Source organism: Vigna unguiculata, chromosome 1, assembly GCF_037176805.1.
Source record: "Vigna unguiculata cultivar grain cowpea cultivar isolate G323 ecotype 2 chromosome 1, ASM3717680v1, whole genome shotgun sequence".
Classification (NCBI taxonomy): Eukaryota; Viridiplantae; Streptophyta; class Magnoliopsida; order Fabales; family Fabaceae; genus Vigna; species Vigna unguiculata.
Genome location: NC_140792.1, coordinates 5850511 through 5994689, shown reverse-complemented (window position 1 = coordinate 5994689; position 144179 = coordinate 5850511). Strand labels below are relative to the sequence as shown.

The window sequence follows — 144179 nt, the reverse complement described above, 5'->3', positions numbered from 1 at the left end:
TGCTGCAGTGTTGATTTGGAATGTGTATTTATGATCTACAAGGCGTCTTTTGGTGCTTTAAAGGTGGGGTTGCTGGTGTTCCTTGAGTTGTGGCTCGGAACGTATCCTTTGAGTTGTGGCTCGGGATAGGGGTTAAGCACGTGATATTCCTTGAGTTGTGGCTCGGAATAGCATCTCTTGAGTTGTGGCTCGGGTTGGCGAGTGTTACCGGTGTGAGTGTGCTGGTTGTGGCCAGTACGGATGGGTCCAGATAGATTGCCCTCCTCAGTTGTTGGCTGACGAGTTTGGTAGTCTTGGGACGATACAAACTATGTTCGTATATGAGAACTCTACCTGGCGTTGTGGTGTATGATCTGTAGCATGTTTTCCCGCACGTGCTCTATCGGTTGTGGCCGATAAGTATGGCAACAGGTCACCTTGAGGTAATCATTAGACGATGTAGAACACGAATAATCTGATTGGGGGTCGGATTGCAGGAATAAAAGTATAGGGCAATGTGGGAAGTTAAGTTAAGTGTTGTGATATGTATGCATATTGATATATATATATATATATATATATATATATATATATATGTTTGTAGCATTGTATATATATGATTTATCTGCTAAGCTCACCCTATCTGCGTGTGTGTGGCGATGATCGTGTACGCGGTACACGGGAGCAGATGTTGATGATGCATGTGGCTCTGGTGCAGCTTAGTCGCGGAGAGGGGTTTGACTTGGGGAACTCTTATGTTTATCTATTGTTTTTGAAAACAATTGTAAACCCTGATGGGTGACTTGATAATATTGTGACTTTGGTTTTGTAATAAACGTTATAAACTTTATCTGATCGTTTAATAAAGTTTTAAATTTTCCCGCGTTTTGGGAAAATGAGGTATTATGAAATGCGCTGTTTTTATTTATTTCTTTTATTTATTTATAAATCCGTAATATCCTGACAGGATGTTACACAGTGACTCTCTTCTAAACCCTAATTCCTTCATTTCCTCTTTCCTAAAGCCACTGCTCCAGGATCTTTCACTTTTTCATGTTTCATTTTGTATCTTTCCTAGGGCTGCTTTCGAGTCATATTGTTCGAGGTCATTGTTGGTATCGATAGATTCAGAGCGAAAGAGGATCGGATAGAGAGTTGGGGTCGGAGAGAACACAGAAGAAGTGGTAGGTATGGTCAAGGGTGTCGTCGTCATCCCTTTGAGGCTCATTGACGCGGAACTGTAAGAGCTTCGGTGGAATGGAGAAAGATTGTTTGAAAAGCCTAGATTTCTCGATTGCTTGTATTTTCTTCTTGACCTTCTCATTCTCTTTCCTCCTATTTCTCATTACCGCTAAAAAAAACAAGGGTTTTAAAGTTGCTTCCAGATTTTCACCTTTACTATTTATTATTTTCCATGCTTCTAATAAAATAGTTCTGCCAAACAATTTTAGATTATTTTTCTTTTTCTCATTTTTTTGTGAAATTTAACTACAGTTTTTGTTTAAAAAATATTCTTATTCATTTGGTCTCTATGCTTTTTGCACACTTGGTTATTGAGGGGTATCTTGAGTTAGACATGAAGATAGAAAAATCCTCCCAAAACTTGTAGCGCATTGAACTTGAGTGAATAATTGATGATTTCATCTTCATGTGCTTTTTTGCTGGAAATTAATATCTGAAATAGAAGAGCCTAAATCGAAAGGGCTTATTTGAGATAATGAGGATGCTGTAAGTTGAAATGTATTTGGAAAATATACACATCCATTCATATTTTACTATTAATTTGGGCTCATGTGTTTCCCTCATTTCCCATGCAGAGGTGGGAAGAAAAGAATGATTTCTTTCTTCATCTTGACTATGAAGATACTTTTGACGATACTCTTCTAATTAAGGTAACAGATTCAAAGAAGTTGTCTGTTTTGGTATGCTTCTGTTAGACATGATGAAGGAAGTTGTTGTATTGTTGACACCTTCATTTATACAGTTTTGTTGACACCTTTCAAGATAATTACCTACGGATTTATCCGTAGATAATTTAGCTACGACCATTTTATCTATGGATTTTTGTCTGTAAGTAATCCGTAGGTAAATCTATTTTATCTACGGATTTTGTGCATTATCTACGGATTTTTGTGGTAGATAATATCACTTTTTCTTGTAGTGTTAGTGTGACCACCATCGAAACTTCTTATTGAGGCATGTGTTATCAAAGCAAAGGAAAAAATTGTTTTGAAACTACTATCCACAAATTTTAAATAAAATGTCTTATTATAATAAAATATTAATGTTGAAAAGAGATGGAGTGTCAAGATAACACTCCACAAAGAGATTGCAAAATTTTAACCATAAATTTTCATGGTAGCACGAGTGAGACGATATGGACTATCTTTGCACAAGGTAATGATAGTATAAAATGTGGAGGCAGGATACAATTTTACCTGGACTGATGAAGCCGGATGAGCCTTGTTGGGATCACATCATGGATCCTACGGTTGGCATCAAATGTTCTTACTGAAAATTTACCTAGTTGATTCAAGATAATTAGTCTGATCTTTAGAGTGGGTGTAAGCTCTAATCTACCACAAGAGAGGAAGTCCACATATAAAGACTCTGACATTCAAGTTAATAAGGAGTATTTTGTGAGTATAAGAGTAAAGAATGAGTATTTAGTTAAGTTACTCATTGTGATGAGGGGTATTCACAGGTTGTTAGTATGACAACAAATAAGATAAGATCAAAATATACTAAATATCATCTTTCCGTATTTATGTTATCATAAATATCATCTTTCCTTGATTTTAGGGGTGTTAATATATCATATAGATCTTACACTTAGATTCCATACTTATTTAACCATTTTGCACCTTGCAATAATAATATATTTTGGATTAGTAGTTAAGACAAAGTCCTATTCATTGATTTTTTTTTTTTGTTTGAGAATCAGTTTAGGGATGACAACTGATAAAAAATAAAATTAGTTTCATGTTTTCCCATGAGGTATTCCCCCAAGTGATTTAAAAGTTTCGAATCTCTATGGAAAAACAATGCTTTTAGGAAGTTTTCATAGACCTTGGATTGTGCTAATCCACATTTGATCATATAATTGTTCATCTTTCATACCCTTTCTAACTCAAAGCTTTTTGTTGGTGATGAATCGAACACTATATAATCAAAGTACCCCTATATAGTTTATGTTGGAGAACAATCATCTGTTATTTCTTGTGTTTATCTTCACCAATTTTTAGATTACTTTTTCTAATAAAGCATATTCTTCCCCACTCGTTTGATAATGATCTTACACTGGACAACGCAACACTTCGTTATATTCGTCTCTCATCAAGTTTCTCATTTTCTTCAAAAGTATCCTTTAAATTGTTTCACATATCATAACATTTACTTGGAGAGGATAGTATAAGCACTATGTAAAGAGAAATAAAAAATTGTTTTTCTTTTCAATTCAGACATTGATTAACAATGACGTATACTTAACCTAATTAGGAGTATACTTTTTGACATTAAAAATAGTGCAATGGATCATGACATGTATATAAATTGTTCTCCTTATTTGCTTCCAATGATAAAATAGCAGATTTTATGTACACAATAAATATGCATTAAAACACTCCAAAAGATGATTCCTTATCCTTTCCAAATTCTTGTGTCACAAATGGTTGAGGAAAAAAGAGAGAAACTGGAAGTGAATTATTTTAAAGAGTAAAAGACAAGGACATGATTTGTATGATTAAGGTAGCACCAATAACATGAAAGATGATAACTCATGCAAGGGATGTGTTGGCTCTCAAATATTAATGCTCATAGTTGAGGTTTGCAGGTGGACACATAAATGAAGAGACAAAGCACAACTCATGCAAAAGCAAAGCTTATGATTAAAATATGCAACCGACCATGGACCCATTTGTTTCATATCTCCATTGGAAACTCAAAGAAGGGAAATGAAAAAAAATAAATAAATAAAATTAAAGACATGACCTAATCACCTTAGTAGAATGTTCAACTGCCATTATTATATATCATCCAATCATTTGTGTTCTGCTTTTCTGTCATATTTCACAAACCTTTTTTTCTTTAATAAACAAAGAATAATTAACGGTCATAAATTTATTTATTTTCCTTGTTTTGTTTTAATTTTTTTTAAGAAACAAATACTTATATAGTGTTTCGTATATTTAAACATGTATACGGTGGAAAAGTTGTAGATTGAGATAGTTATGATTAGCTTGCAGTGAAAAATGTGTAGTAAAAATTTAAAAAGTGGGAAAGATTGAAAAGGGAATGAATGGTGTTGCAGGCTTAGTTTGACCTAATTAAGATTAGGAGTATGGATGTAATTTATACTAAAGTAAAAGTAATATATTTTAGGTTTCATGGAGTCTAAAGGACGTGATGGGTGGGTAAATGTTGGATATGATTTGTGAAGAATAAGGTAGTATGTTGAAAAGTTCAATCCAAGTTTTTCACTCTAAAATTGTTGGAAGACCAGAAGACCCCACTTGCACTCAAAGTAGGGAAGCAACTTTCAGAGGGATTTGATTTATATTTTTGTTTTTTATTTGGTGAATATGGATTTGGTAGACTAATATTCAAAATATTCTACAATTTATTAAATAATATATCTATTATCTCAAATTTTTATATTTAAAAAAATAATTGACTTTTAAGTTTTTTATAAATTTGGCTTTCTAAAAAAATTGTTATATCGGGTATTTAAAGATTTTCTATTTTTCAATTCAATCTCATGTTATTTTTTAACTAGTTTTTAACTAGATCTCATGATTGTTATAATGTTTTGTTAATGTGATTTCTTATCTCTACATGATAAGAAATATGATGTTTTTTTAATAATAAACCAAAATTGAAGTTAATATAAAATAATAAGTGGTTTTTACTGTTCTAATATTATTTTATATTAAGTACAAAATCTAACTTTTCTTAATACGTGAAAACAATAAAATAAGATGACAGGACAAAATAACGATTTTATAATTTAATTAACAAAAATTAAATTATAAAATTACTCAAATATAAAAATTTTGAGTACTCTATAAATATAAAAAGATCCAATAAATTTAATATAAACCCAAACTTATAAAAGATTTAAAACTTAATCAAAACTTTTTTAAAAAAAATGACATAATAGCAAGTAGTAGCATTTATTTTTGGTTGTGATCTTGCTAAAGTTTAGTTAATGGGCAGCATTGACATAAGTGGGATATCTAACTTAAATTCTAAGCCAATCCTCGTATTGTAGATATCCGTGTGAAAGTGCTTCCTACGTAGTGCACCATTATCAAACAAAATTAAGCTATATTTTGGTGGCCATTTCAATTAGTCAAACCACGAGTGCCAACTTTTTCATTTAATCCAAACCTTCTTAAGGAAGAAACTTATAAACCAATACCTATATATTCCCGGTAAAATAAGTGTTGACCTATTGTTTATGTAGACCTACTCAAAATATTCAAAAACATCAAAATGTAAATGATTAAGTATTAGTTTAGGGAATATATTTTTTCTCCTTCTCAAAATTTAAATATATATATATATATATATATATATATATATATATATATATAATTGTTAGGATCAAGCGTTTATCATGAGGCCAAAAGCTATAGCTATTATTTAAGACGTAACTTTTTCTACTTAAGAGTGTAACATTGTCCAAACGTCACGATTTGATTATCACTCAGTCCACTTGGCCTTTGCCACGGAACAATTGATGTCACATACAACAATTATATATATAATATTTATGATATTTTATTGCCTTTAATTATATCTTAAAATCAATTTTTATATGAGGTTTTAATTTTTGTATGTTATATCACTTTTAGGAGTCTATTTATTCCTTTTATTGTCGTGTTACAAATTGTATAAAATCTCATTTTAATAATATTAAATTTTTATTTTATTCTTCTAAATATATGGTCTTATTTAAAATTCTGATTCTTAAATTTTATGGCTTATCAACATGTTTTGAGGATTTATAAATTTTAGATATTAAACCTCTTTTTCTCTCTATATATATAAGTATAAACATTGCCCTAAAGATGTTAAAAATTTGTGAAATATAATGTTACTGACAAATTAAATAGCAGTGATGACTATGAGTAAATGAGTGATTGAAGATGATAACATACACTCATCAACTTATAATTAGCACTCTTTAATTTTGTCAAAAATGGCTTTGCTTTTCCATTTTTAGTTTTCTTCCACCTTTTGAAATTTCCTACGAAAAGCAAAAAGCTAAAGAGATTCATTTGTAATGGTTGTTGATCTTGGATAAGCATTAAGGTTCCATGAAATGTTAAATCATAAGAGGTGCCAAACCCAGTTCTGTGTGGAATATTTCACACATTATAAACAACAGTGCAAAACCACTAAGCAAAATTGCAATAATTCAAAAGCTATCTTTCAGTAATCTATTAGTGGGAAATAAAAAACATAAGGTCAAGTTTTGGAAAAGTTTATGAAACACACCTTTTACTATATCTGGTCAATAACTACACACAACAAAGCACTTCCCGGGATAGATTAATGATTAGTTAAATTTTGGTTTTTTATTTATTTCATAATTATATTTAAATTTCAAATCATTTTCAATATATAAATTTTTTAAAAGAATATGTTGACCAATTTACTTTTGATTTGTGCATCTGTTAAGTTGGCACTTGCTAGGGATTAAAATAGTAGTGTTTACTATTTATTTAAAGAAAATGTTAAACGTGTTTGAACATTATTTTTTGTTAATAACTAGTACGAGATTATATATATATATATATATATATATATATATATATATATATATATATATTGTGAAAATATATTTCAAAGTTAAAATTATATACAATCTTGAGGTATATTCTTTAAATAGAATTTTAATAATGTTATTTAAAAAAGTTAAATAAAAAATTAAATTTAATGTATTATATATTAAAATACTGAATTAGTAATAGGCTTGTGGAGAGTAATGTTTGTAATAATAAGTAAAGGATTAATAGTATTTTTGATTAGTAATGATTCTTCTAGTCCTCAACGTCTGTATATTTAAGAAATAAAAAACTTAATGTTTTACTTTTTACTAGATTAGCATTAACGTCATTTTTTTCATGAGTAATAAACATGTAAATAGAGTGAGTGATTATATTAGCATATATCACTCATTCATTCTGAAATATTAATGTTGATTTAACATAAAATATTACATTGAGTTTTTTTAAATGAAAAATATATATAGACCGATTGAGTAAAAAAATAAATAAATAAAATATTGAATCATTGTAATAAATATAGAAACAAAAAATAGTATTAAACTATGATTAAATTGTTCAATACGTACACCATTATTTTCAGGAATATATATATATATATATATATATATATATATATATATATATATATATATATATCGAATAAAACATGTTATTGTTGTAATTAAAATTATATACTTGAATTGAATAGTTGAAAGCATTTTTTTTAACAGAATGAATTAAAATTAAAGAGAGCACTTGAGGGGTGCTCTAACCCATATACAAAAACAATGTTATATACATTGATGCTCTAACTTACCATCATAATTTCATTATAACAAAAAATCAACTAAATCAAACCCTCGTGATCCAACATTATAATGCACCAATGAAGTGTGATAGATGTATGTGTGCCTCCCTTAGGTATACATCTGACATATATGAGACTCCAATACAATCATTTTGCCATCTCTGTCGTGATAAAGCTTCATGGTGCGAGTGTTTTAAGGCTCCAATACAATCAATTTTCCATCTCTATCGTGATAAAGCTTTGTGGTGCAGAGTATGCATGATATTTGCTGCCTCTTCAAGTTCCCCTTTTGCATTTATAGTTTCCTTTGAGCCCTCTTCTTCGAAATCAGTGTTTGCTTTCCTATCACACTTGAACACACAAATTACTATATCACAGAAATTTTAAACATGTATATGGGAAGAGGTACCAATCACTATATGAGAACTTCACAGTTGGGATCTTATGTTTCGTCCATACCCAAGCTGTCACTTGTGCTTGATCAAAAATTTCTATTGGATTAATTTTCTTATGATTAAAAATTACGTCATTCCTATGTTTCCAAATTTCCCCTATAATAGCTAGCCACATTCCTTTCCACACTAAGTTTTGCCTACTATTCAAGTCAAAGAGATGAAAGTGTTGAAAATTGGCCCTAGCTTTGACGTGGTGCACTATGCTCACCCCCATCCACCTATCGCACATGTTCCACACCTTTTGGGACACCGAACATGAGAAGAACAAATGTTCTTCATTCTCTTCGTATGCATAACACAGTTCGCAAAGGCTTTATTTTGGATGGACCCCATTGCTTGTAGATTGGCCTTGGTTGGTAATCTGTCTAAGAATACCGTCCAGCCTAGCATTTGAGCCTTTGGAATTACTTTTGTGTTTCATAGCAGTTTAAAGTCTTTATTGCCTTCTATTTCAACGATTCCTTGCAGCGTATTATAAGATGCCTTTACCGAAAATATCCCATCTACTTCTCCTTTCCATTTCCAAGTATCAGGGTTGCCCTTACATAACTGTTGGCCATTTATAACACAAAGTAATGTTCTTCTATTGTAGTCTCCCAAACAAATCTAGATCTTCTCTAAGTGAGGTCCCAGGTCCAAACATTTTCTTCCCAATGTTCGACCTCCCCAATAACTCTATCTTTACACTCTGATATCAAGTACAACCTAGGAAACCTATACGCGAGTGTTTCTTCCCCTACCCATTTGTCTTCCCAGAACTTAACTCTTTCCCTTTCTCCTACCACCCACTCAAAGCATTTATCAAACCAAAGTCCTTGCATCGTGTTACCGCATACCTTGTGAATGTTGATCCACCACCTTGAGGAAGATCTTAACATGATGGGATCATCGAGGTTCCTCCATGATCCATATTTAGACTCCAGGACCTGTTTCCAAAGACAGTTATCCTCCATTCCTAACCTTCATTTCCATTTTGCTAAGAGTGCACCATTAATTTTTTGAATGTCTCTTAAGCCCAAGCCCTCTTCCTCCTTTGATTTGCAGATATTTTCCCATTTAACCCACATTATTTTACTATCATCTGAACCCCATCCCCAGAGAAAGTTCCTTTGAATTTTTAAGAGTTTATTGCTCACACATCTTGGCAATTTATAGAAAGATAGGTAGTATAATGGAAATGCAGATAAAACTGATTTGATTAAGCATACCCTACCAGTGATACCAATAAGTTTGCCCTTCCAATTAGATAATCGGGTTTTGACCTTCTCGGTCATAGGTTGCCAAAATTGTTTGAGCCTTGGATTCCCCTCGATTAACATTCCAAGGTACACAAACGGGATTTTCATATGTTTGCAATTTAGTGTTTTCGAGAAGATTTTTAACATAGATGTGTCCATGCCCATTCCTCCTACTTTAGTTTTGGAAAAATTAACCCTTAGCCTAGACGCCAACTCGAAGCACTTTAATACAACTTTTAATGTCCTTGCATTTTGAGCTTTTGTTTCACACAAGAACAATGTATCATCTGCAAACTGTAATAGCCCCACATTAGTTCCATTAGAACCCACTTTTATCCCGTGTATAATTCTTTCTTAACAACTTGTCTTACTAGCCCTACTAAACCCTCTGCTACAATAAGGAATAAGAATGGAGCCATAGGGTCTCCTTGCCTAAGACTTCTCTTAGGAACAAACTCCTTAGTAGGGCTCCAATTTACCAAAACTAATGTAGTCTGAGCGGACCATTCAATCTTTAGAAGACTTATTGAGGTCTTGTGTGTTAGATCACATGGGAAACTGGAATGATGTCCTACCTTTGGTGGAGTTCACATACAATAATAGTTACCACTCTAGTATTGGCATGGCGCCTTATGAAGTATTGTATGGAAGAATGTGTAGAACTCCATTGTGTTGGTATCAGGATGGTGAAGCATTTATGCTGGGTCCTGAGTTTCTGCAACAAACGACTAGTAAAGTCAAGCTAATCCAAGATCGGATGCGTGCAACTTAGAGTAGGCAAAAGTCTTATGTTGATAAGAGGAGACGACCACTTGAATTTGATGAAGGAGACCAGGTGTTTCTCCGGGTTACTCCAACAACAGGTATCGGAAGGGTTCTTAAATCAAGGAACTTGACTCCGAGATTTATAGGACCTTATTAGATTACACGTAGGGTAGGAACGACGACGTATGGGATTGCTCTACCACCTCACTTAGCCAAAATGTGTTCCACGTCTTACAGTTGAGGAAATAAATTGCAAGTCCAAATCATGTGTTGGAGTCATATGAGGTGCAAGTGATTGATAATATACTTGTGAATAGTGATTGATATCATGATTATAAGATTATAATAGTTATCACGAAATGTGAATTGGAATAGTGGTTGTGCTTTGGTCTTATGAGTGGAAGGTCACGGGTTCAAACCTTGATAGACAAGAATTAACCTTTATTTTTGCCAAGTTTAGCTTAGAGTGAATGTGAACAATTAGAGAGAACCCTAGCAGAAGGGGTAGCCAAAATGGGGCTGAAAAACCACCAACTAATGGTCTTGAATAGCAATTAAGCCTACAATAAATCCAATTTCGTTTTTTTTCATTAACCCACCTTAAGCACATCTAAAAGGCAACTTGGGAGAGAGAAAAGAGGTTTTGGAAGGTTAGTTTTCTAGGGGTTTGCAAGGGCACGAAATTGGAGTGAAAGGGTGGGCATTTGAGGCTGTTGAAAGGAGGAGCTAGGTTGTCTATTGATCAAGGAGGGATTCTAAAAATCTGCATCTTTTGAGCGAAGGCGTCCAGGTTAGGGGTGCTGAATTATGTGCATTTTATCTGAGTTGTAGTCCTGCGTTTTACTCTCAATTGGGATTTTATGTGTTGTGGTTTTTTGGTATAAAGTATACTGCAAATGATAATTTGGAAGAGAATGTGGGTGTCAAGTCTTTTGGGTATGAAATAAGCAATGTGATGAGGGTTTCGAGTACTGTTATTGAATCATGGTTATGCTTATGCATTTTGGGGATTTAAACTTGTGTAAAATGTGTTTTAAAGTTTGATTGATGGTACATAATGAATGAAATCTGAAGGTATTGTAAATTGGTATTGGTGTTGTGTTTCTGGTGCGTTAGCAGTGGCGAAATTCTGCAAGTTTCGCCCAAGCGACCCCTTCTCGCCTAGGCGAGAGTTGCAAGGTCTTGTGTTGGGTGCAGGTTCGCCTATCTCGCCTAGGCGACCCAGTATTAGAGTTGAGCGACCTGTTTCTCACTCAGGCGAGAGACGCTCGCCTAAGCGAGGTTGTGATGAAGTTGCGCGTGTTGAGCGCGACTTCTCGTCCAGGCGAGGAGTTTTTAGATTTTGAGCGAATCAGGGTCTCGCCCAGGCGAGATGACCTCACCTAAGCGAGATGTCGTGGTCATGTGTGGTGTTTTGCTTGTATTTTAGCCCAGGCGAGATGGAAATGGGTGTTTGGGCGAGAGGATCTCGCCTAAGCGAGGTAACGTGCTGTTGTTGCTATTTTAAACTCGCTTGGGCGAGGTGGATTAGCCTGAGCGAGGCTGAGGGTCTAGCTTGGGTGAGAGGTCCCTAGCTTAAGCGAGTTTATGCGAGTTTCTATGTTTCTATGTGCTTGTGAGTGTGTTTTGGTTGTTTATACCAAGTTTAGGTTGTATATGCATGTGGTGTGATGCTTGGGCTTGAAGGACTAAGTCCAATAGGGGTCTGGGATGTGCTTGGTGGTTGGACACATGATAGGCACGAAACTGGTTGAGTTCCCGTCGGCTACTAATGGGCGAGGAGTCCTTAGTATGGTGATTGCATGTGTCGGGCGCACGATGGGCAAGGAACTGTTATGTTCCCGTCGACTACTATTGGACGAGGAGTCCATAGTATGGTGATTGCATGCGTGCCAGGGTCTAAGTGTGAGACTTGGATGTTTTACTACAGACGAGGAGTCTGTAGGGCAAGACTATAAGCGGGATAGGCTCATAGGGTTGGACCACGAATGAGTTAGTTTCGTGGGAGCACAAAGAAGTCCCAAGACCTAGTTCATGCATATGACTCATGAAGGACTATGAGGTCATGGTTGGGTTTTGAAAAGCATGAAATATTATTTATGTTGTTTTAGGGATGGGTGGCATCTTTATTTCATGTATTGGTTTATATATTGTGCATAGCTCACCTTTTCTGTGTGTGTGTGGCAATGAACGAATAACTTGTTATTCGGGAGCAGATGATTTGACAAGTGGGCCAGGAGATGCTTAGATTCAGAGCGAGGGATAGCATGGGATTTTTGTATATATGTTTACTATTTTAGTTTTTAGATAATTATGTAACCTTCGGGAGCCATTTTAATTTTATATCGGTTTTATAATTATGGACTCCGGTATTTATTGCATTGTATAAAAGATTTGAATTTCTCGCATTTTTGGGAAATGGTTTATTTATAAAATGTGGGATTTATTTCATTTTAGAATTTATTTATTATATATTAGTAATATTCCTTAAGGATGTTACAAAAGACGCATTGCAACCTTTTGGAATTTTCCTTTCTCTCAAGAACCATCTAACCGCTTGATTGAAATCATCCTTCAATGTATCCCAGTTGTACTTTAGAAACATAAAGTTAAAACCATCTAGACCAGGACTTTTAGTCTCTCCACATTGATTTATCGTCTCCTCTATTTCCTTATCCCCTATCTCCTTCGTTAGTTCCATGTTATCTTCTTCGGATATGGTTTGAAACTAAATGTTTTGGAGATTAATGCAAAACAATTTAGGTGTTGAAAATCTTTCCTCAAAGACTTGCCTTACCTCCTCTCTTACCTTCGTTGGGTCCTCACACCATGTCCCATTCAGTTCTACCCCTTTTAGTTTGTTTGATACCCTTTTCCATCTTATTCTAGATTGAAAGTACTTTGAGTTAGTGTCCCCTTGTTCTAACCATTTCATCCTTGCTTTTTCATTTAGTATTGCACTTTCGTTGTGTAAAAGTAGCTTCAACTCGCTTAGAAGTTCCAAGCGTCTCACCTTATCATTTTCTTCTAAATTGCTTTCATCATCCATGATATCTAGAGCACCAAGTTCTAGGAGGAGGTTCTGTTTTTTTTTTTTTTTTTGCCGATGAATCCAAAGACCTCTTTGTTCCATGATTTGAGGTCAAATTTTAACTTCTTTAGTTTCTCCTTTAGGGCTATCATTGGGTTATCGTTGCCTACATAAGAGTCCTAGGATTGTTTGACCACCTTCTTAAATGTTGGGTCAGATTTCCAAATGTCCATGGTTCTAAAAGGTTTGGGTCCCCAATCTATCATAATCGGTTTAAGCAATAGGGCACAGTGGTTCGATACTAGTCTTCCCTTAATATATTGTTTACTGTTAGGCCAATAGTCCAACCATTCAAGTGAAACCAAAACCCTATCTATTCTGTTCTTGGCCTTTCCATTTTCCTTGTACCAAGTATATTTCCCTCCTATCAATGGTACATCTACCAACTCCATAAATTCTATGAACTTATTAAAACCTTGCACTTCTCTTAGTTCAGTGTTTCTAGTCGGATTTAGACCCCTTCTTTCATTAATTTTTCTTACTACATTAAAATCTCCCAACACACACCATTGCCTACATGCTTCTCCCAATTTTACATTAATTAATTCCTCCCACATTCCCACTTTTTCATCAAAATCACATAAGGAATATACATTAAATATGGCCACTAGATGTAAAGCTTAGATTTAAAATGTAAATTTATCGGTACAACGTGATGGTTATAATTTGATATTATGGTTTTGAAAGGGTTTTACAAATATCTATATCCGATTTAGACTTATGCCATATAATTGTAGTTTGATGAATATAGATTTGTGTTCAGTGTGGTGGAACAAAAAGCATTTCAAACATAAATTGATCTTAGAAGGTGTGCAAAGAGAAATTAGTGAGGTGTGATCATGAAAGTTCGAACTTATGTTTATTGTTTAGATCTGTGTTGTTGTGCACATTAATAAATGAATTTACATGCTTGATGGTTAGTTACAGGGTAAAGGTTGTGCTTTGTGTTGGAAAAATTGTGCATTAAATGATAGACAAAATTTTTCCATACAATATTATGACAAGTTCTTGCTCCAAGGTAAGTTCATCATTTAGTGCAATAAGTGGAAGGTTTAATTTTTAGTTATAGCTTCCACACCTTTTTTGTTGGATTGAATGATAAATGGGTCTTGTTAGTAGAGTTACTGTGTTAAAAGTATGTCGAAGATTTGTATTATAGTAAATTAAGAAAAATTTTTCCAAACAACAATAGTGATATTTAGAATTGTATTTTTTGATGTTGTAATTTTTAGCCATTGATAAAGATATTATTAATATGGAATATAATTGGTGGCTTATGCCATGCAAATATTTAGATATTGTTATTTATACTACAAGAAAATTGCATAATATTGATGTGCACATTCTCTCGATAGTAGTACAAATTTATCAATAAATTGTGTTTGTCAACAGAATACCGACATAAATCTATCAATAAAGTAGTTGTTGGTAAACTTTATGGACAAATGCAGAAATTCATCAGTAAGTACCAACGACCACAAATTCATCAAAAAATGTCCATCAGTAGATATTTATCAGTAACATTCGTCGGTAAAATGTGTGATTGAGTCTTTTTTCTTCCTCATCCTCTTCACTTTAATTTTCCTTCATTTCTTCATCTTTTTCGCCCTCATCGTCGTCGGGCCGCGACGCAACCACCATCACCTCCAAGTCACTTTCATCCTTTGGGATCTCATCCTCTTCCTATATTTGTCTTCCTTTTTCCTCTTCCTCTTCCTCCACCTCATTTTATAACTCTATTAATAATCATCACTTTTGTCGACGTCCTTCACCTATGTGTCATTGGCGATCATCAACGTCACCAACCGCTAGAATGAGATTGTCAGTAATTATAATTTACTAATTTTCGATGGATTTTACTAACACAATTTGTGCAGACAGAAGTATCCATTGGTAAATTAAAATGTGAATTTATCGTCAGATTTGTTATTATCGATAATGTTTCGTTAGTAATTAAAGAAATTCTTGTAGTGTTAGTTGTTTGTTTGTTATTTTCAATATGTAATATAAGAATACTAGTAAGTGTAAATGATAGGTAATATGTGAGATGAAAAAATTGTAAATACTATCACATGCATAAAGGCATATATTATAAGTTATATGCATATATCCATATGAAGTAATTATATAGACGCTGGTAAAATTATCTTTTGTAGCTTATGATAGCATACTTAAGAATGTAAAAATGGGTCAGTCGCCTCGTTTTTGGCCCGCCAAAATCAAACAAGGTAAGGCCAACCCCACATCTGAAAGTAGGTTGGAAACTTGAACTTGTCCCGCTAACAGGCTGGTTAGCGAGTTAGCCCGCGCTATTCTACAACGTCGCATCTCAGCATTGTTCTTGGTCATGCACCACACCTCTAAGAGACTCCCGTTGTTCACTATCGAACTGCATCAACATCACATTCAAAACAAGCCTTAAACTTTCATAACCCAAAATAGAAAAAGATGAGAAATTTTTGCAAGGGATTTGAAATTGAAGTAGTGAAGGAGAAAAATGAGAAAATGGGAGGAGGTGAGAACGTAGTATTATGCACGCTAGAAGGGTCAGAGCAAGGTCATTCTCCCTCGATCGCTCTATAGTCAGCGCCCCAGACATCGTAGGCCCACTCAACTCTAACTACAACATCGCTTCTCATGCGTTGTTCAAGGCCATGCATCATGCCTCCCGTAACAATGTGTCACCACCAACAAAGCCACACAAAAGAAGAAGAAGAAATAAATTACACAGGAAAAGGTTCTTTCTTGCGTATAACAATGGTGGGCTATCTACAATCTACAAAAATCAACACAACCGAAAATCCCCTTCACAAAATAATCACAACCACGAATCCCAAATCGTAAACCATCACAAGTTCATAACCAGAAACAAGCCACAAAAATAATGATTCAATAGAGTTGTTAGTGATGTACGTAGCCATCAATCTCGCTCGAAGTGGGTAGTTATTATGAGTCTCGCCACCGTTAGTGTGGTAACATGGGTCAGGTTGTGTCTATTTGCGTTGTTGGTGGAGGTTGAATGAAGAAAGAAAAAAGAACTAAAACATGTAAAATGGGTTGCAGGTTGTGCAGGTTGGCCCGTGTTAGGGCTTGACGGGCTAGCGAGCTAGGCAGGTTAGGCTCATGCAGGCTTACGGGTTTAAACATGTAACTTGACCCACCATTTTTGGATTGGGTTAGCGAGTTTAACCGTCCAGCGTGACCTGTTTTGAGACCCCTAGTCATAGTGCTAAATACGTTTACAAAATATAAGTAGAAAAACAACTTCATAGTTTTGGGAACATGTGATTATTCAACAAATTGTCTTGATTCCTTATGTGCAATAATTAATCTGATAAACATATCAATCTTATTTAGTGGACTGATTTTAGTTGCAGCTTTTGTGTGCCGATATAATCATAGTTAATGTTTATAACATAATCATTGAATTTAGGGATGAATATATAAACTTATGTTGAGATGTATTGAACAAATGAGTCATTTAAGGATATGTGCCATTGAAATAAAGTTAATAAAATCTAATCGTTCAATTTTACAATAACATATGAGACTTTACATGGAATTTAGGTGCTTACTCGGTATAGATTATTGAAAACATTTTTGAAAACAACATTGGTGGTAGAATTCAAAGGTTTTTTTTATTGTCATTAGTGGCGGATCTTGACCACAAGTTTTTGAAAGGGCCAAAATAGTATACTAAAAATGTATATATGTTCCAAAGATTTAATATGAAACTCCTCTCTTACACCTGTAATTCTTTGAATCTTACATAGGTTCTTTTAATTCAACAACTGAATCCTTAGTATCATGCTTCAAAATATGTGAAGAATTCAAAATATGTGAAGAAGTAGAATTTGTCTTCATTTTCATCTTCTTAGGTATCTTCCTTTTATCATTTAAAAAAATGACTTTATTCTTTTATTCTTTATCTATATTCCTATTTAAAAAAACTTAAGAATAAAAGTAATTTATCAAAATCTAATAAAAAATTGAGAGATCAAATTATTAAAAAAAACTATGATAATTGAGCCACAATTAAAAAACGATTATGAAAAAACACATAATACATAATTTTTCCTCCTATATTCATAAAATAATAAATATACAAAAAATTGTGAGATGAAAATATTATTTATTAAACTAATATTTCACTATCATGTAAGACAAAAAAGAGTTACCCATTTTAATCTTTAATAATGGAATAAAATGTATAAGAAATAAGAATAGAAAGAATAAGTGTTTCTAACTTCCTATTTTTTCTTCAGAAACAAAAGAAAAACATAATAAATATATCAATAAATTTGTTTATTTTTTATTATATTTAATTTATGTTTTATTATTTATTAACATTAAATGGTATACTTTATAAAAGAAATAAAAATCTATCTAATTTAATTTCCACTAGTACATATAATTTTAAATTTTTTAAAAATTTAAGGGGATAGGGGGTGTGGGCATGGCCCCTATTTAAACACTAAGATTCGTCCCTAGTTGTCATGAATTACTATCTTTAGTCATATTGTGCTTTCAACTCTAGATATTGCAGCATATAGTTAGCCATGGGTTAAAAATTGTTGATGGGTAAGTACAAACCAACTAATACTAGAGATTGACCTTGGTATTTGTTTATTGTCATGTCATATGATAGGGTAGTGATAAGTGCCCAATATCATATAACTTTGAGATGAATTTGGCACTTATTTTGTTTTTATTTTGTTGGATTTCTATATATATCACCCCCAATTTAACTTGTTTTGCAGTTTCCAATATCAATAGAGTCAAAGTGGAACAGTAAAGAAAATGGATGAATTTCAAGCAATCATGGAAAAAACTAGCATTGGTATAGCTGAGGGCAAAGTTAAGGCTTAAGCCATAAAAGCAAACCCATTGCAAGGAGAAACCTTAAGCATTGAACTTAAGGCTAAGTCATGAAGACTCCTTCTTTAAGAAGTTATCTCAGGAGCTACAACACCAAAGCATGAGGCCTAAGCCACAAAGGAAACCTACTTAGGAGGGAAACCTCTATAGTTGAAGCCACAAGTGCACTCATGAGCACTACCCTAGACACTTTATAAAAACATAGTTGCACTCTTGTTTAGATAGAATTTTGAGGGGGTTCTTTAGAGAGATTCTTTAAGAGCCTTTTGAAAACATTTACCTTTGTATTTTAGTGAACATTAATAGAGGGTAGAAGAAAAATGATTCTTCCATATCTTGTATTGTCTTTATCCTATATGAAGAGCTAAATCTCTCTAAGTGTTGACGCAATAATGTAACCCTTTGGAACTCTCTTGTATTTGTATTATTATATTTATCAAAGTATGCTTTCATTACATGTTTGTGAATTAGTTTATGCTTGTTGTTGGATGAACTAATCACTAATCTTATTTCACTAGCTTGGGATTGAGTGAGAATTGGTTCCAAGTTGTGGTCCAACTGATTCTCCTCCTGCTTTTAGATGCAAGAAGTTGTTATACCAGATCACCTAAGGAAGAAGTTAAGGCTCCCAATCATTAAAGCTTATATCAAGGCCAAATGAATTAATGCCTTGGATAATATGGACAAACCTACAGTAGGACCACAGACAAACAAACCTCTGGAACCCAAACAATAACACTTGAAGAAATGACCTAGCCAACATCATAGTTTGATCACTACCAAGAACAAAAGAAATCCTTTCATTCCATCATGACAATGATCTCCTATATGCAACAGTAGATGGTAGCCAGCCACAGGCACACATTGCCCTTCATCAAATTATATTTGATTTTGTCACCCAGCTTCAACAGAACAGACCAATTTTTTGCATCACCCCTCAATATTCCACGAGTTTGTGGCATGGCCTAGGGACAATCCACTTTTCCCAAGGGATATCAGTGGAGCAGCCAATCAAGGCTTTAAATACGCATGAAGATGCAGATGTTGCTCTTATCTCTGATGTAAATGTTGAAACTGAGATGCCTGCTGTTGAGCAACAAATGACCTAGTTTGAGCTCGAACTAGAACAGGAAGCAAAATAGGAGGCTAGAACTAAGGAAGAACAAGTTGAAAAGGAGGTTCATATTAAGGAAGAGACTAAAGAAGAGACAGAAGATGAAGAGGCTGATGAGGATGAGAAGTTCTTTGATGTGAACTCCCTAGATGAAGGACCCAATTGATCACCCCCATAAAAAACAAGTTCATTTTAAATTTTTACACTTTAAAACTTCTACATTTTAATTTCTACAACTTTAACCTTTCAACAATTTTTAAATTTCTACAAAAATGATTATGTATGAGCAAGCTATAGTGTCTTAGGTTGTGAATATGTTCATATGTTTTTATGCTTGCTCAATTGTGCTTTTGAAAAACTGGTTGGAAAAAGAATTGAATAAAAATTGTTTCAAGTGTGGCTGGTAATTGAAAATTTTGCAAACTTAAGGACAACATTGAATCTCATGAATTGAATTTGTGACACACATTGCTTAAACTAGTAACAGTACGAGATTTGCAAAATGAGTGAATCAACTAAGTGAGGTGAGAAACTCAAAACAATGAGAGCATGGGTGATTCAAATAGCCTACATTATACCCTACTGAAGTTTGTGCTAAGTCTCTAGTTTAAACTAAAACATGTGAGGCATGGAGAGGATCAAGGCATGTTTTAATGAAAATTCTAAACCAAGGGCTAAATAGCCAACACTACAAGAAAAACCTTAAATAATGACCAAATTTAGTGACCAAAAATAACTAGTCACTGTAGTGACCAATTTAGATACTAATTTATAAACTAAAAATTATTAGTAACTTAGTAACTGAACTAGTTTCAAAATATTAGAATTGGTCTCTAAATTGGTAAATAAAATAGTTTTTATTATGAATTGGTCTCTAAATTTATCACTAACATTAGTTACCTAGGTTTTGGTTACCAAATGAATTGGCTTCTAGATTGGTCTCTAAATAATTAATTAGAGACTAAATTAGTGATCAATTCCTTTGGTAGCCAAAACCTAGGTAGCTAATGTTAGTCACTAATTTAGATAACAATTTATAATAGAAACTATTTTAGTTAACAATTTAGCGAATTAATGATTTTTTATCAAATTGATACTATGATTATGTTAATTACAGCAATAAAGCAAATTATCCTTGTTAACAACTTCAATTTTGATGAAAAATATTTTATCTGTTGCAAGAAATTTAATGAAAATGATCAAATTGTATCAATATTTTAAAAACCGGGACCGAATTAAAACTTAAAAAAACTGAATGACCAATTTGATATTTTTGGTTAAAAACAGAAACTAAAAGAGTAATTAAACCATTAAAAATTAAAAAATATTTTAATAACATTCATAAATAAATTTACAATTTTGATAAACACTACATTTTTAAATAATAAAAAAAACATAATTTTTTCATTCCATTGTAGACATAACAGACTTTCAGTGTGTACAAGTTTAGTAGGAGATTGTTTAATCTCATAATTGGAATCCTAGCAAAGACATTTTGTGTGTTATTTCGATGCCGACAGCGGTTCATAAACTTTTTCTGCATAAAAAAAAACTGAGATGGTGTTGTTTTTAGCTCATTCGCAATAATCAATTGAGAAAAATTTCCATCTTTGCCATTTTTGACATATTTAAATTAAAAGAAAAATTATATTATCCCATTCAAAAATTCTCTAATATATATATATATATATATATATATATATATATATATATATTCTTTGTCTTTTTAATAAAATAACATTCACACCCTCTCTAATATTTAAATTCATACTACCTATTTATGTTTTCAGAAAATAATATTCACAACTTTTTATACTCAATTCATTTATTTTATTTTGAAAAACATATATCAACTAAAATTTATATAAAAATTATGAAAACTAAAATTCAAACATAAAAGCTACATAGATTTGTATAAACAAAAAATTTTAAAATGTTTATATGGATAAAATAAGAGTTAGTGTCACATTATCAAAAGGTAAATAAACAGTAAGTGAAATTTATGAAAAATATGGAAAACTAAACGTCTATTTAGAAATCATAAAAATTAAAATTTCCTTTTCAAAAATAAAAAATATATATGCTTTATATTGGGTTCCTTCTAAATTAAGATAGGAGTAGATAAGGTTATAACATTAGTCAACAATAAATGATATAATATGAGCTTATACATTACGCTATATTCATCTTTCTTAATAAGACATTCTAGACCAATGTTCTTTTCACATCATAATTCATAGTTTTTATTTATTATATAGTGTAGTACTTGAAATCAACTGTCATTTATTTCTGTCAACTTTCAATGACTACTTTAGTTTGAACGATAACATTGACAAAATCTTAAAAGATCTCATAAATCTTTTAATATCTTGCATTTATTTCAAACTACAATACCTTAAATCACTTAAATGCCTCAAAATTAATTGCACCTAATCTTTTTGGGAATAGTAACTCTTATATTGGTTATGTACTCAATAAGCATAATATTCTCAACTTCTTATGTGCGAAGTGCCTAATAATGAGTATTATAAATGCGGTTTATTTTTTTTCATTTTTTTTTTGTTTGAACTAAATAATTAAGTTCTAGTTTACCAACTACTTCATTTGTACTTATTTTGTAAAATTCAAATTAAAAATAATTATTTTTTATACGAATCAATTTATAATGTGTGAGAGTATTAATAAGAGTAAATTTTGAAAATTAATGTATAAATTTTGAGATAGATTTATTGTTGCAAAGTAAAATTAATATTTTTCTTTAATTTAATAAACAAGAAATAAATCTAATAAATGAAAATGAAAAATACATATTATGAATGTAAAATACAATATTTTTTACCTATTTCTATCCTTACATTCATCTTGTATCTCAAATGGAGACTAATGTTTAACTATTTTGCTTAAACTTAACCTAAATGTTTTCTTAAATAAGAATTTTGAAAAAATCATTCATTTAAAAATACATAGAATTTTCTTAAAAAATATGAAATAAATTACTTTTAAAATAAGCATAGTATAGACTAACACATTAAAAAAAAGTAAAAAAATTACTTATTTTATTAAAACAAGTAAGCCCATACCAACAATTTCATCACACACTCTTCACTTTCAATTAGAAATTCTTGATTTATCTCAAGGCATTAAATTCAAAGTTCTAACTTTTGGGTAGATGAACATCTACCCCATGTCCAATCACCATGCATTTATGACAAAACATACACCCAATGAAAAAAAATTTCTTTCACTAAACATTTTTGTGGAAATTTATATATACATACATATATATATATATATATATATATATATATATATATATATATATATATATATATATATATATATATATATATATATATATATATTATGAAACATGCCAACCACCATAATGGTGTCTTTAGCTTCCTACTTAAGCAATCTAGTGGAGCTCAATATATTTTTGTTTCTGTGTTAAAATCAATGAAACAGTTTCTGATATGTTCTGATAAATTGTTTGGTTTAAAAACTTATGTTTATCTAATCTGAAAAACACTGTTTTATTCAATTAAATAATCATGACTTGGTGAAACAGTGAGGCTTGGAATTGTGAATGATTTTTCTACAGTTCCAATAAAAAATAGTAATAGCATTATTAGTACACAGAACAGAAACCCTAGAAAGAACCAAAACCAGATGACGTGGCATGATGTAGCTGCCATCTTCCACACGCAATTGATATATATTTGGAGGCTATATAATGAGACAACATTGGGTACCTTAGAGTTACCATATCCTAAAAATGATGTGATGTAATAAAATATGATTGATTTCAATATAAATTGGGTATAATGTATTATTATTATTATTATAATAGTATGATTAAATTAATCAACTTGACATGGTTCAATTTTCTATCAATGAAAAGAAAAGTAACCATGTTGATATTACATTATTTGAAATATAATTTAAGAGTATTGAGATATGGAATTTTTAAATAATAAAAAAGCTTTTTGACTTTTAGACACCTTTCAAATTCAAATCTCATTCTTATCTGCTGAAATCTCAGAGTGAAACCATCCAAAAGAAAAAGACAATAATGAGAAAGTAAAATGGTTGAAGCAGACAGAATTAAAGAAGAGATAATCAAATTCAAATGGTAGTGGTTATATGGTGACGGTGTGATTGTGTACATCATTAGTATAATAATTATATCTATCATCACAAAATTTGTTAATGTTACATGAAAATGATTTTTCTGAAAAACTAAAATTTTCTTTATATTCATTTTTTCGTTCTTTTTTTTTCACTTCAAAATTGATCCATTCAAAATATGGTTTTTGAAGGGGAAATCCTGAATTCATTCATCATCACAAAGGATCATATTTTTTGTACCAACAATTTTCTTGCGTCACTTTTCAAATATGTTGTTTGAAAATTGGACCAAAATTATTAGAAGGGGACACAGAATTTTGGAGGAAAAAACGAAAGAACACACCACAAAACATGGTTGACCAAGCATGGTAAGGTGGAGAAAAAATGGTGAATCATAGTGATTGATTTGAGGTAAACACGAGGAGATTAGTGGGCTTTTATTTTTGTCCAATCCACAAGTTGACCCTTTTATGGCTGCAAAAAGGAAGCCCAATTCAGACTCCACATTCGAAACGACAACGACTTCAACATCTAAAAAGTTTGAGGTTGAGACGTGTTTGGTTTGTGTTGCTTTTTGTATTTGCAACTAGTCCACACAAACACAAAAAGTCAATTCACTTTTACGAGCATCAATGAAGAAATGATGAGTGTGTAGGAACATGCAAGTTTAAGGTCCAAGTGAAATTCCTTATTTAAAAAAAAAAAAAACTTTTAACAGCCTTATGTTTCTATTAAACTAATTATAAAAGGATTAAATATGTTTTTATTCTCTTAAGTTTAAGTGACTTTTAGAATTAGTCTCTTTTTGAAACTTTATACCAATTTAGTCTTTTATTTTTAGAAATGCGTATATTTAGTCCTTCTTATCAAATTTTATCAAGTTTATTTGACATTTTAAACGTATTTTATGATAATATTTGAGTTAATATTAAAGCGAAAATGTGTCAAACAGTGTAAAAAATTTAAATACTATCATGAAATGCGCTTGAAACGTCAGATAAACTTAACAAAATTTTGTTAAAAGGACTAAATTCACGTATTTTTAAAGATGGAGGATTAAATTGGTCGAAAGTTTTGAGGAGAGATAAAATCCAAACAAAAAACATATTTAACCCATTAAAAAATTATAATTGAAAAATAAAATTTAATTAAATTTAGAAAGCCTTGACCCCTTGAGAAGGAGGTACTAATTGGATAGAATGAAAAGGGTTTAGGATGATGAATGTGTGTGTTAAGAGCATAGTCAACGTAGGAACAAAGTTTTGGTTTCAATATTGTGGAGAAAAGAAAATGGTTTTTGTTAATGTTGCATTTACTTGAAAGAGAAGAAGTTGATTACGGTTCTACAAAAAGATGATTATTAGAAAGTTATGAATCAGATGGCAATAAGATGAGCAACTTTTCAGCTACCAACAATTTGTTTTCTTTTCCTCAAAGGAATAAAATCAGCTAATCGACACTCAGGTGATTGTGTTTGTATTAGCTGTCAAATGAAATTAGTTTTCATATTTGGTACCATCTTTGTATCAAAATACTTTTAAGTCAGAAAAATATAGTATAATAACATTAATTTGTAAATGAACTAAAAAATTATCTTAAATGATTTTTACTTTTTTTTTTATTTTATAATTTCTATTGAAATTAATTTAAATTTGTGAATAATTTTTTCTTTTTTTTTTTTGATAAGTTTTTCATCTGTTTGATTATAAGAACACTAACTTCAACTCCCACAATCCTACCAATGGAGGTCATAGATCTCTGTCACTAACCTAGTTCAGAGACATCACTCCTTCTCCTGACTAGAGATGGCAAATAAACCCGTGTCCGTGGGTATTGTCAACACCCAATTTCGTCCGGGTAACAATGATAAAATAAAATAAATAAATAAATAATTAATTAATTAAAGTTCAATTGAGAAGAATAAATAAATAAATAATTAAGAAAAGAAAAGAAAAAATATGTTTTGGTTTGAGAAAAATAATTATCTATTTATTTTATTATTATTATTATTATTATTATTTTTTATATATTTTATTTTAGTTTTGTTTTATTTATTTATTTGTTTATTTGGGCTTATTATTTTGATTATTACATTATTTTTCTTTCTATTATTACAGCTCCTTTTTTTGTTTTACGTCTCTCATTCTAGTTTAATAAAAAAAAATAAAAAGAAAAAAAAAAGAAAAAACAGAGAGAAGGGAAAGGGGAAAGAAAAAGGTAACGTAAAGCCTCTCTTGCTATCATGGTTTTGTATTGGGAAAGGTCTGTGACATGGTCATGATGGCTGAAGGAGCAGGAAACAACATCTGCTCTCAGTCTGGTCCCAAATTTCAAAATTGGAAGGTGCAGAGGGTTACATAATAAAAATGGGAAGATTCATGAGAGGAGGGGTCTTTTTTTGGGATTACTACAGAGAGGGATTGGGCACTGGAAGTCAATGAGGGAGAGAAGGAGTCAAATTGGAAAACGGAAGCAAAGCTGTTAGTGCATTAAGTTTTATTTTCACGGTAAGTGTTCTTAACTCTTCCTTAGCTTATGTTACTTATGTTACGGTAAGTTGATGTTCATGGGTGTATGAATTATGTTAACGTGATTCAATACTGATGTTCATGAATGTATGGAAGATGGTTTGAGGTGAGCATAGTTACATCTGTTGTTCATTTTGTTTATTCCCATCGCACCTGGGTATAGTAAAGAACAGAGCACAATGTTTTTTTTTGTTTTTTTTTGTTTTTTTTTTTATTTTTTATATTAGTTTTTTATCTGCCATTGTTAAGATATGTTATGGTATGAGTGTTACTGTTGTCCGAATGAGTGCTGGAAAATAACCTCACCATCATCTTTCCCTCTACCTACAAGAAATTGCCAAACCAGAATCCAAACACATTTTATGTATACTTATATTTTGCTAACTTTAACAAAAAAAAGGGACATAGACCCGAAAGCAGTACTCACACGGTCATCCACACTGCATCCCATCATCCTTCGTAGTTCACTCATCCTTTCATTTTCACTCCACCCCCATTATTTCCGGGCAGCACAAACTCTCCCATCATCACCCTCATCATAAACCCACACCAGTCCGCCATTAACGAACCTTCATCACCAAATAACAGATTCAATTTTGGACTCTTATTCTGCACTACAACCACACCCATTCTTCATCCTCAATAGAAACCACCTTGTTTCTATTACAACCTCGCCCCTGCAATTCAACATCACACAACACTAGAACCCCATTTCAGCACCAAACGTTTATTTCTATCCTTGCATTACATTCATCATCAGCCACATCCAATCGAAACAGAGAAGAGAGAAAGTGTGGTCATGACAGCGGCTCCAGTTTTGCTCACCAACATCGTTGCCGTGGGCCTCTGTTCGATCTCGCGGATTAGAGGAGAGGACGCGTGCCCTGCTCGCACCAGTGGCGCTGGCGGTTCCCTCGACGGTGGCGGCAAGGTGGTGCGACGCGAAAACAACCACGACGGGCTGGCGGCGAAACACGCGAAGCCTGGACCGAGAAGAAATCCTCGCGCAGAGAAGGAGGAGTTGGCACCATTGGCGGCACGCTTTGGTCGCGGCAGCGACAGCGTTCACGGTGGAAGTTGCAGGCGCTGCGGCGTTGGTCTCTCGGAGTTACGTTCCGGTGCGTGAGTGAGAACAAGATGGTTGTGCCACCGAGAGAGAGGTCGACGCCTCCGGCGTCGATTAGTGTCGCCGGCAAGCTGATCGTGCGGTGGCGTGGTGAAGCAGACAGAGGTGACCGATGGCGGCATCCTGGTGTCGTCGGGAGAGATAGAGAGATGGCTTGGCTTTTGATTCAGGAGCTGCTAGGGTTTAGGTTAATTCCGTCACGCAGCCCACTTCACTTCTTGCACCACCCTTTTTTACATTCCCACCTTTTTGTGTATTAAAATTGGGTCTGTATGTTTTTTTTTTCTCGCGCACCCCCAATATTAATTTTCTACACACCCACGAGTTTCCTTGGGTTGCTAACTGTTCTACTCCGTACACCTCCCACATGTGATACTCCTGCACCCCCATGCCTTTGTCTATTGTTTTTGGGCTTGTTGTATTTGCTTTGTGCACCCCACTAATTACTCGTGCACCCTTACTTTTTTTGTTTCCCACTTTTATCCTTCTTAAATAATTTCATCCTTTTATAAATTTATTTTTTTTTTAAAAAAGGAAAACAAACATATTTGAAAATCATAAAAATTAAAATATAGAAAAATAAAAAAGGTTTTCTTTCTTTTTTTGTGTCTGTCCGGCCGTTCGCGTCGTGTGACACTTTCTTCCAAATAATTTGAAAATACCGAAAAGTAGTTTTTTTTAGTGTCTGTCCGACCGCTCGCGTCGTGTGACATATATTTTCAATTAATTCAAAAATACCAAAAAATATAAAATTTCAAAAATACAAAAACATCAACGTTTTTAAACAAAATATCTTTTTAAGAACTACGTGATCCTTGATTCTCCACCGTGAGATACGTAGGAGCAGGGCCAGTCCTTGTCAGGTTCACCTCTAAAAAAATCAAATCTTTTTTTTTCTCAATTATTTTATTTTTTTTTTTTCAAATATCTTTTTAAGAACTACGTAACCCTGATTTCTCATTTTTAATGAGAATACGTAGGACCAAGGTCAATCCTTGTCGGGCCCAAAAAACAAAAAAATATTATTTTTGTTTCTTTTTAGTTTTTTTTTTTTTTGGAAAAGTTAATATTTTGAAAACCACATCAACTTTGCATTTTTTAATTAAAGGTACCGCCCTTGGGCGGGCGCGATAGGGTGCTAACACCTTCCCTACGTGTAACCGACTCCCGAATCCAAAATATGGTTTTTCGCAGACTTGTCTTATCTTTATGGTTTTCCATAGTTTTCCAGAATAATTATGGTGGCGACTCCTAAATCTTTTTTTAAACCCATTTCTTTTTTCGATTCGCCTTCCCGTCGCGATTCCGGTTGCGACAGCTGGCGACTCCATTGGGGAAGCTAGAGAGTCAAGCTATTTAATTAGATATGCGGACTGAATGTGGTTTTCCTTTTTTTTCTTTCTTTTTTATTTATTTATTTTCTTTTATTTCTTTTTTTCCCCTTTCTTTTATTTCATTATTATTATTATTATTATTATTATTATTATTATTTTGTCTCTTTTTTTATTTGTATATTCTTGTCTCTATTTTAATTTATTTATATCTATCTCTTGGAATGATTGTGTGTAAATTGTTTCGCATATTTTGTTATATATCCGCCTGGGAAGTTTTCTGGTTGTTTTGCAGGAGGGGGTTATGGTATGCATCATCCTCCCTCCACACACACTTTGTGCATATCATGAGCGGGGCCCTATACCCGGGTCTGTGTAACTTAGAGTTAGAGGGGATTGTGTAGCAGTGCCACAGTGGATGAACTTCCCAAGTGGTCATTGTGAGAACCCCAGCTAGAGTTTGTTTACTTCGTTGGTACTCCCACATCTTGTTGTCTACCAACTGTTGTGGGAAATGCCTAGAAGTACGCCATAGCTCTAGTGACCTTGATCCTTAAGTATTAGGGAACTATCCTGGTGAGCGCATATATTTTACCTTAGGACCATTAGGCATCGAACCTCTGATAAGGCACAAGGGGAGACAGGTGCATTACCTTAATTTTCATCTTATTTTTCTCGCTTTATTTGAATTAGCAATGAAGTCATGTGTCTGTACTTTCTTTCACGGCATCATCATACATGCATTGTGATTATTTGTTCATGCATAACATGTACTTTGTCATGCCATGCCATAACATTTCTTGTGATTCTAGGTCAGAAATTTTAAGGCTGTGATTGAGTTTGTGAAAAAAAAAGAAACACAAGAAATTAACATGGGATTTCAAGTCGGAGGGAATTTAGGGTCGGATGCCTTGAAGAAGAAGTTACCTATCAGGGTTATAGATAGCAATCTGAATGGTTTAAGGGAAATAGTGCAACAAATGAAGACTATACAGAAGAATGCTTTCAAGAAGCGGTATGGGAACTTATTGAGGTTATTGAATGTGGAAGTCCAAGCGTCGGCAGTCACCGCTTTGGCCCAATATTATGATCCGCCGCTCAGATGTTTCACCTTCCAGGATTTTCAGTTGGCACCCGTAGTAGAAGAGTTCGAGCAAATTTTGGGTTTGTCGGTGGAAGATAAAGTCCCTTACAGATATTCCGAGCAACGAGCATCTATCTCTACGTTGGCAGGAATCTTGAAGGTACACCCTGCTGAGCTAGAGAGTAAAATGGCCTTCAAGGGCAACTCGAAGGGGATCTCCCAAGGGTATTTAGAAGGGCACTTGCGTCGTTTGGCTGAGAAAGAGATAGGGGAGATGTTCATGGATGTGTTGGCTCTCACACTATATGGAGTCGTGCTCTTCCCTAACATGGAGAATTTTGTTGATCAAGCGACCATCGATGTGTTTGTCGCTTACAAGATTCATTCAGAAAGCCCGGTCACTGCGGTTCTAGCTGATGTGTACGGGGGTTTGGATTTGTGCTACGCACTCAAGAGGAAGAAGATGTTATGTTGTGTACCTATATTATATGTATGGTTTATATCTCGAGTCCGGTTAGGTATAGTAAATGCTGAATGTTAGATTGGGGAATTGCCACATGGCGGCGTTGAAATTCGAGGGGCGAAAGAATGGGCCCAATTCTGTGCAGGTTTGAATGGGGGAAAGATTAGATGGTGTGTCCCTGGGCTGCCAAGTCGTATGTCATTTCTTGTGGGGATTTCCCTAACGTCCCTCTGATAGGTACCAGAAGTTGTGTGAATTATAACCCTGTTCTGGCTCAACGGCAGTTTGGGTGTCCAATTAAGAGCTCTCCAACTCCAAAATCTCTGGTCGCCATATGAACTTATTATGAAGAAGGAATTTCTCAAGATCTAATTCGACGAGTTAGGAGTGCCTGGGGTGAGGTTTTGCGTGCAGAAAAAGACCCAAGGCCATGGGTAATGGACGGGAAAATATCTTACCAACGATGGATTCTGGAAAGGGTTAATATGATCAAGTTACCTTTCAAATCGGACTCCCCTGCTCCGGAGCGATTGGAACCTGCTGAGTCTGAGGAGGTGAAAGGGCTAAAAGAAGAGATCGAGAAGATGAAATTAAAAAATGCCAAATTAATTAACGAGCTTCAAAGTCTCCGACATGAGTATGTGGATCTGAGGCGTGATAATGAGGAAATGACAAAAGCGTATGAAGGGATTCTTAGGCAACAAAGAGAAGAACGAGATCATGCTTTCAGAGTGAAACAGGATTTGGCCGCAGCAAGCACCGCATTAAAATCAAAGGACCGAGAGAGAGATGCAGCAGCAGCATCTAAGCGCCAAAGGGATCAGTTGTGTGAAGAATTTAAGAGAGAGAAAATTGAAGCACTAAGACGGTTGCACAATGCTCAAATGAGAATTAGTGAGGTTGAACAACAAATGAGAGAGGTGGTGTCGACCTATGAGGTGAAGATGGACGAAGAGCGTTGGCATAGAGCTGAATTGGAAAAGGAACATCGAGAGGTGATCAGTCGGATGAATGAGTACACGGCCGAGCAGGAAACGACTATAGAATATTGGAAGAGATGTTTCTCACAGCTAGCTGCCTTGGCGAATGGAGCAATTGAAGAAATCCCACGATTATTAGCTGAAGCAGAGGCTGCACTACCGATCTTCAATCCGCCAAGGGAGATTGAAGCCTTCTTTAATCATTGCAAGAAGTTGATGAGGGAGATGAAGAGCATGATAGTCAGGGGTAGGGAATAGGTTTTATTTCTTTTCTTGTTTAATCAATGTAGAAGACTTGTTAATGGTTGGGTTGTATCAGTTTCGTGTTAATTTCTATGATATATTTACCTTAACGTTCTCACAGCTTTAAAATTTCCGACTAGAATAAATGTTTTGCATTCATTTTATTTCTTTTCATTCTTCATAATTCATTTCATTTAACGAAATAATAGAGCAAAATCAAATACGACGGCAAAATTTCCACGACACCCTTATCGCACACGAGCTAACCACAGAAGCATGAAAGATTGGGAAGAAGCCCATGAAGCTGTGAAGGCTGACATTAACGAGCTAAAGGATCAAGTGGGCCAAATCCTAGAGGTTTTGAAGTCACTGAAGGCTTCAGGGGAGGCCTCATCCGCTAGGGTCGAGGAGAATGCTCATTCTTATAGTACGCCTCTAGGCGCGTCAGTTCCGTTCCCAATGTACGGCTTGCCTCTGGGATACACTCCTCCAGTTGGAGAATATTCAGATGCAGAACAAACTTCTTTCTCTTTTCCTGCAGCTAACAACACACTATCGAACGGTACTCAAGGGCCGATGTTAGCTTCGACACCCGTGACAGGAGCGGAGATGAATGAGACAGTCACATTCACAGGACCGAGGATGACTGTGGCGCCCCAGCCTCCGAAAACATTCATCGATGCAGATGCTGCGACTAAAGCTGCACCACACGCTACAGTCCAAGCAATATCCACTGTTGTTGATGGGGCTAAGAGTAAGCTTGAAATTCTTGAGGAAAGGATTCGTGCCATTGAGGGTGGTGGAAGCTATGGGTTCGGTGATGTGGCGAGATTAAGCCTGGTTCCTGGTGTGATGATACCACACAAGTTTAAGGTCCCAGAATTTGAAAGGTATCACGGCACCACATGCCCTAAAAGCCATCTGACAATGTACGGTAGAAAGATGGCTGCTTATGCCTATGATGAAAAATTGCTAATACATTGTTTCCAAGATAGTTTGGCTGGGGTAGCATTGAATTGGTATACACACTTGGAGCCATCTCGAATTCATTCCTGGATGGATTTGGCCGACGCCTTTGTGAAACAGTATAAATACAACACAGATAGTGCGCCAGATAGATTGCAATTGCAAAACATGGCCAAGAAGGATACTGAGTCTTTCAAGGAATATGCACAACGGTGGAGAGAGTTGGCTGCTCAGGTTGAGCCACCTCTACTTGATAAGGAGATGGTGGCGACGTTAGTAAACACGCTGCAATCACCATTTTATGAGCATGTATTGGGGAATGTGTCTTCCAATTTCGCTGATATCATCATCATAGGGGAAAGAATAGAAATCGGGTTAAAAAGCGGAAAGATTGCATATGGCCCATTCGCGGCTGCAACTCCTAAGAAACCTAATTTTATTCCCGGAAAGAAGAAAGAAGCAGAAGTACAAGCGGCCTCAGTGATGCCTGTGTGGGAAAGTCGGGCTCCTACGATTAATTATCGAGCACACTTGAACCAACCTCCTTATGTGGCCAATGCAATGTCTGTTCATCAAACACGACCTCAGCAACAAGGGTTTTATCAACCGTCGAATCTTTATCAACCACAACGTGCTCCAAACAGTGCTTGGAAAACCGAACCTAACTCGAATTTCAACAGAAACGCGGGACAAAACGCTAATCTAAGGAGGAATCAAGAGAGGAACTTCGTTCATTTCACTCCTATTCCTATGTCATATACGGAATTGTTGCCTCATCTCCTCCAAAAGCGTTTGGTGGCCATTTGTCCGATGAAGCCTGTGCAACCTCCGTTCCCCAAGAATTATGATCCAAATGCCAAATGTGATTATCACGGAGGGGGAGTTGGTCACTCTATTGAGAATTGTGTGTCCCTTAAACACAAGGTGGAAGCTTTAATCAACTCAGGATGGATAAAGTTCCATGAAGACAAACCTAGTGTTGAGGCTAATCCCCTTTCTGGTCTTGGGAACCCTTCGACAAATGCCATTGAGGTTAAGAAACACCGACTGGTGAGGGATGTGAATGAAATTCGAAGCTCCAAGCGGTTTGTTTTTGAGACACTATTAAAATTGGGTTTGTTAAAAGGAGAATATAACCTGAGTAAAAAGTGTGGATTCCATCCGAGTGCTAAACATTCTATCGATGAATGCACAGAGTTCAAGGATGTTCTACAAAATCTTATAGACAGAAACTTTGTGCAAGTATGTCACGGACACATGGAGGATGAAGTATTTGCACAAGATGGTGCGGAACCCGGTGTGACTTTGCCAGAGCCATTGGTGATTCATTTCACTAGATCCACCTCTACCCCGACAATTCAAGAAAGACAATCTGTTATTATCCAAACACCCTCCCCATTTCCCTACAAAAGTGAGAAAGCTGTCCCATGGAAATATGGTGCATACGTGTTAGGTGAGGAACAACGGGTAGGTGGTCAACCTAGCAGTGGTGAGTCAGTGGTGAAAAATATATCAGGCGTCGGTGGAATTACGAGAAGTGGTCGAATCTTTACGCCTCCAAACTTGATGAAAGATGGAGTTGGCAATAATGAATCGGCGAATACTAAAAAGGCTAAAGAACTCTTGAAAGGGAAAACCATCCAAACCGACGAGGGTCTAAGAAAAGATGATGGGAAAGCAGTATCTGATGAGGAGGCTTGCGAGTTCTTGAAGTTCATACAACAAAGCGAGTATAAAGTGGTCGAACAGTTGAATCGCCTGCCTGCTCGAATCTCACTTTTAGAACTACTCATGCATTCAACCTCTCATAGAAAGTTGTTAATGAAGATACTCAATGGAGCGCATGTGGAGCAAAATATTTCTTTGGACAGTTTTAAGGGAATTGTTAACAATATCACTGCTAACAACTACCTCACGTTTACCGATGAAGAGATACCTACTGAAGGGAGGGGACACAACAAGGCCCTCCATGTCTCTGTAAAATGCTTGGATCATGTCATAGCACGTGTATTGATCGACAATGGATCTTCCCTGAATGTGATGCCAAAAACAACATTGGGAAAGCTACCGTGTGAAGGTATTCACATGAAACCAAGTGCAATGATAGTGAGAGCTTTCGATGGGAGTAAAAGAGAAGTAATGGGAGAGGTAGAATTGCCGATCCAAATAGGGCCATGTGTCTTTCAAATAACTTTCCAAGTGATGGACATCCTTCCAGCATACAGTTGCTTGTTGGGTCGTCCTTGGATTCACTCAGCGGGCGTAGTACCTTCAACCTTGCACCAAAAGTTAAAATATGTCATGGGTGACAAATTAGTGATTGTTTCAGGGGAGGAAGATATTTTAGTAAGTGGGCCTTCATCTTCTCGCTATATTGAAGCAGCAGAGGAAGCCCTCGAGACAGCCTTCCAATCTTTGGAAAATTGTGGGAAATGCCTATGTGGAGCCCTTTCCAATGAACCCACACTTGTCGCGTACTTCCCTTATGACGGCCAAGGTCATGTTGAAAGAGGGATATGAGTACGGAAAGGGGCTAGGCAAGTACGAGCAAGGATTGATGTATCCTTTAGAAGTCACCGAGAAAAAGAATAAATACGGCCTTGGATACAAGCCTACTAGAGAGGATAAGAGGAGGCTGGCGGAAGAAAGGAGAGAGCGCGGTGTGGCTCGAATCCAAGGAAAAGGACTGGGGTTAGGAAAGATTCGCATCTGTGACATCAGAGATAGCTTCCGCAGCGCGGGATGGATCAACACTAGTCAGATAGCAGCTGTTAGAGATGAAGATGAACCTGAAAGCTTGGTTTTTGTGCAGCCTTGTGCTCCAAATGCGCTACTCAACAATTGGGAGACTTTGGATCTACCCGTGATGTTTAATTTGGTTAAAATGTAATATTTTTAATTTATCCTATTGCTTTACCCGGAGCTTTAGGATTCATGACTTAACAGGATGACACCTTTTCCTTTATGCTCAGCGTGATAATCAATTTGTGTTTGCTACCTTTGTTATCTTTGTTTGCATTTTTCACTGTTTGTTTGTTTATTTATCTTTTTTTATAAACTCAAATAATGCAGATATGATAATGAATGTTTTGAAAATAACAATGTCGATGTCCCTAACTTCAAGCACCCTGTCAATAATATGGAAGATGATTATGAAGGTGACTCCGAACCCTCCCCTGAACTAATGAGATTAGTGGAACAAGAATCTAGGGAAATAAAACCCCATCAAGAAGATGTTGAAGTGCTTGACCTAAGTGAGGGGGATGAAAAGAAAGAAGTGAAAATTGGCACGAGTATGAAGAAAGAAGTGAAAGAAGAATTGTGTGTGCTGCTAAAGGAGTTTAGGGATGTGTTCGCTTGGTCGTACAATGATATGCCTGGTTTAGATACTGATATAGTACAACATAAGCTTCCACTCAAACCGGAATGCCCTCCAGTCAGACAAAAGCTAAGAAGGATGAAACCAGAAATGTCATTAAAGATTAAAGAAGAAGTGCAAAAGCAATTTGACGCTGGATTTCTAGCTGTGGCAAAATACCCTCAATGGGTGGCAAATATTGTACCCGTGCCCAAGAAGGATGGGAAGGTTCGGATGTGCGTTGACTATAGAGATTTGAACCGGGCGAGCCCAAAAGACAACTTCCCATTACCGCACATCGATACATTAGTGGATAATACAGCCAAGTTCTCGCTATTTTCGTTTATGGATGGCTTCTCGGGATATAATCAGATTAAGATGGCACCTGAAGATATGGAAAAGACCACGTTTATCACATTGTGGGGGACATTTTGCTATAAGGTGATGTCTTTCGGGCTTAAGAATGCTGGGGCCACCTATCAAAGGGCCATGGTGGCACTTTTTCATGATATGATGCACAAAGAACTCGAGGTTTATGTAGATGACATGATCGCCAAGTCTGAGTCAGAAGAAGAACACATCCTCAACCTAAGGAAATTATTTGAGAGATTGAGGAAATTTAAACTTAAACTAAACCCAGCAAAATGCACATTCGGTGTGAGATCTGGAAAGTTGTTGGGTTTTGTTGTCAGTCAAAAGGGGATAGAAGTCGATCCCGACAAGATGCGTGCGATAATCGAAATGCCTGCTCCCAGTACAGAAAAGGAGGTACGGGGTTTCTTGGGCAGACTGAACTACATTGCTAGGTTCATCTCCCAGTTAACCGCCACTTGTGAACCAATATTCAAGCTATTGCGTAAAAACCAGGTTGTTGAGTGGAATGAAGACTGTCAGACTGCTTTTGATAAAATCAAACAATATCTACAAGATCCTCCTGTGTTACGCCCGCCCGAACCGGGGAAGCCACTCCTTATGTATTTGACGGTACTTGATGAGTCAATGGGTTGTGTGTTGGGTCAACATGACAAAACTGGAAAAAGAGAGCATGCCATATACTACCTGAGCAAGAAGTTCACGGAATGTGAACAGCGATACTCGTTTTTAGAGCGAACTTGTTGCGCATTGGCATGGGCTACCCATCGTCTAAGACAATACATGTTGAGTCATTCTACCTGGTTGATATCCAAGACTGACCCTATCAAGTATATTTTTGAAAAGCCCGCTCTCACTGGAAGGATAGCCCGGTGGCAAATGCTATTGTCAGAATACGACATTGTGTATGTCACTCAAAAGTCCATCAAGGGTAGTGCTTTGGCTGAATATCTGGCCCAACAACCCGTTAACGATTATCAGTCGATGCAACCCGAATTTCTGGATGAGGACATCATGACCTTGTTTGAAGATGACCAAGAAGATAAAGAAATGGACGTTATTATTCGACGGGGCTTCTAACGTCATGGGACATGGTATAGGGGCAATACTAATATCTCCAGAAAACCAATACATTCCAATGACAGCAAGGTTGTGTTTTAATTGCACAAACAATATCGCTGAATACGAAGCATGCGCTATGGGCATCCAAGCCGCGATTGAGTCAAAGGCAAAAATTTTGAATGTATATGGAGATTCAGCGTTGGTTATCCATCACCTAAGGGGAGAATGGGAAACTAGGGATCAGAAGTTGATTCCCTACAAAACTTATATCATGGAATTGGTGGAGTATTTTGATTTCATTAAATTCCACCATATTCCGCGAGAGGATAACCAATTGGCAGATGCCTTAGCTACTTTATCATCGATGTTCAAGATTAATCAGGATGGGGTAATGCCGATGATCCAAATGAAGAGTCATGAAGGGCCAGCATATTGCCATTTCATTGAAGAAGAGTTAGACGGTAAGCCATGGTATTTTGATATTAAACGCTATATAAAAACTAGAGAATACCCCGAAGAAGCATCTGAGAATGATAAAAGGACACTGAGAAGGTTGGCTGCAAATTTTATCCTGAGTGGGGATGTGTTGTACAAGAGAAATCATGATATGGTTCTCCTTCGATGTGTGGATGCAAAAGAGGCCGAGTCAATATTGGAGGAAGTTCATGAAGGAACTTTTGGCACACACATGAATGGACACTCGATGGCTAGAAAGATCTTGAGGGCTGGTTACTTTTGGTTGACTATGGAGAATGATTGTTGCACACACGTGAGAAAGTGCGAGAAATGTCATAAGTATGCAGACAATATCAATGCGGCACCCACTACTTTAAACTTAATGTCTGCCCCATGGCCGTTTTCAATGTGGGGGATAGATGTCATCGGGGCTATAGAGCCAAAAGCCTCAAACGGACATCGCTTCATTCTAGTTGCAATTGATTATTTCACTAAATGGGTGGAAGCTGCTTCCTACGCTAGTGTGACTAGGAAGGTTGTGACTAAATTTATAAAGAGAGAGTTAATTTGTAGGTACGGGTTGCCTAGCAAGATAATCACTGATAATGCCACCAATCTGAACAATCAAATGATGGCCGAATTGTGTGAAGGATTTAAAATTCAGCATCATAATTCTTCTCCTTATCGTCCAAAGATGAATGGGGCAGTCGAGGCTGCTAATAAGAATATCAAGAAGATTGTACAGAAAATGGTGGTCACGTATAAAGACTGGCATGAGATGCTTCCCTTTGCTTTGCATGGGTATCGCACCTCAGTACGTACATCAACTGGGGCAACACCTTTTTCTCTAGTGTACGGAATGGAGGCAGTACTACCCTTCGAAGTAGAAATCCCATCCCTACGAGTGTTAATGGAGACCCAGTTGGAAGATGCAGAATGGGTTCAGGCCCGATTTGACCAGCTTAATCTCATTGAGGAAAAAAGGCTAGCGGCAGTGTGTCATGGACAGTTATACCAAAGAAGGATGAAAAAGGCGTTCGACAAGAGGGTGCGTCCTAGAGAGTTCCATGAAGGCGAGCTAGTCTTGAAAAAGATCTTACCTATACAAAAGGATCATAGGGGCAAGTGGACTCCAAATTATGAAGGCCCGTATGTGGTGAAGAAAGCATTTTCTAGTGGGGCACTAATTCTCACAAGGATGGATGGAGAGGAGTTACCGTTACCGGTCAATTCTGATGCGGTCAAAAAGTTTTATGCATGATGATTCCTTGATAGGAAGTGCTACTAGGGGATATTGACATTGTCTCCAAATTTTGTTGTATTCTACTTTGTTTTTCATTCAATAAACACCATTTGTTTCTCTCCATAAATTTAAAGCAATGAATGTCACGCTGAGTTCGTAAAGAGAATAATGAACAAAAAAGAAGGGAATAAAAGTATGTGCATACTAACGAGGCATCACGGGTACATTCACTAAGAGTAGACTCATTTTTGGAGGGTGTCGTGGAAAAAAAATTAGTAAATAAAAAGGCAAAAAAATAAAGCTTCATATGAACTTTATCCATGCATCCATGCATTTATGCATCCTCACCGCATTACATCTTTTGCCTAAGGATTGAATCTTGTCGGTTAAGCATTCAAGCAGTGTTTACTGACACATGAAAATCAAACTTCGGGTTCTCCTTTCATATATGGACTTTCTCCCTTTAGTTTTCTTATGTTTACATCAAGGCCCTCTCCGATGGAATGGTCATTGATTTTCTTTCTTTACATCAAGGCCCTCTCCGATGGAATGGTCATTGATTTCCTTATGTTTACATCAAGGTCCTCTCCGATGGAATGGTCCTTGATTTTCTTTCTTTACATCAAGGCCCTCTCCGATGGAATGGTCCTTGATTTCCTTATGTTTACATCAAGGCCCTCTCCGATGGAATGGTCATTGATTTCCTTATGTTTACATCAAGGCCCTCTCCGATGGAATGGTCATTGATTTCCTTATGTTTACATCAAGGCCCTCTCCGATGGAATGGTCATTGATTTTCTTATGTTTACATCAAGGCCCTCTCCGATGGAATGGTCATTGATTTTCTTTCTTTACATCAAGGCCCTCTTCGATGGAATGGTCATTGATTTTCCTTCTTCACATCAAGGCCCTCTCCGATGGAATGGTCATTGATTTCTTTGTCACGTCATGATCCTCTCCTTTAGAATGGTCGAGTTTGTTTTCTTCTTTTGATCACGACCCTTTTCTTTGAATTGGTCTTGTATATGCTTGTTTTGTTTTTTCCTCTTTTCCTTTAAAACCCAAACGAAATTAGTGTTTTTATCTTTACTCATCTTTTACTTTGATAACCTATGAAAGGTAAAATTTCATACTATCAAGTAAAATCTAAGTAAAGAGGGGCAGCTGTCAACACCTAATTTCGTCCGGGTAACAATGATAAAATAAAATAAATAATTAATTAATTAATTAATTAAAGTTCAATTGAGAAGAATAAATAAATAAATAATTAAGAAAAGAAAAGAAAAAATATGTTTTGGTTTGAGAAAAATAATTATCTATTTATTTTATTATTATTATTTTTTTTTTTATATATTTTATTTTAGTTTTGTTTTATTTATTTATTTGTTTATTTGGGCTTATTATTTTGATTATTACATTATTTTTCTTTCTATTATTACAGCTCCTTTTTTTGTTTTACGTCTCTCATTCTAGTTTAATAAAAAATAAAAAGAAAAAAAAAGAAAAAACAGAGAGAAGGGAAAGGGGAAAGAAAAAGGTAACGTAAAGCCTCTCTTTTGTCAGACCCAAGCATGCTATGCTATCATGGTTTTGTATTGGGAAAGGTCTGTGGCATGGTCATGATGGCTGAAGGAGCAGGAAGCAACATCTGCTCTCAGTCTGGTCCCAAATTTCAAAATTGGAAGGTGCAGAGGGTTACATAATAAAAAGGGGAAGATTCATGAGAGGAGGGGTCTTTTTTTGGGATTACTACAGAGAGGGATTGGGCACTGGAAGTCAATAAGGGAGAGAAGGAGTCAAATTGGAAAACGGAAGCAAAGTTGTTAGTGCATTAAGTTTTATTTTCACGGTAAGTGTTCTTAACTCTTCCTTAGCTTATGTTACCGTGACTTGATGTTGCTGTTGATGTTCATGGGTGTATGAATTATGTTAACGTGATTCAATACTGATGTTCATGAATGTATGGATGAAAGATGGTTTGAGGTGAGCATAGTTACATCTGTATGTATGGATGAAAGATGGTTTGAGGTGAGCATAGTTACATCTGTTGTTCATTTTGTTTATTCCCATCGCACCTGGGTATAGTAAAGAACAGAGCACAATGTTTTTTTTTGTTTTTTTTTTTATTTTTTTTATTTTTTATATTATTTTTTTATCTGCCATTGTTAAGATATGTTATGATATGAGTGTTACTGTTGTCCGAATGAGTGCTGGAAAATAACCTCACCATCATCTTTCCCTCTACCTACAAGAAATTGTCAAACCAGAATCCAAACACATTTTATGTATACTTATATTTTGCAGAACACAATTTCACTAACTTTAACAAAAAAAAGGGACATAGACCCGAAAGCAGTACTCACACGGTCATCCACACTGCATCCCATCATCCTTCGTAGTTCACTCATCCTTTCATTTTCACTCCACCCCCATTATTTCCGGGCAGCACAAACTCTCCCATCATCACCCTCATCATAAACCCACACCAGTCCGCCATTAACGAACCTTCATCACCAAATAACAGATTCAATTTTGGACTCTTATTCTGCACTACAACCACACCCATTCTTCATCCTCAATAGAAACCACCTTGTTTCTATTACAACCTCGCCCCTGCAATTCAACATCACACAACACTAGAACCCCATTTCAGCACCAAACGTTTATTTCTATCCTTGCATTACATTCATCATCAGCCACATCCAATCGAAACAGAGAAGAGAGAAAGTGTGGTCATGACAGCGGCTCCAGTTTTGCTCACCAACATCGTTGCCGTGGGCCTCTGTTCGATCTCGCGGATTAGAGGAGAGGACGCGTGCCCTGCTCGCACCAGTGGCGCTGGCGGTTCCCTCGACGGTGGCGGCAAGGTGGTGCGACGCGAAAACAACCACGACGGGCTGGCGGCGAAACACGCGAAGCCTGGACCGAGAAGAAATCCTCGCGCAGAGAAGGAGGAGTTGGCACCATTGGCGGCACGCTTTGGTCGCGGCAGCGACAGCGTTCACGGTGGAAGTTGCAGGCGCTGCGGCGTTGGTCTCTCGGAGTTACGTTCCGGTGCGTGAGTGAGAACAAGATGGTTGTGCCACCGAGAGAGAGGTCGACGCCTCCGGCGTCGATTAGTGTCGCCGGCAAGCTGATCGTGCGGTGGCGTGGTGAAGCAGACAGAGGTGACCGATGGCGGCATCCTGGTGTCGTCGGGAGAGATAGAGAGATGGCTTGGCTTTTGATTCAGGAGCTGCTAGGGTTTAGGTTAATTCCGTCACGCAGCCCACTTCACTTCTTGCACCACCCTTTTTTACATTCCCACCTTTTTGTGTATTAAAATTGGGTCTGTATGTTTTTTTTTTCTCGCGCACCCCCAATATTAATTTTCTACACACCCACGAGTTTCCTTGGGTTGCTAACTGTTCTACTCCGTACACCTCCCACATGTGATACTCCTGCACCCCCATGCCTTTGTCTATTGTTTTTGGGCTTGTTGTATTTGCTTTGTGCACCCCACTAATTACTCGTGCACCCTTACTTTTTTTGTTTCCCACTTTTATCCTTCTTAAATAATTTCATCCTTTTATAAATTTATTTTTTTTTTTTAAAAAGGAAAACAAACATATTTGAAAATCATAAAAATTAAAATATAGAAAAATAAAAAAGGTTTTCTTTCTTTTTTTGTGTCTGTCCGGCCGCTCGCGTCGTGTGACACTTTCTTCCAAATAATTTGAAAATACCGAAAAGTAGTTTTTTTTTTAGTGTCTGTCCGACCGCTCGCGTCGTGTGACATATATTTTCAATTAATTCAAAAATACCAAAAAATATAAAATTTCAAAAATACAAAAACATCAACGTTTTTAAACAAAATATCTTTTTAAGAACTACGTGATCCTTGATTCTCCACTGTGAGATACGTAGGAGCAGGGTCAGTCCTTGTCAGGTTCACCTCTAAAAAAAATCAAATCTTTTTTTTTCTCAATTATTTTATTTTATTTTTTTTTTTCAAATATCTTTTTAAGAACTACGTAACCCTGATTTCTCATTTTTAATGAGAATACGTAGGACCAAGGTCAATCCTTGTCGGGCCCAAAAAACAAAAAAATATTATTTTTGTTTCTTTTTAGTTTTTTTTTTTGGGAAAAGTTAATATTTTGAAAACCACATCAACTTTGCATTTTTTAATTAAAGGTACCGCCCTTGGGCGGGCGCGATAGGGTGCTAACACCTTCCCTACGTGTAACCGACTCCCGAACCCAAAATATGGTTTTTCGCAGACTTGTCTTATCTTTATGGTTTTCCATAGTTTTCCAGAATAATTATGGTGGCGACTCCTAAATCTTTTTTTAAACCCATTTCTTTTTTCGATTCGCCTTCCCGTCGCGATTCCGGTTGCGACAGGTATCACCCGAACCCGTCCCCGTTTTGACGGGGAATCCCCGCTTTGACTGGGTATGGGTATAGGTATGGGTAATACCCGAAATTTTCAACTGGGGATGGGGATGGGGATATATATATATACCCGCCCAAATACCCGTCCCCGCTTAAATTACTAAACTATTTATAATTTATTAAATAATCTAAAAAATATATATAAATAAATAATATATTTACACATAAAATATAATATAATATAATATAATATAATATAATATAATATAGTATATATACATATAAATAAAATATACTTTTATATATATATATATATATATATATATATATATATATATATATATATATATATATATTTACACATATACATGTAATATAATATAATATAATATAATATAATATAATATAATATAATATAATAATATAATATAATATACATATAATATATATACATAATAATATAATATAATATATATAATATATACGTATAAAACAAATTAATCATTTAACTAGTGAGATCTTTTATAAACAAATTTATAACATGACAAATTTATAAAAATTTAAAAGAAATATATATATATATATATAAAAGCATAAAATATCTACGCATATACATATAATATATATACATAATAATATAATATATATTATTATATTTATATTATTATATAATATAATATAATATATATAAATAATTATATATATATATAAACATAAGATATCCACACATATAATATATATATATATATATATATATATATATATATATATATATATATATATATATATATATATATATATATATATATATATATATATATATATATATATATAGTAATATAATATATAATATAATATAATATAATATAATAAATATATATATATATATATATATATATATATATATATAAAACATATTTCTCATTCTCTTTGTTTTTTGTTATACACTTTGTTTACTCTCTCAATTGTCTGGTTTGTTTTTCAAGATTTAATTTTGAAGGTAATTTTTCTTCTTCTTATTACATAATTTTTACTCTCTGTACATGGTTATGTTCAAATAGGTGTTCCTCAATTTCATTCTATGAAATAATTTTTAGGTTACACATTTGATTATCTTTATTTATTTATTTATTTTCATGAAAATGTTTGACTCTTATTTTGTAGCTCTTCTTTTTGTTACTTTGGTTATACACTTTTTTACTCTCTTTTAATTGTTTGGCTTGTTCTTTAAGGTTTAAGCAAATCTTCAAGGTACTTTTCCTTTTATCATAATCTTAATTATACATTTTTTTTTCTGTTATGTTATGTTCAAATGGATATTCTCAAATTTGGGTCACACATTTAATTATCTTTACTCCTTTATGATAATTTTATTTATTATTTATTTTTTGTTTCATGATAATGTTTAATTCTCAATTTTAAGTGCTCAATTGCATAAATCCTTAATTTAATTCAAGATCAAAAGATGAAGAATCTATGTTTAAATTTGAATTATTATTAATTTAATTTTGTTATTTGAAACCACTGATCGTTTGTAAAATTAATAAATATCTAATTTTTCATTTTTTTTCTATGTGTAGGTGGATCGAATGCAAATGAAACCACTGATCATTTGTAAAATTAATAAATATTTTGGTTATTATAAAATTTTAGTAATGTGTAATTTTTTAGCTTTTATATAATTATTTGAATTTTATTTAGTTGTTATTTGATACTTTAATTTGAGATTTATACTATTATAATATTTTTCTTAATATTTGACATCATGAAAATCAAAAAGAGTATGTTATTTTAATATTGAATATTTTGATAGTATCATGATTTCGTTGGTGTGATTTTTAAATTTTTTTTATAAAAAATATTTAATTGATATATGGAACAATAAAAAAATGGGTATGGGTATAAGAAAATACCCGTTACCCGGTGGGGATGGGGATGGGTCAAAAGTTGTATACCCGTTGGGTTTGGGGATCGGGATGGGAATGAATTTTTATTATGGGGATGGGATCATGATACCCGTTCCCGCCCCGTTGCCATCCCTACTCCTGACCATATTTGTCCAAATTAAAATGAAACAATACAACATAAAATAAAACAACGGAAAACTAAAGAGTTAATCCAAAGGATATTTTTATATTCTAAATTATGGAATCCAAGATACATTTTTATATTTGTAAGTGCATTCTCAATTGCACAGTTTGAAACGATCCTAAATTTTTTTTAAATGTTTTGGATTGAGCATGTGTAACAATAATTGTATAATCTAAAAGTGTTACAAATCAACGAACACAAAAGGACATTACAGTTACGAAATATAAACAAACATGAAAATGAGAAGTAACAAGTTGACCTTCACAAATAATGAAAACAAGAGCTAAAATTTTGGATATTGGTTTGCAACTATTAAGGTTAAATAATACACACACATATATGGGTACATGGGCATATTTGTCTTTTAAAACATTTCCATGAAGGTGTATGGAGAAACTATGGAGTGCAGAAAGTAATTGTTTGATCTAGGTTTCTCTGCTCACTTCATCAAATATCAAACTACTACTATATATTTTATCTAATTTCTTTTAACACTCCCTTACATTCTTCTTCACCTCTATAAGTGTGAAAAAAGTTCAAAATGTCCATGAGTCAAAAATATCTTGAACTACATAATCTGAAAATCGATCTTGGATTATGCAATCAAGAATAAAAATGTGTTTCAGATTGCATAAAAATTTATAAACATATTCAAGATTGTGTATAATTTAAAATACATGCCTAATTCAAAAGTACGTTTCGGATGTACAATCTAAAATATATATATTTTTGAATTAAGCAATAAGAAAATGCATTACAGATTACACAATTAAAAAAACCTAAAATATATTTTTAAATCTATATATGTATTTCAAAATGTCAACAAAATTGATTTGACAAAATATTTAAAATCTATTGATAAAATATTATATATTATTAATGCAGATTATTCGTAATTGTACAATTACAATTATGTTACTATTATATAGTTTAAGTGTAAGATAAGCATTTATAGTATTTAATATTATGATATTATACAGATTATATTATTATTACTTAAATTAAAAAGACACTCTTTTCAACTCTTTTTTTTTTCTAAGTTCAACACAATACATTAATTGATTACATAATGTATTTATATTTGAAAATATATTTTTAATTGCGCAATCTAGAATACCCTTCCAATTCCAATGTCTGGAATTCTAAAACATAGGCATTTTAGATTTTTTCAACAGTGTGCATGAAGAAACCATACGAGGGAGGGAGGAAGGAATAAATAACCTATTTTTTGCCTCCAAAAATATGAAATGACATTAATCAATACAGAACGAAAATTTTGAAATATAGTAGAATTGATTCTAGAATAAACTTCATGGAAGGGTTATTGAATTCTTCAGATTTGATTTTCCAGAACAGAAATCTGTAAGTTGCAGCCATCTGAGATTTAAAAAAAGTTAAATGCTAATATATTACATATCAGGCAACGGATTAATTTCAAGAGGACTGCTTTTCTAATTAAAAAATTCTCAAGTATGCTACTAAAACTATTATTCTTCAAAAACAAATTAACTTAAATGCATGATCCTCCAAAACAATACATTATAATCTTCCTAGGAGATACGGATAAGTCATACCTACCTTTAATAGGTTGATCATCCTATCAACCCACAAGAATAAACAGTGGTTTAAGCAGACAGTGACTTCTGAGTCATCGCCATTCATTCAACCTCTAACTATTGCAAATTTCCAGGTCAAAGACCAACCAATGTAGATATTGTGTAGAAAAAACTGAAAAATATGACCATTTTCAATTAGTTTTATACATTTACTACAGAATACGTTTTCAATAAACCACAAATACAATTTTGAATCAAGTTGGGCCTGTTAGAGTCCAGCAATAGCCTTGATGTCTATATAGTCAGCAAGGTCAGTTCCCAGCAGCCGTGTCAGTTCTACACTGTTCAGTGGCAGGAAGCAAAAGCCTAAGCCTACTTCTGTACTTTGTGATACGGTGTAACCGTTCTTCCCTTAATCTATGTGCAGAAAAAGGAAAGTAATAACATTGTTAATATGTTTATTTCATCCTAAAGCATGGTGTATCCCAATAAAGAAAAACAATACATGTATTATTAGTAGACCCGTATAAGCAGTGTATTTGAATGAAGTACAATTGTAACATTGTATTAAAAGTATATACTGTTGTCGAGTTAACATCATTTAAGAAATCTGGGTCCAAACTACCCAGTACCAAAAAATGTTATTAAATTTCATCTTCCAAAGTTTCCCACTTTGATTTACCATTTCTACATAGTTCAAATCCGGCAGGCTATCGGAATGGGTGTGCAACATGTAAAGTGTAGTAAATGATTCATTCGCCAGTTTCTAGACTGACCGAGGTACCGGTTACATCCGATTTATACGGAGTCATAAGCAATTTCAATCTAAAGAACTGAGAGGACAGGATAGGTGATTAGTTCTGTTTTCACTATTCTGAAGAGCACACCTTCACGAATCATAGCTTTCATATAGCTAGGATGGGGCACCTACAATTTTAAGAATTGACATTGAAGAAATAGAAGACAAGTGAAGTGTATAGGGATGGAGACGATCGATGATAACTATTGGCAATATAATGAGGTAAAAGATTATGAGTGAACAACGGCAAGATCAGACTCAAGATATGGGAGCAGAAGGAGATGAAGGAGTTGGCACTGGAAGAGTTAGTAGGTGACCCAGCTGGAGGGTGAAGATGTTGCCACGATGATATATCTGGTGGTACCTCAGACACAAATGTGGTATCAAAGGCAAGAAGGATAGTGATGGTGGTAGTTGAAGTAGCACAGCAGAGAAAAGTAGACATAAAATATAGAGAAGACTCAACCAACTTGATTGTCATATATAAGTATATTTGACTAGTGGGTAAGTGACTTGATCATATGGAGACGTAGTAGGAGAAGGATTAGATTTAAAGCAGAGGAAAAACTCAGTAAAAGTGACATTTGCTGAAACGAAACAGCGGTTAAGAGAAGGAGAGAAACATTTAAACCCTTTTTGTGATCTAGTGAATCCTAACAGATATTTATCAAGACTAGAACAAAAATTATGAATGAAGTACAAACCCAAAAACTCTAAAAGATAAGGGATAGAGAGTGTTAGATATTGTTTGATATTGTTAAGATATTGTTAGATATTGTTAATTATAATATTAAACTATTTTCTATTTACTCTATTTATTTTCAGTTACTCTTTTTAGTTGTACATCTCTCTATTATAAATAGATTATCCTATGTGTGGTTTATACACAAGAGAGATTAATCTCAAACCCTATTTTCTCTATATACAACACAGAGATTCATGAGAAAATAAAATAAAATTTGAATTTTTGTTATCTAAAACCAAAGATGATATGTTATTAACAATATAAGACACACTAAGAAAAGCATCACCCCAAAATCATTGAGGAATCTCACCATAAATTAAAATTGTGCAAATTGTTTCAATGAGATGTCTATTCTTACACTCACCCAACACATTTTGTTGAGGTTTAGAAGCACATGAGGTTTGATAAAGTATGCCATGAAAAGCCATAAAATTTTGAAACAATGAAAAAGATACTCAGGCATTATCACTTCACATATGAATATAATGAAAATGTTAAATTATTAATTTATCATTCAACTCTCCAAAGTCTTTGCTTAATTTTGTAAACTTGTTAAAGTTTCCAATTTATTGAATATTGAAAACTTTATCATAACAATTTTATTTTTATTAAAAAAAAAAAGCGGGTCAAATCTTATGCGAGGCTGGCTAGACTTTTTAGTTCACATTTTTAACATGGGATAGGCCAGCCCGACTCACATTTTACGAGCCAAGTGCGGGACGGGCCTAAAAGGTCAGGACCGGCCTGCATTGCCACCCCTAGCTAAAAACCAAAAACCAAAATCAAAGATTATTTCAAAATGCCCAAAAGCCTATTGTGAATTTCAAAATCAACAAAAAGTTAATATGATCCACAATTCCACACAAAGTGACCTCAGACAAAAGGTAAGAAACCTAAAAACAATAAAAAAAAAAAAACAAAGAAATGTCGAAAATGAGGAAAAATGAAAAATTGAAATGAGAGGGCTCCATACAAAGAATAGAGAAGGGTTTGTTAAGTATGGGAGAGGAAAGGTGCCACAAGTCAAATGAGTGGGACAAAAGGGAGGCTTCACTTAAGAGTTGTTAAGAGAGAAAAAAGGAATGAAATGGATTTTTGTACATTGGGATGTGCAATCTGACCTGCAAAGTTGTAGGTCTTCAACTTGTTAGAACAAGACAATCTCAAAGGCTAGCAAATTTTGCAATGGACTGACAACTATCCTATGCTAAATAAAGCATTGGAAGCCACCTCAAACTCGTAGGATCCAACAATCTTATGAGTAATATCACAATTTTACAACCTTGTTGTCAACTTAGTCTTTCAATGTTCTGACCACAAGTCATGGATTCACAAATTCACAAAAAGTGTATGACCACAAATCTACTATATTCAGTTGTATGCTACAGTTTATAATGGATTATCAACTAGACATTTAATGTTCTTACGACAACACACATAGATGATGAAAGCATAAACCATAAGATGAAAGGCAGGGCTACAAGTTAAGCATACCGCAATTTAACCTTTTTGGCCCGTTTAATGTGTCTCTTTAATAAATCCTGTGGTGATAAGTTCTCAACAGATTGTTCATTCTGAAAGCAACAATGAGCAAAACATATGATATTAATGGGATAGAAATCTTGACCTAGAATTCAAGTGAAAGAACAAAAATGTCAATAGAAACATATGCTTGAGAACAATACTATTCTACAAAGTTTATTAATCAACACAAGTGTCAACAACTATTTTGTATGAAAATAAGGATTTCAGTTTCAGAAATTTGATTGCTTTAAAATAGGAAGTTAACTTGAAGGAAATCTAACCTCTTCCTGCTCATCTTCGTTTTTTTCATCTTCTTTCTTGTTTGACATATAACCAGCCACCATATATGCAGGCAATGGTTTAGGAAGTGCCTTAATTACATCCTTTTGTTGCGGCTGCCAATACAATGAAACGTGTGATAAATAAATAACATTGAAATAAATAGATACATAAAATATTTATCCTCCAAAAGTGAGTCATTGATAGTAAAATCTAGTAAATTCCTGCACATTTGTAACCAATTTTAACCACAGGGTTAGCATATAAGTCATCCCCACTGCTAGAATATTGTGAATATGTTAGAATCTTGTAGATTTAGTAATTGATTATAAGCTTAAATATGTTTTTGGTCCCTTAACTTTCAGTGAATTTTGGAATTAGTCCATTTCGAAACTTTAGACCAATTTAATCCTTCGAAACTTTAGACCAATTTAATCCTTCATCTTTCGAAATACGTGGATTTAATCCTTTTAATCAAATTTTGTTAGATTTATTTGATATTTCGTACACATTTCATGATTGTATTTTAGTTGTTTATACTGTTTGACACATTTTTTATGTTAAGTCAAATACTATTATGAAACGCGCTTGAAATGTCAAATAAACTTAACAAAATTTGATTAAAATGACTAAATTCATGTATTTCGAAAGATAAAGAACTAAATTGGTCTAAAGTTTCATACGTAATTCCAAAATTCCAAAATTCATTTTTTATGTTAAGTCAAATACTATTATGAAAAACGTTTGAAATGTCAAATAAACTTAACAAAATTTGATTAAAATGAATAAATCCACGTATTTCGAAAGATGAAGGACTAAATTGGTCCAAAGTTTCGAAATAGACTAATTTCAAAATTCACTAAAAGTTAAGGGACCAAAAACATATTTAACCCTTGATTATATTAGAATCAATTGATGATATAGGGATCAATCAGATTGATTCGATATTTATGTTATTAGACTAAACTAGGGTAATTAAATAGTCTGTAATTATGTTCTCTCCCTGTAAATTAATTAGCTTTGTTGTAGTCTAAACACAAGCTTATGCATTGTCAGTTTCTTTCTCAATATGGTATCAAGAGCCCAACAAGAAACATAGCCTAATTTGCACTTTCCCTCCAGATCCATGGCCCATAAGTTAAAACAAATCCAAATAATCAACCATGATTTTTTGTTTTCTCCTTTTCTTATTTCATTGTTCACCACCACCAGTGTAATTGTTCACCATTGTTAATGTCGTTCACCGCAACAACTTCCTAGTGAGCTTTTTCCAGTCAACAACCACCAATACAAACATCACCTTGTTGTGGATGACCAACCCCAATAATCACTACTCCATTTTAGGCTAGACATCTGAACTTTGGTTCTGACTTTTCACTCCCACCATCCATGACAGTGTGTTTGGTGAGTTTTCTTGTAGATCATTGTCAGATCAAACTGACCCTATTGTGTTGGTTTTGAATCTGTAGTCCTTCCGTTCCAACCCTGTTTAGCTGGCTATTTTGTGTTTGACTAGTTATTCTATGTTTTACTATTTTTCTCACTATTTAACATAGAAACCTAACGTGTCTATTTTCACCAATTATGACTACCCGCTATCTACAAGTTTGATGGTAGCAACTATGCTCCTTGGGCCTTAAACCGTATAGTAGACAACAACTCTTTAACCTTGTGAAAAAACTTGATTCACCTCTTGTTGTTCATTCATATAATTCCCAATACATTTATAGACTCATTTTTCTCTGTCCGTTGTACTCACAACGGCTATAAACGGCTAGTACACTAATTACCCACAATGGTTAGTACATTAACTACCCACAACGGCTAACTCATTAATTACTACTACTAAGACTTCAATGGTTAATTCATTTAAGTTTATTCCGAACCCAACAAGACTCCCCATAAACTTAAATGTTTCTCTTATCCTTCATTTTGATTTCTCTATTCTTCATCCTGGCTTCTCACGTGCAATAACTCCTCTCAGCTTGTGCTTGCTCCTTTCATGAATAGTCGAGTTCTTCACTTTAATCATGGTTGACTTCGTTTTCACGTTGTTTGTGGCCGACTTGTACTTCGCTTTCATTGTGGCCAACATGTTCTCTCCTCTACCAATTTCTTCATTTTCGGTGGTAGACTTGTTCTTCTCTTTGGCCAACTTGTTACTCACCGGGTTTCTTGCTATCTTAGTAGCCAACTTGTTCTTAATCAGATTCTTGTCAATAGGCTGACCACCTTTTAAGGAACCATAAAATCTCCATGTATTGTTGCGCTCAACTGTATCTATCTGCTTATCCATTGCAAGTCACCACTCCTTATCTTGCACCTCTATTGCAGCTCTCATATCCATCACTGCTTGCAACTGTTCTTGCAATTTTGAAACATCTTTTTCAAGTTCTAAGCGTCGCTTCTGCAAAGCCTGCTTCCTTCTCTCTAAGCTTGTTTGTAAAATTGCATTACCTCTAACCTCCTTTTCAACTATTTGTTGCAAATCACTTTTTGCAATCTCTAACCTTTGGATTACAAGCTCTTCTTCAAATTCTGAGCTACTCGACCATTTCACATGCTCTTCTGAGCCATGGTTGTCAAAATTGCGACCCAAAACGTAAGATCGTACGAGTCTACGATCTTCTGCATCCTCTCCGATCTTGCTCCACTTAAAATATGCAATCTTCAAGGATCGTGTTGGATCGCCGTTGTAAATCGCAACTCGCCTGGGAGCAGCGATTACAGCGATGCGGTCCCTTCCGATCGCGACGGTGCTAATCGCAGCAGCACCACCAGCTTTACAACTCATAGCGGCAACGGCACGAGCTTCGCATCATAGCGGCAACGGCACGAACTCTGCATCACAGCGGCCGCAGCAACAGTAAGCTTAGAGTGGCAGCAGAAACAGTAAGCTTCGAGCGGCAGCAGCAACAGTAAGCTTCGAGCGGCAGCAGCAGCAACAGTAAGCTTCGAGCGGCAGCAGCAACAGTAAGCTGGGCAACAACACTTTTTAACCCTAAATTTCTAACCTAACAAGCCCAATTTTAAAAGCCCACTCAAAAGTAAAACTGCAAAGTAACCTGCACAGTAAAATATAGCTGCAGGTAAAAGTAACTTTTATTTAAAAAGTTACTATCTCCCTCTCTATCACACATCTAACCTCAAGAAAATCAATCAGTGGGATAATAACTCCTTTATTTCCTTTCTCTTATTAAATTAAAAAATCTACTCTTCAAAAAGATTTAGAAAATATTTTATTAAAATTAAAAAATCTGCATTTTAAAAATCAAGAAAATATTTTATCAGATTAAAAAATCTACTCTTTAAATATTAAAAAATATTTTATTAGGATTAAAAAATCTGCTCCTTAAAAATCTAGAAAATATTTTATTAAAATTAAAAAATCTGCTTTTTAAAAATCAAGAAAATATTTGATCAGATTAAAAAATCTGCTCTTTAAATATTAAAAAAAATATTTTATTAGGATTAAAAAATCTGCTCCTTAAAAATTAAGAAAATATTTTATCAGATTAGATTAAAAAATCTGCTCCTTAAAAATTGAGAAAATATTTTTAATCTGCTCTTTAAAGATTAAAAAGATATTTTATTAGGATTAAAAAATCTGCTCCTTAAAAATCTAGAAAATATTTTATTAAGATTAAAAAATCTGATCCTTACAAATTAAGAAAATATTTTATCAGATTAAAAAATCTGTTCTTTAAAGATTAAAAAAATATTTTATTAGGATTAAAAAATCTGCTCCTTAAAAATCTAGAACATATTTTATTAAGATTAAAAAATCTGACCCTTAAAAATTAAGAAAATATTTTATCAGATTAAAAATTCTGCTCTTTAAAGATTAAAAAAATATTTTATTAGGATTAAAAAATCTGCTCCTTAAAAATCTGCCACACTTGAAGCACTCAACATTTGAGGTTCTCGACCAACCTCCTCTCCATGAACCTCATCCTCTTCCATGTCAACTTTATTGACCGAACTGTTTTTTCTCTTCTTCTTGTCCTCAGCTTCTACCACCAGGATTACTTCTTATACCTCCTCGGTAACGTCCTTTGCCTTGAGTATTCTGAGCCTCTCCCTTCATTTGGAGTAGTTGATCAGGTGGTTCTTCCTTCTTATTTCGCTGCTTGTGTGCCTCAAGGACTTGGCAAGCTCTTCAACCGTTAGCGTTGACAAGTCCTTGGATTCCTCAATCGCGCACACCACATTCTCAAAATCATCGGTCAAGGACCATAGAATCTTTTCTACAACTCGGCTAGCAGACAACATCTCTCCATTTCTAGCAAGTTGGTTCGCCACAGTTTCAACCCGAGTTATGTACTCGACTACTCCTTCATTCTCCTTCATTCTCATGCTCCCTAACTCACCCTTGAGTGTTTGAAATCGCACTTGCTTCACTCAGTCATCCCCCTTATACGCCTTCTCCAAAATATCTCACGATTCTTTTGAAGATTTAGCACTTGCAATCTTCTCAAAACCAGACTTGTCCATAGCTTGGTACATGATGTACAAAGCTGTCTTTTCCTTAACACGCGCTTCTTTCAACATTTTCGACTGAGCATTTGACCAATTTGTGGTGTTAGCTGGTTCATCGAAACCATCTTCATCCACCTCCCAATTTTCTTGGGAGCCAAGAAGAGCCTTCATCTTGAAACTCGAATTGTCATAGTTGACTGCCTTTGTCAACTTGAGCAGGGATACACTCTTTGTAAGACTAGCCATTTCACTCTCTCTTTTCAAACACTCAAGCTTTCTCTAGCTACCTTTTTATCGCTCAAACACTCAAGCTAACTGGCTCTTGATACCACTTTGTAGACAACAACGTTTTAACCTTGTGAAAAAACTTGATTCACCTCTTGTTGTTCATTCATATAATTCTCAATACATTTATAGACTCATTTTTTTGTCTGTTGTACTCACAATGGCTATAAATGGCTAGTACACTAATTACCTACAACGGCTAGTACATTAACTACCCACAATGGCTAACTCATTAACTACCCATAACGATTAACTCATTAGCTACTACTAAGACTTCAACGGTTAATTCATTTAAGTTTATTCTAATCCCAAAATAAACATCAAACATTGCATCAGACCATATCACTACTAAAGAAATTACAGGTGAAATTTACCAACCTAAATGGAGTAAAAATGATAATTATCTTCATGTATTCATTCTCTGTCAAACAAATTGATGCTCCCACAACACATGCCCACAAGTTTGGATATAGGCCAAGTTGATTTACACTAATGAATACAAAATCTCTAGAGTATGTCAACATCTCATGGATGCAATGGCAACACAGACACTTAATGGAACCATGTTGGCCTACCTAGGTCATATAAGTGGCTTGCTTCATATGATTTTAATGAACTTTTGATCACCCTTGCCAAGGAATTAGAGAATCGTCATACCATTTTCATGTTATACCTTTGTATGGCTTACCTGCAAAGCACTCTCATGATCGAGATCAAATTTTAGAATCTCCTTTTGTCCATAATGTGACTACTACTAGGTCTTCTATGCTTTGCATTCCCGCTAAAAGCAACCACCTACTCAAAGTTAGTCTGGGCCTATGCAAGCGACTTCTCCTTTATGAGCAACCTATCTTGCTAAAGTTGTACGTCGCCCACTTTGGGGATGCCCATGAGCTCATTGATGTCAACACTATTGCATGTGGTCTTCAATGCCTAAATAAACTTCCTAAAATATTGTCAATGTGGTCGTAGTCATCATAATGTCTTCCAAAATAACAAAGCTCGTTTAAGATGGTTTGGAATTTCGTGAACATGCTTTGCATGCCCTTAATTTCCCCATATTGAATATCTCATATTAACCAGCAAGATTATACCACATTTATTTGGCTCTTTTGAAGGTGTGGATCTTTCGGTATTCTTCTTCAAAAAGTGAGTACATCAAGGCATTTTATGCTTCAAAGTTTGGCAGATATATGTGCTTTTGCACATCAGCCCACAGTATTCTAAGGGGATCGACTCACCACCATCATCTACTATAATGTAGTTACCACTCCCCACCACATCCCTCATATTTATGTGGCATGACTCAGAATGTGATCATAGGTTACTTTCAGCAATCAAACTTTTCACCCTTAAAGAGAGGTAGTATGTTGATAGCTTCACCTACGTCATCCATTTGTTGGATCTTTCCTCTTGTTCTGCAAAGAACTAGCCCAAAGAGGTTAGCTCAACCAACTAAAAAGAACAAGTGTTGGATAAAGCATTAAATTGAATTGAAAATTTTTTTGTAAGACATAAGGCCTAGGGGGATTGTCTACTAAACTAGAAATAGTTTTTGAAAGATTTTCATGAGTTGTGAACAAATAGCAGGCACTAATGTTGAAATATGGTGTAACATGGTGTAAATATTGTACATTTACTTGTTGAGATATTTTTGGAAATTTAAGATTTTATTCTGTCAAGATATTTTAGGAGTTTCGGATTTTATTCCTATTGGTTCAATTATTAAGACACTATTACAAGGTTTGCTACCTCTTATATATCATTATAAATGTTGTATTAAGAGAAGGGAAATTTGATAAGAAGTTCACTTCAGATGAATGGAGCAAGAACAAGTTGTCTAAGGAAGCTAAGGGGAGGGAAGCTACAAAAATTGTTCTTATGACTTCACTTTGGAATCATGTCATATTTACTCTCAAAGTAATGTCTCCTCTTATTCATGTACTTCGTCTGGTGGATAGGGAAAGAAAAGCAATTGTGGCTATATATATGAAGTAATGGAGAAAGTCAAGGAAACAATAGTAAAGTCATTTAATAACAATGAAAGAACATATAAGGGTGTATTTACAATCATTGATAATAGATAGACATGCCAAGTTCATTACCCCTTGCATGTGACTGGTCACTTTTTGAACCCAAGGTTCTATTATTCCAACCCAAAAATGGAATATGGTTTAATAGATCAATGGTGAAAGAATTATGGGCATGCAACTCCAAACTTACAAAAGCAAGCAATCAAAATTTTGAGTTTGACATGTAATTCATCAAGATGTGAGCGCAATTAGTGTGTATTTGGACATGACTAGAAAGTATTATTGTTCATGACATGACTCATGTCAATATTATCTTTTTTGCAAAATATAGAAACAAATTAATTCACGTTTTACTTGGTCATAATGCAAATTCATTCAAAAAAAAAGGGAATGGGTTGGACCGCAAAAGGTTGCATGATTTGGTTTACATAAAATATAACCAACAACTTGCTCAAAGATACAATATTAAGGATGAAATAGACCCTATTGTACTGAACGACATTGATGAGTGTAATGACTAGTTAGTCGGACAAGTGAATGATGATAATGATAATGATAATGAATGGGGAAATGAGTTGGTTTTTTATGATAATTTCACTCTTAATTGGACAACTGTTTATGAAGCTTCGATTTAAATATTGGAAAACCAACAATTTATACAAGGAGACAAGCAACCAATAAAATAAAGCAACCATCAAGTGGGGGTATTGTGATTATAAGAAAGGTCCAGGTACAACTTCAACACCAACAAGAAGGGCAATGAGAATATTCAAATGGGATTAAGGATGAATTGGATGATAGCTTTGGCTCTGACTTTGAAAAATTACTTAACTTTGAAAAGATTTTCTTTGAAGGGGAAGATGAGGAGGATATGCCCTATTAGATAATATTGAAGACAATTATGTTAGGATTGAAAAAGGGTCACATGATTAGAAATCTAAGACGTTTTATCTTAGGTTTTGTTCTTATTTTAAGTTTTGAACTTGAAATTTGTGGTGTTTTGATATGTTATTATTGTTATTTGAATTTCTAAACATATTATTATTATTATTATTAGTTATGGTTGTCTCATTCATTATGTTTGTATTACAGTTATATTTTGTATTTTTTTAAATTATTTAAATGTATATGTTGTATTTATTTTTTCAGTCATACTTTTGCCATAACCCGTTATGGTTTTCATCATAAATTTATAAAGAAATTTTGAGGTTCCCAATATTTTTCGTTATCTGATATCTCAATTACACTAGAAAGTAACAAATGCAACCTATACAAACAGATTGTTTTGTGAATTTTGTGCAACAGCAAACCTAACATGGCTTAGAGTGGGGCTTATTAGTATATTTATGGATCATCCAAGGCTTTCTTATCTATTTGCGTCTAAGAGGATATTGTGATATGTGAAGGGTGTTTTTTGTGATATGGGTTGCTTTCAGAACTTGAACGAAGTATTTGACTACTATTGTGACTCAAATTGGTGTGAAGATAAAAGTGAAAAAAAGATGCAAGGTTTGTATTTCTAATGGGTGGAGCACTTATTTAAGGGTATTGTAAGGAGTCATTGGTGCCATTGTCTTCATGTGAGGCTAAATACATTTCAGCCTCAATGGAGCCTGTCAAGCCTCAAATAAAGATTAAAATATAAGAGCCTATGAAGATGTTGGTAGACAACAAATCCTAGATAAGCTTGGCTAAATATCATGTTCATGGAAAGAGCAAGCATATTAAGACAAGATTTCCCTTCCCAAAGATCAAGTAAAGGAAGCAAGAGTTAAAATATTCCAACACCAATGAACAAGTGGCTAACAAACCCTCTAGAGCCATACCGATTCAAATTGATTAGAGATAATAGAAGTGCAAACTATTGCTATTTTGAGTTAAGGGGAGTGTTGTAGATAATTCAAGTAAAGTTGCCTTTTATTTAAATTGTTAGTGGGTTGTTAACTAACTACTTCTAACTGTAGTATAATATATCTTGTTTTTTCTCTCCCTTTAATGACAAGCATTCAACCTGAAGTCTTGAACCTTTTTGGGATGGTGATCCAAAAAGCAAACTATTGTTCTTGTTACCACTGAAAACATTTGGATCCAAATCCTTCTCTCAAAACTTGTTCAATATTCAGTTCCTAGCATCTACTGCAACAATCTCAACACTGTGGCTCTTGCTCATAATCCTGCTTTCAACTCACACCAAACACGTGGAACCTTTCTTTGTTCAAGAAAATACACTTAGCAAACAAATTCAACTACTACATATCCCTACAGAGCATTAGTGTGCTTACATTGTCAATAATATCCTCTCCCCAATAAGGTTTCTTGGGTTAGGGACCAAGATCAGTGTGAGCTGCTCCAGAGCTTGTGGGAGGTATTCAAGTTAGATATTTTTTCCTATACTGTATCTGTCTACTTTCTCCATTGAGCCTTGGGCCCTCCCCAATCTTTGAATTCAGATAGTCATTGAACCTCTGTTTGATAGTTGATCTATATATAGTAGACTCTCTATTTTTAAAGATGGGTGTAATAATTCAATTACATTAGTTAAATTCAGTTCCATTCTCGCTCCCTCTTCCTCTTTGATATTCAACAATGCACAACCCACAGGAAAAGCATTAAAAAGTCAAAAGAAACTACAAACTTCTACTTAAAAAAGATTCAACCATTTATCATTCCAAAGATGCTAAATGATAGAAGATACATGCATCTTCAAAGAATTAAGATCAATTAATTATTTTGTACAGCTTTTTAAAATCAATATATTTCATTCAAATTCAACAAACAAAACATATAACTTTAGCGAGAATCACATATATTTAGTTGCAAAGTAAACATTTGCTATACATGCAATAAGTTACAACCAAAAATATTCATCCCCAAGTTAAACTTATATAAAGTGGAAGTTTACTCAAAGTAAAAGTCCGGCAATATTTGATGTGGAATATGTAAATTACCAAAGTACACATACAATCAATTAGCATCATTTCTTTAACATCAAAACAGAATTAAAAGAGAATAATTTCCATTCATCATCACAAGCTTGAATCAGAAGCAGATTACAAATTGTAAAAAGACGAAGTACAAATAAATTTATTACTCAAACCTGGCTTTCTTCATTTACACCATTTCGCAACCATGATCTACAAAGTGCATATAGAGAAGCATCCTCCGTTACTCTTACCTAAAAAAATGAAATATAAGATTATTATCACATCTTAAAAAAGTTGCAGGAATAAAGCCAAGATATTAGTTAACTCAAGGTACTAAATCGTTGCCATAACCAATACTACATTTTTATGCATTGTAACCACCATAGTCTGTAGAAACTGGTAATATAAGAGAAAAAACATCTACAGAGAGAATGCCTCAGTTTTATTAACATTCAAATGTACTTGCTATATGAATATGTATAGCAGTACTGGAAGAACAGAACACATAGTATAGTAACAGGAAAAAACAGAAAACTAACTTTGAGTTAACTTTCTAACACTCCTCCTTAATTGAGTCTACATCCTAATTTACCAGTTTCAGCCAATAAATCCAACACATATTTTTGTTGGGAAAAGAGATACCATGATGTCAATGAGTCATTTCAATTCCCAAGAAATATTTTAATTTATCAAACTCCTTAATTTCAAATTTTGTTGTCAAACATTTGTTTAAGGCTTCCATTCTTGCCTAATTATTTCCTATTACAATTATATCATCTACGTAGACAACTAGTGCAGTAACACTCCCCCTGAAGTTGAATGCTAAATAAATAGTGTATGGTAACCTTGGCTTTGCTTGTACACCATGATCTTCATTACAGTAGCAAACCTGTCAAACCATGCTCTAGCAGATTGAGTGCCTTCTTTAGTTTACACACCTTTCACTCCTTGGCTTTAGACCCAAGTAGGACCTCCCTGTGAATTTCTTCCTCAAAATTGTCATGGAAAAAGGCATTTGTGACATCAAATTGCAGCAAACACCATCCATAGTTAACATTGAATTAGCTACATCCAACAAGATTTTTTTCTTTAAATACATCCACCAACTCCCAAGTTTTGCTCGTTTCTAGAACAACCATTTCAACCTTCATAGCATTTTTCCAATCCTTACTATTCAATGCCTCATCCACAGATTTTTGAATAGTCACGGCATTTAGATGACCAAGAAAATTTGTGATCATTGGATAGTTTGCCATAAGACACAGGGCAAAAATGGGCGCCTTAGCTTTTTAGTACATGCTCTAACACCTTTTTCTTACCGCAATTGGAAGATCCTAAACTTCAATGCTCCTCATCAATGTCAGGTATTTCAGTATAGGGTCAGATTCATGGACTTGGGGTGATTGAATACCTTCTCCTTTGTGAGTATACTTGTAGTGAATGGATAGCACTCTAAGTCTGTTCTCAAGTTATCTCTGGGCTTGACACAAAAGGAGAATGAATAGAAGAAGGAAGAAGACTCGACTCAGTAGATGGTAAAGTATTATACTTATAGAAACTAGATAAGAAACTCTATAAAAGGAATTCTCAAATGGAAAAAATGAGACTTGCGTATATTTCTTTCGGTTGCATCAAATGTTCACAATACATCTGTTGGCACTTTGATAGTCCAGCAACCTCCCACAACAAAACTATATTTGTCCCCCTTTCCCCAGACCCGAAAACACCTATTTATACATAACCTTCCTTCAACCCAAAATTATAACAACTAACAGATTTTGCAGTTGTTTTAATTAAAACAAACAGCTGTATTTTCCTTTTTCCTTATTTCTTCTTGAATAGACCTTTGTAATAAGAGATTGTGTCCTAACAATACGCGACCCATCAAGATTCACCTTCTCCTCAAGGTGGGATTGGAAAAGGTTCAGCAATTACAGAAACTTCATCCATTTTTGTGCTCTTCCTCTTCCTCATGCCCTTCTATTAAGATCATGATGTAGACTTGTTTGTTCTTGCAAACATAATTCACACTTTTCTTTGTAGTGAAAACATTCTCCTTTTCTGATCTTTTCTTGAAGGTGTGATTGTGTCAACCTTCTAAAGTTGTCTCTGTTGTGGCCATTACTATTAGCTTTTTCCTTGTTATTTTCCTTGCTGGTAACGGATTGAGAAAAAGTATTTGCTTCCAACAATGATTGGGGTGGTGCTGCATTAGTTGTTGCCATTGATCTTGAAGGTGTAGTCAATTCCTTTGTTCCTCTTTGAATAAGAAAACTCCTCCCCCTCCTATGTCTCTATAATCCTGTACGACGTTTGTTATTGCTATATTTTTCCCTTCAATAGTGTGGACTTGATTCATTATTTTTGAAAGATTTATTGTTTTATACAATTTCAATTCTGCTCTAATCTCCTCCTGCAACCCATTCGAAAATATCTTCATCAAATGTTGTTCATCCAACCCTTTAATAACTCCAGCAAACCTTTCAAATTGAGTGATGAATTCACTCACGGATTTTTGTTGCTTGAGAGCCAGCAACAACTCAAAAGGATCTGCCATCAAGACTGGTTGAAACCTCTGGATAAGTGCGTTCTTGAAACCAACCCAAGACTGGTTTGGGTTGCAAATTTCCCACCACTGAAACCAAGATAGTGCATACCTTCCATTGCCACCATAGCAGCTTCCATTTTTTCCTGTTCTTGTACCCCTCTTAGCAGAAAATAGCATTCAACTTTTCCTATCCAACCCGTAGCATCCTCTCCTTCATAAACAGGAATATCCAATTGCCTCCATTTATCACCATTATTGTTTCCGAAACACGTTGCCCCCACATAGTCTTCTTAGGTACCTTCATCAAAGGCTCTCTGATTCCAATAATTTGTTGCACTTGCATTCTTCACACCTCCCTCTTGCACAAATCTTTCCACAAGCCTCTCCAACCGAGCTATGCGAGAAACTTGTTGTAAGAATCGAGCTTCTAAATCTGCATCCCTTTGAGATAATCTTGCATGCAATCTTTCTTCAAAACCTTTCGGTAGCGGAAATCCTGTGGCTAAGGTTTTCTCCAAAGCCTTCAATTTTGATTCCATCATTCTTGTGGTCATCATACCTAATAACCCACAAAGCCTGAATCGAGCCCTAATACCAGTTTATAGAAATTGGATAAGAAACTCTTATAAAAGGAATACTCAAATGGAAAAAATGAGACTTTTGTATATTTCTTTCAATTCCACCAAATGTTCACAATACATTCATTGGCACTTCGAAGGTCCAACAACCTCCCACAACAAAACAATTTTTGTCCCCCTTTCCCTGGATCCAAAAACGCCTATTTATACATAACCTCCCTTCAACCCACAACTGTAACTACTAATAGATTGTACAGTTGTTTTAATTAAAACAAATAACTTTATTTTCCTTTTTCCTTGTTTCTTCTTTAATAGACCTTTGTATTAAGAGGTTGTGAACTAACAGACTCAATTGATAGTGGAGTATTAATGGGACTTAATTTTGGGAGTGAGGTTTTTTGTTATGAATGAATTATCCTTATCTTCAATGCATGGGTTTTACCCTCCTAAAGATAAGGTTGAAAATAGTGTGTATTTTCATTAAAGGTGACATCGTGAGACACGAGGAATCATTTTGTTTGAGGGTGGCAACATTTGTATCCCTTTTGGGTAGATGAGTAACTAATAGAGATGCACTTAATAGCCCGAGGAACAATTTCCCCCTTATGATTAGAATGAACATGAACAAAGGATATACAGCCAAAGACTAGAGGTACAAGATGATTTGCTGTCCTAAAGTCCAAGAAAAATTTGGAGAATTATTTAGCATTTTTTAGGGTAAATAATTGACCAAATAGGTAGTAGTAAGGACAACTTCTCCCCAATACAACTTTTGTATATTTTTATGGAGAAGAGGGGCTCAAGTTACATTTATGAGATTCCTAAATTTCTGTTTTGCCACCCCATTTTGTTGTGAGGTGTTCACACAAGATTCATGAATTACATCCCTTATTCATTGAAGAGCAATGTTTGGTTGAAAAAAATCTTTGGGTTTATCTGAACTAACTCTTTTAATGGTTGTCTCATTGATTTTTAAACATTTGTATGAAGTTTTTAAAAACTTGGCTCCCTTAACTTTTTTGTGTCAATAGAAATACTGATGACACTCAAGTGCAATCATCAATGAATACGACAAACCAACAAGCCCAAGATAGGTTAGGAATACTAGAGGGTCCCCACACATCACTATGTATTAATGCAAAGGGAACTATTTTTTTCAGTAGTTTCCCTAACTCCTACCTTCCTATACTAAACATGTAAATATTGTATATATATTCCATCATCTAAGGATTTCCTCAAACGATTTGAATATCTTCTCTCCCATTTTCAAGTTCGCACCAAGCTTGCACAATCTAGAGTGAAACCCTAAATTGATGTTCTTCCTGTGGCCATCCTTCCAACCTATGTCCAGGTTACCCTAGTCAAAATGACAGTGAGTCTTAGAATGTCTCATATAGCATCCTTGAGCATCATCACCAAAATCACAACCACATGTCTACACACATGATTTCCCTTTTCAAGTATAGTTCATTCATCACCCTCCTAAGATCCATTCAACTCACCATCAATACCATTTTGTTCATCTTTGACTTGTTTGGCTAATACAAAACCTAGACATGTTAAAAAACTCTCATGCCAATAAGTATATATCATGACACCTACCCAACTTTTGTCATTTCACTATGCCAATCTATTTGCTCCCTCTTCCACTCTAATGATCAAAAGCCCCATTCCCATCCTGAGTAATTATTTTTTTTGCTTAGAGTCAAAACTAAGCTTTTTTTATGGTCCACTAAAATTTACCCAACCTATGTCTACTTGGAGAAGTTGAATAATAATCTTAAAAAGTGGATTTTAAGCCTAACTTATTCTCACAAAATTAGCTTAAAAGATAAGATTTGCAACCACTTATACATTATAATTTGGTCATATCTCTAGTTGATGCAGGATCTTCAACCCAAACCCTACTTTGAGTGGTTCAATAGCAACTCAATAGCATATGGCACGATTGGTCCCACAAACTTTACTATGATAGGCTTTGATACTATCTTAGAAAATAGACTTCATGTCTAATTTAACCTCACAAAATTGGTTTAAAATGTGAGGTTTGCAACCACTATATATATATATATATATATATATATATATATATATATATATATATATATATATATATATATATATATATATATATATATATATATATATATATATATATATATATATATATATATATATATATATATATATATTACAATCAATTTGACTATATTTTTAGTCACTAGCAGATCTTGACCAATAATTTTGGGAGGACCAAACTAATATTTTTAAACTAAGTGTAGTTTTAATATCTAATCTCCATGCAAAGCCACTAGAGTTCATTCTCCATATGTCGCAATGTAACGTGGGTGAGCTTCTTTTCCTCCCACACACATTCTGCAACCCCCTCACCATGCACGTGAACAAAGAATACCGAAAAACTAGACCCTTCTTAATCACAAACAACACTGACCCCTGTCTTTATTCTCGGAGGAAGAAGTGTCGAAAGTTGTGGATCTAGCGACGAGACTAGGTGGTCAAAGCTATTCCCCAGAGATAATTGAAGTTAGTGGGAAAATTATGAATACAATTGAAGTTAGTGGGAAAATTTGAATACCACTTATGTGTTTCATTGGCTTATAAAAGAAAATTATGTATTTTTGGTTCACTTCAAACTTTTAACATGTTTTACCTATTGGAAAAAGGCTTGCAATTTGTCTACTTATTATATTCAGTATTTGTTTGACTCAGTTCTGCAATTACCATCTTAGAAAACTAGATCATAACATGACCAATTTTGTTTCTTACGCAAAAGCTACAATACAAGAGTTGAAAATGTTTGTATTGGTTGAGACCAATCAAGGTTTAATAAGTTGAAAAACTTGTATATGGCATTTGTTTTGTTGTTCATGCACTACAACTTTGAGCATGCCCCTAACCAAATTCTAAATGGCCAACAGGCTCCCACATGGACAATCAAATTAATCTTTTGAGTGCTACTCCACTTAAACCTATGGGCTTCCACTCGTATACAATTGAAGCAGCAGCAAAGTCGGACACCTTAAAATACTTGTGGTGGATGCAAGGGTAGACAAGGTTCATGGATACAAAGACGACTTTAATTAATAAAGAAAACAAAACAAGAAAATCAGAATATGCGTCATATAGATATGGTTAGAACTAGCAAGCACATTATGTGATAGAGATGTAATGAAACTGTAAAAGATACTGTTAGTAGGCAAAAGATAAGTTCATTGTGCATATTCGTGAGAAGATTAACAAGCACCTATATTTCTTAGAATGTAATTAAACACAAACGAACAGAATTTAATTAGCTAAAACAAATCAATGAATTCATCATAAACAAAATATGTATGACATTTACATTGCAAAGGATGTAAAATAAGAGAAAAGATACTCACTTTTCGATCTCTAACAACAATGTAGGTATCCTCTCTGATTTTTTCCCTGAGAAACCAATCAGAGAGATATCACCAATCCCAGCTCCATAATCAATAAAAAACACAAAAATATATACACCACGTGTCAATGAAAAAAAAATTACCTGGTACTCGAATCTTTACCACCATTAATATCAGAAACCGCAGGCCGAGACGCAGCCTAAAGCCACACGAATAGCAACAGAAAAAAAACACAAAGTAACAATTTGAAACCCAGCATAATTTTATTTCCACCAAATTCAATTCAATTCCAAACCAAATCGAATCGAAATGTTACTTTGATTAAACTAGGACAAAATCTAGAAGCTCAAAACAAAAAGGAAAAAACATAATCATCATTCATTCACTCTAATACATATCACTCATTCACAAAATTCAAAAAAACGCAAAGGGGGCATCAGATTTGGAACCTTTTTAACGGGAGGAGATGCAGTGGGTGTGGCAGCAGCGTTGCCCACGTGGCCGAAAGGCACGTGAGGCGGTGGCCTGGCCAAGTGCAAGGCGTGACTGAGGTAATCCAAGTGCATACCGCGAACAACGCCGCCGTACACCATAGCCGGAGGCGCGAACGCGCCACCTGAGACGCTGTGGTCGACGGCGGCGAGGCCTCTGACACCTTTGTGCGCGAACGGGTAGGCGAAGTGAGGGTCGTGGGGTTTGGCCAAGAGAGGATTCGCTGGGGCGCGAATTGGAAGGGTTTGTTGCTGCGGAGGGTAGTGGTGGTGCGACTGAGGGAGAGGCGACACAGGCCGCGATGCAGTGGTTGTAGCGGTGGCGGGGTCAAGAGGCATGGTGGTAATGATTGTGGTGGTGGTGGCGACCGCGGCGGCGACGGTAAGTTTTTAATAGTGGTGGGAGTGAAGAGGAAAAGGAAGCTGCGAAGTTTTTAACAGTGGGTTCTTATTTGGAGAGAGGAAAAAGGGAGGGAAAGGAAATTGTTAATTATTGTCGGGGGAAGTAAAAAAAAGGAAAGAAAAATTAATAACAGCTGAGTTTCAGTTTGGTATGTCATGTGGATTCGTTATGGAAAGAAAAGAGTGTATATAACCCGACGAGTATTATTATTTGAAAAAGGTTAATGCTTTCTTAAAGTTTGAAGTAAATATTTTAATTATTTATTCGATTTTTATTTTCGTTTCAAAAAATGTTAAGTTAGTATTTTAACCTTTTTTTTAAGTTTCAACTTAATCTTAATTTATAAAAATTGATACATTTGATCTTGATTTTGTAAGAATTTATACAATTTAATCTTTTTTGTTAAATTTTTTAAGATGGATTAATTATTTTTTATGAAAATTGATATTAAAATTATATTAATTATATCAATAAAATAAATCATCATTATTAATAACTTTAATTTTGATGAGTAATTAAATGTTTTTTAAAATTATAAAATATTGTAATCTTTAAATTTAGAAGAATTTGTTTTAATTACTAAACAAATATATTTAAAACACTAAAGTGATTTTTTTAATTGTTTTTATAACTTAAATAATTTGAAAGGTTGATTTTTTTCAAAATTAAGATATTAAAATAATTATTTGAATTGGGAGGATAATCAAGGGTTGAAAATACTTATATTGTATTTATGTTTTTTTTTATTGAGCTCATATTTTAACCTTGAATTACGGTATATTTACCTCGAATTTTTCTTCTTACACTTGCACTAAGCTCTTTCAAGTCAAACTTTTTTAGGTAGTTCATTAAAGGGTGCTATTTACTAAAAATTTATTGGGATAAATTAAAGTAAATTTATAATTGTTAAATTAGTTTGGTTAATTTTGAATTTGTTCAATAATGAGTTGCACCTATTTGTAAATTGTATAAGTGAGTATATGAATGAGACTTTTAATGCTTAAAGGTCGTATAATGAACCTTAAACACGACATTCACCGATGGATGTGTATTATGAGATAGTGCTCAATTGAAACTATGAGATCTGAGATAAACAAACCGCAAATGAAGGTTATAAAAGGTGCCGAGAAAATTTACTTTTCATCTAAGACACCATCATATGTATTAGTAAAAATTTATATTTCATGCAGATATATTCTAAATCAAAAATATTTTATAAACCGTAAAAGACTTGGGTTAGATTTATGAAAGGAGAGAAGAAGGTATAAGAAGAGTTTCTACCTTCAACAAGTCACTTTCTTTCAAGATCATTTATAAATACTTTAATGTATAAATATTTTAAGGGTGTTGCTAACCAGTGCCCTTAGAGGCACTGGTTAAGAATAATTAATATACATTGGATTGTACAAAAATACATAGATAAGCACAATATTAAATAAAACCTGACCTAATAACTATTAATGCAACTTTATTTTCTTTAAAAGACAAAAATGCCCATAAATATTGTACGTGTGTATTTAATATTTTATTTAATGTTCACAAATAAAATTTAAAAACTAATTAGATAATAAAATAACTATATTTTAATGTTGTTAAAATTTAAATTAACAAAAAAATAGTGTTAAACATCTAAAACTTAAAAAAAATAACATAAGAAAGTATAAATTAACAGAAAAACCAACAACAAAAATACTGTTAAACATCTAAAAATTGTTACAAAAAAAGAATAATTAAAGTGTCAATTTAAGACTTAATTGATTTTTTTTCTTTTTAGTAGAGACCTTAAAAATTCCAAAAACTTGTTTTGTAACAGTAAGTTATTGTCTACACATTTAAAAGGGTATTTTTGTCTTTATAAAATTTATTATGTACATTTATACTATTTTAATTACTGTATTTAATAAATTCAGCTTTCAATGTAAAAATGATGATATCAAAGCACATTTATTATTCCTTAACCAGTGCCCTTAGAGCACTGGTTAGCATTCTCCATACTTTAATATGTCACTTTCAAGTAGATGTGAAGATTATAACTACTTCACATATTATTTTCTTAAAATAAGGAATGCATCATGCACTCTTGCATGTGTCTCTCGACCTTTGATGTAATCACTCTTAATACGGTAAGATATTGATAAACTCAAGGGGTATTAGAGAAGGCAAAACTCAAGGAACAACATGTGGAAGTGGCAGAAGTAATAATAATGGAGTGACATTCAAAATAACAAAATAGAAATAAGAACAAGTTGTAAAGGAAAAAGGATTAAGGAATGAAGTAAGAAGAACACTCTCACCTTGTGATGAAATCCTAAAGGATAAGTGCAAAGAAGATTTGTCACTAGAAGAAGCTCTATAAGAAATTAAGAAAAATAATAATAGTAAAACATTTTCAAGACACTTCAATTTGTCTCACAAAATCAATTTGTATTCAATCATATGTAGACTAAGGGGAGAAAGAAAGAATTTGTATTCAATCATATGTAGACCAAGGGGAGAAAGAAAGGTAGTTTTAAGTTGATTACAAGTAATATGAAAGCAAGTAACAACAACAACAATAATAATAATAAGTGTGATTTACCTACAAGAACAATCACTACAAGAAAATTACGATTTACTTACATATAATTACATCCTGATTTGAAATTGTAGGTAAATTAGGTATTATAACATTGTCAACACCCAATTTCTTCCGGGTAAGAAATAAAAATTTCCTTTAAAATAATTAGGAGAAGGGAAAAATAGGAAAAAGTGAGCATTGATTTGTATATAGATATATTCCTATTACTTTCATCCCATTTTTAATTTTTATTTAATTTTATCTTGCTTTATTTTATTTAATTTTATCTTTAAACTTTTAATTTAAATTTTAATATTTTTGTTTACTTTTCTTATTTTATTTTATTTTATTCTTTTTGAAAAAATATAAAAAAAAGTGAAAATAATTAAAATGAGAAAAAGTAAAATGAAAGTCAATGGTGCGCCTTCTCTGCACTTTTGAGACTTGGCATGAGAAAGGAAATGGTGGGGAGGTGTATCACTGCGTGGCAGCGCCGGTGGAATGGCAGAAGCCAACCTGCATCTCACTTTTGGCCCGAATATGAGAGAAAGAGAAAACTAGCATGGTAAGAACAACGGTCAAACCATTTGAAAAAGGGAGACTTTGGCACAAGGGGCAGCTCACTCACGGGGGGAGAAGATACCATTTCAAAAATACAGTTCATATAGTTTGAAAGAAAAAAAGGAAAACGAAAAAAGGAGAGTTGGGGGAGATCGCAGAGGTTTGGGAGAACAAGACAAAGCCACAGTGAAAAGAGAAAGGGTTGCACGAGTGAAGGAGCATCAAGAGGTAAGTATCGCTGCCATGGAAAATGAACTGAAAATGTATGTGACTTGTTGTGCATGGTTAAATGACCGAATATGATGTCTGTTGTGTTGTTCTGTTGTGCTCTTTTGGTCCAACTACAACGACTAACATCAATGTCACGTAATACACTCCATCCTCCTTCACCGTTCTATTCTCCTCTCCTCCGCCTTCACCATTCTATTCTCCTCTCCTCCGCCTGTACACACATAGACCAACTTTATCTTCTAACCTTCACAGAAACTTCCCAACCGAACCCGATAGCCACAGATTACCTCCATTTATCCATGCCGTCTCCATTTCCCAAAGGCAGCCAAATACACACAAACACCAATCCTTCCCGTTATCACCACCTTCCCGCCGCACTCATAGAACCACCACCTCAAATTCATATCACCACAATTTCAACCTGCAAATAAAACATACAAGCAAATAACCAGAGTCACATACATTTGTAAACCACTCATTGTTCTGCAATCTCCATTCACACCGAATCAAAACCCCATTCCAGTCTCATTTTCTCCGATCAGTCACATCCAATCATAGCACAAAGATGAACAAAGGAGTAGAAACCATCGTCGGCGGCGAGGCCGCCGGCGGTTCGGAGCTTTGAACGGAAAACGCGCACAAATCGCAGCGACCCTGGGTGTCGCGAGAGCAGCGCGAGTCGAGCCTGAGAAGAGAGGGAGCAAGGCTTGAGCATCTGTCTCGCGCAAGAAGAAGAATGAAAGGGTTAGGGCGCGGCGGTGACGATCTGGGTCGCGAAGGCCGGAGGTTGAGCTTCCATAGTGCTCGCGTGTCCCGATCGTGGTGGCCGGTAAGGTGGCGGCAGGTCTTAGTTGGCTACGGAGGTGCGACGAAGGAGCCTCGCGCGCGAAAGAAGAAGCAAGGAAGAGAAGCGACTCAGGGGGGTTTGGTTCTCGCCGGCGACACTGCCGATGGTGATTGGCGTCGACGGCGTGGCCTCTCGTCGGTGGTGGGAAGTGCGGTGGCGGCACTGACGGTGTGGTGTGCGGTGATGGGAAGAAGAGATGCATGAGCATAGATAAAACATTAGGTTAATCAGGTTTTAATGTGTCTTAGGAAAAATGAATCAGCCCACTTCAGCTTGCCGCACCTCCATCCTTTTTTCTCACACCCCCTTTTACTTTAGGAACTCTTCGTGTACCCCCTTTTTTTAACCTGTGCACCTCCACTCATTTGTTTTGTTTTTGTTGTGTATTTTTCTCTGTCGCACCCCCCTTTTTAATCTGTGCACCTCCACTCATTTGTTTTATTTTTGTTGTGTATTTCTCTCTGTCGCACCCCCATTTTTAATCTCTGCACACTCCCAGATCCCTTGTTTGTTTTGGGCCTGTTTTTGACCCTTTGTTGTCACTGATTGCAACCTATGTTTCACTACACACACCTCTAGTAACTACTTCCTGCATCCCTAAGTTCACTAACTCCACTACTCATTTGTGTATTATTCCTAGTTTAGACTTGTTTTATTTTTATCCCCACTTTTAATAAAGACACCTCATTTACTTCATGTACCTCTCACTAATTACTCATGTACCCTCGTGTTTTGTTTTCCACTTTCATCCTTCTTAATTAATTTGTTTCTTTATATTTATTTACTTTTTCATTATTATTATTTATTTTCGTTTTATTGTGTCTGTCCGGTCGCTCGCACCACGTGACACTTATTTTCAAAAAATACCAAAAATAGTTTTCTTTCTCTTTTAGTGTTTGTCTGACCGCCCGCGTTGTGTGACACGTATTTTCAAATAATCTCAAAAGCACCAAAAAAATTCAAAATACAAAATATCAACATTCTCAAACAAAAGTCTTTTTTAAAGAACTACGTAACCCTGATTTCTCATTTTGAATGAGAATACGTAGGACCAAGGTCAATCCTTGTCGGGCCCAAAAAATTTTAAAAAATATTTTTTGTTTCTTTTTAGCATTATTGTCTTATTAATTTTGGGGAAAATTAACATTTTAAAAATCACGTCAACTTTGCATTTTTAATTAAAGGTACCGCCCTCGGGCGGGCGCTGTAGGGTGCTAACACCTTCCTTACGCGTAACCGACTCTCGGATCCAGAATCTGGTTTTTCGCAGACTTGTCTTATCTTTATGGTTTTCCATAGTTTTCCAGAATAACTATGGTGACGATTCCAAATCTCTTTTTCAAACTCGTTTTCTATTTTTTTGGTTCGTCGTCCCGTCGCGATTCTGGTTGCGACAGATGGCGACTCCACTGGGGAAATATCAGAGAGTCAAGCCACTTAATTAGAAATTCAAACTTGATGTGATTTTCCTAATGTTTTCTTTCTCCCTTTCTTTTATTTGTGTATTCTTGTCTTCATATGTGCTTGTATATATTTGCTTCTTAGATTAATTGTATTTTGAATTACTTTGCCTATTTTGATAATATTTTGAAATTGCAATATTTGCCTGGGAAGTTTTCTGTCTGTTTTGCAGGTGGGGATTTGGGTATGCATCATTCTCCCTTCACACACACACATTGCACATTACATGAGTGGGGCCCTACACCCGGGTCTGTCTAACTTAGAATTAAAGGGGATTGTGTAGCAATGCCACAGTGGATGTACTTCCCAAGTGGTCGTTGTGAGAATCCCAGCTAGAGTTTGTTTGCTTCGTTGGTACTCCCGCATCTTATTGTCTACCAACTGTTGTGGGAAATGCTAGGAAGTGGGCCATAGCTCTAGTGACCTTGATCTTTAAGTATTAAGAAACAATCCTGGTGAGGCATGTAATTTAGCGTAGAACCATTAGGCGCCAAACCTCTATTAAGGCACAAAGGGAGGCATTACCTTAATTCTCATCTCGCCTTTCTCATTTTATTTCGATTTGCGATAAATTCATGCAGTTGTACATTCTTTTATGGCATCGTTGTACATGCATTTTGATTATTTGTTCAGGCATAACATGTACCCTGTCATAACATGTCAACATTTTTTGTGATTCTAGGTCAGAGATTTTAAGGTCGTGATTGAATTTGTGAGAAACAAGAGAAATTAACATGGAATTTCGAGTCGGGGGAAATTTAGGGTCAGATACCTTGAAGAAGAAGCTACCTATCAGAGTTATAGACAGTAATTTGAGTGGTTTAAGGGAAATAGTGCAACAAATGAAGACTATATAGAAGAATGCTTTCAAGAAGCGGCATGGGAACTTATTGAGGTTGCTGAATGTGGAAGTCCAAGCATCGGCAGTCACTGCTCTGGCTCAATATTATGATCCGCCACTCAGATGTTTCACCTTCCAGGATTTTCAATTGGCACCAATAATAGAAGAGTTCGAACAAATTTTGGGCTTGTCAGTGGAAGATAAAGTCCCTTACAGACATTCAGAGCAACATGCATCTATCTCTACGTTGGCTGGAATCTTGAAGGTACACCCTACCGAGCTGAAGGGTAAGATGGTCTCCAAGGGCAACTCGAAGGGGATCCCTCAAGGATATTTAGAAGGGCTTCTGCGTCGTTTGGCGGAAAAAGAAATGGGGGAGACGTTCATGGATGTGTTGGCTCTCACACTTTATGGAGTCATACTCTTCCCTAACATGGAGAATTTTGTTGATCAAGCCGCCCTCGATGTGTTTGTTGCCTACAAGATTCATTCAGAAAGTCCAGTCACGGCGGTTCTAGCTGATGTGTATGGGAGCTTGAACCTATGCCACACACTCAAGAGGAAGAAGATGCTATGCTGTGTGCCTGTGTTGTACGTGTGGTTTATATCCCAAATTCGTCTAGGTACATTGAATGTCGAATGTCTTATTGGAGAATTACCACCTGGCGGCATTGAAATTCGGGGGGCGAAGGAATGGGCCCAGTTTTGTGCGAGTTTGAATGGGGGAAGAATTAGATGGTGTGTCCCGGGGTTACCGAAGTCACGTGTCATTTCTTGTGGGATTTTCCCTAACGTCCCCTTAATAGGCACTAGAAGTTGCGTGAATTATAACCCTGTCTTGGCTCAACGACAATTTGGGTGTCCGATGAAGAGCTCCCCAACTCCAGAATCTTTAGTTGCTGTTTGGACTTATGATGAAGAAGGAATTTCCCTCGATCTAATTCGACGAATTAGGAGTGCTTAGGGCGAGGTCCTGCGCGTAGAAAAAGACCTAAGGCCATAGGTAATCGACGAGAAGATATCTTATCGATGATGGATTCTGGAAAGGGTTAACGCGATCAAGTTACCTTTCAAATCAGACTCTTCTGCTCCTGAGCGGTCAGAACCTGCTGAGTCCGAAGAAATGAAGGGGTTGAAAGAAGAAATGGAGAAGATGAAACTCAAAAATGTCAAATTAATTAATGAACTTCAAAGTCTTCGACACGAGTATGTGGATCTGAGACGTGATAAAGAGGAAATGACAAAAGCATATGAAGGGATTCTTAGGAAACAAAGAGAAGAACGAGATCATGCTTTCAGGGTTAAACAGGACTTGGCTGCAGCCAATACCGCATTAAAATCAAGGGAGATGCGGCGGCGACATCTAAGCGCCAAAGGGATCAATTGTGTGACGAATTTAAGAGAGAGAAGACCGAAGCACTAAAGCGGTTGCACAACGCTCAAGTTAGGATTAATGAGTTTGAACGACAGACGAAGGAGATGGTGTCGACCTATGAGATGAAGATGGATGAAGAACGTTGGCACAAAGCTGAATTGGAAAAGGAACATTAAGAGGTGATAAGTCGAATGAATGAATACTCAGTTGAGCAGGAAATGGCCATGGAACATTGGAGGAGATGTTTCTCACAGCTGGCTTCCTTGGCAAATGGAGCAATCGAGGATATTCCGCAATTATTAGCTGAAGCAGAGGCTGCACTACCGATATTTAATCCGCCTAGGGAAATTGAGGCGTCCTTTAGTCATTGTAAGGAATTGATAAGGGAGATGAAGAACATGATAGCCAGGGCTAGAGAATAATTTTTCTTTCTTTTCTCGTGTAATGGATGTAAAAGACTTGTGGATGATCGGGAAGTTTTGACAATATGTGATAGACTAAGTTTCATGTTAATTTCTATGATATGTTTACCTCAAGGTTCTCACAGCTTTAAAATTTCTGGCTAAGATAAATTTTTGCATTCATTTTCACTTTTTTTCATTTTTCATAATTCATTTCATTTAATAAAAATAATAGAGCAAAAGCAAATACAACAGCAAAATTTCCGCGACACCCTTATCGCACACGAGCTAACCACAGAAGCATGGAAGACTGGGAAGAGGCTCATGAAGTTGTGAAGGCCGACATTAACCAGCTGAAGGATCAAGTGGGCCAGATCCTGGAGGCCTTAAAGTCGCTGAAGGCTTCGGGAGAAGCTTCCTCTGCATGGATTGAGGAAAATGTTCACCCTCAGGTTCCACGATATGAAGTCCAGAACGCACAGGGCATGTCAATCCCATTCCCAATGTACGGTCTGCCTCCGGGGTACATTCCACCCGTTGGAGAGTATTCAGAGGCAGAGCAAACTTCCTTTTCTTTTCCTATGACTAACAATACACTACCGATCAATACTCAAGGGCCGATATTAGCCACGACACCCATGACGGGAGTAGGAATGAAAGAGACAGTCACATTCGTAGAACCAAGGGTGACTGTAGCACCAAAGTCTCCAAACATAACTGTTGACGAAGATGCTTTGGCTAAGGTCATACCGCACGCTACGGCCCAGGTAGTGTCCACCGGTATTGATGGGGCTAAGAGTAAGCTTGAGATCCTTGAAGAGAGGGTTCGAGCCATTGAAGGTGGTGGAAGTTATGGGTTCGGCGATGTTGCAAGATTAAGCTTGGTTCCTGGTGTGATGATACCACATAAGTTCAAGGTCCCAGAATTTGAAAAGTATCAGGGTACCACGTGTCCTAAAAGCCATCTGACAATGTACGGTAGAAAGATGGTTGCTTATGCCTATGATGACAAGTTGTTGATACATTGCTTCCAAGATAATTTGGCTGGTGTTGCGCTAAATTGGTATACACACTTGGAGCCATCTCGAATTCATTCTTGGATGGATTTGGCAGACGCTTTTGTGAAGCAGTATAAGTACAACATGGATAGCGCGCCGGATAGATTGCAATTGCAAAATATGGCTAAGAAGGATATTGAGTCCTTCAAGGAATATGCACAACGGTGGAGAGAGTTGGCTGCTCAGGTTGAGCCACCACTACTTGATAAAGAGATGGTGGCGACGTTTGTAAACACACTGGAATCACCATTTTATGAGCATATGTTGGGGAATGTGTCTTCCAATTTCACTGATATCATTATTATTGGTGAAAGGATAGAAATCGGGTTAAAGAGTGGAAAAATTGCATATGGCCCGTTCACGGCTGCAACTTCTAAGAAACCCAATTTCCATCCAGGAAAGAAGAAGGAAGTGGAAGCACACACAGCCTCAATGATGTCAGCGTGGGAAAGTTGGGCTCCTACTCACAATTATCGACCACACTTGAACCAACCTCCTTATGTGGCCAATGTAGTGTCTGTTCATCAAACACCACCTCAGCAACAAGGGTTTTATCAAGCGTCAAATCTTTATCAACCACAGCATGCCCCGAATAATGCTTGGAAAACCGAACCTAACTCAGGTTTCAACCGAAATGTAGGTCAAAACACCAATATGAGGAGGAATCAAGATAGGAACTTTGTTCAGTTCACTCCCATTCTTATGACGTATACGGAATTGTTACCGCATCTTCTCCAAAAGCGCTTGGTGGCAATTTGTCTGATGAAGCCTATGCAACCCCCGTTCCTAAAGAATTATGATCCAAATGCTAAATGTGATTATCACGGAGGGTGAGTTGGACACTCTACTGAGAAGTGTGTAGCCCTCAAACACAAAGTGAAAGCTTTAATCAACTCAGGGTGGGTAAAGTTTCACGAAGACAAACCTAGTGTTGAAGCGAATCCTCTTTCTGGACATGGGAATCCTTCGACAAATGTCGTCGAGGATAGGGAACACAAGCTAGTAAGGAATGTGAGTGAAATCCAGAGCTCCAAGCAGTTTATTTTTGAGAAATTGTTGAAATTGGGTCTGTTAAAAGGGGGATATAACTTGAGTGAAAAATGCGGATTCCATCCGGGTGCTAAACATTCAATCGATGAGTGCACCAAGTTCGAGGATGTTTTACAAAATTTGCTCGACAGAAATTTGGTGCAAGTATGTCGTGAGGGTATGGAGGAGGAAGTATTTGCACAGGATGGCGGGAAACCCGATGTGACTTTGCCAGAGCCATTGGTGATTCATTTCACCAGATCCACCCCTACACTAGCAATGCAAGAAAGGCAACCTATTACTATCCAAGCACCATCCTTTTTTCCTTACAAGAGTGAGAAAGTTGTCTCGTGGAAATATGGTGCATGTGTGTCGGGTGGGGAACAGCGAATAGAAGGTCAGCCTACCAGTGGTGAGCCAGTGGTTGAAAACATTTCGGGTATTGGTGGAATGACTAGGAGTGGTCGAATATTCACGCCTCCGATCTTGATGAAAGATGGTGTGAGTAATAGTGAATCGATGATGACCAAAAATGCTAAAGAATTCTTGAAGATGAAGATGATACAAACCGATGAAGGTCTGAGAAAAGATGACAAGAGAGAAATATCTAATGAAGATGCTAGTGAGTTTTTGAAGTTCATACAACAAAGCGAGTATAAAGTGGTCGAGCAGCTGAATCGCATGCATGCTCGGATCTCTCTTTTGGATTTACTCATGCATTCAACCTCACATAGAAAGCTACTAATGAAGATACTCAGTGGAGCACATGTGGAACAAAACATTTCTCTGGACAGTTTTGAGGGAATTGTTAGCAACATCACCGCTAACAACTACCTCACTTTTACTGACGAGGAGATACCTACTAAAGGGAGAGGACACAACAAGGCCCTTCATGTCTTTGTGAAATGCCTGGATCATGTTGTGGCGCAAGTATTAATCGACAACGGTTATTCTTTGAATGTAATGCGAAAAGCGACATTGGGAAAGCTACCGTGTGAAGGTATTCACATGAAACCAAGCGCAATGATCGTGAGGGCTTTTGATGGGAGCAAGAGAGAAGTGATGGGAGAGGTAGAACTGCCAATCCAAATCGAGTCGTGCGTCTTTCAAGTAACTTTCCAATTAATGGATATCCTCCCAGCATACAGCTGCTTGTTGGGCCGCCCTTGGATTCATTCAGCAGGTGTGGTGCCTTCAACCTTGCACCAAAAGTTGAAGTATGTCATGGGTGATAAACTAGTGATAGTTTCAGGAGAGGAAGATATTTTGGTGAGTGGACCTTCGTCTTCTCGATATATTGAAGTAGCAGAAGAAGCCCTTGAGACAGCTTTCCAGTCCTTGGAAATTGTGGGCAATACCTATGTAGAGCCATATCCGATGAACCCACAATTGTCTCATGCCTCCCTTATGACTGCCAAGATCATGCTAAAAGAGGGATACGAATACGGAAAAGGGCTAGGCAAGGACAAGCAAGGACTGATATTTCCCCTGGAGGTCACTGAGAAAAGGAATAGATACGGCCTGGGATACAAGCCTACTCGAGAAGACAAGAGGAGGCTGATGGAAGAAAGGAGAGAACGCGATCTGGCTCGCATGCAGGGAAAAGATTAGGAGTCAAAAAGGATCCGCATCTGCGATATGAAAGAGAGCTTCCACAGTGCCGGATGGATCAACGCTAGCCAAATAGCAGTTGTCAACGATGAAGATGAACGAGAAAGCTCAAATTTTGTGCAGTCATACACTTCAGATGCACCACTCAACAATTGGGAGACTTTAGATCTACATGTGATGTTTAATTTGGTTAAAATGTAATATTTTTAATTAATCCTACTGCTTTGCCCGAAGCTCTAGGATTCATAACTTAACGGGTTGACACCTTTTTCTTTATGCTCAGCGTGATAATCAATTTGTGTTTGCTACCTTCGTTTTTTTTTTGTTTTGCATTTTTCATTGTCGTTTGTTTATTTATCGTTTATAAATTCAAATAATGCAGATATGACAATGAATGTTTTGAAAATAACAATATCGATATCCCTAATTTTGAGTACCCTGTCGATAATATGGAAGGTGATTATGAGGAGAATCCGGAACCCTCCCCTGAACTAATGAGATTAGTGGAACAAGAATCTAAGGAAATAAAACCCCATCAAGAGGATGTTGAAACACTTAACCTAGGAGAGGAGGATGAGAAGAAAGAAGTGAAAATTGGCACTAGTATGAAGAGAGAAGTGAAACAAGAATTATGTGCTTTACTAAAGGGATTTAGGGATGTGTTTGCTTGGTCGTACAATGACATGTCTGGCTTAGATACTGATATAGTGCAACATAAGCTTCCACTCAAGCCGGAATGTCCTCCAGTTAGACAAAAGCTAAGGAGAATGAAACCAGAGATGTCATTAAAGATCAAAGAAGAAGTGCAAAAGCAATTTGACGCTGGATTTCTAGCTGTGGCAAAATACCCTCAATGGGTGGCAAATATTGTACCAGTGCCTAAGAAGGATGGCAAAGTTCGGATGTGCGTTGACTATCAAGATTTGAACCGTAGGAGTCTAAAGGACAATTTTCCATTGCCTCACATCGACACATTAGTGGATAATACAGCCAGATTCTCACTATTTTCATTTATGGACAGCTTCTCGGGATATAATCAGATCAAGATGGCACCTGAAGATATGGAAAAGACAACATTTATCACATTGTGGGGGACATTTTTCTATAAGGTCATGTCTTTCGGACTCAAGAATGCCGGAGCAACCTATCAAAGGGCCATGGTGGCGCTTTTTCATGATATGATGCACAAAGAAATTGAGGTCTACGTAGATGATATGATCGCCAAGTCCGAGTCAGAAGCAAAACACATCCTCAACCTGAAGAAATTGTTCGAGAGATTGAGGAAGTTCAAGCTTAAACTAAACCCGGCTAAATGCACATTCGGTGTGAAATCCGGAAAGTTGCTGGGTTTCGTTGTCAATCAAAAGGGGATTGAGGTTGATCCTGACAAGATGCGCGCGATAATCGAAATGCCTACTCCTAATACGGAGAAGGAGGTGCGAGGTTTCTTGGGCAGACTGAACTACATTGCTAGGTTCATCTCCCAGTTGACTTCCACCTGTGAACCAATATTCAAGCTATTGCGTAAAAATCAGGCTGTCAAGTGGAATGAAGACTGTCAGGCTGCTTTCGACAAAATTAAACAATATCTTCAAGATCCTCTAGTCTTACGCCCACCTAAACCTGGGAAACCACTAATCTTGTATTTGACTATATTGGACGAATCAATGGGTTGTGTGTTAGGTCAGCATGATGAAACTGGAAGAAAAGAGCATGTCATATACTACCTGAGCAAGAAGTTCACAGAATGCGAACGACGATACTCGTTTTTAGAGCGAACTTGTTGCGCATTGGCATGGGCCGCCCATCGTCTAAGACAATATATGTTGAGTCATTCTACCTGGTTGATATCCAAGATGGACCCCATCAAGTATATTTTTGAAAAACTCGCTTTAACTGGAAGGATAGCTCGATGGCAGATGCTATTGTCAGAATACGACATTATATATGTCACACAGAAATCTATCAAGGGTAGTGCTCTGGCTGAATATCTGGCTCAACAACCCATTAACGATTATCAGTCAATGCAGCCTGAATTCCCCTATGAAGACATCATGGCCTTATTTGAAGGTGATCAGGAAGAGCAAAATGGAAAGACATGGATGTTATTATTCGATGGAGCTTCTAACGTCATGGGACATGGTATAGGGGCAATACTGATATCTCCAGAGAATCAGTACATTCCAATGACCGCAAGGCTGTGTTTTAATTGCACGAACAATATCGCTGAATATGAAGCTTGCGCTATGGGCATCCAAGCCGCAATTGAATCGAAGGCGAAAATTTTGAATGTGTATGGAGATTCAGCATTGGTTATCCATCAATTAAAAGGGGAATGGGAAACTAGGGATCCGAAGTTGATTCCCTATAGAGCTTATATCATGGAGTTGGTGGAGTATTTTGATTCCATTGAATTTCAACACATTCCGCGAGAAGATAACCAGTTGGCAGATGCCTTGGCTACTTTGTCATCGATGTTCGAGGTTAATCAAGATGGGGTACTGCCGATGATCCAAATGAAGAGTCACGAAGAGCCAATATATTGTCACTTCATTGATTACTTCACTAAATGGGTAGAAGCTGCTTCTGACGCCAATGTGACAAGAAAAATTGTGACTAAATTCATAAAAAGAGAGCTGATTTGCAGATACAGATTGCCCAACAAGATAATCACTGATAACGCCACCAACCTGAACAATCAAATGATGACTGAATTGTGTGAAGGATTTAAAATCCAACATCATAATTCTTCTCCTTATCATCCAAAGATGAATAGGGCAGTCGAGGCTGCTAATAAGAACATCAAGAAAATTGTACAGAAAATGGTGGTTACGTATAAAGATTGGCACGAGATACTTCCTTTCGCTTTGCATGGGTATCGTACTTCAGTACGTACATCGACTAGGGCAACGCCTTTCTCTCTGGTATACGAAATGGAGGCAGTGCTACCTTTTGAAGTAGAAATTCCATCCCTACGGGTGTTAACGGAGACCCAGTTGGAAGAGGCTGAATGGATTCAAGCTCGGTTTGACCAGCTCAACCTCATTGAGGAGAAGAGGCTAACAACAGTGTGTCACGGACAGTTATACCAAAGAAGAATGAAAAAAACGTTCGACAAGAGGGTGCGCCCTAGAGAGTTCCATGAAGGCGAGCTAGTCTTGAAGAAGATCTTGCCTATACAGAAGGATCACAGGGGCAAGTGGACTCCAAATTATGAAGGCCCATATGTGGTGAAGAAAGCATTTTCTGGTGGGGCACTAATTCTCACAAGGATGGATGGGGAGGAATTACCGTTACCGGTCAATTCTGACGCGGTCAAGAAATTTTATGCATGATGATTCCTTGATAGGATACGCTACTAGGGGATACCGACATTGTACCCAAAGTTTGTTGTACTCTGCTTTGTTTTTCGTTCAATAAATACAATTTGGTTTTCTCCATAAATTTGAAACAATTGATGTCATGTTGAGCTCGTAAAGAGAATAAGTAACAGATAATCTAAAAAAAAGAGAGGATAAAAGACGAATAAAGCCATATACATACCAATGAGGCATCACAGGTATGATCTCTAAAAGCAGGCTCGCTTCTAAAGGGTGTCGTGGAAGTAAAATAATAAAAAAAAAGAAAAAAATGAAATCAATTTTGGAATTTGTTGTTAATAAAGTTGTCAAGTGTATGGCATTTTCAAAAAATGAGGAGAAAAAGGGAATGAAAATACAAAAAGTGGGGAGAAGGGAAAGTCTTTCCATGGTTTGTCACTTTAAGCATAACTTGCGTTCATCTCTTGTTGAAGCATCTGCATTCATATTGCTCGAACCCCCAATTCGTTCACTTCCCTCTAAAATAAAGGATTACCCTAGGAAATAAAGAGGAGTGTACTGTGGCAGGTTTTGTTTAGTTGACCTTGTCTAACAATAGGCCAAAGCCACAAGTTGGGAAGAACAAAAAGGGATTGTTTGTTAGAACGAAAAACCTACAAAGGTGATATGGGAGAAGAAAAGAAGATGAAAGTGGAATGGGTTAGATGCTGCCAAATTTTGGCTTGGAGTTAAGCTCATGTGAAATTAAAGTGAAGAAACTTTGAAATGACATGTGGCCTCCTTCCCCTACCAAAATTTAAAGGAAAATTCCTATATCCATTTGCACCCCCTTTGAGCCAAAATAAAAATTTCTTTCAGTATCCCTGGACAAGAATCATCAACATGTCAAGTTACTCGAAACACATAAGAGGTGTTCAAACAGATCAATGAAAAAGAAATCTAGAAATGCATGTCAAAAAAAATCACAAAGGGATAACAATGCAAAAGACATGAAGGATGTGAAAAAGGAAAAGAAAAGTGAAAATAAAGATGATAGAATACCCCGAAATTCCAAGTGAAAGGCTTACAGGGTGTCATGCAAATGATTCTTGTTCCAAACTTAATACTTGCAAACTCATACTTGGGCCTTATAAACCATTTCTTTCATAAACCTCTTAACCCCTAGCCACGCTACAAGCCAAGAAAAGTCCACATCGATTGAAGAATGTTTGTTTTGATCTTCTCATGAGCTTAACTCGTGGACAAAAGTAAACGGTTGACGACAAAAAAAAATGGAGGAAAAATTTCCCATCAGCCTATGAGTTAAGGAAAAGATTCAAATTGGGGCAATCCTTTCCGTCTCATCAAACTACGCTCTTGCCCAACGCAACAAAACTGGGGCAATTTTTAAGCCTTGCATGTTTCTTCTCGAGTATTAACCTGACCACCGGTAATGTTGCCCCTGAACAATTGTTCAGCCTCTTACAAAATTGGTTCCTATCCCTCATTCATTCGTGAGTTCGAGCTAGTATGTTTTGCATGACGCGCAAAAAAAAAGGGAAGAAATTAAACTCATAGTTTTGCAAAGTGCACTAGGATCTTTCACCACTCCCCACTATTTTTGCTTGAACATAATATCAGAAACGTGACTTGAACATGCGTTGGATTTGACAACAACGTTGACAACTAATTCCAAAACAAGAGCATCTTTGAAAAAAAAACAAAAAAACAAAAAAACAAAAAAAAAAAAACAAAAGCTTCACATGAATATTACCCATACATCCATCTCATCATTTTACATCATCACGTAAAAAAAAAAAAGCTTCACATGAATTTTATCCATGCATTCATGCATCTCATCATGTTACAAGAATGGACTCAAAAGTTCAGTCAGGACAAATGTTTTGCACAAGTTTCGCCAATGTTAAGCATTCATGTGATGTTTGTCGATACATCAAAATCAAACCTCAGGTTTTTCCTTTCGGACAAGGACCCCCTCCTTTGGAATGGTCAAATCCACATTGCATCGAGACCCTCTCCGTGGGACTGGTCATCGATTCCTTCACATCAAGGCCCTTTGCGAAGCAATGGTCATTGATTTCTTGGTTGCATCGAGGCCCTCTGCGAGGCAATGGTCATTGATTTCTTTACATCAAGACCCTCTCCTTTGGAATGGTCAAATCCAATGTGTCGTATCGAGACCCTCGCCGTGAGAGTAGTCATCGTTTCCTATGCCTTCTCCTTAGGATTGGCTAAATCGTTTGACAGATCAAAACCCTCTACTTTGTAATGGTCATCGAATCCTTCCAGATGTAGATCCGCTCCTTTGGAATGATCAAATCAACATTGCATCGAGACCCTCTCCGTGGGATTGGTCATCGATTCCTTCACATCAAGGCCCTCTACAAAGCAATGGTCATTGATTTCTTGATTACATCGAGACCCTCTACAAGGCAATGGTTATCGATTTCTTTACATAGAAACCCTCTCCCTAGGAATGGTCCAATTCACACATAAAATTTCAAAAAAAAAAAACCAAAAAAAATGTCTCAAAACATGAAAGCACATAAAAAAAATCTCAAGATGAAGCGAAATTAAAAAAAAAAAGGAGAAAAAGAAAAATTCTTACTTTAAAAAAAAACAACAACATAATTTCAAAAAAATTTGAAAAAATAAAAATAAAAAAAAAGAGAAGAAGACAAAATTTTAAAAGTTTGTTTGACATCATGACCCGCTCTGATAGAATGGTCAGTGATTTCTTTCTTTCTGAAAAATACTTGGTTGAATCCACTTCTTTTTCTGGATGTTGGCCCTCTTCTTAGATTTGGTCTTCACATTTCTTTAAATCAGTTTTTATTCACCTTCTTCCTTATCAAAACACGAACGAAATTAGTGTTTCTGTCTTTACTTATCTTTTACTATGATATTATGAAAAGTTAATTTTTATATTATCGGTAAAATCTAAGTAAAGAGGGGCAGCTGTCAACACCCAATTTCGTCCGAGTAAGAAATAAAAATTTCCTTTAAAATAATTAGGAGAAGGGAAAAATAGGAAAAAGTGAGCATTGATTTGTATATAGATATATTCCTACTTTTACTTTCATCCCATTTTTAATTTTTATTTAGTTTTATCTTGCTTTATTTTATTTTATTTTATCCTTTTTATTTTATTTAATTTTATCTTTAAACTTTTAATTTAAATTTTAATATTTTTGTTTACTTTTCTTATTTTATTTTGTTTTATTCTTTTTGAAAAGGTATAAATACACATTTGGTACCCAAACTTTTTCGAAAAGTTCAATGTGGTACCCGAATTTTAGGAATGTTCAATTTGGTATCCCAATTTTCTAAAGAGGTTCAATTTGGTCCTCTCCGTTAAGTTGGAGTTAACACCGTGTCCGTACAGGACACGTGTCAAGCCATGAAATTTTAATTTTTTTTCAAAAAATTAATTTTTTTTTTCAAAAAGTTTAAAAAACTGCCACGTGTCAGTTTATCATCGTGCCACGCGGCAGCTTACAAGCATGACACGTGGCAGTGTAATAGTTGTTTTCAATTTAGTACCCCAATTTAAATTTTTGGTTCAATTTAATACCCAAATTTTTTAAAATGATCCAATTTCGTCCTTTCCTATTTGAGACCAAATTAGTAAATAAGCTTCATTATAATTTATATAAACATGTTAAAATAATTGTTTTGAATTTATACATCAAATCACTACACCTAAATATTCAAATTATTTTATTTTTTACAAGTGTAAAAAATTTCATATATAAAAAATTACAAAGGTTAAAATGAAAAAAATAAAATAATTTAAGTATTTAGGTGAAATGATTTGATGTATATATATTATAAAAAGTTATTGTAACATGTATATATAGGTTGTAATTAAGCTTATTTACTAATTTGGTCTCAAATGGAAGATGACGAAATTGAACGATTTTAAAAAATTGGGGTACTAAATTGAACCAAAAATTTAAATTGGGGTACTAAATTGAAAACAACTATTACACTGCCACGTGGCACGATGATAAACTGACACGTGGCATTTTTTTAAATTTTTTGAAAAAAAAAATAATTTTTGAAAAAAAAATTAATTTTTTGAAAAAAAATAAAAAAAAAATAAAAATTTCATGGCTTGACACGTGTCCTGTACGGACACGGTGTTAACTTCAACTTAACGGAGAGGACCAAATTGAACCTCTTTAGAAAATTGGGGTACCAAATTGAACATTCCTAAAATTTGGGTACCACATTGAACTTTCCGAAAAAGTTTGGATACCAAATGTATATTTATACCTTTTGAAAAAATATAAAAAAAGTGAAAATAATAAAAATGAGAAAAAGTAAAATGAAAGTCAATGGTGCACCTTCTCTGCACTTTTGAGACTTGGCATGAGAAAGGAAATGGTGGGGAGGTGTATCACTGCGTGGCAGCGCCGGTGGAATGGCAAAAGCCAACCTGCATCTCACTTTTGGCCCTTTTCTAAAACCAGCACAGAATATGAGCGAAAGAGGAAACTGGCATGGTAAGAACAACGGTCAAACCATTTGAAAAAGGGGGGGACTCTGGCACAAGGGGCAGCTCACTCGCAGGGGGGAGAAGATACCATTTCAAAAATACAGTTCATATAGGGCGGAAAAAACACATTTTGAAAGAAAAAAAGGAAAACAAAAAAAGGAGAGTTGGGGGAGATCGCAGAGGTTTGGGAGAACAAGACAAAGCCACAGTGAAAAGAGAAAGGGGTTGCACGAGTGAAGGAGCATCAAGAGGTAAGTATCGCTGCCATGGAAATGAACTGAAAATGTATGTGACTTGTTGTGCATGGTTAAATGACCGAATATGATGTTATGTTGTGTTGTTCTGTTGTGCTCTTTTGCTTGTTGATTCATACGCCTGTGTTGTGATGTTGGGGTTTCCATTTACATTATGTTTATGCCATCTGAATAAAAACAAAAAAAACAAAGAATCAGAGTCTAACTACAGCGACTAACATCAATGTCACGTAATACACTCCATCCTCCTTCACCATTCTATTCTCCTCTCCTCCGCCTTCACCATTCTATTCTCCTCTCCTCCGCCTTCACCATTCTATTCTCCTCTCCTCCGCCTGTACACACATAACATGACCAGCTTTATCTTCTAGCCTTCCACAGACACTTCCCAACCGAACCCCATAGCCACAGATTACCTCCATTTATCCCTACCGTCTCCATTTCCCAAAGGCAGCCAAATACACACAAACACCAATCCTTCCCGTTATCACCACCTTCCCGCCGCACTTATAGAACCACCACCTCAAATTCATATCACCACCATTTCAACCTGCAAATAAAACATACAAGCAAATAACCAGAGTCAAATACATTCGTAAACCACTCATTGTTCTGCAATCTCCATTCATACCGAATCAGAACCCCATTCCAGTCTCATTTTCTCCGATCAGTCACATCCAATCATAGCACAGAGATGAACAAAGGAGTAGAAACCATCGCCGACGGCGAGGCCGCCGGCGGTTCAAAGCTTTGAACGGAAAACATGCACAAATCGCAGCAACCCTGGGTGTCACGAGAGCAGCGCGAGTTGAGCCTGAGAAGAGAGGGAGCAAGGCTTGAGCATCTATCTCGCGCAAGAAGAAGAATGAAAGGCTTGGGGCGCGGCGGTAACGATCTGGGTCGCGAAGGCCGGAGGTTGAGCTTCCATGGTGCTCACGTGTCCCCATTTTTAATCTCTGCACACTCCCAAATCCCTTGTTTGTTTTGGGCCTGTTGTTGACCCTTTGTTGTTACTGATTGCAACCTATGTTTCACTACACACACCTCTAGTAACTACTTCCTGCACCCCTAAGTTGACTAACTCCACCACTCATTTGTGTATTATTCCTATTTTAGACTTGTTTTATTTTTATCCACACTTTTAATAAAGACACCTTATTTACTTCATGTACCTCTCACTAATTACTCATGTACCCTCGTATTTTGTTTTCCACTTTCATCCTTCTTAATTAATTTGTTTCTTTTTATTTATTTACTTTTTCATTATTATTATTTATTTTCGTTTTTTTATTTTTTTTTATTATTTCTAAAAAAAACAAATATTTGAAAATTATCAAAAATTGCAAAAAAAAAATAGAAAAAATAAAAAATCTAAAAAAACAAAAAATATTCTCTTTCACTTTATTGTGTCTGTCCGATCGCTCGCACCGCGTGGCACTTATTTTCAAAAAATACCAAAAATAGTTTTCTTTCTCTTTTAGTGTTTGTCCGACCGCCCGCGTTGTGTGACACGTATTTTCAAATAATCTCAAAAACACCAAAAAAATTCAAAATACAAAATATCAACATTCTCAAACAAAAGTCTTTTTTAAAGAACTACGTAACCCTGATTTCTCATTTTGAATGAGAATACGTAGGACCAAGGTCAATCTTTGTCGGGCCAAAAAAATTTTAAAAAATATTTTTTGTTTCTTTTTAGCATTATTGTCTTATTAATTTTGGGGAAAATTAACATTTTAAAAATCACGTCAACTTTGCATTTTTAATTATAGGTACCGCCCTCGGGCGGGCGCTGTAGGGTGCTAACACCTTCCTTACGCGTAACCGACTCTCGGATCCAGAATCTGGTTTTTCGCAGACTTGTCTTATCTTTATGGTTTTCCATAGTTTTCCAGAATAACTATGGTGGCGACTCCAAATCTCTTTTTCAAACTCGTTTTCTATTTTTTTGGTTCGTCGTCCCGTCGCGATTCCGGTTGCGACAAACATCCCAACCGAATATTACGGATTTAAATATTAAAATAAAGAAATATAATTAAACTGCATTTAATTAAATGTCATTTCTCCAAAAACACGGGAAATTTTAAAACTTTTATCACCTCAACAATAATCCAAAATCCATAATAATAAGTACTACTATAACTATTAAAAGTTTAATAATATCAATGATTATAATTTATTTGAAATCATCAAAATAATATAAAAACTCTGAGAAAATCCTTCTCCTAAGTCTAGCCCCGCTCCGGCTTTATGCCTCACTAGACTCACCTGCAACATCATCTGCTCACGTATACCGCGTATACGATCATTGCCACACACAAGCAAATAGGGTGAGCTAACAGAATAAAAATATATACAATACATTTATATATACAACACAATCACACCAAAGGAATTTCATCCTTTGATATCATCCCACATAGCCACAACCATGTTAAACGTGTTCTATGTCTTCTAGTGAGTACCTCAAGATGTCTTGCTGCCACACCTATCGGCCACAACCGATAGAGCACGTGCGGGAAACCATGCTAGGAATCACACACTGTAACGTCATGTGGAGTTCCCAATACGAACATAGCTCGTAATGTCCCAAGACTACCAAACTCGTCAGCTAATTACTAAGGAGGGCAATCTATCTAGACCCATCCATGCGGGCCATAACCAACACACTCACACCGACAACACTCGCCAACCCGAGCCACAACTCAAGAGTTCCTCGTGTTCATCTGCCATCCCGAGCCACAACTCGAGGGATGCCATTTTGAGCCACAACTCAAGGAATGACACGTGCTCAACCCCTATCCCAAGCCACAACTCAAGGGATACGTTCCGAGCTACAACTCAAGGAACACCAGCAAACTGACCTTTAAGTTATCCTAGAAGCCTTGTAGACCATGCAAATCACACAAGCAAAAATATAATTCTGCTACAGCAATATCGCCTGGCGCTACTCACGAGGCGCCAAGCACCTACCACTTCCAGACCGTCTAGAGGGTATGATGAGTTCGAACCTTTGCTCTCATTAAGTGTTCAAATTTTGGGGATTTAATCTCATTTTTGCGCTTAAGAATTGATTTTAGTTGCATAATATATTATTGAATATTCTTATCGTTTAATAATGCAACCAGAATTTAATTTAGGTCCTTAAGAGTGTAAATTGGGAATATTTCAAGTCATAAAATAAGTCCAAAAATCAGAATTTTGGAGAGGAATATTTCAGGAGCTAAATGCACCCTAATTTTTATTTTTACACCCCCTTCTGCAATTGGTCATCTAATTCTGAAAAGGAATATTTTTGGAGTTAAATGCACCTCCAATTTTTATTTTTCACACCCCTCCTAAAATTGGGTCTTCTGACTCTGTTCTGCACCCCTTCTTTTTACTATTTTGCACCCTTAATATCACTTAACCTTCACTCAACCAGATTACACCACGTGGGAATCCTCCACTTACTAAAATAACCAATTAAAGATTTCCACGTCATCAATCATCCACTCACTAAAATAACCACTTAAAACTTACCACGTCATCAATCCTCCACTCACTAAGCTACCCAATCATGGAATGAAACCTCATCACCCTATCTTCTTCACACAACCAAAACCCTAACCCTAATTTTCCTTCTCACCCACCATCTCCATGTCGCAGCCGTCACCCTCCAAAATAAATATATTATGCAACTAAAATCAATTCTTAAGCGCAAAAATGAGATTAAATCCCCAAAATTTGAACACTTAATGAGAGCAAAGGTTCAAACTCATCATACTCTCAAGACGGTTTGGAAGTGGAAGGTGTTTGGCACCTTGTGAGCAGCGCCAGGCGATATTGCTACAGCAGAATTATATTTTTGCTTGCGTGATTTGCATGGTCTACAAGGCTTCTAGGATAACTTAAAGGTTGGCTTGTTGGTGTTCCTTGAGTTGTAGCTCGGAACGTATCCCTTGAATTATGGCTCGAGATAGGAATTAAGCACGTGGCATTCCTTGAGTTGTGGCTCAGAATGACAAATCTTGAGTTATGGCTTGGGATGGCGGATGAACACGAGAAACTCTTGAGTTGTGGTTCGGGTTGGCGAGTCTTGTCGATGTGAGTGTGCTGGTTGTGGCCCGCACGGATGGATCCGGATAGATTGCCCTCCTCAGTAATTAGCTGACGAGTTTGGTAGTCTTGGGACATTACGAACTATGTTCGTATTGGGAAATCCACCTGGCGTTACGGTGTGTGATCCGTAGCATGATTTCCGGCACATGCTCTATCAATTGTGGCTGACAGGTGTGGCAGCAAGACATCCTGAGGTAATCATTAGAAGACGTAGAACACGGTTAACATGGTTGTGGCCATGTGGGATGATATCAAAGGATGGAATTCCTTTGGTGTGATTGTGTTGTATATATAAATGTATTGTATATATGTTTATTCTGTTAGCTCACCCTATCTGCTTGTGTGTGACGATGATTGTAAACGTGGTATCTGTGAGCAGATTGTAAGACCCGTGAAAATTAATTAATTAAATAATTAATTAATTAATAAATGCAGGTAGTAGGAGCCTTTATGACATTAAATATTGTTTGATGTGACATGAAAGAATACTAGCTCAAGTGGTTGAGAGTACTTGGTTTGTGTGAAAGGACTTGGGTTTGAGTCCTATGGTTTGTGTTATTTTTGATAATATATTTGTGAATGGCGAGTGATATCATAATTATAGGATTATAATAGTTATCACTAAATATGAATTGGCATAGTGGTTGTGCTTTGGCCTTATAAGTGGAAGGTCACGGGTTCAAACCTTGATAGACAGGATTAACCTTTATTTTTGCCAAATTTAGCTTGGAATGAATGTGAAAAGGTAGAGGGAACCCTAGCAGAAGGGGCAGCCAAGAGGGTCTAGAAAACCATCTTGTAATTACCATTGAATATGTATTAAACCCACAATGAAACCAATTTTCGTTTTAGCTCCTTAAACCAACATTAAAAGACCTATAAAAGGCAAATTTAGGGGAAAAGAAAGGGTTTCTATAGTTGTTGTTTTTGGGATTCAAAGGGAGAACGAAATTTGGGTTGGGAGTGGTGAGTTTTGGGTGCACAAGAGGTGAATTTGGAGAAGGCTTGAGGAGAAGCATTCTTTTCTTCTCAATTTTAATCACGAACTCCAGGTTAGGGGAGTTATCCTTTGCGTGTGTAAATTTCATGATTTGTATATGGTTCTGTGCCATTATAATCTCCATTGAAATCTGTATTGTATGAATTCTGGATTATGTGCACTGTGTTTAAGAATTGGCTTGGTTGTGTTTAGTTGCAAAACCTTTTTATGCTTCATTTGATTAGGGAGTGAGGGTTTTGGTATGGAATGGTTAGAGATGGTTCAATCTCGAGTTGGGGTATTTTGAATGGATGAAATAACATGTTCTGATGTTTGTTGGTCATTATCTTATGCTTGGGAATGTGTGAATTGCGTTTTGGCCTAGTTTTGGTGTTGTTGGTGCATGAACAGTGGCGAAACTCTACAAGTTTCGCCCGAGCGAGTCTCTCTCGCCTAGGCGAGAGTTGCAGAAGCTCGTTTAGGGTTTTGGTTTGAGTTTTTCGCTCAGGCGACCAAGTTAGGAGTTGAGCGACACGTTCTCTCACTCAGGCGAGATTGGCTCGCCTAAGCGAGGTCGCGAGAAAACCTGGACGTTTTGAGCGCGACTTCTCGCCCAGGCGAGGGGTTTTGGAGTGTTGAGCGACATATACACTCACTTGGGCGAGAATGGATCGCCTAAGCGAGGTCGCGATGAGACTTGATTTTTTTTTATTGAATCCTCGTCCAGGCGAGGAGATTTGTGTATTGAATGACTTAGGGTCTCGCTTAGGCGAGAAGAGCTCGCCTAAGCGAGATGAAGTGGTACAACCATTGTTACACGCTCGCTCAAGCGATTTGGGTTAGCTTAAGCGAGGCTGAAGGTCTAGCCTGGGCGAAGGTCCCTGGCTTAAGCGAGAATGATGCATTATCTATGTTTGTGTGAGTTATTTGAGCTGGTTTATTTTTTGTTCCTAAATTCTAGGGATTTTATGCTTGTGTTGGTGATGTTTGGGCTTGAAGGACTAAGTCCATAGCATTGTGGGATGTGCTTGGAATGAGTCGCGAGCGAGGAGTTCGTGATGGGTGGATCGCATACGGAATGTGAACTATTTAGTTCACCGGAGGTACTCTTGTTGGGATGAATGGGCGAGGGAGTTCAATTCATGCTCAACTTGAGAATGCTATGAGCGAGGGAGTTCATAGTAGGAAAAACGGGTATGCGGTCCAGGTCCGAGCGAGGAGTTCGGATGACGGATGAGGAAGTTCGTGAAGCAAGACTACAAGCGGGATAGGCTTGTAGGTTGGATCACGAGCAAGGAGGGTCGTGGAGGCACATGAAATCCCAGAGTTAGAATACATGCATGAACTCATATTGGTTATGAGTGTGGGAATGTGGGTGTTTTTGGAAAATAAACAAATGATTACTTATGAATGAGCTGGGGATTTAATTTCATATTTGATTATATTTATGTGCATAGCTCACCCTATCTGTTTGTGTGTGGCGATGATCGAATGACTTTTTATCCGGGAGCAGATGATGTTTCAGGTGAGCTAGGAGATGCATAGTGGCGGAGAGTGAGGCTAGTGACGTGGGGAATTTTTATAAAGCATGTTATTTAAATTTCATGTAATTTAGAATTATTGAATTTTTACTACTTTATGGTTATTTAAATTGTAAAGGTGAACTTTGGAATAGTTGACTATTAATAATTTATTATGGATGTTTAAAGTTTAAATTTCTCGCGTTAAGGGAAATGGTTCATTAATAAATGAGGTATTATTTATATAAATTGTTATTTTTTTTAGTAATATCCGGTAGGGATGTTACACAGATGATGTTGTAGGTGGGTCTGGTGAGGCATAGAGCCGGAGCAGGGCTAGACTTGGGAGAAGGATTTTCTCAGAGTTTTTATATTGCTTTTATGATTTCTAATAAATTGTAATCATTGATATTATTAGACTTTTGATAATTATAATAGTATTTATTATTATGGATTTTGGATTATTATTGAGGTAATTAAAGTTTTAAAATTTCCCGCATTTTTGAGGAAATGATATTTAATTAAATGCGGTTTAATTATATTTCTTTATTTTAATATTTAAATTCATAACATCCGATCGGGATGTTACAAGTATTACATTCGGATTTTACCTATGAATATGTAACATTGAGAAACATACAAATTTTTTTGTAAGTAATGTAAAAAAAGGTTTTCCTGCCAAATTTTCATATGTAAAATTCGTAGGTACATTTGGCGTGTTATTACATGAATTTTTGTGAAGGGTATTATTCGTAGGTAATGGTATAGGCTTCGTAGGTAATTAAAAAAATTGACCTACTAATTTTACACACGAATTTTGAAATAATACTTACTAAAAGTTAAAACCCAAAATATGATAGCTTTAGTTTCATACTCACCAAAGTCTCGCACTCACTCACTCTTAAATTTTCTCATTTGCACTCTCTCACGCTCACTCACAAAGAGTACGAAGTTTCTTATCTTTGAGTTTATTTATTAAGAATGATAGTATCAATGAATTGTGAATTATATTGTGTTGCTATGTTGCAATATCGTGTGTGACACTTGATTGAGCATGTTTTATTTATTTTTGGTTTAGTTATGGATTCATTTTGTTCAAAACTCTTGATAAGAAAAATTAAGGTTTGACCAACAAGGGTGCCAAAGGGATTTTGTTTGAAATGGGACCAGTGTAAATACATGAACTTCAACCATTGTCAAATATAAGAAGGCAAAAACTCAAATATAAGCTGATTATTTAATCTTCACAACTCTAGTTAAGTTTGTGCTTTGTAACTTATAGTTGGGATAGTACGCATAAATTTTAGTGCTTTATATTTTTATTACAACCCACCATAGAATTAGAGATTCCAAATTATTCACTAGCCTACTTTCACATCTCTATGTTTTTCGCTAACATTCTCATGACTATGTATGCATCTTTATCCATTAACTTAGTTATCGAGATGGATTTCCCTTATAAAACAAGAAAATATTGTTTTTTGAAAATTCATGAAAATATTTCTTTGTCTTTGTTTTTTGAAAATTCATGAAAATATTTCAAGGAAAAGCTATAATTTTTTAATTACTTTGTCTCACCTTTTTAATTCCTTTGTGGTTTTTAATTATTTTGTCTCTTAATTGTAGGATTTTCTAATTATACTCATCCTCACTTCATCTCAATTGTGGCCACATCAATGTCCATTCAAGAAACCTTTACTCCTATTCCTATGGATGATCAATAAGAACAAGAACAATTTGTATAACTAAATGTAGGTGAATCAAATCTTAAGGAGTAAAATGATGTTCCTATAAATTTAATTCCGGGTGAAATGGAAAGCTCAACTCCAACTGTGAATTCAAAGAAGTCAATTTCAGATGTTTGGAATCATTTTAAGAGACAAAAAATATATGAAAATTGGAAAGTTGTATGCAATTATTTTCAGAAAAGGCTTTTGAGTGATCGAAGGCAGGGTACATCGCATTTGCAAAATCATTTTAAGACTTGTAAGCTTCGAACAACACGAGACATAAAACAAGTATTTTTAAAACTAGGCATGCACTTCGAAAGATGAAAATCCTACGTGATTATCCAATGTCAATGTTTGATGACATTGGTTTTAAAGATTTTTGTGTTGCTTAACAACCTCTATTCAAGGTAGTTTCTTAGAACTCTAAAAAAATGACAGTATGAGGAGTATAATGAAGAAAAAAAGAAAATGAAATTACTACTGTCAATGATTCAAATTGAGTTGCAATTACAACGAATATATGGAGTGCTAGTAATTAAAATAGAGGATACATGACTATAATAGCTCACTTTATTGATGATTTATGTAGACTACAAAGTCAACTTGTGAGGTAATAACATCATACTACTATTTGTACATTAACTTTGTTCTTATTGACTACATTATTAAAATTTGGTCTTTCAAAATAGGTTTATGTATATGCCTACTCCTCATACTAGTCAAGTTCTTGGTGAAATGTTGGTTCAATGTTTAATGGATTGGAATTTAGATAGAAAAGTTTCTACTTTGACAGTTGATAATTATACTATAAATGATGTTATGATTAAACGCATTTTAGATAAGATTTCACCTAAGTCTCTTATTTTGGTTGGCCAATTATTTCACATACGGTGTTGTGCACATATATTGATTTAATTGCGAAGGTTGGTTTGTCTATAATTGGTAATGTCATTGAAAAAGTTAGAGAAAGTGCCAATTATTAGACAATAACACCTAAAAGAGAAGAAAAAATTATAAAGACATGAGCTCACTTGAGTATTCCATTTAGTAGAAAATTAGTTCCTGATGTATTTGATTGACTGTCACTTGGTGAAATTCTATATTTTTTAAGCTTCAAATAGTCATACAATACAAAGATGTATTTGATTGACTGTCACAACGAGAGAGTCAGTATTGCCTAATGCACATCATTGGAAAATGGTAAATGAAATTTGTCAAAAGTTGAAAATATTTTACAACGTCACACTCTTGTTCTCTAGTACTTCATATCCAACTATTAATATTTTCTTTCCAAAGGTATGCCAAATTAAGTTGGCTTTAATGGAATGGGTTGACCCTCTAATTTCTATTATTCATTAAATGGTTGCATCCATTATTTTAAAATTTAACAAGCTTTGGGGTGTGAAAAGAGGGGTGATGGTTATATGTGTGTTAGACCTCAGGTATAAAATTGATTTGTTGGATTATTTTTCCCCCAAGATATATGAAGAGGAATCTGATTATGAAATTGAAAAAGTGAAGACTCTTTGTAAGGACTTGGTAAGAGAGTATGAAATGAACATGAAAGGTAAAAAGTTAGTTTCTGTGTCAGAATCCAAACATAAATGTAGGTTAAAGTCTTAATGGAAGAATAAATGGATGGAGGAGAGATTTTGCAAAACATCAAATTGCAAAGAAAACCAAACCATCAAATTATAAGTTAGAACTTCATTATTACCTGGAGGAACCAACACTACCTAATTTAAATGAAGAATTTGATATCTTAGTTTGGTGGAAAGCTAATGGGTTAAAATATGTAATCTTGCAAATGATTGCAAGAGATTTTCTAATCATTCTTATCATAACTGTTGCTTTTGAGTATTCTTTTAGTACTAGTGGTCGATTTCTCACTCCACATCGCAGTACATTACATCTATACACTTTAGAGCCATTGATGTGTGTTCAAGATTGGTTATGGACTGACATAAAAGGTAATTAAATTAACATTTCAAATTACATATTTATGTATATTAATACTAATTGTTACAATGAGTGAATTGATTTTCCTTTTTAGGTTCTTTCCAATCGAAAATGGTCAAGATGAAACTTAATACAATACTATAGGAGATAATTGATGATGATGTTAGTACTTTTTATCTGATATTTATTTGTGTGTTATTTGTTCCAGGAATTAAGTGGTCAAACTGAAGATAATAAGGATAAATATTATAGTGTTATTTTTGTAAAAATTGTTTTATAGGCTACTTCTATTTGAATTTGGATGTATGCTTTAAGTACTATATGTTTTTTATTCTTTTTGCAATTTTATTTTGATCTCATTTAAAAATTAATAAAATAAATTATTTTTAAATATTCGAGAGTATACATGGGTACTTATGGGTTTAAGAAAATTCGTGAGTTTTTTTATGCGAGTAGCGAGGCGGGTTTTGGGTAGGGTTTTTCGTGCGGGTCAGGTTGCGGTAGGCACTTTGCGTGCTTAATGTAACATCTCTACTGAAAATTACTTATTTAAAATAATTAATTAAGAAAAGAACATCAAACATCAAAACTTTTATTATTCCCAAACACGGGAAAATTTAAAAGTATATTCAAAGCGCCAAAGATCAATTAAAGCTATAATAATAGTCTTATTACAATTTCCAAAAAAATCCAATAAAATAACAGAAAACATAAATAAGTTCCTAGCTCGAATCCCAAGCTAGCCCCTCTCTCCATCTCAAGTGTTAGCAGCATCACCTGTATCATCAACTACTCCTGTGTAAGGAATCACACGATTATTGCCAAGCACAAACAGAAAGGGTGAGCTCAATAATAAAAGAAACACGTCAATTCAATAATATAATTACACCCAACTATATTATTAAAATTAGACCTTGGCCAAGTTCTTAATACCCTAAGGCTTTTCAACATTCAATTCACATAACAAAGTTAGCCATCGACTCAGGCTTTATGATGCTCACACGAACCTGCCCGTTCGTGGTCCTATCTCTACGAACCTCCCCGCTCATAGTCCTAATCTACGAACCTGCCCGCCCGTAGTCCAACACACGTGATCCACAAGCTACGTATCTCCCTGCAAGTAACATCTCTCAAGTGTGAGCACGGAACATACGAACCTACCTCGCTCGTATCCCCACACGAGAGCAACTGGATATGAACCTACTCGCTCATACCATCACGTGTTAACCACCATCCATGAACCTACCCGTTCATGGCACAACATCTCCTGATCCACGTCTGCATCAATGTGTACAAACAACGCACATAAACTGCACTAAACTTGCTTGGGCTAGAAGCCTTAGCGCAAGCGACCAGGTCTGTCTCGCTTATGCTAAGCTTCCTCGCTTGAGCGAGCGTGCTACAGGGACTCACTGTGAAGTCTCGCTTAGGCAAGCCTTTCTCGCCTGGGCGAGATTGTCCTTCACCCGAAAAAACAAGGTCTCTCGCCTAGGCGGCGAGACAAGCAAAGCATACATCCCTTCACGACTTCTCGCTTAGGCGAGATACTCTATCGCCCAAAACAGAGCTCTTCGCCTAAGCGAGATGCTCAAGCGGAACCCCACAGTACCCTCGATTTCTCGCTTAGGCATGATACGCTCGCCTGAGCGAGATGCTCGAGTACAAACAAACTCAAGTTTCTACTATTCTTGCCTAGGCGAGCCTTGCTCGCTTGAGCGGAAATAGCAGACATCATCTCTGTTTTAGCATGTAAACACCAAATTTCAAGCCAAAACCCAATCCCAAACCTTACCAACAATCTATTTTGACAAGTCAATCACAAAAGACAAATTATAGACCCAATTAGACTCCCAAAACATGAATATTAGCCACACCCAATCATGCATTGCCGAAACCCTGGTCACATTCATATAAAAACTTAAGGGTTTGCTCAAACAACATCAAAAACAGTCAAGGCTCAATCTAATCACATAAAGCACAACAATTTCATGGCAAGGATAAATTTATTCATGCATGTTACAAAATACACAAAAATTCACAATTATATAGATAAGCGAAAGAACTTTCCTAACCTGGTTTTCCTCTACTCAAAAAGAAAAGAACATTGATAGTTCTTCTTGCCCCAATTTGGATTCCCTTAGTACTCTCCCAACTCAGCTTCCTTAAAGCCTTCTGACTCTCTTTCTTACTCAAAATTTGTCCTCTATTTTCACTCTAGGTTTCAGACTTCAAAAACCCTTCTAATTACCTTATTTTCCCTTTTTATATGGTCCCTAAATATGGTTAATAGCAAAAAAACGAAAAGTGGCATTTTAATGTCTATAATTATCTTTCATAGACCATTATGGGCTGTTTTTCTCAGCTTCCTTGTTTGCCGATTGCCTCTAGGGTTTTCCCACCCTTTCACATTCATATCACACTTATGTTAGCAAAAGAATAATTAAGTCAATTTCATTCCCAGCAAGGTTTGAACACACAACCATGAAATCACAAAGTCAAAGCACAACCAATTCATGTTTCGTGATAATTCTAATAATGCACAAAATAAAATATCATACAATTGGCATACATAGGACTTGAACCCAAGTCCTCTCACACAATCAAGCACTCTCAACCATTTGAGCTAATACTTTTCCACGTCATAACAATTAGCATTAAATGCCATAAAGGATTCTACTACCCGCATTTATTAAATAATTATTTATTTAATTATTTAAATTTCTCGGGTCTTACACTCTACTCGACCCATTGCGATCCCTAGATAAATCTTAGAGCGTTATCTTTATAAGACTTGTTTTATAAGTTACTTCTATTTGAATTTGGATGTATGTTTTAAATAAAGATAAATATGTTTTTAGTCCCTGAAGTATTAGGTCATATTAGAAATGGTCCCTGATCGAAACTTAAGCACTATTTGGTCCCTTTCTTTTCAAAAATATTAATTTTGGTCCTTATTTTTTAACACCGTTAGAATTTATCCTAAGTGGCTAACGATGTTCTAGTTCAGCGTTTATTATGACATGTGTACTAACACATATGTGACACGTGTCATTTTATTTTTAATTGAAATTTCGAATTTTGAATTTAATTATGGACTTTTTAGGAGGTTTTCTTAAAAATAATAAAAATAAAAATAAAAAAGAGAGAGCTAGGAGCTTCTTAGAAAAGCTTCTCTTTCTTCATCAAAATAGAAATAGACTAGGGTGGGTGTGGCAGCTAGGTCGTAATGGGAAAGGACAAATTAGGGATCGAAAATGAGGGAAAGCCATGACTTGGAAACATACTTGAAACGGAAAATGGATTTCACCGGCAATCTCAGAAGAATTGCTCTGATCACTTCCAAATGGAGAAGAAGAAGAAGAGCGTGGTTGTTCATGTCACACAACGTACAATCACAAAGCAAGAAGGGGAACAAGAAGGTTGAACGACTAAAGGAAGGAGGAGAAACTTCGATTGCAGTCGAGGGCACGACAACGGCGTGGTGAGGCGGTGTGGCTCCCAACCATGGTTCCGCGCGTGAAGGAGAATAGAAGAAATTGCACTAGGGAAAAAAAAGGAAGTAGTTGTTAATGGTGACTCTGACTATGACTAGTGTTGTCGAAGACAACCTTGGTCGACAATAGTGGAGACGAAGACGAGTGGTGGCTGATCCTAGTGCCACTTCTTTGAGGATTTCGCGTGACAGAGGATGAATAGAAGGTCTCGAGTGCGAAAAGGATGAAGAATGGAATAGTTTTGACATTAGCGGTAGCGGTGGCACCTTCGAGTTCGCTGCCATGGTGACTTTCTTGGTTTTGTGCACAATGGAAGGGTAGAAGCCTTGGTCCCTTTCTGTTTTGACGACGAAGGAGAAGCTTTTCTGAGAAGTCCCTAGGTTCTCTTTTCTTTGAAGAAAAACCCCCTAAAAATTTATTAATTAGAATGTAGCCTCCATTTTCAAAATTTGAATTTTCAATTAAAAATAAAATATGACACGTGTCACTTATGTGTCAATACACATGTCATATTAGAGATGCTGAACTAGAACATTGTTAGCCACTTACAAGAGATTCTAACGGTGTGAAAAAATAAGGACCAAAATCAATACTTTTGAAAAGAAAGGGACCAAACATTGCTTAAGTTTCGATCAAAGACTATTTCCAATTTGACCTAATACTTCAGGGACTAAAAACATATTTTTCCCTTTTAAATACTATCAATTTCGATTTATGTTTTAAATATATATTTAGTTGTCTTGAGACTACTATTTGGATGTACGTTTTAAGTACTATTTATTTTTTTTATTCTTTTTTGCAATTTTATTTGGATCTCATTTAAAAACTAATAAAATATATTATTTTTAAATATTCACAGGTATGTATCCATGTGTACCCACATGTTTTCTTTTATCTGGGTATTTAGCGTGTAGCAGGGCAAGATTCAGGTAGGATTTTTTCGTGTGGGTCAGGTTGCAGGTAGATACTATCCGCGCCCAACCTGAGTCATTACCATCTCCAATCCAGCCTTTGCAACATCAGACAATCGAAAACCATAACCGCAAAACCCAAGCGGTAGCACCCCAAAATGTTGCAACATAGAAGAAATAGAAAAAATAAAAACCAAGCAAAAAGCAGAAGAATGCAACTAAAACGCACAAAACTCCCTCCCCTTAGATCGTAAGCAGTGTGCTACCCCGAAATAATACTGATTTGGAGCCCCAACGTAGTAAGTACCGACCATGTACCAATCAAAGGCCCACTTCCAAGGGATCAATTTCAAGATGATATGGACTCGTTAGGCCTTACACTATCATACGAGGGAGCGGATGCCTCAACGGTCACATTCCCTCTAAAAGATTTCTACCACCTCAATCATAAGACCTAATGAATCTGTAACTTCAGAGTAGTAGACAATAATTGACAATAGTCCGAATATAAAAAGGGGAGAGTAGGCACTTCATGGGGGGACTTTTTACACACTTGGTTTTTCCAAACGTAATCCAGTCGAATATCGACTGGCTCGTTCCAAAGGTTGACCTCGTCATCGCTACCTTGACAGTACGTCGACAAGAATATACCACATGGTAAATACCATAAGGGTGTAAATCATGAGAACAACAAGAAAGATAAAACATCAACAAACACATAATAGTTCCCCATGTAAATGGAAACAAAACATACCCTAATGGTAGACGGTAAGAAAAGATGAGCCTCAAGCACTAACAACAACACTGGGAAACGTGTAAATGAATGTGCCCTACGGAGAAGACAAAGGAACAATGAAAAAGGAGAAAGTCAAAAATGTGAATTTTTTATGGTAAAAAATTGAGTGCTCTTATCGAAACAAAAAATGCAGCATTAAAGCACTGAGGCCAAAGAATAGTTCCCCTTGACCTTGGGAGTTAACCTTTAATTTTTAGGCAAAGTAGTTACTAAAATAGTAACCAACTAACCAAAATATATCTCTTATACAAAATATTGTTATAAAATATCAACTATTAATAAGACAAACATAGGCTCAATTCCTGGGCCTATAGACTTTAGGTCAACTTTGGGACGTCTTATCCACCTTCAAAAATCAAGTCGGGCCCCAGACAACTAGGACAATACAAAAATAAACCATCAAAGATGTTAAAAAGTTAAAGGAACAATTACTTGTGCAACTCAACATTGATCGTTTGATGAATGACACATATGAGGTAAGGTAAAAGGCAATGATGACCTGTAATGAAATTGTACCGTCCAAAGAATGGCTGACATCAACATGCTCATTTCGATTCTGACTCGATAAATATTTATCATAAAACAACGAGTTTCATTAATTATTTGTAATGGATCGAGGTGACAACCAAGGAATCCGAGCAGGATCTAAGATGAACAAGGAATCCGAGCAAGATCTAGGCTAAATAAGGAATCTGAGTAGGATTTGGGCCGAGCAAGGTTTGGGTCGATCAGGATTTGGGTCGAGCAGTGTTTGGGCCGAATAGGATTTGGGTTGAGTAGGATTTGGGTCGAGCAGGATTTGGGTCGAGCAAGATTTGGGTCGAGCAGAATTTGGGTCAAGCAGGATTTGGGCCGAGTAGGATCTGGCCAAGTTTATCGGCAAAGAGTTAGGATATGGTTTTTGGATATTTCTTATAATGGGAAGATTCCCGACTTTGGGGGAGTGGAGATCATGTATGACTTTTCTTTTTCTATAAATAAAACACTCACTCCTCTAGCAAGGGAAAAATTATTTTGGGCCTTAGTGTTCTTAAGTTGACCTAGGTCGAAAAATTTCTCCTTACATTTTGTCTTTGATGAGCTGAGAAGGAAATTTGTTCCCGATTTTGTTTCCCTAAGATACGAGACCAAAACAGTGGCGCCCACCATGGGGCTGGTAAAATGACGTCCCAACCACAATGACGTGAATAAATCACGATGATAAAGTAGTCCACGATGAAAGCATCAATGGCGAAGTTGGGAAGGGAGAAGAAATGACAAATGTCTTTTTGATTCTCGACGATGAGGGCTCGTGATTACCTCTGATGAGGTTTATGCGGTGGTAGTCTTGACGAAGCTAAATGGAGAGGTGAGCTCTAGGTTGACCTCGAAGCAAGAAGGGGTCCGACAATGGTCAGTCCTAGGTCTACTATATCCTCTTTATAAACTTTTCATTTGTATTAATTTTCCTTATAATCAATAGCTCATGAATTACCCATTTTACAAGGCAACCAAAGAAACTTAAACTCGACTGAAAAGCAGGTTGGCCCCTGCCAAACTAAAAATGCCTAAAGCAGGTCGACCTCTACCAAACCAAAAATGCCTAAAGCAGGTCGACCCGTACAATCTACAAATTTCAGCTTGGCTGGAAGCAGACAATAACCTTTATAAACAAAAACTACCATTATGATTCACTTGTTTTATACTGAGGACTTCATCAGTCTGACCTCACTACGAGCTTGGTCATAACCTCTACGTTAAGGGCTTAATCAGTCCGACCTCGTTACGAGCTTGGTCATAACCGAGGTACGCTAAGGTACTTATCTGACCAACCTCGCTACAAGCTTGGTCATAACCTTAGTACGTTGAGAACTTCATTGGTCTGATCTCACTACGAGCTTGGTCATAACCTTAGTATGCTAAGGACTTCATTGGTCTGACCTCGTTACGTGCTTGGTCATAACCTCAGAACGCTGAGAGCTTCATCGGACTGACCTCGTTACAAGCTTGGTCATAACTTTAGTACGCTAAGGGAATCATCGGATCGACCTCACTACGAGCTTGATCACAACCTCAGTATGCTGAGGACTTCATCGGTCCAACCTCGCTACGAGCTTGGTCATAACCTTAGTACATTGAGAGCTTCATCAGACCGACCTCGCTACGAGCTTGGTCATAACCTCAATACAGTTAGGGCTTCATCAGTCCGACCTCGCTACGAGCTTGGTTATAACCTCAGTACGATAAGGGCTACTTCAGGTCGTCCTCAGCCTAATCATCTATCGGCCGAGTAACTAGAGGACGACCTTTAACACGTGACTTAAAAATATTTCTTTCAAGAAGCTCCTACATTTCGCAAACAAGTTAATTATTTTGCAGGTACAATAAGGCACATCATAACTTATTATGTAGCTAGAGATGAACGCCGCCAAATTTATGAAAAAAGTACAAAACTTACATAAAGACAATGTGAAAGAAAATGAAGACCCAACCTGATACAAGAAGATATAGACGGTTTATGACAACCTTTCATCCCAACAAGTTGAGGACTCAAGGTTGGAGGGTTGTATACCGTCCAGGGAATGGCCGACCTCAACATGCTTATTTCGATTTTGACCCGATAAATATTTATCATAAAACGACGAGTTTCATTAAATATTTGTCATTGGCCGAGGTGACGAGCAAGGAATCCGAGCAAGATCTAGGCTGAATAAGGAATACGAGCAGGATTTGGGCCAAACAGGATTTGGGCCGAGCAGGATTTGGGCCAAATAGGATTTGGGACGAGCAGGATTTAGGCCAAGCAGGATTTGGGCCGAACAGGATCTGGGCCGAGTTTCTCTACAGAGAGTTAAGATATGATTATTGGATATTTCTTATAACAGGAAGATTCTCGACTTTGGGGGGAGTGGAGATCATGTATGACTTTTCTTTTTCTATAAATAAAACACTCACTCCTCTAGCAGAGAAAAAACTATTTTGGGCCTTAGTGTTCTTAAGTTGACCTAGGTCGAGAAAGTTCTCCTTACATTTTGTCTTTGATGAGCTTAGAAGGAAAATTTTTCCTGATTTTGTTTTATATGAGACTAGAACAGAAACGATAGGAAACAAGAAGGGCACATAAAAATGTTGTTTTAAAGGATTGAGATTTTCATCAATATTATCCAATTAGGAACTAATTGCAGGTAACGAGATATAGGACCAGTATTGACAACCTTTCCATCCTCAAAGCTCGACAACTCAAAGATTAGAGAGCTGTGTGATTATCATGACCCCAACTTGAGCTTCTAGTGGACTTGGCGTAATAAGGGTCTTTCTTCCTGCACTTCTAAAATTTCTTCTACACCTCCAAAATTTCTTTAAATTCTAAAAAAAACTTTGACCATTTAAGGAAACCCATGGACATCACACCCCCAAAATTACTTTCGGAAGTCATATATTTTGACTTCCGGAAGTCAAAATATATCACCGGAGGTCAACTTCCGGAAGTAAAAACATATCACCAGAAGTCAATTTCTAGAAGTCAAAATGTATCACCGAAAGTCGACTTTCAGAAGTCAAAATATATCACCGGAAGTCCACTTCTGGAAGTCAAAAATTTATTACAGGAAGTCGACTTTCGAAAGTCAAAAAACATTATCGGAAGTCGACTTTTGGAAGTCAAAAAATTAATTTTATTGAAAATATTTTTTATTCTTTTTAAAATATATGTTTTCTAACTTTTATTTTATTTTATTTTTTAAAACACATATTAAAAGTATTAAAAATTATAAATATATAAGTTTAAAAGGAAAATTACTTTAGAAAACACAAAATAAGTAAAAAAATGCTCAATAAAAAATTAAAAAATAAAATTGAAAAATAATTTAAATTAAAATAATAAAACTTTAAATTTTAAAAAATGAATATATATATATATATATATATATATATTCATTTTTTAAAATTTAAAGTTTTACTATTTTAATTTAAATTATTTTTCTATTTTATTTTTAATTTTATTGATATTATTATAATTATTTTATTTATATATATTATATATTTAATGTGTATAGTATTTTATATTTGTTTTTAATTTTTTTTTAAATTTAAATATTTAATTTTAATCATATTTTTAGAATTTTTTCAATTATATATTTTTTTGTATTTTTAAATTTAAATTTATTTTAATATAAATTATTAAAAATTTAATAGAAATTAAAAAAACATAAAAAAAATCATATTTAAAATAACACACACACACACACATACATATATATATATATATATATATGTAAATAATGAAATTTAAATTTAAAAAAACGAATATAATATATATATATATATATATATATATTTTTTTTCTTTTTTAATTTAAAGTTTTATTATTTTAAAATCAATTTAAATATTAAATAAAATTAAATGAAGCAGAATAATTTTTTTATTTATTTTTTATTTAAAGTTTAATATTATTTTAATTTTACTTATTTTTATTTTTATATTTATTTTTCATTCTATTAAATAAAAATAAAATTATATATATTAATATATTTTTTATTTTTAAAATATATATTAAGAAATATGAAAACATAAAAAATAAATAAAACAATAAATAATAAACTAAAAAAACAATTAAAAGTTAAGAAAACATAAATTTTAAAAAAGAATTACAAATATTTAAAAGAGAATTAATTTTTTGATTTCCGGATGTCGACTTCCGGTACTAATTTTTGACTTTCGGAAGTCGACTTCTGGTAATACATTTTGACTTCTGGAAGTCGACTTTCGGTGATACATTTTGATTTCTGGAAGTCTACTTCCGGTGATATATTTTAACTTCCGAAAGTCGACTTTCAGTTATATATTTTGACTTCCGGAAGTCAACTTCCGGTGATATATTTTGACCTCCAGAAGTCATATATTTTGATTTTCGGAAGTCGACATCCGGAAGTAATCTTGGGAGTGTGATGTCCGTGAGTTTTCTTAAATAGTTAAAAGGTTTTTTGGAAATTTAAAAATATTTTGAAGGTGTAGAAAAAATTTTGGAGGTGCAAGAAGAAAGATCCTAATGTTTATTAACTTAGAGATGGAGACGATGTTCGAGATCCGACCCATAATCATGATTTTATCTTTGGGCCAATGATCAACTAACTAGTCAGGACCTATAAGACCCGCACGGGGCGAAGCCGACCTGGGTAATAGAAGAAGTGTAGACAGATTTATACTGAATTTTAGGCATAATTTGTTAATAGAAACAAGATAATACTAGAAAACCGAACTAGTATATCGGGAGCATGAACCCGATTAGTTAAACAAAAGCCGGGACATCCCAAAATATTTTGATAGACTGTAACAAAAATCCGGATGAGTCTTGTAATGGTCTTTTTGCTATAAATAAAGAAAAAACTCCCACGACGAGAGACCAACAAGTTTTTTGACCTAAGTAACTATTTGAACTCTGCTAAAGAGTTTCATATTAATTGTTCTTCGCTTAAGGCGTTAGGTTTTTTTCTCAGGAACACAGTAGTATAAAAGATTAAAGTTACGATAACAACAGATGACAAAAATCATGAAAAATAAGAAAATAAATACGATGTAGCAGAGATTCCAAAGGATTGAAAAAAATAATATTATTTTTGCATATTGATATAACACGAAAAGTATCAGAGGTCCCTGAGGACCATTCCTTATTTCATGCACACTACATTCCGTACGCAACGGCGTCGTTTTGCATACCCTAACCCCGATTCCTCCTCGAAAAGCTCTAATATTGAACGTATCCACATTCCCAATTTCACTCGCTTTCCCTTTTCTTCCACTGTTCTTAGTTAAACTATGTCGGGCAGAAACCGAGGGCAACCCCTTCATCCTCCGCATGCCGCGGGGCTATCGCCGCCAATTCACGACCACCCGGTGTTCGGCGCTCGGGCCCATCACCATCTAGTGGGACCCATTGTCCCGCCCCATCCCCACCCCGCGCTTCTGGAAGACTTCCGGGACTCGCAGCTAGGGCTGGGCCCACGCGGGCCCATTCCGCTTCACCCGGCGGCGATAATCGAGGAGCGTCTCGCGGCCCAGCACCAGGACATTCAGGGCCTTCTGGGCGACAACCAGAGGCTCGCCGCCACCCACGTGGCCCTCAAGCAGGAGCTAGAGGCAGCCCAACACGAGCTCCAGCGCGTGGCGCACTTCCGAGACTCGCTCCGGGCAGACACAGAGGCCCGCATGAGGGAACTCTACGACAAGTCGGCCCAGCTCGAGGCCGAACTCCGGGCCACCGAGGCCTCCCGGGCCGAGCTCCTCCAGGTCCACGCCGACATCAAGGAGCTCACAGCAGTCCGTCAGGACCTGTCCGGACAGGTGCAGGCCATGACGCAGGACTTGGCCCGCATGACTGCCGATGCCAAACGGCTGCCGGCGCTCAGGGCCGATGTGGAGGCCATGAAACAGGAGTTGCAATGTGCAAGGTAGTGGCTTTGTCTCAATCTGGTGCAATATTGTGGATTGTGCTTTAATTGTGATCAAGGTTTTAAATTACACATAGTAAACCTTGGCTGTGGTTATTTTCCAAAGAATTATGTTATTTTTTGCGTAAAATTGTCCAACAATTTTCTTACTGTAGTGATAGAGAATATGAGAAATGAGAAAAACATATAAAACTAGGAGAGGAGATGAATGAGGCGATGGATGGGTGGGGATAAAACAACTAGTTGTTGTCGCTTGAATAACACAACTCTGATTTTGAATTATGTAGCTATTCATTAGAGTTTGCGGTAAAAGCTGAATCCTTTATGTGGCAGTTGACAATATATCCACTGAAGGAATTTTTTGAATGCATATTTCTTATGACTATAGAATGTGGGTTGAATGGTGAATATATAGCTGGTGGCTTTAAAGAGGGGTACTGGGATGCTGAGCCGATGTTAATGTTGTTGGTGTTGTTTTAAATTGTCTATTGGCTTTTAGGGCTGCCATTGAGTATGAGAAGAAGGGATTTGCTGAAAACTATGAGCATGGTCAAGTGATGGAGAAGAAGTTGGTTGCAATGGCTCGGGAGATGGAGAAGCTTCGTGCGGAAATTGCGAATGCAGAGAAAAGAGCACGGGCTGCTGCGGCGGCTGGGAATCCAGGTATGCATCCTTTTTGCATGATGTAGTCTTGATGAGTTAACTAACTGCAATTTGTGACGTAAAATGGTATTGGGTCTACTTCTAGTTCCACTTTTTTTTATGACTCTTTTGTTTTCTTGTCTTAAGATATCATTGTTTTGGCCTACTAATGCTCTTCTTTGTTTCCTGTCCTTTGCTTTGATTTTGTAGGCCCAGGGTATAATGCAAATTATGGCAATGCTGATGCTGGATACGCTGGAAATCCTTACCCTGGAATTTATGGCATGAATCCAGTAAGTTTTGTTGCATCTCAAATGTATCTTAACTGAGTGGATCAGTCTGAATTAAAAGGGGTTTTCTTTTCTCAGTAAATACTTCCATAGTTCCATCTGTGGTTTCTTGGGAAATCTGTATGTTGTTTGTTTGGTACTTAAGTTGGACCGTTTCAATGGACATTCATCAGTGAAACCTTGAATAAGTTGATTCTTGCTCACATGTAATTATCATTGAATATTATGATATTTTCATTAGGTCTGTAGTTATCAGTACAGTACAGTGGAGTTGGAGGGGCTAATGTCAAAAATGCTATTGCAGGATGGGATCTTATGATCCTTGTTATGATTACACAATTTTATTTTATTTCGTACCCTTTGTGAATTCTGGACCTTGGTGGTATGAGTAGGATCTTCATTTTTACTTCTTTGCTCATCTCAGACCCGGTCACGAACCTAGGTGAATACAAATAGCACCCCGATTTATTCTTATGTCCTGCAACAACAGTACAACATATTTAAGAATGGTATGACAACATTGATTAACATGGTTAGTTGAATGAAGATAGAAATGATGTACTGGAGAGGAAATATGTTGAATCATGAATAATTTCGTATAGTGAACAGTAAGATTCATAATAATTCCAAAGAATGTAAAATATACTTAAATATAAGGCACAAAAATGCAATGATACTAAATTTACATTTTACTTATAGCCCATTTGTATTCTCGTCCTGAGAGAATTACCTTGAAGGGGATGGAACTGTTGAGTCAGGAGAGGAGGGAAGGGAGAGTTAGTTGGGGACAGGTAGAGCAGTTAGTTTAGAAGAATTAGTAATAAATAAATAGGGAGAATAAGGCTTTCATAGCACCAAAAGCTTTGTAAGGAAGTGGAAACCATTGGAGGAAAAGTTTTTGCCTTTGTTCTGTTCAATATCACTCAATCAGGAAAAAAAATAGTTTTTCTTTTCATAATCACAACTATGTGTTCCCAACACTCATTACCACCTGATCTAATCAGCATGTTGCTATATTTGATCTATTATTTTAGTCAGTACAGAATTGCCAATTGGTTATCTTTGTGTGACCACTATGTTTTATAACTTGTTCTGGTATTTGAACCATGGTCAAAAAGGTAGTAATTAAATTTATATTTGAGTAAAATTGTAAGAAATCAAGATATAAAAAATTGTCAATTAATAGATACAACTAAATAATATTTGTTATTGGATGAAAGTAATAATAGTTTGACTAATTTATACTTTTGTGTAATCCTTAAAAATAATTTATACTTATATGTAATCCTTAAATGTAGTCTATATCAATGTGTAATCCTTAAATATGGTTTATGCATGTGTAGTTCTTAAATATAATTTATACTAATTATGTATAATCCTTCAATATAATGCTTAGACATATTTTCTAATTTATCTTAAAAATATATTAAATAAACTAAAAAATATAATATTTTTAAAATTTGAAAAATAAAACAATTCTGGTTTTCAGCACAGGTTTAGATTGCTTTTGTCAGTTCATTACTAGTTCTCACTGATTTTGATATGATCTGGTTTTGGGAGTTAATATACTGATCACTAGACTGGTTTTCACTTGAATGAATTGGCTAGTCCGGTTTAGTCTTTAAGCCAGTGGGTGATGAAGTTGTATTGTATAGCTTGCAAATTGCTTGGTTTGTTTATTGTCCTAAAAGTATTCGATTGTATGTATATATTATATTGTATATGGTTGAAATTATTGTCTGGAGTATTGATTTGGATATTGTTCTTTGCTAAAACTGGCAAATTTCAGGTACAGTCTGGAGGGGAGAATTTTCCTCAGTATGGACCAGGGCCTGGGGCTTGGGGTGCATATGACATGCAGCGAGCTCAAGGACACAGATAGATTCCTGTTAAGCAATCATATAACTGGTATCTTGGGTTGCAACTTTCTAGATGATTGCTTGATTCATCTACTAATGAATGTTGTGGGAAATTGTCTTTTAGGAGGTCTTTGAAGTTGTACTTTAAAAAGCTCACATGTAGGTTGATGATGTTGTAGATGATGGTTGTCTATGGTGTCAAATAAGGGACATTTTGTTTTGTTATCTTGTTTTTGTGGTGTGGCTCTCATGTCAATCTTGGTTCTTTAAATTATGTCTTTTTGCATGGTTTCTTTAATTTCTATCTGGTATACTTATTTGGAGGTTGCTCTTTGTCAAAAGTATGAACCTATCATTGGATTTTATGTAAATATTAGCAAATTGTTAGCCATCACTGCCTCCTTGGGAGGAAAAGATAAGTTGTTTTTCTATCCCTTCTTTTCACTTAATGTGCTTTGTAGTTAGTGATTTGAATTTGCTCAAGGAGTCAAGGTATACGATCTCTGTTGGAGCTGTTAAGTATCAGCTTCTCTGTGATCATCACCAGCACAGAAGCAAACTATAGTTGCTGTGTAATATTCTTTCTAGGAAGCATTCTGAAACTGCTCAAGAAAATGAAATATCTGTTGGACCTCTTGTCAGTGAAGAAAATGAAAATATTTGCTAGATCGTGCCTTAACATACAAATGAAGATTCTATCTTTGTACATTTCTATTCTTTGTAACTATATGTTATATATAAACTAGAGTCTTATAAATGCTTCTTTAACACTTGCTTTGACTTTAAAAATCAAGAATTATTTTATTGATATCAATCACAAATTACATTCTCATCATCTCTATTTGCAATAGCCAAAACCTTTTAAAAAAACGAAATAGAAGTATGCTGAAATATATGGAAAGATTATGAAGATATTTTTTTCCTATTTCCTATGTAAGTATTGATAATATTTTTTATCCTTATAATATGCTAATTACAACACATTAGTCTCTCAAGAAGAATTTGAAGAAATTCTCTTTCATTATTCACTTTTATTTATCTCCCCCTTCCCTCTGCCTCATCGTAACTTACTCAAAACCCCAATAAAAGGTCAATTCAAATGCAGTGAGCATTAAGCTATCCCTCTGTGAAAAGTAGGATGACTTGTATATCCCTATTACATTGCCATTCCTATGACCTTTTCATGCATTTATCCATATGTTTGGCTACAGGATTTCTATTAATAATTATGTCCACATACTGTCTCCAAGCAAACATTCTAGTCCTGTCATAGCATTCATTCCCGAGTACAGTGTAATATGAGGAAAAAAATACTTTATTAAAGGAATGAAGGTTTTTTATGCTAATACTAGGGGGAAAGAGGCATTCCATGCCTATATGTATTTAAAAGAAAATAAATAATAATAGAAGTTAAATAATAGAAGTGGGTAGTTTCCAGAACACAGTTAGAAGTAAGTGTGGTTACAGGGATAAGATTGAGATTTATTGGGGTAACATAAGGTTATAAAATAGAGCACAAAATCTATAAACAACAACCGCATATCCCTATATATATATATATATATATAGAGAGAGAGAGAGAGAGAGAGAGAGAGAGAGAGAGAGAGAGTTATAGATTAAAGAGATCTGTGTATTGGATGACATTCTAGCTTTTACTGTCTCTCTTCCTCTGGTGGCAATGCTTAAAATAAAAAATTGCTTCCATTTTTATATTAATGAAATCAAAAGCAAATTGAAACAAGATGTAACTCTACTTTTGTCCACCATTCAATTTAACATTTAGGGCCCATGACTTGTCACATCTTTTGCTTTCAAATATTTTGTTTCATTTATTGATGAATATTTTAGATGTACTTGAATAATTTTTAATGGAAGATTGATATGATCTTTTGTCTATCTTTAATGAAAAAAGAATCAGTTTGTACTAGTTATAAGAAAATTGAAGAAAACGATAATGGCAAAGAATATTTTTCATGTGATTTTTCTAGCCATTTTAAGTTCACATGGAATTTTACATCACTCTACTTGTTTTCATACATCTTAGCAAAATGGTATAACACTTAGGTAGAACTCCAAGTACCTTATCACTAGGTGTTAATGTACCAGTTCATCACTAGGGTGATGTTATACTTAATATACATTTCCTTATCAATAGAATGTCCTCTTTTTCTCTTAAACAAAATCCTTATTCCATTTGTTTACATATGAACATCTGGTGAAAGGATTAGTGACAAAAGTGTCACAGATTATGGTACTGCTTTGGTGCCATGTTGAGGAGAGAAAAACTGAGAAGGAATATAATGAATTCTGTGTGTTGGGTATACACACGAGTATTCTTAATTATAATAAAGAACATATACAATAATAAGGAATAAAATCAATATTGAATAGTGGGAAATATTTGGTAAGAATACTATCATATCATATCACCCTATTTAATATAAGAATACTATAACATGTCATACCACCCTATTTAAGATAAGAATACTATATAATATCATATCATATCTCGTATTATTGGAATGCAGTGATCTGCATTATGAAGTATATATTAAAGTTGCACATAGAAAAAGGTTTGTTATATGGTTACAATAATCACACTCTTGCTGTGGTAATAGATGCAAATTGGGCTTATAAGAATACTATATCATATCATATCTCCTTGTATTATTGGAATGCAGTGATTTGCATTCTGAAGTATATTAAAGTTGAGCATGGAAAATGTTTGTTATGTGGTTACAATAATCACACTCTTGCTGTGGTAATAGATGCAAATTGGGCTGGATCTCCTAAGGAGATATTGTGTTTTTATTGGGAACAACTTGATCAACTGGAAAAGCAAGAAGCAGATTGTAGTATAGTGTAAAAATAGGATATAGAGCTATGACCTCTGGCACCACACTTATTTGCCTCAATTAGTTGCTTAAAGAATTGATATTTGGAGAGTTCACACAAACGATTCTTATTTGTAATAACCAAGCTGCCCTACATATTTTGTCAAGTCCAGTATTTTATGAGAGGACTAAAGATATTGGGGTAGATTGTCACTTTATCCAAGAAAAGATTGTATCTAGAGGCATCACCACTCAATCTGTTAACTCTAATGATCAGTTGGCAATTGTCTTCACTAAATTATTGTGGGGTCCTAGAATATATTACACTAGTAACAAGCTTGGTTCATATGATTTATGTGTCCGCATGAGGGGGAGTATTAAGTGTAACTAAATATATGTACCTTGGCCCATCTTTTTGTATCTTCTTTGTATGAGACACTTATATACATGCTCCTATGTTGTAATACTCATAGAGAGATTATTTTTGTCTCTTCACCATATATCTAAAAAAATCACATAGTTATATGCGCTCATTATCGTCATAAAAATGGAATAGCCGAAAGAAAGTGCCGACATATTGTTGATATTGGTCTCGCTCTTCTCAGCCAAGCTTCCTTACCTCTGAAGTACTGGGATCATGCTTTCATCATTGCAGTTTTTCATTAATAGATTACTGTTTGCATTTTTGAACTTTTCTGTATCCTATACACATCTTTTACACACTGCACCTGATTATGGATTTTTCAGGGCTTTCTGATGTGTATGTTTTACGTTACCCTGGCCATACACTTCTTACAACCTGGCTTTTGATTCTCTAGAATGTATCATTCTTGTGTATTCAACATCTCAAAATGGTTAGAAGTGTTTGTCTCATTCTGGCAGGATATACATATCTAAAGATGTGCTTTTCAGTGAAAACAGATTTCCATATCCTGAGCTTTTCACACCAGCTTTACAACAACCTACTTCTTCCCCAGTTATTTGATCCGTTATTCCTACTATTTCATCTACTCAATTACCTACGATTACTGCACCTTCTTCATTGCATTCTACTGCACCTTTATCTACTAATCTTTGTCACTACAACCTCTTCACCCCTTTCTAGTCTAATTCCTTCACTGTTTCTCACACTGAAATTTCTCCTCCTTCTAGACCTTCCAATACCAACCCTATGCAAACCAGATCAAAATCTGGTGTAGTGAAACCTTATATTCATCCTACTCTTCTTGCTGCTGATCTTGCACTTAAAAAAACCATCAAACAAGCTCTTTGTTATCCACATTGGTTCTCTGCTATGAAAGAAGAATTTCTTGCTTTACAATGCAATAAAACCAGGACTCTTGTTCCTGTTCCTCACATAGAACTGCCATAGGATGCAAATGGGTTTTTAGAGTTAAAGAAAATTCTGATGGTACTCTACAAATATGTATATCATGGTTGTTTACTAAGGGTTTCAATCAGCAACCTGGATTTGATTTTACAAAGACTTTTTCACCCGCTATGAAGCCTGTCTCTATTTGGATTATTCTTATATTGGTGGTCTATTTTTCAATCATATAACTGACTTTTCTGTTTTTTCCTTTGTAACGGTTGCAATTGTCTAATTACAGGTTTCTGTAAGAGAGAATTGCAACTCTTTTTTCTGTGCGTATGCGTTCATTTAGTATCAGCTTTTCACTCAATAAAGAGAGATCACTCAGGTGCCTTTTATCATATTTATTCTCCAGTCAGTTTTTGAGACAATCTCACGACAATGACCTCACAAATGCAACAGAAAAGAAGGAAAATAGTTTCTCCTCAAGCACAATTCTTCCTTTGTTCCTCTCATTTTATTTTTTAATTGGTTCTACTGAGTAGAGACCCTTAGACTCATTTTCCTCGGTTTCTTGTGTAGCTAGGAAGTGAAATGCCATTTTCTCCAGTACCATCCTCTTACTAAAGTATTATGGTATAGGTTTGACAGCTCATTTTTGAGCTGGCTACAGCTATGATTCAAATTTCACTGGATCCCTATTTTCTCCAATAAAATTTATTTTTCTATGGAAATTTCTCCCTTTTATGGTCACATGCCTGTTTATGCCTACATATTATCCTGTACAGCACCTCTGGAATGATTTAGGTTTGTAATTGATATACTGGAAGCTCACAAGACGGAGGTAAAAGAATAAGGGGTTTCCTTTTGGTCAAGCTTCAGTTGTGATGTGAAACTCAATTCCTGTTTTATCGTTTTCAAGTTTTCTGAGTGAGGTTTCATTCAAGAAGAGATGTTCTCCTTTGGGAATTTTTCTATTTTGAAGCAGCTAAGTGTATTTTTAGCTTGATCTATTCTGCTAGCTTCACATACTCAACACTGGAGCCAAAGGACGGGAGTCTTAGTTGAGTAAGTTACGCAGCTTTCTGAATGGTAAATTCCTTGGCGTATTTTACCTTTCCTTATTCCATGATGGCTTTTAATGTAGGAAATGCCAGTTTAGCTATTCAAACTTAGGTTATGCTAATGCTTCTTTGTAGTGGATTTAGTCTAGTCTGTTGATTGAATAGTTTCTGCCCATTTAATGTTCTTACTATGTTAGATCAAAGTTCTGCTTGGATCGGGTGAACTGGTTTGTGTTTGTTTAGATGACAGATCCATTTCTAGGTGTTTTAACTATTAAGTTCAGAAGCATGACAAGTCATCTTAGTACAAATAAATCCTTTATAACATTTTACTCTGTCTTATCATGTATAAAGAAGGATGTGAAAATCATTAGTGTGAATTAACCTTATTGTCAGTTCAGATCTAGCAATTATGGCCATGCTATTAACAAACATTCCTTGTTAAGTTATTATTCCAAAGATTTAGTGAATTTGCATGATTTTTTTCTAGAAATTCTTAAGTTTGTAGAGGAATTTGATGTTGCTTGTTGCTTTTTTTTTTTGGTGGAATTGATTTTTTAAGAGAATAGGTACTGAAGAAATTGCTTTTTAATAACTGAGTATGCTGTTGAAAGCCACTCTGTAATGTGTAGGAACCATGATTCCAGAAAATGACCAAAATGAGAGTGGTCATAAATTTGAAATGTTTATGCATGTTTTCCTTGAATCAAAGAAATTTTGTATTGCAGTTAATAAGAGATTATTCTTAAAAGCATATAGTTGTATAAATGAGCTAATAAGGGTAAAGATGACATTTCCTCCAAAAATAGGGTATCGTGACAATTATATAGTTGAAAGTTATAGTCCCACTGGAACAACATTGTGGGAACATTGTTAAGAAAACATTTCCAGGAAATTTATTTCTTAGGAATGTTAATTTTTAAATAATAAAACAAACATTCCCAATTTTAGATTCATAAGATACTAACCATTTTTAGTATCAAACGGACCCTTGAGGTTATTAATGAAATAACCACTGGATTCAGATTAGTGTTCTGTTTTGGGACTCAGTAATGTCATTGTAGGATTGGGATTTGAACCACGCTATGAAGGAATCTATCAATACTACCAATGAAGTATGGGAAATAAGGCGTCAACGAGAGCACCCAATGTTGCATAGATGACAATGTTGGAACATAGAAGTGAACATACAAGAATATGAAGATTAGGAGGAATGAGTATATTGGCAAGAAAATAGGAGTTACACTTATTGAGGAAAACATGGTACACTCTGTCAGGATTCTGATAATATGGACTTTGGAGAATAAGAGTAATTAGAGTATTTAGATAGTATTAAGGACCTAGGTTTCAGTGCTCTGAATTGATTCATGTACCTTATTCTTTGTTGCTATTGTTGTATACTCATGTATTTGTTTTATTTAATGATTATCTTCTTTAGCACCTAATGACATGTAATTATTTTTGTATCTAGGGCTGTGAATTTTGGGCCCGAACATTGTGCCCTGACTCTGATTCCATCATTCAGATCTGCAGGTACGTTCTATTTGCACCCTGTAAATTTTTCTCTGCCTTTTTTAATCAGTTCTCACTACCATCCCCAGTTATTTCATCTATTATTGTTCCTACTATTTCATGTATTCAATTACCTACAACTACTGCACCTTCTTCATCGCATTGTACTGCACCTTTATCTAATGAATCTGTCACTACATCCTCTTCAATAGTATCTCCTTTGTTAACACCTTAGAAAAGAAAAAAAAAAAACGAAATATGAAATAAATTTACCCATAAACTAAAATTATCCTATGCATGAACTAAAAGTAATTTTTTAGAGAAATTAATATGAAGAATTCTTACTAACTATTTATTAGTTAAGGTAATTTTAGTTTATGAAAAAAAAAATTCATAACAGGACCATAATCTATATCCATTCTAGATATGTGAAGCGAATACGTTGTGCAGTTCATTGTTCCTGCTTAAATTACTCGTGTCTTTACGTTTACGTCAACAAAAGCTTTAGGGGATGTGCTCATTTATGGTCATTTACTTTAGAGGAAAAGATTGTTTGATACTATTGGACACTTGTATAGAGGTAAAATAGTCATAAAAAAGTAACCTATTGTATTTGTAAAGAAAAGAAGTAAGTGAAAAAGTAACGAAGGATAATGTTAAATGATTGTAAAAAAAATTATGAGTGTTAAAATACCATTATCCTTTACTCTGAAGCACAAACAATGAGAGAATGGCTTTGGTTGGGCGACACACCCTTAACACAGCCAAAAATTGGAGTGTATGATTCGTTATCCTGTTTTGAGTATATTAAAATATTTGTATCTCACCTTCTTACTTAATAGTACAAGAAAAGATAAAAGCTTACATAAGACTTGATGTGTCAGTGAATGAGAATATGCATGGTGGTGACAAAGGAAGATATCTGAAAAGCTACTGAAAAAGAACTCCAGTTGGGGAAGCAGAACAAAATTATAGAGCAAACCAAAGAAAAGAAGAATATACTGGGAGTCTTATTTCCATGATATGAGGGCTAAAGTACAAATTTAACATCTTCATCATTTGTACTTGTTACTGATTGTTGAGATTCAGGATGTTTGGTTTTTATGCAGTTAGTCACTAAATTTATGGTGTAATTAGTTTGGTTCGTTTGTTCGTCCTTTAAAAACTGACATGTTCCTCTTTTGAAAAAAAAAAATCATTAAAAAAAATCAAATGTTATGGTGAGTTATGGTGAAGTTTTTGAAAAATTAAATTTTATGGCTTTATATGGTACCTCATTTTCAAATGTGACATTGAATAAGATTGCAAAGTTGAGATATTAAATTTTAAGTGAGAATTGTTTCTCTTTAGTTACAAATTGTTGTGGGTTTTATTATGCGATACAAGAATCAAGTATGAGAAACGTTTGGAGGATTGAAGCAATCAACGTAAAACTTCTGTAATTGTTATCGTTGGTAAGTAAAGATTAAGTACTCGTGTAAATGAGAAGTGAATTTTAAAATATAATATTCATTAAAACTTAATTAATTTGTTCATGATAATATGTTCCATCCAAAACAAATGATTAAACAAAACAAATGATTAAAGATTTCTTAACAATATTTATAAGAGAAATCAAAATATACAATTTGAAAAGTCAATTTTAATTTTTAGATTATGTCATTCACAGATACAATACATATATAATAATAAGACAATACGTTTATTAAAATCATTAATAATATGTATATTGAAAGTGTAAAATGTGAATCTAATTAAAATTATATATATATTAAATATTATGAACATAAAAAATTATAAATTATTATCATCAGTTTTATAAATTAGATATTTTATTAATGATACGTAATATTTTTGGCATTGGGATAGCCATTCCACCCATTTCGTCGAGATAAAGAAGACGTAGTCTATCATAACTAGTTCCCGTCAAGAAAAAAAGGGCAGCACCAATAAATCCGTGAGAGATTATTTGTAAAATAGCCCCATTCAGCCCTGTCTCGCTTATAGAACCAATTCCTAAAATTAAGAAACCCATATAAGAGACCGAGGAATAAGTTATTCTTTTTTTTACATTGCGTTGACCAAGAGATGTTGAAGTTGCATAGATATTCCACATAAATACTAAATTGAAATCGATGTATAATAAATATTAATATTAATTTATGGATTATATACATTTTAAAAATTAAAATTGACATAAAAGGGTATATATTATATATTATACAATTTTAACTTTTCAAAAATCACTTCCGAATTATGCAGTTAAGTTATTCCAAGATTACTTAACCGAGAATTTTTTTAAAAATGAAATTCATGAATATGTTACAACTTAAAAATGAAATGCAAGAAAAAGAGTAAGAGTGTGTTCTCACGTGGGGTGATGGTTTGAGGGAGAGGGAGATGATTGATTTGGGTTGATTAAAAGGTGATATTTATGTTGTTCTTTTTATGGATTTGGGGATGATATTGGATTAGATTTGAGAGTAATTTTTGTGAAAATTTGTAAAGGATTTGACTAATGTGACTAAAAAAAATTAAATTTAATAGATGAAAATATAGAATGATCTAATTGTCCTTGATGTTAAAAAAGTATGATAAAATAATATTTAGATAAATTATAATTAATTTTTCATATATTATTATCATAAATAAAAATATTATAAATATTTATTAATTGAAAAAAAAGAGTATAAAAATATATTTGATTTAGAAAATTTAATATTTTAATTTAAAAAAAAACATTTCCAACCACATCATTAATAAAAAGTAAACTCCAAACATGACATAATATCTAAAAAAGTACACACATGGCAACATACAATATTTAGAGCACTTGAAATTATTTTAAATTTTTTATGATGAATAATTTTTTATAAAAAATTATTAATTGAAATAAATAAAGAATATAATATATTTTATATAAAAAATTAAATATTTTGAATTTCAATATTAAAACTTAAAAGAGTTAAAGATACCAAGCACAAAGGATGTTATTCAACTAGTTCACAACTTGCTGTAACACAAAAGCATTGTTTTCATAATTCAAGACCATTAGAATAGAATAGGTTTCAAGTACAATAGAACTGGTTCTACACACAAAGCTTATCCTTTTAGAACTGGATCCAAGAAACCCATAACTGATTCCATTTCCTCGTTGAAGCACGAACCTATTTCCCACGCCATATGCATGGCGACCTGCATCATTCCATTCATCAAGCTGCGTGAAGACTGAACCATAACCCAACTCTAGTATAAATTCTTCACCATCAACCATTTATATAGTGGTGCACTCATCACTTCACCATAAAGGGAGGTTATTTGAGTAAAATTACTATAATTATTCTCAAATCTACTCATTCAAGCGGGATTCAAAAATAATCTCAATCTCGGAGTTGTTCTCTTTCTATGGTCTCATAATCACTATAAAAATACACAAAAAATCTTGCTATTCTTTTTGAATAATAAATTTATGGAAAGGAACACACGCTAAGAGTGGAGCATGGACCTAAAGAAAAGTGAGTTGGGAGAGATTATTCTTTAACAACATATAGCTGTATTAAATGAGCTTAGTAAGGGTAAACATGATATTTCCTCCAAAAACAGAGTATCGTGCCAATTATATGGTTGAAAGTTATATTCCCAAGGGAATAACTTTGTGGGGACATTGTTAAGAAAACATTCCCAGTAAGTTATGTTTCTCAGGAATGTTATTTTTTAAAATAATAAAACAAACATTCCCAATTTTAGATTCCTAATAAACTAACCATTTTTTTAATAACAAAGACCCTTGGTGTCCTTAATGTAGTAATCACTGGTTTCAGATTAATGTTCTCTTTTTTGGATTCAGATTAGTGTTATTGTAATATTGGGATTTAAACTACGCTATGAAGGAATTTATCAATACTACTAATAAAGTATGGGAAATAAGGTGTCAATGTGAGCATATTACTGATTTTTTAGATTAAGGATGTTTGGCTTTTATGCAGTTAGTTAGTCACTAAATATAGTATTATTATGGTATATTTAACAAGTTCCACATTGTTTAGAATTTGAGGTCAAATGCACTTTAAATATTATTTTTTCTTTCATTTTTTGAGGTGCTTTTTAAGGACAAAAATCATGCTAAAATCTCACATTCTAAAGTAGACAATATCTTGGAAATACGACGCCAACTCCTTTCTCCATCTCACTGTGAATGGTGTGCCATATATTAATCTCTGATTTTTTTTTTTTGGTTTTTTAAACTAGTTATTTTAAACTAACTTTTTTAATTTTTTTTTGCAAATTTTTTTTCCCATGTGTTAATGTTAGTGTCAAATGTCATTGTCTTTATTTTAATTTAGTTATTGATTTAATCTAGTCTATACTTATGTGTCTTTGATTCAATTTTGTCAAAATTTATTTAATAATTAAAATATATTTTTTAATCCATTTTTATGAGATTAAAACTAATTAAGTATAAATATTTTTACAAACTTAAGTGCTGATATTTATATTTAAATTTAGTAGTAAAAGTCATTGTTAATAAAAAATATTAATATAACATTCATACAAATAATAAATTTAGTTTCAAATTTGAGATAGACAATATTGCTCTATTTTGAAAAATAAAAGTAAAAATTAACAAAACATGAGTTAATAATATACAATAATGTAATATGCTAAAAAGTCATTTTGAATAAAAAATATTAGTATAACATTTATACAAATAATAAATTTGGTCTAAAATTGGAGAGAGACAATATTGATCTATTTTGAAAAAAATTGAGTGACTATATTGCTCTATTAGTATAACATTTTTCTTACCAATAAATTTTTATATAAATATTAGTACTTAATTTTGTAAAAAAAATATTTATACTTAATTAATTTTAATCTTATAACAAATGGATTAAAAAATATATTTCAATTATTAAAAAAATAGAACAAAATTGAATTAAAGAGACATAATTATGGACTAAATTAATTTAAAGAGATATATATGAAAACTATATTGAAATCAAGACAATGACATTTGACAGTGACACTAACACGTGACATTATCTTGTCAGGTGACAATGACAGTGCCATATGTCACACTAGTGACCTGACACATAACAATCAATTTTTTTGCAAGAGAATAAAATAAAAAATTAAAAAAAAAACAAATTGACATGTGACACGTCGTTAACGACTTTAATAATTTTTTTTTCTAAAAGGGACCTAATTGAGACACTTCTACAAAAGTTGGAGTGCAATTGAAACTTTTTTATAGCGGAGATTAGATTAACACACTCCTACCAAAGTGGAGACCATCAGAGTAATTATATCTAAATTTTAACTAAAAAATGTTTTTCTTAAATTACAAATTGTCGTGGGTTTTATTAGTTTTTGTGGAACTCTGGTAATAGTGATCAATGTTAGATATGTCAAAATGAGTTTCAATTCATGAGTTAATTCAACTAACCACGAGTTTGAGTCGGGTTGGGTTGAGAAAATTTCATTTTTTTTAAAAGTCGGTTTGCTCAATAATATTTAAATAGTCATTAATTTTTGGCTTACCAAAAAGTGAGAAGAGTTGAACGGATTCATTTTTATCTCAACCCATAATGAACCAATCCATGTGACCAAATTGACTCACTTTGACATCCCTTAATTTTGTAATGGTATTTTTGTTTCACTACGTAATATTTTGTGTAACAAATATCATTAATTTTTGGTGACAAATATTTTTTTATCATAAAATGTTATTTTTGGAGTAGATAGATATATTTTGTTTTATATGAAAAATAAATTTAATGTCTTTAAATTAAAAATCATCTTTAATTTGTAAACATTAAATTTAGTTTCAATATAGAGTGATATTTTTTGTAACAAATATCATAAATATTCGGCAACAAATGTTTTCTTAACATAAAATGTTATTTTAAAGTAGTCATAGATATATTTATTTTATATGAAAAAAACAACAACTGTATTTAAATTGAAAAGCATAATTACTTGCTACTTTAAAAGAACAGAGAAAATTATTTGAGTTGAAACATTTTATTTTTAATTATGTATATTCACGGACAATAAATACACATCTTCATTGTAACTCTTTTTTTTCCATCAAACTCTAATTGGGAAGCGGTGTTGCTCAAAATTTATTACTAGGAAGACAAGATGGGGGAATTTGTTTGCCATAAGAAGAACCTTTCACGTTAAAACAATAATTCTTTAAATGTTTTCCTCTCTTTCCACCAGAACTCCACAAATCAATGTCTTCCAGAGTTACGTTTTGACATGGAAATTCCATACTGCAATTTAAATTCACTGCAATATCAGTAGCACTGATTCCTCTAATATTTTTGTATGAAACATTGCTGATTTGCACGTACGAAGATTTCTGCAATAAATTAAAATAATCATGTTATGGCAGCAACAATTATTCTTGTATTAGGTTAGTAATTAATTCCGAAATAATGTACACAATTTGGAATGAGTTTGTAATAGTTGTAAAATAAAATCATTTCAATATTAGAAAAATAATTAGGAGTTCAACTTCCGACAATTTTGAGAAATAAAGTTTGGTGAGTTTAGAAAGGAAGACGAGAGAGGTTGTGAGTTAATCTTCTTTCACTGACAAAAAAATAACAATTAATATTATCGATAAAAAAAAATTAGAAGTAGAAACTTACCGTAAGATCGCAGTTATGTTCAGGACAATATTGTTGATTGATGAAGATGGGAGTTTTCACATTAATCATGACGATGTCTTCATAGATGAAATTTGAAATGTTTAAAGGTGTCTTTGATGGATTGGGCCATGTTTTGATTTGGACACCATTCATAGAACCGTTGAAGGTGCAATTCCTGACAACTACATCTTCCACAGGTAATTCATGTGGGTTTCCACCACCAAGGCTTCCGACACTAATTCCATGACCTGGGCCACAAAAAACATCTGTAATTCGAACATTCTTGGTGCCAGAAATCATAGCAACGCAGTCATCGCCTGTCCCAATTTTCACACTCGTGATGTTTATTCCATTTGTATGAGATATTTTGATTCCATCTGTGTTTCGATTGTTAGTAGGGCTTGTTAAGGTTAGGTTTGTGAAGGTCATGTTCCCACATCCGAACACTATGAAATGGCCACCTTTACTATCAACAGAGTGCAAATTTTCAATGCGACCGTTGGTGATGAAGTCAAAAACCATGCTCTAACGAATCATTGAACCAAACGTGTTAGTTAATTTGTCTAATTAAAAAAAAGGAAGAAGAGAACAATGATATATTAACACTCTAACAAATTCATAAAAGTTTATTATTTTTAAGGGTTAAATATGTTTTTGATCCTTAAACTTTGATGCGATATTGAAATTTGTCTATGTCCAAAATTTTGATACATTTTGGTCCCTAAACTTTAAGAATGAATAAATGTAGTCTTTTTAACTCAATTATGTTAGTTTTTTTTATGTGTCAAATGCATTTCATGCTAGCAGGAAAACATGTTTGAGACGTAAAAAAAATTAATGTAATTGAGTTAAAAAGATTATATCGATTCATTTTAAAAGTTTAAGAATCAAAATACATTAAAGTTTCGAACATAAACAAATTCTAATTTTACATCAAAATTAAAGGACTAAAAACACATTTAATTATATTTTTAATTATTAAATTATTCTTAAAAACAAGTTAAGTGGGTGTCAAAAAAGATTATTTTTGAAAAGAAAAAAAAAATGAAGGAAAGAGAAAATGTACCGTGAAAAGAATTTGACATGAATCGTTTTGACATTTTTTGCGAGTGGCAGTTCCTTGACCATTGAAAGCGCCACCTCCATTGACGCTGAGTTTGTCAATATATCTGAAATTTATCCATTTTTGGTCAACAAGCATTGATGGATCAATCGGAGCCTTGAGATCACCGTTGATTTGGAAGGTTGTTGAACCTTTGCACGGACCGTTAAATATAACGGATTTCGACATGTAAGTTCCATGTGGAATCAAAACTGTTGACTCTCCGTTCCACTTGCATGCATCACTCCACGCTCTCACAAATGCCTTCAACACAATATAACACTTGTATTAAATTTTTATAAACTATTATTTCCTTTTATTGTACACTATTAATATGGTTTAATAACATTTTCAATTAATGAAGAGTTAAAAGTATCCACAATTAACGCCTTCCATTATTACTTTTGGACTTTTCTTCGTAATAACTAAACATATGTTTGGCTTTTGGTATTTTTTTACTTATTTTTTTAAAAAAGGGTTGAATATAGTTTTTGTCTTTCAATTATTATAAAACAATTATGTTTTTTCTCTAAATTAAATTATAAAGAATTTTCTTCTTGTATTTTATAAAAATGATGCAAAGCATCTTCCCAAAAAACTAAAACAATATGTAGAAGTTGTATTATAATTTCGTGAAACTTTGTTTGTCATTGAAAAAACACTATGAATACCGTTTGGTTGAGAAGATGTTTTACATAACTATCAAAACTAAATATTTTATAATTTATTTTAAAGATAAAATACTATATTTTTTATAATAGTTTGACGATGAAAAATATATCTAATTCTTTCTTTAAAAATATGTTTCATAACGAACTTTGAATACCAAACTATATATCTTAAAATTAATAATGGTGTCTAACACAATTTTATATATAAAAAAGAATTTTGAAATTAGTTATAAGAAATTCAAACCGAAGTAACATCATTCAAAATAATATGGTAATAGAAAAAAAACTAAAAATGCTCACCACACTATTATCAGTGTTGCCGTCTTCAATGGCTCCGTAGTCTTTGACATTGAAAACCCTTTGTGCTTCTGCAGCATATGCTAATAAAAATAACATAAACAAATACTTCGCACACATTTTTTCTTCTTCTATATTATCTAATCTTTCTTCTTTTTTCTCTTTCGTAAGCTATCCCTTTTATGATTCTATTGTTTTGATCGTAGTGTCTCCCTTTACATGTATATATAATTGTTTAAGGAATGGAATGGGTTTAAAAAGATAAATTTCTATATAAAATTATTTATTGTATTCATTAAATGTAATAAATAATTATTAAATTTAATTCATAATGTCAATAAATATAATATTTATGAAATATAATTCTTTTCTCTACATATTTAAATACTGATTATAATATTGAAAAAACGTAAAATTTAATATAATTAAATGATTTTTTAAGGACAATTCAAATGAAATAATGTAAAGTTAAATATATAATAAATTATGTCTTAATTATCTTCTAAAAATATTTATTGGAAACAACATTTGAACTCACGTTGTATACTTGCTCTCAAGCCACGTTGTCATATTTCCTTTTTTTTTTATTGACTTGCATCAAATAATGAGATTTAAAAAAATGTGAAACAATTTATTATAATCGAAAAGTATTAAAGAAATTAATTTAAAAGATTTATAAGAATAACATAAAGATCAAATATCAGTAAGAAACTGTAAATCTCCATTCTTTTTGTTTAGTTTTTGTTTTAGTAGAATACACTTCAAAATTAATATTTTATAATGGCACATATTTACTTGCAGTTATATTAAACTGACCTTATATTTTAAAATTTATATTATATTTACATTAGATTAAAACCGACGGAAAATTTAAGACTTTTAATTGATATTTTTCTTTTATTTTTTTTTTGGGTTAAAATTCTCTTTTCCTCTTGATTTTTGCTTCAATTATTTAATTTGGTCTTTTCATTTTTTTTCCGATTAAGTATCAATCTTTGTTAAAACAATTTAATTAGGTTGTTTATATTAGTCCGTTAACATTATTTTGTTCCTGATATTTAATTTTTTTTTTAATTTTTTATATTTACTTTTTAATTTTTTTTTCAACATGTGAGGTCCTTGTCTGGGATAATGTTAGTATTATTTTGTATTCAATTTAATTTTTATATTTAAAATTTTGACTCAATTGAGTCTCATTTCTTTTAAATAAAACAATGTGTACTCTCTTCAAAATATGACTAAAATAGTAATTAAATTTAATTACAATTTATATATATATATATATATATATATATATTAATATAAGTTTTTAGAATTTATGCATAAATTACTCCACTCTAATATTAAAATTAATTTTATTTTTAATTTTTAATTTTTAAAATATAACTATTTTAAACAAATAATGATTTTAAAATATTAAAAATGTAAATGTAAAATGATACTTGAAATTTAAAAGTTAAAAGATGTAAAATATATAAAGTTAAAAGATGTAATTTATAAGTTAAAAGACGTAAATGTATTTGTCACTTTAAATATATATAAATAAGTTTAGAAAGGAAAATATATATTTTCAAGTTATTTCGAATATTTAAATTTAAAAGTTACTAGTTAGCGTCTTCTACATTTACATTTTTAATATTAAAAAAATTATAAGTTTAAAATAAGTATTTTTTAAAATTTAAATTAAAAAAAAATTAATTTCAATATTTAGGTGGAGTGATTTGATCTATAAATTCTAAAAAAATATTTTAAGATTTATATATAACTTGTAGTTAGATTTAATAATTAATTTGGTCTCATCTTGGAGAGGAACGACATTTCTTCTTTCTAAAACAAATTGGAAGTTAATTGAGTCAAAATGTTAAATATAGAGACTAAATTAAATTTAAGACACTATCATATGACGAAGTGACACTCACATGTGGTACTGATACTAACATATGTCACCAACAATACAACATGACACTAACATTACCACGTGGCTCAACAAGGACATGATATGTGATAAAACAAATTTACAAAAAAACCAAAAAATAAATAAATTGGAAATACTACATGTGGCATGTACAAAGATGTCCCTATCTAACGAAAAATACCTAACTAAATCATTTTAACAAAATTAAAACTTAATTAAAAAAAAGGGAGGAGACCAAATTAAATAATGAAATAGAAGATTGGGCAAATATAAGGCTCTAACTGGTTATAGAGTCATGATCTTAATGCAGGTGATTCATTCAAAGTAGGTCACCGAGAAATCATACTGAAGTTTGATGATCATACTAAGTGTCAGGAATGGACCTAAAGTTACTTTAAAGAGAACTCTCAGAACATAGATGATTGCATCTTAGTAAATCTAGCTTCACTACGTCCTTATCATATTGAAGTTTACTTTTTTGGCTCCAAACTGTTCTAACATCCTTATTGCATTAAATCAAGATTTTCAATACATCACATTTGTTTCATGCTTTTCATATAAACCAAACATTGTTTTACTCAAGTCAAACTCGTTTAAACTTTGTGTATTCTACCAAATCCATGTGGATATGGCACTTGTTGTACTACAAACTACCCATTATACTTGTTAGAAAAATTGATTACCATGGAGCATCAACATTAACATATGTTTAAAAATAATAGTAAAGTTCATCAATTTCTCTTTATACTTGTATTGTTCTTTTATTTAAATTGGTTTTCAATAAGAATTTGATTTGAATGAGTTTCGAAGATATACCTATTTGATTAAGTGGGCATTTTTGTATTTTGGGGTTCATTTAAATTTAAATTTGTAAAAATAGGTCCATTGAATTTTATTTTTTTTGCAAAACGAGGTCAAGTCATTAGGGTGGAGGACGACATTATAGGTGAAGTCGTCCTCCACCCTGCCGGTTTCTTTTTTTTTTTTCCAAAAGTAAAATCGTGATGGAGAAAGCCGATTTCTGTTCATTGTCAAAAAGTGAAGTCGTCCTCGCATATGACGACTTCACTTTTCACTTTTTTATATATTACCAAAATACAAGAAAGCTTTTGATATCTGTATGGTTTAATAAATGAGTGGCATAATTCATTTGAAAGACATTGATTTTAAATTTAAATAAACTGATTCAATTTATGATTGACCTAGTTGCTTTTGGAGTGGGGGGTTTTGAGAGGAGTAGCAATGGTTTGAGAAGGTTAACATAATTGCATGCATTATGACATGGGAAGATGCATGTTGGTGAAAATTAAATGCAGGGGACAGGCTTCCTATGGGTTAACCTGCGCTGATGATGTCTCCATAAGCAAAGTACAGTATTGATGTTAGATGAAAGCTTTAGTAATATATATAAAAAAACTTGAAAAGTGAAGTCATCATGTATAAAGACGACTTCACTTTTTGACATGAACAGAAACCGGCCTTCTAGAGTACGATTTCAATTATTGAAAAAAAAAAGAAACCGGTAGGATGAAGGACGACTTCACCTTTAATGTCGTCCTCCACCCTAACGACTTGACCCTATTTTGCAAAAAAAATAATAATTCAACAGGCCTATTTTTACAAATTTAAATTCAAATGGACCCCGAAATACAAAAAAACCGATTAAGTGTTTTGTCGAATTTGTAAGTTATTTTATTTTGATTAAGAACTTAATTAATTGATTTGTTGTTTTTTTGTTTTTATCATTGTATATTTCAATATGTTTTTGCATTAATTTGAGTTTAATTATTATGTTTGAATATTTCATTATGTGTTTATTATTTTATTTTTGTGATTGTAGTGGATTTCTTCTTGATTATACTTTATTAAAAACCTATTTTAGTCCATTAAAATCACTTAAAATGAGTATTCGAGTGATTTTCATAGATTAAAAAGTCCTTAATGATCCTAACACATATATGTTGTCATGTAATTATTTGGTATTACTAGTGAAGACATGGAATATAATGAAACCACAAACAAAAGAGCACTTCCTGAGGCATGTAGAATCACTGTCTTTAAGGACTTATTCGTAGTGTGTTGCGCAAGTCCCCAGAATACAATAGGAACTTTTTGAATTTTCTGAGGATTTTAGAACTAGCAAGAAAATACTCTTAAAAGAGTAATCAACCCAAGACAATAGAAGAAAATAATAGAAGGGAGAAGAGAGCTTGAGGAAAAGGAGAAAAGAATGAGAGGTGTTGTGTGTTTAGAAGAGCACTAAAGTCACCTATTTATAGGTGTGAATGAGGGATGGTGAAAGGCTGAAATTCATAGCATGTATGGAGAAAATTAATGCATGGCAACAATCACAATATTTTTTCCTGCAACGTACAACAAACCGACAACCATGCTTTCAAGATGAAATCAAAATGGAAGCACCTTTAGCATCAATATTAAAATTGTAGCAGCAAGAATTATGGCTCCTGCAACGTTTAGAATCTTTTGAAATAAAAAAAATGATTATTTTATAACAATCCTCCACATATTGCAAAGATAAGAAAAGAAAGATTAAAAGAAGAAAATCCTGGGTCTCATTAGATGTAATGCATCGGAGCTGGTATAGCAAGCTATATGAACCAATCCTAGACAAATAAACTTAACACACAATGTAGTTGGTATAGCAAGCTATATGAACCAAAGACACTTGATGTGTGTTCGTGGTTTATCAATCACAATACAGTCCCATAATTCTTGCTGTTAATGTTGTGTTGCGCTTACTAGGCCATGCACGTGCCCGATATTCATGAGTTCTCTAAAGATCATGCCAAGATCTTATACAAGCGGCCCCACTTGACACTCAAATAGGTGATTTCATCAAGTATATGCTGCAAATCATACACCACCGTAAGGGATATGAAAATCATTAAAAACTTTTTTTAAACTAAAATTCTTACACCACATCGAATTTTAATTTACAAAGTTTAACCTCTCAATAATGCAGTCTCTAACACACACACACACACACACACACACACACACACCATAAGAATGGACATAATTGATTCAAAAATCAATTTAGTGTTATCAGAACTAACAAGTGACTTCTTTTTACCCATATGAACCTTATTCATGGGATCTTCAATCACAAAGGTTAGGTTACCATCACTTGTTTGTTTGCAAGTGGCTTAAGTCTCATCCCCCTCGATGTTTCTAAAATCATATTTCTTTCTAGGGGTTTGGTCGAAGGATTTGCTCGATTCTGTTCTGACTTCACCTAATCGATGGAAATAGTTCCACTCTTTAGCCACTACTTAACCGGATTATGTCTCAATTGTATATGTCTATTCTTTCCATTATAGTTTTTGTTTTTAGTTATAGCTATGCTGATTGGCAATCACAATGTATTGATACAAATGAGGTTGGTTTCATTCCTAGAGGAATGTTTGCTTTGAAGTTTTTCTACCACTCAGCCTCACTACTAGGCATTTCGAGAGTAACAAACTCATATTCCATTGTTGATCTTGCAATAATTGTTTGCCTAGCTAATTTCCATGTAATCGCACCACTCCCAAGTGTGAATACATAACCACTAGGGGATTTTGTCTCATCTGAATCAGAGATTCAATTAGCATCATTGAACACTTCTAGTATAGCGGGAAATTCACTATATTCCATGGCATAATCCATTGAACCTTTTAAGTATCTCATAAGTCTTACGAGTGCATCCTAATGTTCTTGATTAGGACAATGAGTGTAGCTACTCAGTCTACCTACTACATAAGCAATATCAGGTCTTGAAAAGCTCATTAAGTGCAGTAAGCTTCCAATTATTTGGGCATACTGAGGTTGAGAAACAAATTCTCTTATATTTTTCATTAATTTAGAGTTAGCATGATAAGGGTACTCACTAATTTGAAGTTATAATATCCAAACTTCCTAAGAAGTTTCTCAATGTATTATTCGTGGGATAGTAATATACTATCTCCCTTCCTTATGATTCTAACACCCAAAATCACTATGGCTTCACCCATGTCTTTCATTTTAAATTTAGATCCTATAAACAATTTAGTTCTAGAGATTATATCAATGCATGTACCAAAGATTAAAAAATGTCATCCACTTACAAACATATAATGACACATTCACCATTTTCAGATTTGGAGTACACACACTTATCAACATCATTAGGTGAAAAACCATCACAAAGTAACACATTATCTAGTTTTTCATGCCACTGTTTTGCACACCTTATTTTCTTGACCAAGGAAAGCACACCCTTCAATTTGAGTCATATAAATTTCCTCCACTAATTCACCATTCAGAAAATTAGTCTTAACATCCATCCGGTGTATCACTAGCTTATGGGTAGCTGCTAGAGTTAACAAAACTCGAATATAGGAAACCCTAATCATAGGGGAAAGGTATCAAAGTAATCTATGTTGAGTTTTTAAATAAAACCTTTAGCTACTAATCTTGTCTTATATTTATCTATAGATTCATCAGGGTAATACTTTTTGTTAAAGATCCACTTACAACCAATGCATTTTGCTCCTTTAGGCAAATCTACTAAAGTCCAAGTTTTATTTTTCTCAATTGATTCAGTTTTAGTCCTAATAGCCTTATCCCACTGTTTTGCATCAGGAGCACTAGTAGTCTTTAAAAAACTTATTGGATCATTTTCAACTAAATAGGTATAAAAGTCATCTCCAAAAGAAGTTTCCTTCCTCTGTCTTTACTTCTTCTCAAACCCTCACACATGACATCATTATTATTATCTATAGGTTGTTCAGATATATCACTAACCTTTAAAGGATATATATGTTCAAAAAACTCAACACTTTTTGTCTCCACAATAATATTATGTTCAATCACATCACTTTTAAGAACAAGAAACCTATAGGCAACACTATGTTCAGCATAACCTAAGAACATACAATCAGAGGTTTTAAAGCTCATTTTCCTTTTCTTAGGATCAGGTAAAATTACTTTAGCTAGGCACCCCCACAATCTTAGATATTTAAGATTAGGTTGATAACCTCTTCACAACTCATAGGGAGTTTTACCAGTTTTGTTATTAGGTATCCTATTTTGTAAGAAGCATGCAGTAAGAATGGTTTTTCCCCAAAGGTTATCAAGTGCATTAGATCTAATAAGCATGACATTCATCCTTATGTTTGATTAAGTACACTTTAGTGTATCTAGAATAATCGTCTATAAAGGTTACAAAATAATTTTTACCACCTCTAGACATGGTTTGTTTTAAATAAGCTAGATCAATATGAATTTACCCTAACAATTCAGTTTGACGTTCTTCATGATAACATGTTTTCTTTTTTATTTTAGATTCTACACATACATCATATTTACCACTTTGTTTATCATGCATATTAATTAATCTTAGTCGTTGTAATTTTATAACATATGAGGAATTCACATGTCCTAATCTAGCATGCCATAGATCATGAGTCAACGATATAAGTGGAAGAACATGATTCATTAATAATTTCTGAAATATTGAGTACAACAAGACCTTGATCACAATATCTCTTTCCCATAAAAATATTTTTTTTTATTATAATTTTGTCAAATTCGAATGACACTTTAACCCTCACTTTTTTTAGTAGTGTTATAGAGATTAGATTAACTTTGATAGAGGGCACATGTAGCACATCACTTAAGGTCAGAGTCTTCCCAGATGTGAGTTTTAAAAGAACCTTTCCAATTCCTAAGACTGGTGTTGTCCTGGAATCATAAAGATAAACATGTTCTTCTCCATCCCTTACACTAGTGTAGGAGGTAAAAACACTTTTGTTTGCATAGATGTGCTTGGTAGCACCAAAATCTACCACCAACTTGCTCACATTGGTCTTCTCTTTGGGTTATATTTGTCCTAGAAAGATAAATCGTAACTATAGTATATTCCCTTTGGGTTATATTTGTCCTAGAAGGATTGTCGTTTCTTGCTCTATGCCTGGACTGAGGTGCATGATTGTTTGGCTTCTCACATATGAAGCAATTACCCTTTTTCTTAAAGGTGGGGTTAGATCCATTTGGACGGGAATTTCGAAAATTATTTTTCCTTTTGTGATCAAGTTTGTCTTCTACCATATTTGCCTTTGCCGATAATGCTTTGGCCCTTGCAATAGCACACTCCTTCATGTTGGTATCTTCTATTATGATGTGCGTAATTAGCTCTTGCAACGTCATTTGTTTGTGCATGTGTTTCAGTTATTGTTTGTAGGTAGTCCAGTATGACGACAATTTCTCGATCAAAAGTTCTGAAACAAACTCATCAGGCAGAAGTATGTTTTCTGCTTTGATATCTTCAAGTAGCTTATGATATTCGTTGATTTGAATCTTGATGTCTTTATCTTTGATCATCTCCCAGCGATAGTAATTCCCTATGATGAATCTTTGTCGGACGAATCCCAAATTTCTTTTGCTTCCTTATATGAGCAATACACATCGAACAAATCATTATACAAGGCACTAAGTAATGTGTGTCAACATACCTTATTTGCATGAGTCCAATCTTCGATTTGTTTTGTTGGAGTATTAGATTCGTCAAGTTTTGAAGTTGAGAGAGCAGTAGCTACTCTATACATGTCTAAAAGGGCAGACACACGTTCTTGCCAGCGGCAAAAGTTTTGTCCAGAAAATACCTTGATTTTTGATACATTTAGAAATGGTTTTGCAAAGACAGTCTGAGTTCCAAAAATGTTTTTATTATCTAGAGTAAAGTTGTTATTGTTGTCAGCTATAAGTCCTTAAGATTGTTGTAAAAATAGACAAACCACAAACAAAAGAGCACTTCCTAAGGCGTTATAATCACTATCCTTAAGGATTTATCTGCGGTGTGTTGCACAAGGGCCTAGGATACAATAAGAACTTCTCAAATTTTTTGAGGATCTCAAAACTAGCAAGGAAGTACTCTTAAAAGAATAATCAACCCAAGATAATAGAAGGAAATAATAGAAGGGAGAATAGAGCTTGAGGAAAAGGAGAAAAGAATGAGAGGTGTTGTGTGTTTAGGAGAGCACCAAAGCCACCTATTTATAGGTGTGAGTGAGGGATAGTGAAGGGCTAAAATTCATAGCACGTATGGAGAAAATTAATGCATAGCAACAGTCAAAATATCTTTTCCTGCAACGTACAACAAACCGGCAGCCATGCTTTCAAGATGAAATCAAGACAGAAGCACCTCTGGCATCAAAATTGAAACTGTAGTAGCAAGAATTATGGCTCCTGCAACATTTAAAATCTTTTGCAATAAAAAATGATCATTTTATAACAAAATATTAGCCGAACAAAGTACCCATGAAATACAAGTGGTGTAAAGAGAAAGTGTACATGAATTCATTCGGTAAAGGTTGTAATGATTAATCATTTTGAATTTTTTTTAGAGACTTGTTATGACTTTTGCATTGATATATGTGATTACCACGGTGATTAAGAGATGATTTGTTGACTTTAAAATTCTCTTTCTAAAGTATCAATTTTCTAAGATTAGATTCTTTTTTTAGTTTTGTTTCACTCAAGAACAACCAAAGTTTAAATTAAATATCTCTATTAGAGAGTGATGTTTTTTTGTCACAAATATTCTTTGTCATAAAATATTATTTATAAAGTAGTGATAAATATACAAATAAATTTAATGAATGTAAATTGAAAAGCATAATTATTTGCTAATTTAAAAGAGTAGAGAAATTTTATTTGTATTTGAATTGAAACATTTTATTTTAAATTATTCACGGACAACAAAACACAACTTAATTGTAACTTTTTTTTTTCATCTACAAACTCTAATAGGGAAGAGGGTTTCTCCAAATTCATTACTAGAAAGACAAGACGGGGGAATTTGTTTGCCATAGGAAGAATCTTTCACGTAATAATTCTTTAATTTTTTTCTTCTCTTTCCACAACAAAGTCAACAAATCAATGTCCTCTAGAGTTACGTTTTGACATGGCAGTTTCATACTGCAATTTAAATTCATTGCGATATCAGTAGCACTGCTTCCTCTAATATTTTTGTATGAAACATTGTTGATATGCACATGTGAAGATTTATATAGTAAATTAAAATAGTCATGTTATGGTACCAACAATTATTCTTTAGGTTATTAATCAATGCCTAATACCCAAAATGATGTATGCTAATTTTCAGAGTTTGTAATAGTTGTAAAAATCAAATCATTTCATTATTAGAAGAAGAAACTTACCGTAAGGTCGCCATTATGTTTAAAAATTTATTGTTGATTGATGAAGATGAGATTTTTCAAGTTAATCATGATAATGTCTTCATAGATGAAATTTGAAATGTTTAAAGGTGTCTTTGATGGAAAGGGCCATGTTTTGATTTGGACACCATTCTTAAAACCGTTGAAGGTGCAATTCCTGACAACTACATCTTCCACAGGTAATTCATGTGGGTTTCCACCACCACCAAGGCTTTCGACACTAATTCCATGACCTGAGCCACAAAAAACATTTGTAATTCGAACATTCTTGATGCCAGAAATCATAGCAACACAGTCATCGCGTGTGCGAAGTTTCACACTCGTGATGTTTATTCCATTTGTATGAGATATTTTGATTCCATAGGTGTTTCGATTATTGGCAAGGCTTGCTAAGGTTAGGTTTGTGAAGGTAGTGTTCCCATTTTTGAACACTATGAAAAATGGCCACCTTTAATATCAATAGAATGAAAGTTTTCAATGCGACCGTTGGTGATGAAGTCAATAACCATGCTCTAACCAATCATTGAACAAAACATGTTAGTTAATTAGTCTAAGCTTACAACAAAAAATAATAAAAGGAAAGGACACTACAATAAAATCTTTTAATAGCAACTGATTTTATAGACAAAAAATAATTAGTCACTGTAGTGAGTAATTCAGACACTAATTTATAAACTGAATATTATTAGTTTATAAAATAGTCACTATTATAAAAAAATATATTAATCAGTGACTAATTAGACTATAAATTGATCACTAACATTAACTACCAAAATTTTAACTACTAAAGGAATTATTGTTTAAATTGGTCACCAATACTACCAAGGTATTAACTATCAAAAGAATTAGTATCTAAATTGATCACTAATTATTAATGACCAATTTAAACACAAATTCTTTTGGTAGCCAAAATCTTAGTACCTAATTTCAGTAACCAACTTAGATTTAATTCACAAACTAATTATAAATATTTTAAGAATTTTCTTGTAACCAAAGAACAATGATGTATTAACACTCTAACAAATTTGTAAAAGTATAAGATTATAAAAGTTTATTATTTTTAATTATTAGATTATTATCAAAATCAAGCTAAGTGGTATAAAAATATTATTTTTGAAAAGAAAAAACAAAGGAAAGAGAAAATGTACCGTAAAAAAAAATTGACATGAATGTTTTGACACTTTTGACGAGTGGAAGTTCCTTGACCATCGAAAGTGCCACCTCCATTGATGGTGAGTTTGTCAACATATCTGAAATTTATCCATTTTTGGTCAACAAGCATAGATGGATCAATTGGAGCCTTCAGAACACCGTTGACTTTGAAGGTTATTGAACTGTCGCAAAAACCGTTAAATATAACACATTTCAATGCTTTCACTTGCATGCATCACTCTATGCATTCACAAATGCCTCTAACACAATAAAACACGTGTATTAAATTTTCATAAACTATTATTTCTTTTTGTTTCACACTATTAATATGGTTTAATACCTTTTTAGTTAATGAAGAGTTAAAACTATCCACAATTAGTGCCTTTCATTATTACTTTTGGAATTTTCTTTATACTAGCTAACAATATGTTTGATTGGTATTTCTTTTACTTGTTTTTTTTACAGAATTAAATATATTTTTGTCTTTAAATTATTATAAAATAATTGTGTTTTATTTCTAAATTAAATTATAAAGTATTTTGTTTTACACTTTATGAAGAGTGGTTAAAACATTTTTTTAACAAAAAATATTTAGAAGTTATATTATAATTCGTAAAACTTTGTTTGTCACTAAAAAAACACTACGGTTGGAGAAAATATTTTGCATAACTATCAAGGCTACATATTTTATAATTTATTTTAAAGATGAGACACTAATTTCATAATAGTTTGATGGCGAAAAATATATGTAACTCTTTTTAACAATATGTGCCAAATGATAATAGATGATAGACGAAGTTTGAATATCAATCTAAATACGTTAAAGTTAATAAAGATGTAACACAATTTTATATAAAAAAAGTTTTTTGAAATTAATTATAAAAAGTTTAAATCGAAGTAACATCATTCAAAATAATATGATAAGAGAAAAAAAATGCTCGTCATGCTATTATCAGTGTTGCTGTATTCAATGGCTACGTAGTCTTTCTGATATGATAAGAGAAATTTGAGCGTGAGTTAGTCGTGACCGAAATTTGATCGTATGTAGTCGAGTCGGTTGAGACCGACAAATTCATTTGAGTCAGCTTCAAACAAAATTTGACTAAATAGATCCTAATACAAATGTGGTCATATTTGGCTGAATCGGCTCTGATAAAAATCTGGTCATATTAGGCGAAATCGGTCCCGATCGAAACTCGGTCGAATTCAATCAAGTTGATCATAGCCAAAATTTTGCGAAGTCGACCCTGGTCCAAAATTCGGTCGTATGCGGCCAAATTTTACCGAGTCGGTCTTGACCAAAATTTGTACATACTTGGTGGAGTTAGTCCCGACCGAAATTCGTTCGAATTTGGCTGAGTATATCCCACAAAAATTTGGTCGAATTCGACCAAGTCGGCCTCGACCAAAATTCGGCCGGCCCCGATCAAAATTCAGTCTTCCACAACAAAAATTCAGTTGGCCACGACCAAAAGTCAGCCGTGAAATTTGACCGAGTAGGCCCAAAAAAAAACCTGCCAAATTCGATGTTAAGGTCACAAGTTTTAAAAAATTTAATTTAAATTTCTTTTATAAAAAATAAATTCTGGATTTTGAACTTTATCCAAATATTTGCATCTGGATTTAAATTTTGATCCAAATATTTGTATCTGAATTTTTAAAAAAGTCAAACTAGTTTTGGTGAAAAAATTTATTTGAATGGAAAATCTAATCCAATTAAATGAATTTAGAATTGGATCATTAAAAATCCAATCTTTGATCACCTTAGCCTCTCACATTGAAAATCTTTTGTGCTTCTGCAGCATATGCCAATAAACGTAACATAAACAAATACTTTGCACATATTTTTTCTTCTTCTCTTCGTAAACTATCTTTTTTATGATTCTTGTTTTGATCGTAGTGTACTCCCTTTACACGTATATATAATTACTTAAGGAATGAAATGAGTTTAGAAGATATATTTCCATATAAAATTATTTATTGCATTGTAAGAGATAATAATTAGTTTTAAAAGTAAAATAGTTTGTGCTCGTTAATGAACATATATTTGGTATTATTAATGTAGTATTCATTGATTTAATTGATATACGTAATTTATACATGATTTCCTTTTAAATTCATATATATAAACCCAATATTTCAAAAAGTTGTTCATAATCTAATAAAAATGTGATTATTCATGCATGGGCAACAAACACTTTTAGTTCATAATGTTAATAAATATAATATACTTATTAAAAATGACAAATATAATTACACTTGTTAAATAAATGATTTTTTTTGTAAATATAGTAAAATAGTTATCACAAGATTGAAAAAGTGTATAATTTAAAACAATTAAATGATTTTTAGATGACAATGTGAAATAAAGTTAATTTAAATATATAATAAATTGCCTTAATTATCTCAAATTCTAAAAATATTCTTTGGAAACAACACTTGGACTCACACCATATACTTATCTTTTCCTTCACATGTCAGTAGTATCAGGCTCGGCTCGTTCAAAGATGAAGTAGATAAAGCATTTATTTTAGCCTTTTCAGAAAACAAAGGTTTTTAGTACTAACATTATATTAAATTAATTATAAAATTATATTTAAGAAACAAATATTTAATTAAATTAATTATAAAATTGTGTTTAAGAACAAAAGGGCCTCAAAAAAATTTTATTACTAATATATTTTTATTAAATTAATTATATTTTTATCTTTGAGAATAAAATTTAATTAAATTATTATTAGTATTTATTAATTTTAATTGATATTAAAAATGACATTCAGAGTTAAAATCTTTTTTCAATAAATTATAATTTTGTGTTTAGGAAAGAAAGAATAATTAATTATCTTTATTCTCTTATAATTAATTTAGATTTCTATTTTCTTTCTTTATCTCAACTATTGATTCCACTACTTGTCTTTTTTTGTTTTTTTTCTTTCTATTCTAGATTTCTTCTTTTGAGAGTTTTGACAGATTCCATTTTTTAAATCCCATGTTACTTGTTTGTACCAATTTTTTTATCCTCATCTCTAGTTAATATGTTTTCTTTATATGTATGTTGTTGTTGTTTTTATTCTATTTGTTGAATTTGTATTAGGATTAGAAGTACGTTTTTTTGCCTAATTTTATTTTTTGGTATTTTTCAATTTATGGGTTTTGAGAGTTTTTCTACATGTATTTTAATGTGAAACTGATTTTCTTTTATTGAATTGCAAAACTACTAACTAGGTTAGAATTTAGTCTTTTTGTAGATAATGAAAATGAAATATCTAATGAAATAAATGATAAACACAAGTTGAAAATGGATAAAAGTGTAAAAATAATGCATACAATAAATAATAGATTGATTAGAGTATAATGATTAATTAACCACAAACGTGACACTTCAGTATCATTATCCTCCAGAATTGAACAATACTTCTGCATTTTCTTAGCCTAGGATTATAGAGGTCAATTATTAGTTTTCAATGTTGTTGATAATGAAGATTTAGTGTAGAGTTGTTCTGATAATGTATATAAATATTAAAATGAGTGTTATTGTTTTCACCTTTAACTCTATATATGATTTATGTTGTTGAGCTTTTTTTTTCTTCTTTATCACCTTCACTTGGTCATTATGATTGTTATTAGTTGATTGTTTTGTTAGTTAATTAGGTTTTTAGTTATTTTATTATGTAGCTAATATATATATAAAAGTTATTGTTGATCATTCTTACAATTTACTCTCTTTTTTAGCATGTGTACTTTGATTCAGGTCATGTTCATTCTTGTATATTTTCGTCCTAATGTTTATGAAAATAATGTTATTTGTTTGTCGTATACAATTAATTATATGTTTCATTGGATTGTCTAATGTTTGACATGCTTATGTTTATTAACTTCTTGATCAACATATAGGTATTAAAGATTGAATTCTGATTCATTGTAGAAAATACTTACAAAAAGACATTCAAGAAGATAGAAGATATTTATAACTTCAATCTATGACATCAAGATGTGTACTTTGTTGAAGGAATAATTAAGATGTTAAACACTTGATTTTGGTACAACGATACATACAGAGGATTCGATTATCATGATTCTAAGAAGAGAATACTCATTTCCTAATTCTCTTGTTTGTCTCGTGAATTATTTAAAGTTTGCGAATGAAGAAGTTTCTTCTGGGTTATGCTTGAAGTCAGAGAATGTCTTCATGACCGAATTTATCTTAGTAAGTTATTCCTCTATAAATGATTGTTTAAGTTGTTCAGAAAAATTCAGAAACCTTGATGGGGGTATAGGAAGAAAATTGATAGGGTACAGAAGTAACACCCGTAAAACTCATTCTGAAAAACTTATTATAATTCTGAAAAGTTTGTTTCAAAATGCATGTCATACTTTTGAAAATCCTGTTCAGAAAATATTGCTTTGAAAATCTGATTCAGGAGATTTTGAAAACCTTGTTTCGGGAAATTTTCAGAACTTGTAAGGTAGAAGTGACTCTTATGAAGGATAAAATAGTTATTTTAACACATTTGGGGTACATAAAAATTATGGGAGTGCAGGAAGCAAAAATCTAGGATCTTAGGTCAATGTCACACACTCCAAAGAGCCCATTTGGATCAGATCCAAAAGTTTGAAATTAAGAGTACTAAATGGGAAAAAAATAAAACTTTTCAGTAGCAGTTACAAGGTGGTTTTGGTATTTATTTCTCATGAAAAAAAAAGAGGATAAATTAGACTGTTCTTTTGGTGTATAAAAAATTTTCGATATAATTTTTCAAGAAAATCTAGCGAAAAATTATATGATTCCAAAAACTAGTTGGTATCCATCACTAAAAGATAATGTCAAATTAAAATATATAAATGGGAAATAAACATCTTTTTACTAGTAAAGTAAAATTGAAATAAAGTTAAAATCTGCTGCATTAACATAATATTAAAATTTAATATGGTTCACTTCTTAATAATTGTATATACCATCATGACAAAACAAACAAAAACAATTTCATCCTACACAAAAGAACATTGGTATAGGTATTTTGATAAAAAGTGAAAAAACTGAATCATCAAGAATTATATTCATGAGATTCCCTTTCTGAAGTCTACATCGTTTTAAAAGGCTTTGCACATTTTATTTTTCCACATATATTCATACAACCTCACCTTGGTGGAGTTTCTCACATTAGAAAATCATTAACTTTTGTTATCAAACTCACCTACAAGACATGGTCTTCTAAGGAACTATAATTCAATCAAAACTTAATAATAACATGTTGGTGTAAAGATTTATCAATATTATTATTATGTTTTCGTATATATATGTTTCTTTTTAATTTTTCACAGCTGAGCCATTATTGCAAAAACAAAATTTAGAAGCTTCTTTTCAAAAGCACACCCATTATAAAAAAAAAAAAAAAAACCTTCTTTTTTAAAAATTAAAAAATTGAAATAAAATGTTTTTTCTTTTCAAAAGCACACCCATCATTAAAAAAAATAAATATAAAAAATATAAAAGAAGCTTGTTTTTTAAAAAGTAAAAAATTAAAATTTTTGACGGCTGTGGGATTTGAACCCACGCCCTTTCGGACCAGAGCCTAAATCTGGCGCCTTAGACCACTCGGCCAAACCGTCTTTTGATGTTTAATAATGAATTCGCTAATTACTTAATAATATATTATGTAATAAGAATCTTTGTGAGATAGTAAGAAACAAATAAAGCTTGACGGAAATATTTGAAAGTGTTTAAAGAAAGAAGA

At 34.3% G+C, this 144179-nt stretch overlaps 7 protein-coding genes, 1 non-coding gene and 1 pseudogene across 11 annotated transcripts; 5 read left to right on the top strand and 4 right to left on the bottom strand.

Moving 5' to 3' along the window:
* Nucleotides 1-29086: 29086 nt before the first annotated feature.
* LOC114187584 (uncharacterized) lies at nucleotides 29087-30099 on the top strand. The gene is made up of 2 exons (XM_028075866.2): nucleotides 29087-29773; nucleotides 29929-30099. The coding sequence occupies exons 1-2, from the start codon at nucleotides 29087-29089 to the stop codon at nucleotides 30097-30099; spliced, it is 858 nt and encodes a 285-aa protein (XP_027931667.2).
* Nucleotides 30100-31260: 1161 nt separating this feature from the next.
* On the top strand, nucleotides 31261-38997 carry LOC114187575 (uncharacterized). Its single transcript, XM_085665600.1, is given in 5 exon segments — nucleotides 31261-33398; nucleotides 33435-34380; nucleotides 34382-34836; nucleotides 35023-36723; nucleotides 36725-38997. Coding segments are annotated over 5 exon segments (6975 nt in total). The 3' UTR covers nucleotides 38460-38997.
* A 7385-nt stretch (nucleotides 38998-46382) lies between these two features.
* On the bottom strand, nucleotides 46383-67036 carry LOC114193742 (proline-rich family protein). Its single transcript, XM_028083661.2, has 7 exons — nucleotides 66510-67036; nucleotides 66204-66259; nucleotides 66061-66106; nucleotides 59707-59784; nucleotides 49815-49928; nucleotides 49504-49583; nucleotides 46383-46882 (listed from the first exon to the last, which is right to left on the bottom strand). Exons 1-7 carry the CDS (start codon nucleotides 66888-66890, stop codon nucleotides 46777-46779), a joined length of 861 nt encoding a protein of 286 aa, XP_027939462.1. The 5' UTR covers nucleotides 66891-67036; the 3' UTR covers nucleotides 46383-46776.
* A 6309-nt stretch (nucleotides 67037-73345) lies between these two features.
* Nucleotides 73346-74416, top strand: LOC114187564 (uncharacterized). Its single transcript, XM_028075843.1, has 2 exons — nucleotides 73346-73418; nucleotides 73524-74416. Exons 1-2 carry the CDS (start codon nucleotides 73346-73348, stop codon nucleotides 74414-74416), a joined length of 966 nt encoding a protein of 321 aa, XP_027931644.1.
* A 1114-nt stretch (nucleotides 74417-75530) lies between these two features.
* LOC114187554 (uncharacterized) lies at nucleotides 75531-82261 on the top strand. The gene is made up of 3 exons (XM_085665581.1): nucleotides 75531-77116; nucleotides 77216-78919; nucleotides 79309-82261. Exons 1-3 carry the CDS (start codon nucleotides 75531-75533, stop codon nucleotides 82259-82261), a joined length of 6243 nt encoding a protein of 2080 aa, XP_085521707.1.
* Nucleotides 82262-108123: 25862 nt separating this feature from the next.
* LOC114183927 (structural maintenance of chromosomes domain protein) lies at nucleotides 108124-119657 on the top strand. Of its 4 annotated transcripts, none has more exons than XR_003604528.2 (7): nucleotides 108124-108916; nucleotides 109416-109579; nucleotides 109769-109851; nucleotides 111638-111756; nucleotides 116152-116921; nucleotides 118389-118450; nucleotides 119314-119657. XR_003604528.2 is itself a non-coding variant. In XM_028071128.2 (4 exons), exons 1-4 carry the CDS (start codon nucleotides 108285-108287, stop codon nucleotides 111728-111730), a joined length of 972 nt encoding a protein of 323 aa, XP_027926929.1. In that variant the 5' UTR covers nucleotides 108125-108284; the 3' UTR covers nucleotides 111731-112048. The 4 variants fall into 4 exon arrangements, 1 of the variants encoding a protein (XP_027926929.1); XR_003604529.2 differs by having other exon boundaries at nucleotides 116152-116945; XR_003604526.2 differs by lacking the exon at nucleotides 116152-116921.
* Nucleotides 119658-124430: 4773 nt separating this feature from the next.
* LOC114164514 (exopolygalacturonase-like) lies at nucleotides 124431-127350 on the bottom strand. The gene is made up of 4 exons (XM_028049222.2): nucleotides 127162-127350; nucleotides 126155-126454; nucleotides 125089-125613; nucleotides 124431-124796 (listed from the first exon to the last, which is right to left on the bottom strand). The coding sequence occupies exons 1-4, from the start codon at nucleotides 127276-127278 to the stop codon at nucleotides 124548-124550; spliced, it is 1191 nt and encodes a 396-aa protein (XP_027905023.1). The 5' UTR covers nucleotides 127279-127350; the 3' UTR covers nucleotides 124431-124547.
* An 8106-nt stretch (nucleotides 127351-135456) lies between these two features.
* Nucleotides 135457-138676, bottom strand: LOC146888661 (exopolygalacturonase-like; annotated as a pseudogene).
* Nucleotides 138677-143974: 5298 nt separating this feature from the next.
* TRNAL-UAG (transfer RNA leucine (anticodon UAG)) lies at nucleotides 143975-144054 on the bottom strand. The gene has a single exon. It is a non-coding gene; the product is annotated as a tRNA-Leu (tRNA).
* Nucleotides 144055-144179: the final 125 nt, after the last annotated feature.

Bases quoted from the DNA above. Each gene is read 5' to 3' on its own strand.
- LOC114187564 (XM_028075843.1), top strand. From the start codon at position 73,346: ATGGAATTTCGAGTCGGGGGAAATTTAGGGTCAGATACCTTGAAGAAG. The intron at 73,419-73,523 runs GTAATTTGAGTG...TGAATGTGGAAG, and splicing joins ACCTATCAGAGTTATAGACA to TCCAAGCATCGGCAGTCACT.
- LOC114193742 (XM_028083661.2), bottom strand. From the start codon at position 66,890: ATGCCTCTTGACCCCGCCACCGCTACAACCACTGCATCGCGGCCTGTG. The intron at 49,584-49,814 runs GTTAGATTTCCT...TGTTGCTTTCAG, and splicing joins ACGAAGATGAGCAGGAAGAG to AATGAACAATCTGTTGAGAA. The intron at 46,883-49,503 runs GTATGCTTAACT...TTCTGCACATAG, and splicing joins GCCAAAAAGGTTAAATTGCG to ATTAAGGGAAGAACGGTTAC.
- LOC114187554 (XM_085665581.1), top strand. From the start codon at position 75,531: ATGGAAGACTGGGAAGAGGCTCATGAAGTTGTGAAGGCCGACATTAAC. The intron at 77,117-77,215 runs GTGAGTTGGACA...AGACAAACCTAG, and splicing joins AAATGTGATTATCACGGAGG to TGTTGAAGCGAATCCTCTTT. The intron at 78,920-79,308 runs AGATTAGGAGTC...CAAATAATGCAG, and splicing joins CTGGCTCGCATGCAGGGAAA to ATATGACAATGAATGTTTTG.
- LOC114164514 (XM_028049222.2), bottom strand. From the start codon at position 127,278: ATGTGTGCGAAGTATTTGTTTATGTTATTTTTATTAGCATATGCTGCA. The intron at 126,455-127,161 runs GTGAGCATTTTT...ATTGTGTTGAAG, and splicing joins GCAACACTGATAATAGTGTG to GCATTTGTGAGAGCGTGGAG. The intron at 124,797-125,088 runs GTAAGTTTCTAC...AATTTATTGCAG, and splicing joins AACATAACTGCGATCTTACG to AAATCTTCGTACGTGCAAAT.
- LOC114187584 (XM_028075866.2), top strand. From the start codon at position 29,087: ATGGGATTTCAAGTCGGAGGGAATTTAGGGTCGGATGCCTTGAAGAAG. The intron at 29,774-29,928 runs GTACCTATATTA...GGGAAAGATTAG, and splicing joins GGAAGAAGATGTTATGTTGT to ATGGTGTGTCCCTGGGCTGC.
- LOC114183927 (XM_028071128.2), top strand. From the start codon at position 108,285: ATGTCGGGCAGAAACCGAGGGCAACCCCTTCATCCTCCGCATGCCGCG. The intron at 108,917-109,415 runs GTAGTGGCTTTG...ATTGGCTTTTAG, and splicing joins CAGGAGTTGCAATGTGCAAG to GGCTGCCATTGAGTATGAGA. The intron at 109,852-111,637 runs GTAAGTTTTGTT...GGCAAATTTCAG, and splicing joins GAATTTATGGCATGAATCCA to GTACAGTCTGGAGGGGAGAA.